The 133,585-nt window shown below is 35.9% G+C and overlaps 12 protein-coding genes and 2 non-coding genes across 19 annotated transcripts; 7 read left to right on the top strand and 7 right to left on the bottom strand.

The window, feature by feature from the left end:
- The first annotated feature begins 1,466 nt into the window (after window positions 1-1,466).
- On the top strand, window positions 1,467-5,035 carry LOC121268330 (actin-1). The gene is made up of 5 exons (XM_041172551.1): window positions 1,467-1,816; window positions 2,633-2,702; window positions 2,793-3,186; window positions 3,776-4,389; window positions 4,661-5,035. The coding sequence occupies exons 2-5, from the start codon at window positions 2,643-2,645 to the stop codon at window positions 4,724-4,726; spliced, it is 1,134 nt and encodes a 377-aa protein (XP_041028485.1). The 5' UTR covers window positions 1,467-1,816; window positions 2,633-2,642; the 3' UTR covers window positions 4,727-5,035.
- A 1,416-nt stretch (window positions 5,036-6,451) lies between these two features.
- Window positions 6,452-6,523, bottom strand: TRNAC-GCA. Its single transcript has one exon. It is a non-coding gene; the product is annotated as a tRNA-Cys (tRNA).
- Window positions 6,524-9,174: 2,651 nt separating this feature from the next.
- Window positions 9,175-16,472, bottom strand: LOC121268329 (DNA polymerase delta small subunit-like). 2 transcript variants are annotated; one of them, XM_041172549.1, is made up of 15 exons: window positions 16,323-16,472; window positions 15,935-16,064; window positions 14,627-14,733; window positions 14,400-14,526; window positions 13,624-13,731; window positions 12,423-12,538; window positions 12,213-12,296; window positions 11,388-11,456; window positions 11,242-11,313; window positions 11,069-11,160; window positions 10,844-10,971; window positions 10,546-10,647; window positions 10,319-10,386; window positions 9,492-9,558; window positions 9,175-9,404 (listed from the first exon to the last, which is right to left on the bottom strand). In XM_041172549.1, exons 1-14 carry the CDS (start codon window positions 16,431-16,433, stop codon window positions 9,499-9,501), a joined length of 1,374 nt encoding a protein of 457 aa, XP_041028483.1. In that variant the 5' UTR covers window positions 16,434-16,472; the 3' UTR covers window positions 9,175-9,404; window positions 9,492-9,498. The 2 variants fall into 2 exon arrangements, with proteins under 2 accessions (XP_041028483.1, XP_041028484.1); XM_041172550.1 differs by having other exon boundaries at window positions 9,175-9,369; window positions 9,491-9,558.
- A 27-nt stretch (window positions 16,473-16,499) lies between these two features.
- Window positions 16,500-16,572, top strand: TRNAA-UGC. The gene has a single exon. It is a non-coding gene; the product is annotated as a tRNA-Ala (tRNA).
- A 6-nt stretch (window positions 16,573-16,578) lies between these two features.
- LOC121268331 (probable plastid-lipid-associated protein 13, chloroplastic) lies at window positions 16,579-20,324 on the top strand. Its single transcript, XM_041172552.1, has 7 exons — window positions 16,579-17,008; window positions 17,545-17,666; window positions 17,744-17,827; window positions 17,954-18,050; window positions 18,655-18,871; window positions 19,597-19,649; window positions 20,151-20,324. The coding sequence occupies exons 1-7, from the start codon at window positions 16,739-16,741 to the stop codon at window positions 20,244-20,246; spliced, it is 939 nt and encodes a 312-aa protein (XP_041028486.1). The 5' UTR covers window positions 16,579-16,738; the 3' UTR covers window positions 20,247-20,324.
- Window positions 20,325-21,809: 1,485 nt separating this feature from the next.
- On the bottom strand, window positions 21,810-22,865 carry LOC121268332 (VQ motif-containing protein 25-like). Its single transcript, XM_041172553.1, has one exon. The coding sequence runs from the start codon at window positions 22,768-22,770 to the stop codon at window positions 22,279-22,281; it is 492 nt and encodes a 163-aa protein (XP_041028487.1). The 5' UTR covers window positions 22,771-22,865; the 3' UTR covers window positions 21,810-22,278.
- Window positions 22,866-29,958: 7,093 nt separating this feature from the next.
- LOC121268334 (delta(12)-fatty-acid desaturase FAD2-like) lies at window positions 29,959-33,628 on the bottom strand. Its single transcript, XM_041172554.1, has 2 exons — window positions 33,586-33,628; window positions 29,959-31,353 (listed from the first exon to the last, which is right to left on the bottom strand). The coding sequence occupies exon 2, from the start codon at window positions 31,340-31,342 to the stop codon at window positions 30,182-30,184; it is 1,161 nt and encodes a 386-aa protein (XP_041028488.1). The 5' UTR covers window positions 31,343-31,353; window positions 33,586-33,628; the 3' UTR covers window positions 29,959-30,181.
- Window positions 33,629-39,087: 5,459 nt separating this feature from the next.
- Window positions 39,088-43,875, bottom strand: LOC121268335 (zinc finger CCCH domain-containing protein 14-like). The gene is made up of 3 exons (XM_041172555.1): window positions 43,585-43,875; window positions 42,839-42,893; window positions 39,088-40,045 (listed from the first exon to the last, which is right to left on the bottom strand). The coding sequence occupies exons 1-3, from the start codon at window positions 43,655-43,657 to the stop codon at window positions 39,298-39,300; spliced, it is 876 nt and encodes a 291-aa protein (XP_041028489.1). The 5' UTR covers window positions 43,658-43,875; the 3' UTR covers window positions 39,088-39,297.
- An 860-nt stretch (window positions 43,876-44,735) lies between these two features.
- Window positions 44,736-65,769, bottom strand: LOC121268336 (protein PHOTOPERIOD-INDEPENDENT EARLY FLOWERING 1-like). Of its 3 annotated transcripts, XM_041172559.1 has the most exons (22): window positions 65,403-65,769; window positions 63,776-63,888; window positions 57,332-57,412; window positions 57,080-57,187; window positions 56,867-56,947; window positions 56,646-56,734; window positions 56,470-56,515; window positions 56,379-56,421; window positions 56,225-56,265; window positions 55,256-55,391; window positions 54,604-54,726; window positions 54,452-54,513; window positions 54,233-54,367; window positions 54,086-54,124; window positions 53,340-53,408; window positions 53,107-53,169; window positions 49,936-53,020; window positions 49,504-49,568; window positions 49,355-49,425; window positions 46,669-47,452; window positions 45,934-46,457; window positions 44,736-45,534 (listed from the first exon to the last, which is right to left on the bottom strand). In XM_041172559.1, the coding sequence occupies exons 2-22, from the start codon at window positions 63,833-63,835 to the stop codon at window positions 45,084-45,086; spliced, it is 6,156 nt and encodes a 2,051-aa protein (XP_041028493.1). In that variant the 5' UTR covers window positions 63,836-63,888; window positions 65,403-65,769; the 3' UTR covers window positions 44,736-45,083. The 3 variants fall into 3 exon arrangements, with proteins under 3 accessions (XP_041028493.1, XP_041028490.1, XP_041028492.1); XM_041172556.1 differs by having other exon boundaries at window positions 56,379-56,515; XM_041172558.1 differs by having other exon boundaries at window positions 56,225-56,286; window positions 56,406-56,515; window positions 65,403-65,768.
- A 9,101-nt stretch (window positions 65,770-74,870) lies between these two features.
- Window positions 74,871-75,844, bottom strand: LOC121268337. The gene has a single exon (XM_041172560.1). It carries the CDS (start codon window positions 75,779-75,781, stop codon window positions 75,212-75,214), a length of 570 nt encoding a protein of 189 aa, XP_041028494.1. The 5' UTR covers window positions 75,782-75,844; the 3' UTR covers window positions 74,871-75,211.
- Window positions 75,845-85,455: 9,611 nt separating this feature from the next.
- On the top strand, window positions 85,456-91,649 carry LOC121268339 (myb family transcription factor PHL5-like). 2 transcript variants are annotated; one of them, XM_041172563.1, is made up of 7 exons: window positions 85,456-88,378; window positions 88,495-88,711; window positions 88,791-88,867; window positions 88,964-89,000; window positions 90,121-90,175; window positions 90,365-90,434; window positions 90,980-91,649. In XM_041172563.1, the coding sequence occupies exons 1-7, from the start codon at window positions 87,770-87,772 to the stop codon at window positions 91,181-91,183; spliced, it is 1,269 nt and encodes a 422-aa protein (XP_041028497.1). In that variant the 5' UTR covers window positions 85,456-87,769; the 3' UTR covers window positions 91,184-91,649. The 2 variants fall into 2 exon arrangements, with proteins under 2 accessions (XP_041028497.1, XP_041028496.1); XM_041172562.1 differs by having other exon boundaries at window positions 85,469-88,378; window positions 88,961-89,000.
- A 1,429-nt stretch (window positions 91,650-93,078) lies between these two features.
- Window positions 93,079-101,514, top strand: LOC121268341 (UBP1-associated protein 2A-like). The gene is made up of 7 exons (XM_041172565.1): window positions 93,079-93,482; window positions 98,610-98,730; window positions 98,914-99,057; window positions 99,450-99,646; window positions 99,746-99,821; window positions 100,720-101,100; window positions 101,221-101,514. Exons 1-6 carry the CDS (start codon window positions 93,355-93,357, stop codon window positions 101,056-101,058), a joined length of 1,005 nt encoding a protein of 334 aa, XP_041028499.1. The 5' UTR covers window positions 93,079-93,354; the 3' UTR covers window positions 101,059-101,100; window positions 101,221-101,514.
- A 1,118-nt stretch (window positions 101,515-102,632) lies between these two features.
- On the top strand, window positions 102,633-105,821 carry LOC121268338 (transcription termination factor MTEF18, mitochondrial-like). The gene is made up of 2 exons (XM_041172561.1): window positions 102,633-105,027; window positions 105,465-105,821. Exon 1 carries the CDS (start codon window positions 103,160-103,162, stop codon window positions 104,927-104,929), a length of 1,770 nt encoding a protein of 589 aa, XP_041028495.1. The 5' UTR covers window positions 102,633-103,159; the 3' UTR covers window positions 104,930-105,027; window positions 105,465-105,821.
- A 15,492-nt stretch (window positions 105,822-121,313) lies between these two features.
- LOC121268343 lies at window positions 121,314-123,468 on the top strand. Of its 2 annotated transcripts, none has more exons than XM_041172566.1 (2): window positions 121,314-121,657; window positions 122,774-123,468. In XM_041172566.1, the coding sequence occupies exons 1-2, from the start codon at window positions 121,643-121,645 to the stop codon at window positions 123,221-123,223; spliced, it is 465 nt and encodes a 154-aa protein (XP_041028500.1). In that variant the 5' UTR covers window positions 121,314-121,642; the 3' UTR covers window positions 123,224-123,468. The 2 variants fall into 2 exon arrangements, with proteins under 2 accessions (XP_041028500.1, XP_041028501.1); XM_041172567.1 differs by having other exon boundaries at window positions 121,317-121,657; window positions 122,742-123,468.
- The last annotated feature ends 10,117 nt before the right edge of the window (window positions 123,469-133,585 follow it).

Raw genomic sequence — 133,585 nt, forward strand, 5'->3', positions numbered from 1 at the left:
AATGAGATATTTTAATATAATATTTTATAAAATTTTTAAAAATAAGAGAAAAAATATTAAATAAAAAATATTATAAAGTTAAAATATTGTTATGATAAAATTTTTATTTAAAAATTTGAAAAAATTGAATTATTTTTTATTTTTGTTTAAAAGTTTAAGAAATTTGTAATTATTAGTTTGAAAAAATTACAATAATTAATTTAAAAGTATTTATATTTTAGTGATATTTGAGAAAGAAATATAATGAAATAAGATGAGATTAGAATTTTAAGATTAAGTTTTTTTCCAAAGGAACTGAGGGTGGGTTTGGATACACAAAACATCTTATTTCATTTCATTATTACAACTTTTTTAGATTCTTATATCAAAATATAAAAAATAATTTAACTTTTTTAAATTTTAAAATAAAAATAATACTAAAAAATTATATTCTGATAATATTTTATTTAATTTTTAATAAAATATTTCATATAATCTAATCTAAACTATCTATCCAAACTTACCCTTGTTAAAATATATACATGAAAAACGTACATTTAGCATTTCTATCAAAATTCGAAACCCATCACTCCTGTCCAAGACGTCACGGGGAGATGTAAATTTTTTATTAATTTTTCATATTAAAATTTCTCATAATCGAAATATATTTTAAACTAAATGATTGAAGAGAATGTTATCGACTTTTCAAAGTGAGATTTATTAATTAAGTAAGGTCAACCTGTGATTTTAAAAGGAAAAAAAAAAAAAAAAAAAAACTCCAAGGTAAGGACATCATGATTCATGATCACGTCGTGTGCTTGTTCTTGGTGATTATGTATGGCACGTTACGACTCCCACGCGCTACGCGCATGCAACGTTTGATCTTTGACCGGTTCTCTCGGTCAAGAGCGAAACTATTGAAGCGTCGAAAAGATAGCTTGAACGGACAGCTGCAAGTGACTCCTGAATAAACAAGCCCGACATGATCTCTCGACGGTTAGAAAACGGAATGGCTGAGTTGGCATTTGCTCTCTTCGTTGCACCCCAACTCAGCCCTCCCTCCTTTACTATCTTTTTAGCATGGGTCTCCTTCCGAGACGGATTTACCCCCAGCCTTTTTCATATTTGACAACCATATCCCAAATGTATAATTGTACGACTGCGAGGGGGTATTTATGGAATTCAAGATGAGAACTAAGCGCAATTTGTAAATCACAATTATTAAATGCAAAACATCAAATATCTTGGAAAATAGTTGATTTTGCTCGCGAATAACGTTAACAAAAATGAATATTTTATTTTTATATTTTGAAATTATTTATTGTGAAATTTTCAGTCAGGTATTATTCATACAAATTAATAAAAGATTTCTGGAAATTTTATATTAATTTCATTGTGATAATAATGGGATAAATCACTCAAAATAAATCGGGATGTTAAACATTGCTCACTAAGTTTAAAAACAAAAAAGAGGGTTTTAAATGAGATTCTCCCAATATGCCCTTTGGTCAGAAGCAGCCACCGCGGGGCCATTTCCAGAAATGCGTGGTGGGTATATCCGTCCTCGCGAAGGAACCAAAAGGGAGCCAGCTGTTTCCAATACGAACGTGAGGAGTAATGGGGTCCGTCGATCAGATATTCCGAAACGACGGCCAGGATTTCGGGAGAGAGCATTTGAGGTCCATTAAAGCTGAATTTCACTTGCAGGAGGTTACCCTATTTTTAAAACATATACCTGAACCCACTCGACAACAGTCCCATAAACAGAGCGACGACGGAGAGAGCCACACAGAACAACCGAAAAATAAAAAAGCACAGAGAGAGTTTCTTCTCGAAGGTGTCCTCTTCCTTCTATCTGATCAACATTTTTTTTTTTCTGTTCGCAGAGAACACTGATGAATTGTTATCGTTCAATGTTTCAGAAACTTTGCTTTAGTGATCTTTTTTGTGCATGGTTCTTAAATAACGTTGCTGCGCGTCGATTGATCATCCTAGATTTGCAGATGTTTTGTTGTTCTTTTAACTAATGCGTGATGGGTAGATTCGGATCACGTATGAATTTGAAATGCCATTGATAGATTAATGTGGGTTGGATGTTCCTATCAATATTTAGATTTTTATCGAAGAAAGTTTGTTGCTTTGATCGTATCGGAAATTTTGTCCAAGTATACAGCAGTAGAATTTAGAGTATAGGTTTGGTCTATTGCAAATCGGTATGAGGTAAATATTGTAAATTTCCTTGTCGTTAAGTTCTAATGGATTGGCTTCTAGTTCGAGTCCCTTAGGGCACTGTAGGTTTACCTAGTCCAGGACCTCATGGGATTAGTCAAGCTGCGCGCAAGCTGGCCGGACACCCATGGTTATAAAAAAAAAAAAAAAAAAAAAGTTCCAATGGATTGGCTTATGTGGTTTGAATGACATATTTTGATTTTGACTGCCAGAAGATCTGGGAGTCGAGGATTATAGAAACTTTCTATTACCATGAATTGGCATTAAACATCTGCATGCATTGTGCTTGGGTTGACTGAATTATGTCATACGATGGTGAATCAAATTGCTCATGATATCCCATGTAATACGTAGCTATGATTTGTGGGATGAGAAACTACTGTTCTTTGCTTATGTTTGTAATGGTGGTATCTTTGTGGAACAGGCAATAGGAAATGGCAGAAGCCGAGGATATTCAGCCACTTGTTTGTGACAATGGAACTGGGATGGTTAAGGTACAAATCCAAAATCATAAATAATGTTGACCATTTATGTTTTGGGTTCTGATTAGTATCTAATTGCACCGACGGATCTGCAATTTTCAGGCTGGATTTGCTGGGGATGATGCTCCAAGGGCTGTGTTCCCTAGTATTGTAGGTCGCCCTCGACACACTGGTGTGATGGTGGGTATGGGCCAAAAAGATGCCTATGTTGGGGATGAGGCTCAGTCAAAGAGAGGTATCTTGACCTTGAAATACCCAATTGAGCATGGAATTGTTAGCAATTGGGATGACATGGAGAAGATCTGGCATCACACCTTCTACAATGAGCTTCGTGTGGCTCCAGAAGAGCATCCAGTTCTTCTCACAGAAGCGCCTCTCAATCCCAAGGCCAATCGTGAGAAAATGACGCAGATTATGTTTGAGACCTTCAACACTCCTGCTATGTATGTTGCTATTCAGGCCGTCCTTTCCCTTTATGCTAGCGGTCGTACAACCGGTGAGTCAATTATCTTTTTTTTTTTTTTTGTTTAATGTTATACCATTACACTAACTACTAAGTTTAGAAAACAGTTTTAAAAAACATATGTAAGAGGCAACGTGTGGGATTCATTCATTTCTAATATTGGGTAAATTAGAGAGATAAATATTTGCCCTCATGACAAGAAAAATTTTGCTGAAATTGATTTGAGAATCAAGGCAAATTCATGGAATGCGTTTTAGTACACTGTGATGGTGCATATGCTTCGATCATCAGTATTTCTATGTCATAAGTTGCGCTTCTGGCTTCTTTTTTCTCTTTTGCAGTTACTGTCTGTGCAGTTGTAGCACTTCTACTAGAATTAATTAAGCGTGTGTTTTCAAATCGAGTAAACGTTCTTTTTGGTTATTTTCTTGGGAACTGCATGTATGCGTATTTTGCTCATTATTGAACTGTGGGGGAACAAAGTAATTACCGTAAGAGTGGCTTCTCAGGAATGCTTCATGTAATCTTCAGTTTGTAGAGAGAATCAAAACGCAATCTATTGTAATGAAAGTGGTGGGTGCCCTCTGTTCATCTGTTTTATGCTGTGCTTCTTGTCTTTCAGGTATTGTTCTTGACTCTGGGGATGGTGTGAGTCACACAGTTCCCATCTATGAAGGCTATGCCCTTCCACATGCTATCCTGCGTTTGGACCTAGCAGGTCGTGATCTCACAGATGCCCTCATGAAAATCTTGACGGAGCGTGGTTACTCTTTCACCACTACTGCCGAGCGTGAAATTGTGAGGGACATGAAGGAGAAACTAGCCTATATTGCTCTTGACTACGAGCAAGAGCTAGAGACAGCGAAGACAAGCTCAGCAGTGGAGAAGAGCTATGAGCTACCCGATGGGCAGGTGATCACCATCGGTGCTGAACGATTCCGCTGTCCTGAAGTGCTCTTCCAGCCATCCATGATCGGGATGGAAGCAGCTGGCATACATGAAACAACATACAATTCTATCATGAAGTGTGATGTCGACATCAGGAAGGATCTCTATGGTAATATTGTCCTCAGTGGTGGTTCCACTATGTTCCCAGGCATTGCTGATAGGATGAGCAAGGAGATTACAGCATTAGCTCCAAGCAGCATGAAAATTAAAGTGGTGGCACCACCAGAGAGGAAGTACAGTGTCTGGATTGGAGGCTCCATTTTGGCATCTCTCAGCACCTTCCAACAGGTATTGTGAATTTGTTCTCACCTGTGTTTGTATGAGTGCATTCCATTGTGTACAATCTTGAACATCTATGGATGAAAAGAAGATGCAAAAAGAAAATATGAACCAATGGTATTACGACAAATAGCATTGCAAACTTTGTTTATTGAACAAAGGCAGAGTTGTCTCACCTAACAAGACAGAGTAGTGTTATTTTGGCACATTTCTAGCATGATAGTTGTTAATATGGTAATTCAAACATTCCTAACTGAAAACAAAATCCTTCTTTGTGCAGATGTGGATTGCAAAGGCAGAGTATGATGAATCTGGGCCCTCAATTGTTCACAGGAAATGTTTTTAATCATGCAAAGAAAGTGGTGGGCAAAGAATTTACAAGATACATTGTGTTTCTGAGAGGCTTCGAATCTGGTGGTTGCGGACTTCCCTTTTTCTAATTTATTTCCCATTCTTCATTCATGTTGTTTCTCTATGTTTTTTCTTTTGTTATTCTGGGACGGTGAACATGGAGGCAATCAAATTAAGTATCAGACTCAATTTTTTCATAACTATTTGTTGTAGAAGGGTTGTGTATGGTTACTGCTCTGGTTTGGGTTGAAACAGAAATTCTTTTTGCTATAATTTATTTAAGAGATCTTATGATTGATTATAATCTACTGTATACCTTTTGTGTGCACTGTTTTGTGCAACTGTATAATTGGAGTCTGTATTCTACGTGGATGGATATCTAATGTAACAAGCAGAAGAACTACGTAAACAACATGGTGATGATCTTTTCTAGGCACATGAAGAGTATTCATGGTTAAAAATATTGGATTTTTAGCATTCAAGGTAAAACATGTTTGAAACAGACTAAGAAATAAGACTCCAGAATCCCAGATACAAAACCCCCTGGTGGAAAAGGTACCAATTTACAGGTTTGAAACTTTATTATCCTCCATCAAAGCCGGTTCTAATTAGGTCAAGAGCTATTCCCTGCGTATTTATCATTAGTTCTCAAAAGAATTCACAATCAACACAAGAAGCGGCAGCTGAGAGGTTTTCCCTCAACCCCTCGCAGAACTAATTTCCATATCAACTACGTGAATATTAATCCTCGCCGCACCTTCTAGCCGTGTACGTGTGAATACGAAACTCTTCGTCAGCAAGCCAATCTGCTAAACACCAATGACTTCGATGGCCACAGATATTCACACACCAAGCAGGAAGAAAAACCAACACAAGAAATTCACCACAAACTCCCTATATAGGCTTCACTATATATTCTTACCAAAACTGTAACCCAACGCAAAACTCATTGATCTACCAACAAAAATTGAATATAAAAATTAGCATAGGACAAAGTAAAGAGATATTACTGTCACTGACAAGCTGAAGAGAAGGATGGTCACAGATAATGGAGACGCCTCGGGCCGCCATGGCCTTCGTAAGCACCGAAAAGGTGGCGTTATGTCCGGTCTCGACCAGGCTATGATAGTCGAGGACCTCATTGGCCTGAACCACGGGGAAGGACCATAAATCTCCTAAGAAGTGCTTCTCGAAGTCTCCGAGCATAGAATTGGCGTCATTACTATCATCTGTGTTCATACGGGCATACCGTCTTACTGGCTTCGAACACGCCGACGCGATCCTTCCTTGCCAGTTGCCAGCGACGAGAGCATCCCTCATTTCTCTCGCCAGAAAAGCCCAGAGAATTCAGAAGTACAAAATAAATATATATTGGTTAAATTATGGAAGAGAGTGCTGAAGAGTGAGTGATGGATCGAAGTGTAGGGAGAGAGGCAGTAAAATCAAAGATAGCAAATTTGAAGAGAGGGACCGAAGAAAATGCGATTGTAGGTAGTGCGGGAGAGAAAAGAGATGGGGAGATGAGAGTGAACACAGAGTGTCGTGAGAAAAGGGCAAGCCGGGGGGGGGGGGGGGGGGGGGGGGGGGGGACTTCTGGTTCCCGGGAAAGTTGAAACCGGGCGAGCAGCTACCGTTTTTAACAGAGAATTTCTTCGGAGAGTGGATGTGAGACCGCGCTTCCTTCAAAAAATAGAACAAAAAGAAAAGCAGCTTATTAAAAAGGGCCCAACCGGGTTCGAACCGGTGACCTCTTGATCTGCAGTCAAATGCTCTACCACTGAGCTATGGACCCCTTCATGTTTCTGTTGTGATGGTAATATACTTTTATAAATCTATTGAAAAAGAGAGAGAGGACAAGTCAGATAGAAACGAACATGCAGCTACTTTGCAGGTGGCAGTGCATATATATGCCTTTAAAATCATCCATCCCGATATGTAACAACACAAAAGGGTTCAAATAGAATTATTATTTTGTATATGGCAAGTTCATTAGTGTACTTACAATCCAGCCATGCCAATATCATCTAATCTAAGCTGGAAGAGGGTACAAGATCATGTCATTCCTCCTGTTTTTCAATGGAGCTGAGTATACATAATACATCTATGTTTGAAGTCTTATTTATGGGGGTACCATTTTTCTTAAACAGTCCTATAATTCAATTTTCAACCATGCTTTAACGCCTTTATTTATATTTCAGTTTCCTCTCAGGATTCTTGTTGCTAAATTATTTGCCCATTCTGCAAATCTTTCAACTATGCTGTAGATCAGTTTTGTGGACAACGTGCTGTAGAGTTGCTCGTATAACATCTCAATATTCCAATGCGTAGCTTCGAATCTCAATGAGAGAAAGAGAGCCGATCATTTAGATGCATGAAATAATGAAATTCACCTTGATTTTTTTTTTTTTTGTGAAATTCACCTTGATTTATTCCACCTTTCCCATTATCATCTAAAGCCAGTAATGGTACATCGCAAAGCTTGGAAACTAGTATATAGAGAGTTCAAGCCTCAACCTTTGACAATGTCATTTATCAAACGCTTATGCCGGTGGTAATGCTTCACAATAAAAACTTTTGATGCCCTTTCTACAGTTTTATTCCATGTCTGCACAAAGTTCCCCACCGGTAAACACATCATAGATACACGTACATAAGATAGAAGTAAGAGAAGAAAATGTTAAAAACAGTGGCATCAGCAGAAATACACCAAATGACAAATGTACTTTAGTTTAGGACTGCTACCCGTATGGTGCAGGGCGGGGGGACCCCATCTGCCCCACCCCCGGCCTAGACCAACACATTGGGTCTAAAAGATTATTTTTGGATCCAAAAAAATATTTTTGGACTCAAATTATAATATAATTTAAATTTATAAATACAAAAAGAATTTAAACTCATTAGAGTTATATTTTGGATTGTTTTGATTTCTTAGGTCAATCTTTATATAGGAGGCCAATGCAATACAATACAGTATGAGTTGCATTATTACTATTGTATTGCATTGGCCTCCTATATAAATGTTGACCTAAGAAGTTATGGCAATCCAATAACTTGAATAAAATTTCAAGTTTTTAATAAATTGTATATATTTATATACAATATATTTATTTTTATATATAAATATAAAAAATATTTTTTTTTATATATGTGAAGCGGAGCGGGGGGTCATCCCGCCCCCGCCCCGCATGGGCGTAGTAGATAAGGTCGGGATAGCGGGATACGGGGCCCCGCTGCCCACCCCAACTTTAGTTGTATATGCAAGATTTGAAACATAGCATGTTGAGAAGAAAAAAAGAGCAATTAAATGAAAATATATGTCATAAATCCACCCATTCTCAATGGTTCCCAATATTGACATGTTATTCACATCCCTTGTCCTGAAATGCGACCTTCCAATCCCAAGTTGCCGAAGCAATGCCAACTGCCTTGTCGACACTACAGGAAGAAGCGACCTCCTCTCCAATAAGCTGGTCCTACCATTTGGTGGACTCTCAAAGTGAAAGCGATCCACTTCTTTGATTATCCTAAATCTTTTGTGGAGCTTCGACACTCTTAACTCTTTCCTCGTTGGTGTCTTGTCTACGGAATATGAACCCAGTTCAACAAACTTTCTGAGCAATTCATCAGAGGACTTCTTGTTTACATGTTCAACTTTGGCAGAGCTAGCAGAGTCCATTATGAAAAAAGAGAGAAATGGGGTAATGTGTAGGAGGGGAGGTGAACAAGGCGATAGTGCAAATGCAAATATATGGTGGGGGGAAGATTAATAGGTGGGTTTGTCTCTTATTATGTGGAAAATGGAACGTTGGGAAGAAGGCAAATAATAATTTGAATAATGAGAAGGGTGGAAAATATAACTGTTCGGAAGAGTAAAAAGTTCAAGGTTTCAATAAAGAGGAATGTTATATATCAGCCGCTATTCACTCCTACAGCCTACACTTATAGCGTTTTCATAAGATGTCGGGATATTTTCTATAAGGTGTGGGGTGGTGAATAGTAAATAATAAAAAATTTCTTCAATAAATGATGTTGGGGTACGAACAGATATTCCAATTTTCCAAGATGGCCAAATTAATTGTATTGCCCTTTGACAATCTTACAAGAGCGGTAAATTGTGAAAATGTTTTAGAGAGATCACAAAAATAAATTTATAAATTAACGTAATTTGATATGATGTTTTAGATTATAAAATTATTTTTATTATAAAATATATATAACATAGTATATAAAAGTACATCTCTTTGACAAAAAATAAAAATAAAAATTAGCCAAATGTGACCAGATCTAATCGGTTATATTTTAACCGAGAGTGCAAATTATCATCAGCATTAATAATTCAGGATGATAATTGCCAACTTTAATAGTTTATGGTGCAAATTAAAAAATTATAATTCAGGGGTGCACAAGACAATTTATGAAAGAAAAGAAATTAGACAATTCATGAAAATAATTTATAGCATCTTTGTCGAAAAATCCTGTGTTATAACAACGGTACATTAAAAGAAACAGAAACAAATCACATAGTAAAGAAATTCTACGATAATAGTTTACAGAGGATAACTGATAAAATTGGGTGGTGGAAGAAATCGCTTCAAACTTAAGACGTCCACTCGTTGGCTCTGTGTGAGGGTTCTACAAAGACGGTTGCATTCAAAAGTACAATTTGTAGAAACCTGTGAGGCATAAAACAGAAAATCTTAATAAGTTATAAAATATATTATCATGAGATCTAAAGCTCTAACACAAAAAGAACTTCATACCATGTCATCAAGAGATGAATTCAGTCCCAAAACTAAGAGTATGACATTCAAGATTTCTCAAATTTAGCTGCAAAAAGGGAAAAATGAATTTATGTAAGCATGCATGCAAAATATACATTACCCCATAAACCTTTCAATTAAGATACTGAGACACCACATAAAGCCTTCTAATCACATATTAGGATCATCTTGTTACAGAGATGCTTTCTATATCTAGATAGTATAGCAGATAAATAGATAATGTGTACAGTAAATAGACTCTTCGTGTACAGTAAATAGACTTAACGTGTAAGTAGCAGCTAACGTGTATAGTAAAATAAGCAGCAATTAAGTGCTGGAATCAATGCTCGGTTGAAACCCTTTTTCTATATAAATGAAGGAAAACAATAGAAAGAGGTATTCAGACCAATCTTGACACATCTAACTCAAGAAAAAATGTAAGAGAAGAAAATCCTGTTTCCTGCATGCTATATCTTCTGGAGAAGATGAAAACTATACTGTAATGCACAATACAAGATCACATCAACTGTATTACAAGCATAAGAGGGTCGGTCAAAAGACAATACATGTATGATGCACAGCAGTAACACCTCCTAGGTTCACTTAAAAGGCTTATCTTGCAAAATGGATTTATTTCAAGCGCAATTTTTTATTTGTCTTCAAGCCGTTTTTATCTTTTTTACTATACAAGGGACTAAAAGCCATTGGATGAATAGAATAGACAACATAAATGCACAGTATGTGTGGGGTCTAACAAGTTTAAACCTTCTAGTTTGGTGCTAATTCCTAGAAAATTTTCAGCACCCTGATATTATATAAAAGCTTACCACAACAGCAACTCCTGTAGTGCAGAATTGAGGAATGCATATGAGTCTTACAAACTGCCCTTCTGATCCTGCATTGAGAAGTTACCATCAAAGTTATCATTTATGGTTTTTTTTTTTAACTTTCCTTTTTCTTTTTTTGGCCATTGGAGGGGGCAGGGCGCTTGAAAACTAAAACGGTATAAAACAGTAATGGTTTAGCTCATAACTACGAGTTGAAGAGAAAATACCCTTTATTAAGTCAGTTTTGTATTCATTCTGATTCCCCACGAAATAAACATGAGGGCAGCTCTCAATGAAGAAAGGATCCTTGTCCGTGAAAGGATAACACCCTGGAAAATATTATCAATGGGAATTCTTGTTTAGCTACTCAATTACAACCACATAAAAAGTTCAATCTCATCAATCAGTCCTCTAATTTCTTTAGTGAAATACTTTTTTCTTATCTCAAGTTAGTCAACTGCTCAGCACTAAGAAGCAACCAAGGTGATAATAGAAAACATGTAGCATATAGTGTTATAGATATACCAAGAGTATTAGGTGCTGTCGGGGCTAAATGCCTCCACCTTAATGTTCTTTCCATGAATTCAATTTTATCCTTCGCCTCTGAGTACTTCTCAAGATCATTTACATTCTGACCTGATGTTCCAAGAAATCTTAAAAACACAATACACCATGTCAAAACTTGTTTTTTTTGGGAGAAACGGGGGGAGGGGTGGCAGGGTGGTAAATTACAAATTACGACCATTGTACCTGATATTGTCAAGCTCAAAGCAATGAGGGTTAGTACAAGACCTAAAAGTGTTATAAGCCGAAGACCCAGGGAAAAGACATCTATGCAACGGCTGAAAGGAAGAAAAATTAGCATTGAACCAATAGATGCAGATTATAGCAATGAAAGTATGCTTTCAAGACATAGAACTAACCTGCTGAGGCAACGAAAAATTAGCAGGATCATTGGGGCCGGGCATGATATCTAGAGGCAAACTAGCAGCAATCTAGAAATATGTAGATAGTCATAATTAGGAGACAGAAACAAAGCTAACTTCTCAACCAAACTAATGATAATAACCTGTGTCAACAAGATATCTAGCTCTTTAATAGGCTCAGACAGCCTTGATTGATCCTTTGAAGCCAAATTCTGCATGTATTAAATAAAGTGACAATTAAAGAAATGAATTAATGGGTTACTGCCATGTGTTTTGGTGAATCTTAGCATGATCACAAATAAAATCTTGTAGAAACAAAACTGTGACATCTTGAACTTTCTGTATTCCAGTCTTATCAAAATAAGTTAAAAGAATTTCTCATTATTTGTTGGTTAATAGGAGGGAAGCAAAACTAATTCCTGAATCCATATGCAAGACATCCCTTTTGCAAGTAAAACAACTAAATCTTTAGAAAACAGACTACTGGTTGCAACAAGCGACATGCACAGAGACCAAACTCAGAGATGAACATGTCAAAGCAGGGTTTTGGGAGGATAAATCCCATTCTAACATTCAACATTTTTACTGATAAAAAAAAACTTTAACATTTTCTAATGAAGCAACAAACAGACTACTAGAGAGAGGGGAAAAGTAACAAGGAAGAAAGAACAACAAAAGAAAATGAAAAATCACAATAATATCCCCTAAGGTTACTAAACTATAACATTTAGGTCCTCAGAATAACTTCCATCCTTGGAATTATGAGGTGATATAGCCATCTTGTTGTCTTTTTTCCTCTAACAGATAAAAATCTGTTTAGTAGGTGTACCAATCAATTTTCACTAAAAGAGAAAATTACTTGAAAATTATACAAGGGAAGATATGATTTTGAAGCTGTTTTTTCTTTTAAAAAAAAAATAAAATGAAGCTGCTCATTCACCTAAGAACACACATCGTAAATGCATTACCTGTCCATTAAGAAGACCACGTGGGATTTCGATAGAATCCCCGGCAACTACAAAGTGAACTATTTTTGCCGCAATGCCTTGTTCCTGTTCAATTATAGTCCTATAAAATTAGCCATCTGGGATTGCTTAAAAAGCAGGTATCCCCCTCCCACCCAGTCAGAAGAAGAAGAACAAGAAGAAGAATAGCTTTAAGGCAAACACAAAGTGAACCTTCTCATCTCCTAAATGTCCTGTTATATGATCAACAAGAAGCTGAAATTGGAGAGGATTAGAAGCGCTGCTCCCAACACTTAACCCCGATACAAAGACAACATACTTGTCTTCACCTGCACATAAATTAATGAAATCATGGCAAAGCATGGATAAAAATATGTTCTAACTCAATTACTATGTTTACTTATCAAAAAACAAATATGTGCTAACTCTGCAAACACAATTCAAATAATTTCCTGAGCAATGCTACTTTTTAACTTTAATTTTGTCATCCCTAGTCATTCGTACTGATGTAACACATTTTTAAGTGGCTTCATAAATTAACCACTTGAATAAAAAACGCACTTAAAATGTGAAATATCAACTTATGTGATTGGGATGATGAAATTCTAGATGAAAAACAGAATTTCTCTAATTTCTTTCAATCCTATTCACAATTCCACCCAGCAGCATATTTAGACTCATGATAAGAGAGACTAGTTTTGCGTAATATAACATAAGGAGAAAAAGGACTGAAACACACATGCAAGTATATATATTCAACACTTTTTTTTTTTGTATATATTCAACACTTAATTTGTGAATAAGAGTGAACTTCTTTCCCGTTAAGATATTTTTCCTATCTTCCTAGCTTACAAATATGTATCCATATACTCAATACTTCATTCATGAATGTGAGTGTGAACTTCTTTCATACTTTGCTTGTATCCATCTCTGGTTCTTAGTGGTTATAAGTTGTATTCTGTGTATACTTCCTATGTACATGAGCTATATCTTTTACTTTTACTGATCAAAAAAAAAAAAAAATCCTGAGCTGCTGTTGAGATGATTTATGTCATTGCCAATGGTATAAATAAATGAGTTTGATTTTAGATTCAACACTAAAACTCCTTGTCCATTTTTTCCTCCCAAATTTGATTTTATATGTGGTATCTTTTGTATTTTTTAGTAAGTAAAATTTCAGAATTTAGGTGAGTATCTTTTGTGAAGTGAATTAAACAAATGGTAATGCCTGTTTAATTTTTCTTTCTTATCGGTAAAAAAAAAGTCCCTGAATGCATATAATAGCTTTATGATATTATTAGCGATTATTATTCCAGAAGCTATATAGAGAAGAATATTATTGCTGATGCACATAATATACTGAGAGGTAGAAACATCAAGAGAGAAAAAGGCAAGAAGATAAACTAGATCATACTTGATTTAAGAGGAAGCTCTATCTGGGGTGGTAAGCCAGCTTCTAGGACATCTTGAACCAAGAAGTCACCAGCATCAGTTTCCTTCCCATGCAAAGCAACAACAATGCCTATCGCGTGTACATGTCAGTGCAAATAAACATGCTTTGTACAGATAACAGTTTAAGATTTTTGGTATACCAAGTTGTAAGCCACATCTCAGATTTTAGCCAAAGCTAAGAAAATAAGATACTTGAGCGTTCACAGCTATTTCCACACATAAATAAGTAGAAAGGTGAAAAGTGCATTAAGAACTTTTTTTTTTTATAAGTAATAATCTTTATTGATGTGAATGAAACTACGCGATGCCCAAGTACACATGAAGTATACAAAGTGAGACACCTAATTACATTCTAGTAGGCTAGAAAGAAGTGCATTAAGAACTTGATTATATATTACACAAAGTTTTATCACAACCATCCAATCAATTTTACTTCTAGACCTATTAGAACTACATGATGATTTAAAGAACAGCTCAACAAAAACTGCATTCATAAGGCTAGCAATAAGGAATATTAAAAGGAGTAATGCAATAAAGATGACTTAAGCTGCACTGGGACCGGGAAAAGGGAAAACATGAGCAACTCATTTCCAAACAAAAAAAATGTGGTTTCCTTTTTTTATAATAGTGTAAAAAATAAAAAATAATAATTAAAAGAAAAAAAAAACTAGTGAAGTACGATCATATCCTGATAAGAGTTTTCTTACTTCGGTATCATACGCTTTTCATTAAACAAACCTGTTACATATGCAGATGGTAAGAGCACACTCCCAGCAAGCTTAACTCTTCCACTATCGTCTTCTAAAACCAAATTATCATCTGTGTGCATAAAATTATGAGGCCTGACAAGGGGAGTCGCAGATCTCTGTAGGTTGCAATGAAAATAATTTACTTCTACAACTCTGATTTCAATCATGAAAACCCAGTATGTTTTTTTTTTTTTTTAAACGAAGAGATAACAATACCTCCTTGGAGTACTCATCAAGAACACAAGGTTTGAGTTTCATGTGCTTGTAAAGGGTTCCAACAATGATGCATTCCTTGCCTTCTTCCAATTGCAAAATTGTGCAAACTGAAACCCAATAAAAACCCAGCAAATTTTCTAAATTACTGCATGGAATCCTACTTATCTAATTATCAGTACCTTGCTGAGACCTTAAAAAAATCAATTCTCAGATTAGATTACAATATTATCATCGTATCAAAACCTAAAGAAATCATTTGAGATGTCCCAGAAAATGAAGATAGAATTCTTGGCCTCAGTTCTCAACCGATAAAAATAGCTACTGTGAAAAAAATGGAACTGAAAAAGGAAAAAGTAGGTGCCAAGATCCTATTCTCTTGATACCCAAAAACCTTAGTGCTTAAACAACTTTCAGCTACGAATTTGTTATGATCCTAAGGGTTAAAGTTTTAATTAAATTAGTATCAAACAGTCCTAGGGCTTTTGGATCAATGATTAGGTCTTTAACAATTGGTATCAGAGCAGGGACCATGTTATGGGTTCAAATCACGGAGAGAGAGACCTATAAGATGGATTAAAATGCTTTGGTACTATGTATGAACATAGTGTTAAGTCATTAAATACTGATAGATGAGTGAAGCCGCTAAAAGAGAAAGGGCTACCACCGGGTCAATGTCGATAGAGTGGGCCCCCGTAGACGTTGGATTTGGAAGCGTGGTGGAATGTTGTGATCCTGAGGGTTAAAGGTAACCAAATTAGTATCCAATAGTCCTAGAACTTTTGGATCAATGATTGGGTCTTTAACAAAATTCCCCCTCATGAGCATGTAATTATTTATAACTACAAAATCCCAAATTATGCTCCCACAAACAAGAATTCCTAATTCCATATACTAAACTAACAACACAACACATTTGTAACTAACAAAATACAAAGGCTATGTGTTAAGATATAAAACATATCTTATAAAATATATATAAAAAAAAGAAGATATTTCACATGGTATAAAATAAAAGATATAAAATAAAAATGCCTCTTCCCATTAGTTTAAGTTTTTGAGATAAGTGATGATTTCACGTGGTTACTCAGTAGAGGTCAACACAAAACCCTGAACAAACTGTCACAACGTGCCCAAACCTAAACCCTAAAACTGAGTTTTATCGAAAACCGAAGACCCAAGGTAGCTTAATAATGCACATGCTTGAAAACAAGCGAAAGCCCAGGATACCAATGTGAACAAAACGGCAAGAAACCAATTTTGAGTGCACAAAAATGATAAATTTCCAGAAGATTTAGAAGCAGAAGTTACCAGGTAAATGGGGTTTCCGATTTGGAACGAGCGAATAGAGAAGGGTTCGCATCAAGTGGAGACGAGCAAAGTAAATCTGGCTGTACTGCTGGCCCCTGTACGTCTCTTTCTGAATCTCAAAGTTATCGTCCTGCGACCAACAATGCCAAACTCAAATTTACAGGAAAAAAAAGCAAGCAAACAAAATTTTCAAAACGTTGGCTTCCGGGACATCAATAAAAGCTAAGTGCAGCTTCAGATTGAAGAATCTATTGAGAGTTGGCCACGGAAGAGTCCATTTTTTTCATTTTCCTATGGTTTCTCAGCAACCAAACGGAATGAGAAGGGGAAAGTATTGAGCTAGAAGATTAAACTTGGAGCAATATAGAAGAGAACGAAGGTAGTTTACCAGGGAGGTATAGGTAGCCAGTTTTCTCTGGAGAGTCTTCTCGGAGTCGATTTCCATGGGTTCCATGGCGGGAAGATGAGAAGTCCCACCAAATTTCACTATGCTGGTCATTAGCCCCTTCGTAAGAGTTACATTTAATCAGCAAAATATATAATTTTTCAAATACCTTAAGAATGTGGGGATGTAGCTCAAACGGTAGAGCGCTCGCTTTGCATGCGAGAGGTACGGGGTTCGATACCCCGCATCTCCATTTTTCATGTTTTTCCCAAGAAACAAACGTTTCTTTTATCCGACGAAAATACCCTCATAGCGACGTCGTCCGTCTCTGTCTCTCTTCCCTCCCTCCCCCCACCAGGCCTGCTACCTTCCACTTCATTGTTCCACAAACCTAGGGTTCCCCTATAACTCGTCTTTCAATGGCTTCCATACAAGGCTCATTCCCTGCAATCTCCGCAATCCGGTCGCGTCGAAATTCGTCGTCTCCGTTTTTGTCTTCCCCAGCCACTGCTACTCCGCTGGTCTCCCCCGCTAGGTCGACGGAGACCCACCGCAAACGGTACGTCTGCCAGAGTATTGGCCGGAGATCCTTTTTCCGAGCAATGGTTCAGCAGGCAGTACAGGGAGCTCCGGCAGCTTACGCTAAGGAAATGGAGAGGCTTTCCGCGAAAGAATCCCTTCTTCTCGCTGTGGGTATCATTTTTTTTATATATAAAAAAACTTTATTTTTTGTTTTAAACATTTTTTTGCATGATTTTACTGTTCAATTGATTTCCTTATTGGTCATGATTTCCTTTTGTTCGTAAATCCGATATTTATGTAGTTTATTGTTTCATGACTTATATTTTTAATTCACTCAGTATGGAGTCAAATTTTTAGCTTTACGATCTGCGGTTGCTGAGAAATATTGGAAATGCAAATTGCTTGAAAATTGTTGACAAGTTACGCTTTTACTTTCCGTTTCTTCGGTTGCCTTGGTGCTTAGTTTCTCATTCATTTAACCTAATATCGATAGAATTTAATACATCCATTAGTTGTTTTTTCCTTGCTTTAAGTCAAAGACATGTGGGAGAGCAAGAACTAGCAGCTTCAGCGTGTATTCTCTCTCAATTTGTATAATTATTTATTTTTGGGTTTGAGTCATATGGCACAAGAATGTACTTTTGTAAATTCTCAAGCTCAAGCTCAAGCTCATTAGTGTTTGTTTGTGGAGCCATAATTTCAGTTTAAAGATTCTGGGGGTTTTGAGGCTTTAGTGACAGGTAAGACTACAGATATACAGCGCATCGATGTGAATGAGAGGATAACTGGTTTGGAGAGGCTCAATCCAACACCTAGACCAACTACGTAGGTGCCCATTCAAGATTTTTCATATTTATATAATTGGTATGAGATGCTGCTAACTCATTTCCTCAGCTGTCCAGGTCGCCCTTTCTGGAAGGTAGATGGAATTTTGAGTGGTTCGGGTCTGGAAGCCCAGGATTATTTGCTGCTAAATTTATATTTGAGTAAGTACTGCATTTATTTTTAATCTATTTTCCCTTGTTGGAAGTGATTGTTAAATCTTGGCATTTTCGTATACAATTTGGTCGAGTGGTGGCTAATAGCCTTGGTTCCTATCTGTATTATTGCAGGAGATTTCCTTCAACTTTGGCTAATTTGTCAAAAATGGATGTGGTAATCAAGGATGGAAATGCAAAGATTACAGTGAACTTGAAATTACTTAACTCGGTAATAACTTAAGAGTTCATTTAAATGTCCTCGCTGATACTTATAAAAAAAATGTCTTCTCTGAATATGCTTGCACAGATGTGTTGCTCATGCAAGGAAGTTTCTTTGTCATTCAGTGTCCTAAAATTGTCAAAAGATAATTTGTGTTCTTTGGATTGAAAGACCGGTCTGGAAAGCATAGGTGTTTTCTCATTTGGAATGTTCCCCCATTTGCTTAATGTGGACAATTTGGAGGGGAAAGAAATAATAGTATTTTTAGTGGTGCAGAGCCATCTGCTTTTGAGTTGAAATCAGTGTTCTTCAGATTGTTGTTCAAGTGATCTTGTGCACTTGTAGATTTTATTGACTCCCTTACCGACCAAAAAGAAAAAGGATTTTATTGACTCCCTTTATTAGGAATTGTAATTCTTAGGAGTTTTGTGCACACATCCTGGGCACACAGGGTTTCCCCTTTTCTAATAAAATAAATTAGTGTTGCAAGAATAATGTCAGAATGAAATAATAGTTAATGCGTGTATGATGTATCTCATTGCTGGCAACTGTACATTTTTACACTACGTTTGTGTTTACGCATTTTTTGAGCTTGATTTACGTTGAAATGCAGATAGAAAGCAAATTGAATCTTTCCACCAAGTTATATGTGGAGGGACCGCTTCGAATGAAAGAGGAATACATTGAAGGGATTCTGGAGTCTCCAACAGTTATTGAAGAAACATTACCAGAACAGCTAAGAGGTGCTTTTGGTCAGGCAGTTAATACAATGCAACAACTGCCTGCTCCTATTCGGGATGCCGTTGCCAATGGGCTGACAATTCCTCTCAGTAAGCTATTTTAAGCAGTTTCTTTTCTTCTGGAATCAAACAAGTGAACCTTTAAATCCTAAACTTCTACAAATCTGTTGGGTATCTGTCCAGGGCGACTTAGTTTGCTTTTATTAATTATTACTTATATCATTTTAGTTGGTAACTGAAGCAGCTGAAGAGCTGGGGTGGAAAAATGAGTTCTTGATAGTTTAAATCTTCCAAATCTCCTTGTTTTCATTCTATGAGCCTACTTGTAACCTTGGGTGCGGTTGTAAACAAAGAGTTCAACTGACTACTCAAACCTTCCTGTGGTGTCAGAACCGGGCAGAGTTCCACCATGTTTTTCATTTGGAATGTAATACATCCTTGGTGTGTGTGTATGTGTTTGTATATTTGCACACACACGCTCTCTCTCTTTCATACCTCCATATGCACACCACTAGTAAAGCAAACATGTTGACAATGTTACTTCAGGATTTTTACTGTAAGAAGCTTTTCAAATTTTAGCGAGGCTGTTTTGGCATTTTGAGAGATGCCGTTTCAGTTTCTTCACCGTTCATTTATAGAAGTGGGCAATATTCCATTCAAATGCCTTCCTAAGAATGATAAATTTCTGAATATTTTTACGGAAAAGAGTAGGTTTATATTTTATAAACGACTTGTAGGAATCCAGGTTGAGTTATCATAATTTTTTACATGTATGTTTTTCAGTTGGATACTGAGGTTTCTTTTTCGGTGTACAGGTGGAACTTTCCAGAGATTATTCATGATTTCTTATCTTGATGATGAAATACTTGTAAGTACGTTATTGAGCATAATCTCCTTGGATGAGTTTAAATGATTTCTAGACCACTACCTTTGGGCAAGGTGATGTTATAATAGCTCAAGGTCTTGACATAACAACACTAAGTTTTCTTTTGCTGCTCCAAAAACAGTTGAAAGTATCAAGAGAAAAACTTGTTGAAAGGCACCATTTGATTTGTAGGTTATGAAGATGATACAACAGAAATAAAATAAAAGGTGAAGAAAGAAGGGGGGGAGGGGTGTTTACAATAAATGATGGGCATGTACTATATCTAAGCTAAAAGATAGAGAGTTTTAGCCTCAAGGTTAACATTTTTATATGTGGTTGGAGAGGTGACTGATGAATGTGCAATGCCAATAAACATTCTCTTATTGTCACATCAAAGGATCCTCATGAAGACTCACAAATTTGGTCAAGAGCCGAGGAATAGGAATAGCTACCAAAAGTTTGGTATTTCTCACAATCTAACTTCTTTTGATGATTTTGACACAGATAATAAGGGATGCAGCTGGAGTGCCTGAAGTTCTAACAAGGTTGGTAGCGCCCCCGTCTTCCTTGGCAGAACCCATTACAGAATATGAGAGTTAGGAATTAATTGTACATATATGAGAAACTGAAAATTTTCTCTACTTCAATTACCTTTTTGAGTTAAGAATTACATTTCATCTCCTCCAGTCCTCCTCTCTCTGGTCGAGCTGCTTCTATTATTTTATTTCCTTGTTCCATTCAAAATACAATCACTCCGTATGCTAATGGTCATCTGACTGAATGGCACCAACCATAGGCTCTTAATGCTCAAGCAGAGAGCCCATTCGGAACGGGATCGCATGCAGAAGCTTGATTGACAGCGACACAATAACTGTTTCAAAAATTTTGTGTGGGGCATTTTTACGAATTTTTTACGCACTCTACTAATATGATTGATTGTATTATTTTTTTAATATAAAATAATTATTTTAGTCAATCATATTAATAAAATATGTAAAAAATATATATAAATGATTGTATGTAACAAAACTCGTCTCTTTTTCGGGAGAAATCAACACATAATACCCATCGTACTTGTAAAATATTATGTCATGTTGATCTAGTTTCAATCACGTCATAGCTAGCCAACTCAATCCCATTCAAGCGCCGCCCAAGGAATCAATATTGCAATTTGTGTATTAAATTTATAGAGAAAATGTTGACTTCATACCCCTGTTTCCTCGTCGACAAATAGCATCAACCTATTTTGACCAAATTACTTGTTACCTGAGAAATTAACCCTGAGAACTTAATAAACCCAAAAATAATCTCTAGGCTCCAAACCATTTACCTTTATTAGTACATAAAATCATCATCAAATTACAGGTTCTAAGACTCTTCTAGCTTTAGATATACTAAGTGTTTCATCTCATCTTATCATTATAATTTTTTTAAATTTTCATACAAAATATAATAAATAACATAATTTTTTCAAATTTTAAAATAATAATAATATTAAAAAAATAATATTTTATTCAACTTTTATCTCAATTTATCTAATTTTAATTCACTATCCAAACGATATCTAAGTGAATATATGTGCGTGTGAACTCATGAACTGGTTCTCGAGAATGGAAATACTAAAATTGTTCTCGTGATTAATTCGTGATTATGGTTATTTATGGCGACTTACAGCATTTATCTCACAGAACAAAAGGGAATTAAGTTAGAATAATGATAGAGTTATTACTTACTAATTTTTATCTATTATTTTTTTTGTATTTAATTTTTTTTAATTTTTTATTTACTTAATAATTAAAAAAGTGAGTATTAGTAAAATTGTATATTTTTTTAATTTTTTTAATAATTAAGGATGTTACAAAAATACTTAAAAAATAAAAAAGAAATTTAAAATACATTTTAATATAAATATATGAATAATAATAAAATAGTAACCATATGAATACCCGTTAAGTTCTGGGCTTTTTAAACTTGGAAGATGTGCCTCAAGTTCATCATATGAAATATGCTTTCAGTCTGATCTCTGTATCGACGTGATAAAGTGAGAGACGACTTTTCGTAATAGATTGGTTTAAACGAGATAATATATATATATATATATATATATATAGCAAGTCTTGCAAGAAAAGTAAAACATTTATTTAGAATTAAATTCTGCACGTTCTTGTTTGGTTCGCCAGAAAATATTCTGAAGATCGAGAGAGTGAAAGAGAGGCCCACAAAGACGAGCCAGTGCCACATCCAAACGAAAGAGACAAAACCCTTATACAGTACTGAACTGAAATTTCATATGAAAACTTATAAAAAAATAGTTTAAGAAAATATCTCTAGTTGCTTCTATTACATCCAAATGTTGTCGTGTAGAATTAAGGCAATTTCTCTGCTGGAGATCAAGAAGCCTGAGAGTATAGCCCGGCTATTTACAGAATAGATAGATCTTAAGAGAATCAGAAAATTAAGTAAATAAAGATGATCATCAGATACCATATGATACTTAAACCATTTAACATATCCAAAACAAAATTCCTAATTAATATCAACCTAAAAAAACTTCTAAAGCTCAAACGTTGATCATAAAATGACAGAAGAAATGGCCATGAAAGAAAACCATTCCATCGGTTTCTTTCAATAGCTAGGCAAGTTGAGCTTCTCCAAAACCATGCATGTGGGAATTAGCATCCAACGGAAGAAGTGGGAACTCACCAAGCTCTTGGATAAAACCCTCCAAGTCTGCAAAACCGCCCAAGAACCCACCTGATTTCTCGCCATTCCACATCCCTTCCTCGTCCTTAACTCTCTCCCTTGACTCCAGACCATGAATCATAGGTCGGAGCTCTATTTTCTTCGCCACTGGCTCGTCGAATGTAGCAGTTCTCGGCTTTTCTCTTCCAGTAATTCTTGGTTTCTCATTGCAGCCCTTTTCTGTACTGGGTTTACCGGTGAGCCGTTGCACTAACTCGCGGAAGTTTGCTGCGTCGGTTTTGATGATTTCGGGTGCAAATATGTGAATTATGCGTATCTTTGGTTTGGGTTTCGATATTTTCTTTGAATCTTGGTGCACGGCTAGATCAGGAGTTGAAGTCGAACAGGGTTTACAACTTTGATTCTTTGTTATCACCTCCATTGGAAAATGCACAGAGAGAGAGAGAGAGAGAGAGAGAGAGAGGTGCGGAGAAGTTGGTGTGTTTGTTTAGAAGAAAGGAAGGGATGCTTATATATATAGATAGAGAGAGACAGAGAGAGAGTATATATAGGTGGAGAAGAAGTGTTAATGGAGATTGTTTGATGGGGTGGGCAATAGAAAAAGAATTAAAAAAAAAAAAAAAAAAACAAGACTCTGTGTTGGGAGCAAGTAGTAGTGGATGAAGCCATGTCTGGTAGATTGCAAGGAAGTCAATAAAGTAAAGATAACTCTTGAGGGTTCCCCAATTCCCAATTTGTTGATTAGATCATATTTATACATATTGTGTACGGTTTTTGGTCTTCTGGAGAGATCCATGCAGCCGAGAGAACCGGGAAGATCAAAAGGATAATGGTATATATGCATATATATATATATATATATATATATATATATATATATATATATATATATATCTCATCATCGTTGAATAAAAAATAAAAAAAAAAAGAAAAGAAAAATAAAACCAAGACACCCCGGATCTGTTAATAAGTTAGGATCATTCTTTTCTTTTTTTTATTAGCATAATTTTCTTTGTGATCTCTATGAAATGATTGCAGATTTTGATGTTAATTGTTATGATATATATAGGATGAGGCTTCGGGATTCTTACCAAACTGGCCAAAAAGATATTATGGCCATGCTTGCTTCGTTTTATAAGTTTGCACAATCTGCCAGGTAAAACCCCATTTTTTCTTGAGAGAAAACATGAATATTCCTTAATATATATGCTTACCATATATACCAAACCTATTAATTTGATGTTTAACAAAAGAATATATATATATATTATTTCTTTCAAAAAATGACATAATTTGGAGCAATCAGGCCAAATCCCAAAGATGGATAAGCTAGCTTGATAATTATCTATTGGATATAAAATAACTGTAAATGATTTCATTGCCACCTAGCTATTATGTTAGAAAACAAACTAATGTAAAAACACACGAAAATACATGCTAGAAATCAAAATCTAAGATAGCAATGCTGAAAACGAAAATGGTGAAAATATACCTGCGGAAGCCATGTTTGCAGAATGCATATAGGTAGATCTTCTCCTCCTTGCTCCTCACAAATTATCAGCTATCAATGGGGCAAGCTAATGGACATATGGAGAGGAGGAGGGACCTAGCCTCTTATAAAAGAAAACTAATGGAGTCCACCCATTAAAGACTCAAATTAATATGGGTCTATAAAAATTCCATAATCAAAACCCTTGATTTTCCAGGCCTACATACGTAATTATACCACAATATAAATAGGATATAATCCTATATTACTAAAGTGCAACAAACCCCAAACGATCACTCAACTTAGTGGGTTAAAACAAAATATCATTGTGAGCTATATATATGTCTAACCCGTTTTATAAAATGTGCAATCAAATGAAGCCCATATTTAAAATATTCTAACAACCAAAGCCATTACATTAACTAGCATGCATCCAGAGAGTACATGAGATCAATGGAAACAACATGCATGCATGCATGCACTAGTTTGGAGTTGGGATCGCTCATAAACGAGCACGGCCATGGGTACTATTTTTGGCTCCCATCATGTCATATCTCAACCTATGAGAATCCGCTTGGTCGTTTGAATAAAACCCGAAATCATGGCTTGCACAATCTTTACAAACGACAGCTAGCTAGCCGTTCGTAATCAGCGTTGCAGATTATCGACACGAGATCGGGAGTTCATAATTATTTATGCTCGCTCCCTCGGCCGGCCTGATCAGTCCCTCTCATATTTTTAATTCCCTTTTCATATATATTTTAGTAATTAATTAAGTTACTAAATATTCTCTGATTTTGCACCTTCATGCATGGACTCCAACATTTAAACATCATTCGGATTGTTTTATAGTTCAGCAACTACTCATTGAAATACTTGAACTGTTTTCCGGTTGATCAGCATTAACAAACCAATGATCATTTGAAGTTTTGAACTGATCAATATTGTAGTGTTTTTTTAAATAAAAAGTATTTAGCCGTAAATGTTAAATAAAAGTAAACCCACAAAATAGTGTGGTTTAAAGTATAGTACCTTAACTTGTAATGTAGATCTAACTGATCATATGAAGTCACTTTACTTTATAAATTTATTTTTACGTAATCTCTTTGTATCTGTAATACCTCTCGAAACAATAAATACACTGCTTTGAGGTTGAACGTACAGTTTTTCATTCATGTTTGGTACAATCTTTTGTGCCATGTTTTTAAACTATTCTGAAAATTTGTGACTGTTTATTTTTATATAATTGTTGAGAACGTGTTTCACAACTTCTCACACACGATAACTTGCAACCAAATAGTAAAGGGACTTTGAGGTTTGATGGAATGCCTCCGATGCCTAAGTCAATGAAGAGTAATATGATTTCTCTAGCCAAAAATCCATATGAGATCAAAATCATACACGAACCCCTACAAATAAAGCTTTGTGACTTTTTCGGATAATATTAATTGATAACCGTCTCACCTGTTATTTGAAATTCAAACCTTATGGATATTAGGGCTTATCTTATCTCCAAATGAGCCGATAACCTTTTCATCCCTAAATGTTCAGGCAGTTAGTGATCTGACTCCATCCAGATCAAGCTCGTATGAGATTAGGCCTTGGATTCAGTAGCTTAATATTGGACCACACCATGATCCAAGCCCATGATAATACCCAGCGGGCGTTTAGAAGATGATTAAGCCCTTTCCAATAACTTTCTAACGAAACCTTGTTAATGATCATCTGCATTTTGTACACATGCATATTTTGATATAATTTTATGCCTAGAATTATTTCATTCTTAGTCTCTTTTCTATTCTACCTCTACTATGTAAACACCATAAAACAAAATATATATATATATATATAATCTTGTAGTATTCTTTTTACAATTTTCTTAATTATGTGATTGAATCTTGACAGTTAAGCCTGTCGCTTCTTCTATGGGGTTGAGTTTTGGGACGTATATATTTTGGATCTAATGGCTAGAGGTGAAAAAAAAAATTGGTAAACCGGTAAACCGGACAGGACCGGACCATTGGGTTGGGGTGGGTTCGGTCCGATATCAGTTTTATTTTTCTCAAAACCGGTCAATATCGATCCGGTTCCCCTTTTTTTTTCCTAACACCAGCCCGAACTAGTTTATATATATATATATATATATATTTTTTAATTTTTTACATTATATAAAATATTTTTAATACTATATCTAATTTTTATATATAAAATAATTTTGTATTATATGATAAATTACTAATTAATATAAGATTAAATTTTAAAATCCTATATGAATAACTATATATTATCATTATAGCCTATTGTATTAATAGTTATATTAATACTATATCACTATATATTATAATATGCTATAATATATTACTATATGTAGTCTATAATACAATTATAATATATATTATAATATATTACAATATATTATCACTATATTATTATGTACTATAATATACTATATTATAAAGAAAAAATTGGATCGGATCGGACTGGACCAGAACCGAAATTGATAAAATTGGAAGTACCGATTTAAGAGTGTAGCCAGTGCAGTATCAGTTTTTCAAATCTCAAAACTGATGTATACAGATTAGATTTTAAAATATGTCCAAAATAAGACCGAATCGAACCGGTTATATGGCATGAAAGTAACCTGAAGGGTGATACTTAATTAGACATTGCAGCCTTATTTGTTATTCTTATACTAATTAACACGCCATACATGATTATAACTCGACAAATTAAATATGTTTCATAAGTTTTTATGAAAAATATTTATATTTGCAAATGGGATCGAAAAAGATCATCATGGGGCTGTGCAGGACAATGACTCTTTGAAATAAGTAAAAGGTGGAGGAAGATTGGTTGGGACGTACAGATCAAAAAATAGCCAAGATATGTTAATAAAGAAGAATGTTATAGAAATATTTTATAATATAAATAATTTTATAATTTAATATATCTTATATCAATTTATAAATTTATTTTATATAATTTCTTAAATTTTTTTAGAATAAAACACCTAAAATAAAAAATAAAATGAAATAAACAAAGAGAAAAGTATGAAAGGTATGATTGGTGGCAGGGAGAGAATATGATGTGTAACTTTGGAGTTGGGTGGGGTAGAGAGATGTGCATATATCGTACGTGACTGATGGTATCATAACCGTCGGATCCCCACGTGAAGGGCGATTGCAAACAGATCTGACGTCTTTGACACACACGCAGATATTGTTTCCGTGTTTGCGTCAGCAAAGCGAAACAACACCCGAGATGCTCATGCCGACTGGGCCTGCCCAAACGGGAAGAGTACGTACGTGGAAGGATTTTAACCGCCACGTGGCGATGTATGCTTGCCTACGCCAACGCCGTCTTCAGACTTCAATTCAGAATGAGTTTTGTTATTCATCAATTTTATGCACTATATATTATATTTTTTTTTTTTTTTTTTTTTTTTAAATTATTAATTTCTTCTACTCATCATTCATATATTATATATTTAATAAAAAAAATATATAATATATAATATATGAAAATAATGAATAAAATTTTTCATTTCGAATTTCAGCCAACCAATTATAACTAGAAAAATAAACATTATACTAAAGTTATTGTTTGTCAACAAAAACCCACATTGTATATACTAGGACCTGCTCGGATGTAGTCTTGTAGACATTTTAAACCCAACTCAATTCCTAAAGAATTGAAATTTATGTCGTTTGGAGTGTATTTGTGCTGCGTTTTAAACTGGCGTACTATATTCACTTTATTTTGGGTCAACTAAAAACTGCCAATAATTGTATACCAAGTGGGAATTTTTATGGATTTCATTGACATGTGTTATAGTTCTTTGTTTTTCACTACACACTATACAAAATAAAAAATGGATGAGAAAAACCATCTATATATAATAATTGTTCTAAAGAAATCCCTGCATAAGGAAGCAGCAACTATACATGAGAACTCTAAAATATAGTAGAGGATAGTTAAGAGGTTCATTCTCCACATAATAGTCTATATATATGTCAATGATATCTTTAATTAGTCAAATTGAGTTTCTTAAATACTTATTTAAACCTTGTGGTATTAGGTGAAAGCAAAAAAGTAGGCACTAATTATTTAAAATCACACAAGTTGGATCAAGAATTGTATAACATGTTTTAAAATGATCTGATTTTGACAAGTTTGGATGCTTGCAACCACCAATTGTCATTTGGTCTATCAACTAATCCTTGACACTTCATCATTTTTTGTCACTAATAGACCTGTTCATCCAGGTAGAATTTTTTCCAGGCCCGATTCTGAACCCGGACAACTGGGTTCCAGCCCGTACTCTCGGAACCCGGTTGGGTACACTCGGTCCGAGTATGGTTCGAGTACTGGGTTTTAAACTCGGAACTTTTTTTTTTTTGAATGTTTTGAATTTTTTTTTTTCATTTCTAGCAACTAAATGAATTGAAATTCAAAAGGAAAATGCATATTATGTCCAATATCAATTTTATGTTTTTTTTTTACTCTCTTCTCTATGTGGCTTTTTATTGGTGGTCAAAGAATATGTACGCTTTGATTTAAAAAATTAAATAAATAGAGTTTGAATGTTGTATCAATATTTTTTTTCATGAAAAAATATATATAAAATGTAGGCTTTGATTAAAAAAAAAAAAAAACCGGGTGCAACCCGAAACTTGGGTTCCGAATAGTTTCGATTGACCTGGGCTAACCCGATCTGGGTTTCGGCCCAGTTTTGAAACTTGGGTTTCCGGGTTGGAACCCAAATGAACAGTACTAGTCACTAATTGATGTTTGATGTTAAATCAGGAGAACACCTAGCTATTATTAGTCTTTTTAAAAAAAAAAAAAAATGAGTATGAAAATCTCCCACCTTCAAAATCCCTAATGTCTTCAATAGGACTAGTGATGTGCTTTTCACATAATCCCCCTCATGTCCTCATTAGGAACGGTATTGTTGTGCTGATACCTTTTTGTTATTGCGCCTAAAATGAATAACAAGGCAGTCTTGATAAATGATAATAGAAGCTTCGAACGATTGGATTTTAAGGTATAATAAGGGCCACGCTAGTCCTGAAATAACAATGACTGGACTAGGCCAGGTTTCTATACAAAGAAAGCCTACAACACACAAAGAACATGCAGGCCAGCTTGTCATGACCCTCTGACCTCGGTTCAGTAGGCCTAAAAGGTCCGTTACCTGGAGTGGTCAGCTAGCTGGGCCGGCCATATAGCTGGGCAGGCTATTTAATTAGTCGGCTATCACCAGAAGAACATTTCGATCGCCCTTTTTTTTTTTTTTTTTTTTTCCTATCTATCTTCAGTGGGCTGGAGAAGCGCTACTAAGGGAATGAGAAATGAAGGTCCAGTCCAAAATAAATAGACTTTTCGGCTCAGTCCATGGGTAGGCTCCCTAGACGCAACCTTCATAAGAGAGCGTATTCGTCGTCCTGAAGACCCCTCGAACAACGTCCAGCCCTTGAGTACTTGTCCGCATAATAAATGGGAAGTAAATGGGACACTCGATCTTCTGACAAGGAGACATTAACGGACCACTAAGGATGCCAGCAGGGTAAGACAAATCGGAGAACCACGTCGCATTAATAGTACTACTATCCGAGCTACATGTCATATCAATGACACCGTCATAAAGGCATGCCACATTAAATGATTTTGACAGGAAGAACAATGTCGCTTACTCTTTTTAAAAAGAGTAGAGCTCATTATTAAAAAAACTAATTTTTTCAAATGAGTTTCATATTTACTCACATTTTAAAAAAGAATACACAGTATTTACGCATTCCGTAACTGTAAATATCATTTTTGTAGATCAAAAGTCTATGCATACCGGAGGAAAAGGAAATAGAAGGGGAAGAAGGGAGGGGCGGGGGAAAAAGAGAATATCAGAACCTTTCTCAAAGTGGAGGCCGTCTAATTGTTGGTTCAAGTGATGAAGATAGGAGATCTGGGTAGAGCGCCCACGAGCATATACGCTTCAAAAGGTGATGTTCTGAATTAATTCTCAAGCCATGCATGACGATTCATATATCATATCAAGTCTCAAGATGTTCCAAATAGCTAGGTTACAAATAGATATGCTTAAATATTGCTTTCTTCTCATTATCAAGAAACAATATTATTTATGAGATCAGGATCAGAACGTAAACAGGCATATCTTGTCTCTGTTTCGACCATGATGAGGTACGTACGTACGTAGGGTTACAGGTACGTACGTAGGACTACAGGTCTAATTCGCAGTAACCATATATATATTACAACTTGGATTATATCTATAAAGGAAATTAAGCTAATATATAATAGGCATGAGTTCCAATGAGCAGTACTACTACAGCTTATTGGCGTACCAGAAGACACCTTTGCTCTGGGCGCCACCTTCATCCGGTTCAACATAAATGCACTCCTTTGCCTCCCTCCACGTTGCCTTATAAATTGGTGTCCCGTCAAACTGATAATAATCTCCCAAAATAGGTTTTATTGCCTTCGTGGCCTCCATTGCATGATAATGCGGCATCGTCGAGAACAAGTGGTGCGCCACATGCGTATCTGTGATGTTGTGGAAAATCTTGTTCAAGATTCCATAATCCCTGTCAACTGTTGACAAAGCTCCTCTCAACCAGTCCCATTCGGAGGAATCGTAATGGGGCAACGAAGGGTGAGTGTGCTGTAAAAACGTGATCAGCACCAAGAACCCATTCACGACCAGCAAAGGTCCTCCGTAAATACATAGAACCCAGGCAAGTCCTTTCGCCATGGCAAGGCGGTAAAGCCCGTAAAAGACGGCAAGAACACCGGCATCAGAAATGTATATCTGGAGTCGCTGGCGATCCGAGTAGATGGGGCCATAAGGATCGTAGTGGCTTGCAAACTGATCATAGGGCCTGCCGGAAACGTTAAATGTGAGGTACAGAGGCCAGCCCAGAATGAGTGTGATGGCAAGCGTGAGGACTCGGCCTGGTGGATTGTTAAGGTATTTGGAGTACCATCCGATGCTGGATTTTTTCTTCGGAACAAAGACTTCATCTCGCTCAAGGGAACCTGTATTAGAATGGTGGCGGCCATGGCTGTACTTCCAGGAGAAGTAAGGGACAAGAAGACCGGAGTGGAGGATGAAGCCAACCAAGTCATCGAGCCATTGGTAGTCACTGAAGGCATGGTGGCCACATTCGTGAGCTATGACCCAGAGGCCAGTGAGGACACAACCTTGGGAAATCCAGTAGATTGGCCAAGCCAGATATGAGAGAAGTTGATGAGGAAGGTGGTGGAAGTAATTGGTGGCAATGTAGAGGAAGAGAGAGGCTAGTGCGAGGTCGTATACAACGTAGGAGAAAGAGCGGTGTACAGAACGCTGGAAACAATGAGGTGGGATGGCTTTCTTTATCTGGCTCAGTGTAAATGGGGGCTTTGTGTGGGGAACTCGCTTGAGCCTGTCGGATTGATCAGACTTGTTGGCAGTCGGGGGAGCTGCCATTCGACCACGGGCACCCATCGTTCTTCAACCTGCAAACAAAGAAAAGTGGCATGTGATATATCTAACACAATAAATGCTAATTGATCTAAGATTTTACAAAATCAAATTGATAAATAGACAACTCAAGGAGAGACAAAAAATAAAAGTTATTGCCCCCAAACTTGGACACAGTATTTTCTTTGATTAGTGCTAATGAAATTAAAATATAAATTAAAAAAAGTACATGTCTAAGTGCAGAATGATAGTAAATACAATCTTTAAGAACGTCGCAATTTCGTGCATTAGCTTTTTTTTTTTTTTTTTTTTTTAAAAAGAAAAAAAGAAAAAAAAGTGGACCGACAAAAAAAAAAAAAAACAGTTTTCCCTATGTACGTAGTACCAAAAGCGAGTCAAGCGACTCTTCGTTTCACGCGTAAAATTTGCTATTTGCGGGTGCTGGGAACACCAGAAGGTGGATCACACTGCCACGCTTTTTTTACGGGATTCATACGAAGGCGGCCATCTTTTTAACACTTCATCGGACTATGCCTTATTAGTTATTTTTACAGGCCAACTTTAAACATGACTACCGTAGATTTCTTAAACATCAAAACATTAAATCCTACGCATAAATAATATAGACCATAATATTATATTTCTTTAAATTATATAAAAAAAATTTGATTCGATAAATTATAAAAAAATCTTAATCCGGTCGTCCGCCCTTTCCATTTACTATCATTCAATTCATTGCATTAATGCTGCCGAAATTTTTTATCTTATATTTTAAAAACGCACGCAAGCAATTGTATTCACAAAAACGTGTGTACTTGATACGGAATATTGTCCTAAAACCTTTTTTTAGTTCCAAGCAAACAAATATATAATTAGATAAGAAAAATTAAATACACGAAGAGGGAGCGAGAACAAACGTCTCGTTACAAAACAATCACAATTAAAAGGAAAATGCTAAGCGTCCCGCTCTCAGCTCCCGCTTGCATCAATGTGTTTTATTTATTTATTTTTTATATAGATTTTGTTAATAATTTTAAATATTTAAAAAAATAAAAAAATTCAAAATATTATTAAAAAATATTTTCTTAATCACAAAGTAAAATAAAAAAATAATTAAGAAAGTATTTTTTAATATTTTTTTTTACTTTCCGATTAAACAGTGTTTTTAAATAATGTTCTAAATTTATTTTATTTTTTTAAAATATATAAAAGTGTTACAAAATTTATATAATAAATAAATTTTAAAAAAAATACTTGTGAGACCAATGCTAAACCCAGAGGGAGCTCCCAGCGGGGCTGTAGCATTGTCCCAATTAAAAATAAATAAAAGCCAGTTTTAGAACCAAATCCTTGTCCCCGCCCATTAAAGTTGACCAAAGATCCGACGTTTTTTTTGCCTTCGCCTAATTTTGTTCCTTTGGTAAAAGTGAAAGGACATCTGCAACTCCGGTAACTTCGGGACGACGGAAGAATCGGTGTTTGATAAAAATGAACGACATCCATCCTTAATACCCGAATAAATAAAAGGACGAGCTGAAATAAAGATGTTTAGAAAATAATAGGTCAAGAGAAATTTCGCAGGGAAGAAAGAGACGAAGAAGAAGTAAGAACGACGATGACGCGTTTCATGCAAATAATTAAAAAAACAAAAAAAGCCCCCACAGATGATTTTATAAAGCAGCAAGCTCGATTGAAACAATTTAGGGAAAAAAAAAAAAACCGATATACAAAGCAATTAATCGACAGATTGTTTTCTCGGATCCAAAGCATTAAAGAAAGAAAAAAATTAACCACTAACTGAGGTTTGAAAACGACTCCAATTTTAATACGATAATGCACGCATTAGTTTCTTTGCTTGAGCTCAAGCCAAGAGCCTAAGAGCATTTCTTGAACCAGGATGTACGTACAAATTTAAGGAAGCTAAAAAATGAAAAAGCTAGTTCAGGTGTTGACAAAGGAAACAAATTAATATAAAGATATGAAACTTGGAGAGGCTTTAGGAACAATAATCTGACCTTTTACAACGTCTAGATCTTTAAGAATAAAATATTCAAAAGCATATATACCGCGAGAGGAAAACTTCCAAAAGCTCCGATTGGCACACTATTTTCGACATTCAATCACAGAGCACGTACGGATCGAATCATGTGTATAACAACAAAAATAAAAAACAAAAAAGGAAACAGAGAGAGAGAGAACATTCACGAAACAAACCAGAGAGAAACTAATATATAAACATTAGGAAAGGCACAAATTAAAATACTTACCGGAAAATAGAGAAGCTAGCTCCCGAAACTAGTGAATCTGTGTCTCCCTCTCTCTCTCTCTCTCCCTCTCTCTCTCTCTCTGCGTCTGTCGCTTGCTCTGAACGGAAACGCTGGCCTATGGATAGGAATAGCGGGCATGTCTTTAGGCCTTCAACGATGCCTCTGTATTTAAAGCTTTCTAATTTCCCTCTGCCGAGCCCCTCTCTCTCTGTAATTTGATATTTCGCACACGTCGCAATCATTAATTTTGTTTTTCTTTTCTTTGTTATCTGCCATTTCGATAATCAGGTTATTTTATAATTAATTTACAACTCTATATAAATGGAACGTAATTTTATAATATTAGAATTTATTTTTAATAAGATGACATAATTTCATTAATTATTTAAAAATATATTGTAAAAAAATTATAAAAAAAATATATAAATGTATCCTCAGATTCCTTACTCTTATGATTAAGATGAATGTAAGTCAAAATAATTATTGATGGCGACAAAAACCATCCAAAACATCAACTATTTCACTGTCTGAAATAAGAAAATCGCATATATAATTTTAGCATTTTGTTATATATCAACTACTATTTACTTTCACATTTTATACTGGACAGTTTTTTTCGTAGAGTGTGAGATATTTTTTATAAAGTGTAGAGTGTGAGATAGTGAATAGTAATTAATGACAAAAATTATTCATAATTTTAACTACAACGAGAGGCTATTAAATATTATTAGGTTTCGTTGCGTACTCTTTGGCCTAACTACGCCCACCCCACCAAGAAAATTTAATCATATTTGTAAAATTCTAAAATTGAATGTTACATGTATCATGTGATTAATGTGATTAATACTAGTCAATCGTTTTTTTTTTTTGTTTTTTTTAATGAATGATCGGGACAAGTATATCAATATTATTGAGATTTTATGCAGTTATTTGAGTTTTCTCAATATTATTTTGTTTTGAAAATTCAAACCCAAGGAGCCCTCTTCTCTGCGTATGTACTAACAGGTTGGCACATGTGCTCGTTAAAATAACGTACGTTATATCTATAATAGATTTTGGTTCATTATTTTGTGTTCTAGATGTTTAATTAACTATTATATATGTTGAATTACTTTAGGCAGCGTTTAGACGTTGAACTCAGTTCTTTATAAATAGTAGTAAGTTGAGTCGTAGAGAGAGTTATGTGAAACCTATCTAAACTGAGTTTAACGTGTATTTGAATGTTAAGATGAGTTTAATATTTTTTATGAGAAGTTGAAAAAGATTATGGGTTTCACGTATAAAGATATATTAAGTTGAAAAAATTTGTAAGTCTCATTTTTCTTTTATAGTGACGTTATTATAATTTCGTTCAATTCGTTAGGTTAATGGACAACATGAGCCACAACTTCACCCTCTCTTATTTTTCTATGAACATCCTTTCGGTTCTTTTTAAATTTATTAAAATAAAATAAATTTATGAAATCGGAATCTATAATCTATTTACATAAATTTGATCTAAGGTATTGTAGTGGAAGGTTGGCGATAATAATATTAATCATTTGGTTACAGCAGCTCAAGCTTGAACACAGATGATATTTCGGGACGAAGTGTCGAGAGATTTATTTCCAAGACCGAGAAAGAATCCCATCAATATTCTCTATTTGAAAATTATGGAAAAAATAACGAGTCATTATTTTATGGAAAATAAAAATAATGGGTCATTGTTTTATTAGCTTGTGTAAAACATGACTTTACACCACGTCCGGTTCAAAAGGTGGCTCAAGTGTTAAACATATGATTCAAAATGTGTCAGAGATCAACAAATGTAAATAGAGGGACATATGATTCAAAATGTGTCAGAGATCAACAAATGTAAATAGAGAGAGGTAAGAGGAACATTGCTTCGAAAACAAACAAAACAAGGTGAGTGGGGGATACGGGAGTTGTACTAGGGCAACACCAACAGAACATGCGAGTGTTAAAGTGTCCAGCACATGCAAGCAGTGAAAACCATGACCCCATTTAAAGCTAGATTTCAATAAATCTTCCCCATTGGAGGGGTTCAGCTAATTTTGTACCCCCGCCTAATCCTGCAATAAATATGGATAGTGGTTGATAGGACAGATCAGTCTGACATCGCTCGATCACGTTCTGAATCTGAAAACTCGTATGAAATGTAGCGATAAATGCAGAAAACTCTGGATCTGTCGATATAGGAACATTTACAGCTCACAAACGATAAAGCAAGGCTTAGAAACCACGTCACATTAATGGCGCTAAGGTTGTACAAAAAATCGAAAAACTGACTTAGACCGACTCAGACCGGCAACCGAAGCTCAGAACCGGCCGAAACCGATGGAGAACCGGTTGGCGTGCGGCAGCAAATAGAGAAAACCGATATCGGCCAGTTCGGCATCGGTTTGAACCGCTGAACCGGCCAACTAAATAAACTATTTTTTTATATATATATTCTGTACTTAAAACAACGACATTCTACTTAAGTGGAACAACGTCATTTTAAACCTTAGTTTTGTTTTAAACACAACTTAAACGACGGCGTTTGGTATTAAATCACTTCGTCGTTTAATTCATAACGAATAAAAAAAAAAAATTAAGTTGCGTCGTTTCAAAATAACTTCGTCTTCCTCCTCGCGTCTTCTTCCTTGCGTTCTTCCCAGTTCTCATCTTCTCTCTCTCTCTCTCTCTCTCTCTCTTCTGCAACACTCTCTCTCTTTACTCTCTCAGAGGAAGCTCAGTCTGGGAATCGACTGTGAACCGCCAGATAAATGAAGCAACGATTTCGACCGGTGTTTCTCCCCACCTAGATTGGTTTGGGCCGGTTTTCTCCCCCACAAATTAACTTTCGATCGGCGTCGATTTTGCCTAAAAACTAAATCGAAGGTGTCGATTTTCACCCCTAAATGGCGCCACTACTGAGCTACACGCCACATTGATGGTGTTGTCGCAAAATCATGCTACATTAAAAGACTATGACAACAAGAATAGTAGGAGGGGCACGAATTTATGAAGACAAACACGATCTGCACCTTCCCAGACCCATGGTATAAATCGCAAGTTTCAGATACGATAAAATTCTCTAATCCCTAAACTCTTTTATTTATTTACAAACTTCTAAGAGAATTTACTAACTTTGACATCGGAGACTCTCCGGCCCCTAGTTGCATTCTTCCGTATCTTTTGCATATCCAATTTTAAAGAACTGAGTTGTCAGAACCTAACTTAAAGGCATGTGAAACACGATGTTAACATATTGCATACAGTGATTTGTTGGAAATATTCAGCCTATAAAAAAAGCGATACCTCTAAGAAAAAATTTAATCTATAAAGAAATCTTATCAAAGTAATAAAAAAGTAATCTGATACATTACATCATATTCTAAAATTATTTTTTATTTACTCTTAATTTTATCGCTATCATATCCTAACGTTGTGGTTCATGTAACTTACGTGACGTAAGGATAAATCAAATAGTCTAAGGATAATAATAGATACGAATATGTAAATTCTGCACTGTCATTTTAAAATAAATAAAGTCCACCGTATTTTTAATTTATTTGGTCGAAATAAATGAGAGGGATATTACATCGTAGCCCCGGGCAGACAAGGCAAGGAGATAGCTCTCTTTCACGAACGTTGATCGATAACCGACTGACTGGCTGACTAATTTTCATGATTATTTATTGATAATTAAATAAAAAAAACTACTTTGTCTCTTAATTTGACGACTCAAATTGACCGTTTTAAATTTTTTATTATTATTATTTTTTTACTTAATAATTAAAAAAATGATTTTAAATATAGTAATATATTTTTTATTTTTTAAAAATATTAAAAAATGCGAATAAAAAAATTACAAAAATTACAAAAATTACAAAAATAACTAATGGTCAAAATGAACAAATTACTCTGCATGACAGAATAGCCTGATTCAATTAAATAATTATCATGTGTCTAATTATCATATAGCATCTTGGTAGTTGTGTCCAATAAGTGATACACACGAATCTTAGATAAGAAAATTTATACGATGGAAGTGACTTACGACTTATATGAGTATCATCATATTTCATTATTATTTATTATTTTATTATTATTATTTATTTATTATTTATTAATATTTACTATTATTTAATATTCAATAATTATTTTTTTATTAGTATTCAAAAAATATCTCATTATCCAAACGCAATCTTAATATATAATATATTATATTTACTTTGTAATAAAAAATAAAATTATAATATGAAAGATTAGGATTAAAAACTATGTTAGCATGTAAACTTTATTACGTAACGTAAGAACAAACATTTCTCATTACAAAATAGGTGCCGAAAATAAGCTTCCGTGTCGCACAGTGGTGTGCCCACGTGCAAAACTAATAGTGTTCCTCGTAAATTTCTACGAAACCGTCGCCCATTCATGATGGTTGTCTCGGCTAAATCCTTTGACAATGTTTTGCCAATTATTTTGCTGTCTCAATACCTAATAATATAGGCGAAGAATATTAGAAAAAGAAAGGGAAAAAAATACAAAAATCCCTCTCCCTATTGTCTAATTTATAATCATCTATAAATTCATTAATCAATTCCAATATCTGTGCTCTCACTTTGAGCTTTACATATGCATTTTCAAAATCATATCTTTTAAAAATGAATTTTACATATCAATAAAAACTCTTAATATTATATTATACATCTTTAAATCAAATAATAAAAAAAAATTATTATTTTTTCTGAAAATTATTATTTTTTATATATTTTACAATTAACACCATGTGCTCAAAAATACAAATTTCATATATCTAAATATTACCAATTTCATGTATCAAAATGATCAATTTTATCAATAAATATTAATATGTATTAAAAAATACTTTGTATCATCAACTTAATACAAATTTCATATATTAAAATCATCTGAATACAAATTTCTCAAAGTTGATTTTAATGGGTAGGAGAGAGAAAAAACTGTAAAATAATGTTTTGAGAGAATGATATTTCTACTATTCATAGCTATGCAAAATTTTGAAGATGCATAATTCAATGTAGACCAATTTAGAGAGAGATTATACAAATATGAGATAAATATGAAGATGCATAAGCTACATTGCCAATGCTTAGGATTGGCAAAAGATGAAGTAAATTTACCAAAAAGTATCCAACTTCAAGAACATGATAATTTCATTTGCTTATTCTGAATTAAGAAAATGGCTAACCAAAAGATTCAACTGCTTACGTGGTTCATTCAGTAGCTGGTTTTGTACGATGATTAACCAGGATATAAAAGCATATACTCGAGGATAACGGCCATTTGTTTGGCATTTATATTTACTTACCTCTCAGTATTTTAAAGAGAAACAAGCCAAGGGAAATTCTTTAATGACTCAGCGTTCATTCTCCTCGGATTACCCCAACGTTTTACCAAATTCAAGGTACGTCTTGGCAAGGCAGATAAAAAACGAAAACGCCAAGTCAAAGCACATTAGCAAAATGCAATAAGAAAAAAAAAAATCTACTTTTATAAGCTAAATTATGGTTAAGAAAGCTAAGAATAGCTCCTGAAACAAACAAGAATCCCAAAAACTCGGATGTCATAATCTCATCAATCCACTGCGTTGTATTGCATTGGCGACAATCCAAAACATACCTCCCCACTAAAACAAGACCGCATGACAACTTGTGCAATGAACTAATCAGGGGAAACCAGTCTTCACACCCCTGATTTCCGCAGTTCAGCAGCACCATGGGCAAAGTGACATCTTTCTCCAAAGGTGCACGATCCTTTACTAAAATTCTCACACAGCTTAGTCTTAAAGTTGCTTCCCGCTGGAGCTGCAGCTCCAGTCATTCCATGGGTTTTTGGAGGGCCAGACACAGAAACAGTCACGATTAGCTGTCTCACCATGGCACTAGCCTCCTTTATCTGTTCAAACGTCCCCTCAAGTTCAATGTTCCTGAGATTGGGATCAGACTCGTGTTCTCTAATCGAAAGCTTGGCTCCTGTCTGGCGACATATCTGCTTGGAATTCACACCACCCTTCCCAATTATTGCTCCAGCAAGGGAAGCATCAACACTGATTTTCGCTGTAGCTGAAGCACCAAAGCTAGCAGCAGGGCCTGGTGGGGGTGGCTCCATACGACCACCCATACGACCGGGAATAGTTCCCATGGAGCGTGGATCTTCATGGGATGGAGCAATAGGCTTACCAAGTTCCCACTCATTATGAGCAAAATGGCATTTGTCACCAAACTTACAGCCTTCGGCAGTATTATACTTGTTGCACATTCGGGTTTTAACTGAAGGGGCAGAGCCATTTTGGATAGTTGGTGGCCCCGCCATGTTTCTAGATGCCGCAGGAACAGCAGGGGCCAAATTCATCATGTGGGCCACAGCATTATAACCGCCAGCAACATAGTGAAGGAAGTGGCAACTCTCACCAAAGGGACAGCCAGCGGTACTGCAATCCAAAACATAACGTCAGATCACACTAAATACTTGATAACAAGATGCTGCACCTCAAGCAATATAAAGAACAAAAACCATCACTACAATGCACAAGTTATCGCATATGAATGAATTTATGGATAATGAAACAAATACAAACAAAATTACCACTCGCCTATAAGCTCACAGAACAAAAAGTTTAGCTGCAATTACGTGCCTCTTTTTTTTTTTTTTTTTTTTTTTTTTTTTTTTTTTTTTTTTTTTTTTTTTTTTTTTTATGCCGGGGAACCTCTCCAAGGTAGGGCCCTTCAGACCCACCCCTGCAAAGTAAACTCCAATCCCGTGCACCGCACCTTCAAAAGTTTTCCTACACGAAACTGGTTAAATCGCTGGCTTTTCACCAGGGGGTGTGACCCCAAATGATTGTTTATACCCATGAGGTGTTGAATCTTGGACCTTGAAGGGAGTGATACCCCAAGACCAGCACCTTCACCACTTAGGCCAACCACTTGGGGTTTGCAATTACATGCTACATGAGACGTCAAACTAAATTGTTGGATTCCTTGCCTTGGAAGGACCTATGAAAAGTAAGGCTACAGAACTTAATTCCCTAAAATATTATATTGCCACCAAGGTTGTATGCTTCAAATGTAAATAAACCCCACTCTATAACCATCCTCTCCTCAGCAGATTCTCAGACACGAATCCGCATCTAGCTTGGTTTCATTAGGCAGGGAGCCAAACGGACTGGATCTAAGACCAATTGATCTATCCAGAAAGTAGAAACTAAAGGATTACTTCCACATCCCCCACCCCCAAAAAAATGAAGAATGTATCTACGTCTTCAAAATAGGACACAGTGACAGGGGTGAGCAAAATAATGGCCACCCCTGCCTGACACCAAAGGAAACCAACTGACGTTGGTTAGTTATCAAATTGTGAAACTGATGTGAGTCGATGGTGGAAATTAGAAATCCAAACCATACCATCCTTGAGAGGCCCCCTCACCCAAATTCCAGTCAGTCCAGACTCTAATAGCTCTAACCCTCTACCTCTACAACCGTGCAACGGCCTCCCCCACTCTGCAACCGTGCCCTAACTAACACAGCACAGCCACTCCCTCACTAAGCACCTCATACTCATGCCCTCACATCAGTTCCAAGTCATGCAATTTCCTGGATCTGATGCTCGTGGCCCTTGACATGGTAAGTAGGATGTCATGATCTATGAGCAAAACTGCCTAAAGGACATAGATCTGGCAAGTTGATGAGAATGAGGTTAGGTTAAAGATCCTGATCTATTATGAGATCCATTGTGTGAGGGAATCTAGTGAGTCAACTAACCAGTCGAACTAAAAATGACCGATTGTCCCTGGCTCAATTACTTATGTTACTCAGCTCAAACTTGATGGCTGGATGCATCTAACAACCTCATCAATTAGACCATCAATATCCACTAAATACCAACTCAAGTGATTCATGCTCACCCTTAGTTATGTAAAGCCATATTTTCTGTCTTATCAGGCCTTTTAGGACAGGTAAAAATAGAGGAGGTTGAGAGTAAAAGATGCTATATCACATAAAGAAAAGCTCGACCACTCTTAGAGAGCCATAAAAAAACTTTCTTGGAAGCCAAAAGGGTTGGAAATCTCATAAGCCACAAGCTAAAATCTATCCCCCTTCCTTAACTCCAAGTTGTATTTAGTTCTCCTACATATTAAAAAAAAGTTAGTTCCCCCATCAATGATTTTATCTCTGCTCTTCCTAAATTGTATTTCTCTTTGTCTTCTTCCAAAGAACTCACCTCTCTCTTCTTCTTCTTCTTCTTCTTCTTCTTTTCTTCTTTCTTGATAAAATTAAAAGAATCCACTTCTTATCATTGTCTAGTACCCTTGTGGATCTTTTTGATAATCAACGCACAAAAAGAAAATAAAAAAATGAAAGACATTGGTTCTACTGATAGTTCAAATCTAACCACAATAAACCTTTGTGAAAATGCATTAAAAAGGCATACAAAATGCAAGAGATAATCTACAGAACGTACCTAGCAACTAATACAAGAGAAAACCTTCAAATTTAAAGCATATCCATCATTAGACAAGGGGTTGTCTACAAGTAAACCACTCCCCCCCGCCCCCCCCCCCCCCCCCCCCCCCCCCCCCCCCCTCTTTCCCTTCTTTCCCTCCCTGGATTTCTATCTTCTCATAGAAACAACGAAAAATAAATAAATTCTCAAAAGTGGTATGATGCGCGCGCGCGCGCGCACACACACATCTTTTTATAGCCTGTCTAATTACAACAATGTGTCTTGATGTTTAAGCATGGAATGATATAATATTTTGACATACCTGAATGCGATTTACCAGACTAAACATATTAACATGTATCATACTGAGAGAATGTTGGGTTCAATTTCTGTACCAATTCACTAAAATATGGAGCAATACCATTAGATTAAGTCTTACTCGATTGATAGGGACGCTTGGACTTCAATTTAGGTATAAGGTACAGTATAAATCAATTACACAAAAGAAGAACGAATCTCAATGTGAAATCCTTAATACCAACTTTATTCTGGCAAAAGGTTATCTTTTGTACTTCATTAATAGCCACCAATATTCCGTTACATGGAGTTTTCTTTAGACTGCACAGTATGTACCTGTATAAGTTCTGAATGCCCAGTTCATTAGTGCAGGTTAATAATTATTATCTTGTACAATCATAATCAATTCTTACAAGAATTTATAAACATTAGAAAATGATAGGACCAAGCTAAAAATTTTATTTAGATGAGAAAAGATTTGAACCTGAAAAACTTGGTGCATGGCTTCGATTTGCTTCCTACACCAGTTGAGTCCATTTCTGTTGCAAAAAATTAGTTACTTTTTCTCAGTTAATAATCCACTGGATTGATTCTTAGTCCAATTACTTCGACTATTTCAAACCGATTAAAATCTTGATACTGTAGATTTCATTCACAAAAAATAAAATAAAAAGTCTTCCAACAAGAAATGCCCAAGAAATCTAGAGAGAAATGTCCAATCTTTCCAATTATTGATCAAGTGGTTCCTTATGAACGCTCATTATTTTGCTATTTTGGTTTTCCGGCCATTATCTTTAAAAGTAAAAAACCCTAATCTTTTTTACCGCTTTTCTTTCTTTACCACAAAATTAAAAAAAAAAAAAAACACTTACCACGTGTTAGAAAACCCGTTAGGCTAAATAAACAATTAAAATCCTGCAAATTCTAGTTGACAACTTCCTAAATACCACTACATTCCATGTTTCTGTGTAACTTGAATTCTGAAAAAAATGAAATGTAAGAGCTAACAGGACCAGAAGAAATCTCAGTGCCTAACGCATGAAGGTAAGGAAAACCTTAAACCTAAAAAAATTACCCAAAACTCCCGAATTTTCCAATACGCCAACATACCAAGTTTCCGCTACTTACTAAGCAACCAAAAAGAGCATGTCATGCATAACAAGTTAAAAGCAGACCCAACGGATAAATATGTCAAAATCCAGAGAGGAAGAGAGAGAGAACTCTACAAACCTTGCTTGAACTTCTTGAAGCCACCATTAGCGTTCAACCCAGCTTCAGGCCTCCCTCTCTTGCGAGTATCCATTGGCACAGCTCACAGATCTAGATCCAAATACAAATTTCTCGTATTGCACGGAAAATACTTAAAAAGAATACCTCGGGAATAGGAGTGGAAGTAAAACCCTCTGGAAAAATGACAAACTATCGGAGGAAAAACCCAAACCCTAGACGAGGGTTTTTGTGGCGGAGGTGCAGCTCAGGTGCTGTTTGCCGGGTGGGCTTACCTAAAGGGCGTGAGAGATGTCGATAATGGAAATTAATTGTGGGTGAAAATAAGGTAAGCCGCCCAAGTCACGTGCGATGACGTCAGCTCAAATCCACGTTCAAACCAGATAGTACAAGTTCGTATTTAGGGCTTTTTTCCTCGGCCCTATTGTGTAAAAGCCCATTTAGTAAGCCTATCGGTAATTGGGCCGAAAGACTTCTTAAATTTTAAAAAAATAAATAAAAAAAACACACAACTCGCAAACAAGAATGTATTTAGATGTTGAATTGAATTGAGTTGAGTTGAGATGATAAAATATTGTTAAAATATTATTTTTTTAATATTATTATTATTTTAGAATTTGAAAAAATTAAATTGTTTATTATATTTTATATTAAGATTTGAAAAAATTGTAATAATGAGTTGAGATGAGTTTAGGTGAGTTGAAGTTCCAAACGAAACCTAAAGAGTGTAGGATGAGTTAAAGAAATGAGCAATGTCATATGAGTTTGTTACTCATAGTTCCCACATATAGAATACATCACACTTATTTTTATTTTATTCTTTTTAAAATAAATGAAATCTTCCAACCATCATCCATATACCACACGTTTGGTAAGAAGAAAAAATTAAAAATTAAAAAATTATATATAATGTGATGTGAAGATGATAAATATAATTTTTCATTTTATATATAGTCTTAAAGTATGTAAATTTCACATATTCACTTTTAAAAAAGTGGGATCTTCTATTAAAAAAATAATTTTTTTATGTAAATTTCAGATTTATGACTTTTTTTCATAAAGAGTACATGAATTTTATACATTTTAGTACTGCAAATATCATTTCTTAAAGGATTAAGACATAAACATGAGAGAGAGAGATAGAGAGAGAGAGGTGTATTGACTTTCCATTCTCATTAACGACAATCTCTTGGGGAAAATGTGCACGCAATAAAACATTTCAATTGCAGCCACAACACAATTTGCACAGCTTCCCCCATACAAGAATGAACTAAAGACTAGATTACAAAACTTTTTTCTGTCACATTTCGTTTTCCCTATCCAATATTTTTCTCTTACGGGGGAATGCCGCTTAGAAATCACCTTTCAAAAACATACCTTCCCAGCCAGTAGACAAGCAGAGTTCCCAGTGTACCCCATGTCCCCAAGAGCACTGCCCGGATTTGATTAGACGGTGATCACTGGTCTCCATAAATAATGAGATTCAAACCGTGATTTCAGTATCAGCCAATGTCAGTATACTCAGGCAAAAATGGACAATCCTCGAGACCAGAGATTAATCCTGGAACATAGAGATGCGGTACCACCTCAAAATTCTCCATTTCCATTGAAAGCTCCGTATCCATGTCAGTCGGTAAATTACTTTCCACATTGTCCTTCCCAACGTCCAGGTTGATAGGTTGAAACGGGTCAAACCTTACACTAGAATCACTTGGTACAGCTCCTGGCAACGGTTCCAGCAGTGGCTCGGCAATAAGGTGGGGTATCTCACCATGCTGCACCGTTGAGGTTCTTTTAAACTTTGATTTCGAAGGTTTCATCGAGTCAGATATGGAATGCTTGTGCTTGCCCAATGATGGTAACTTGGATACGGATCTAGCCCTGACGTCATTTATTGGGAATACAGAAGATGCCCATCCCAGGTTATCTTCAACACAAGCTTTTGCAGAAGCCCTGAATGGATGGCGTTACACTATTAGCAATCTGCAATACAATGCCTAATGATCTTGACATAATCTATCTTTTCTCATACATATATACGAGAGTGAATCAATAATCTTTCGTATAGATGACTTAAAAACCACCTCTCGAAGGTCATGCAACCAATACCACTATCAACGACCAAATCAGAAAATGCTGAATTTCAATAATTAACTCTCCACAAGAAGCAAACAACTTTTCCACCTACCCAACAACAAAATTAAATAAATGAAATGCAAATCTTTCAGTTTAAAGACCTTATAAGAAAAAATTCAGGTTAATCATGTGAAATAAAGAGGACTTGACCATAACCAGTGGTTGACAAATCCCATTCGCGAAACAAGTAAATTACATGTTTGCATCAGGCCATACCTGCAACGCTTCTCAGCCATATTTCTGAAAGCTTTTAGATGATCATCTCCAGTACCCTTGCTTACAGATGGAGGATCTTCCCCACATATTGATAAACTGATAACAGATGGCAAAGGAACCATGGAGTCCACCTTTTCTTTCTGGAATTCCAGTGTAATCTCCAATTGTTCCGTAATGGTTGACATGTCACTCCCCTGGTTGGGAAGGGAGACTCTCTCATCCGGTTGTCTATGATAGGCATCATGGAGTGCAGCTGCTAACATCTTTCTACTCTGACCTAAATTTGTGAATTTCATCCTTTCTACAGGTTCCCGCGTGGAATTCTGAGAAATCTGGCTAACAGAATAAGTAAAAAACCTTCCGCCAAAATAGAGACCATTACTGGATGACGAGAGACTCGGTCTGCAGTCAATACGTGATGTCACCTTCCAGACAGAAGAAAGCAGGGCAGTTAAGTGCTTCTGAAGGAGTAACTCTGTATCTGGCTGCTCAGCAGCAACGTCTAAAAGCAATCGAATGTTATCCTGCCACAAAAGAAAATTGATGAACAAGGTTTTCATTTTCAATCTTTATCATGGTAAATTTCCAATTATAATATTAACAAATTTATTTTAGTTGTTTCATTTGCACATAGGACCCACTTGAAAATAATACAAGTGAGGTTAACACTGCAGCAATGCATGCAGATGTGCAAAGCATTTTAGTTACCAATATGTTTGAATTTACAATGCTTACCTCCGTTACTTTGAGAAGAGCCTTTCCAGAGCCTGTACTGCTGACCTTTTCGGTATTAGGATTGTCGGGTGCAGACAAAACATATCTCTGGATGAGTTCTCTAAACCTCTCACAACAATGGACAGGATGGCGATATCTTCCCCTGTAAGACCCACCAGCAGTCATCCCATACAAAGTTTCACTAACCAAGCTCCAATGAGGGCCATATTCATGTACCACAGCACATAATATTGCATCCTCCTGTGGCAACCAAAAATCAGGAGATGGAACACACTCTCTCGACCAAATATTTGCCTTCTTTAGTTTCTCTGGTTTTATCGTTATGACCCGCTTTACTGGCATGGTAGTAATGGATACTTTTCCTCCCATCCTACTCCTGCTTGCTGGTTTTTGCTCAATATCAGGCAAACTATCACATGGTCTTGAATATAAACGTTCATCATGCCGCATACCTGACAATTTGGAATCTAAATCTGAAGGACATTGTTCAGTGGGAGGCTTCTTGAGTTTCTTAGACTTCTTTTTCAACATCTTTCCTTCTTCAACATTCAAAGCAGATTCGGCGTTCTTACGTTTTTTCCACACAAGTGATGGTGAAACAATTTCTGAAGAGGTGACCACCTCATGACAAATAATCTCATCATCCATTGATATAGGTTCTGATGATGTCTCTTCTTCCGCAGGCTTCAGTTCAGACGCTAAAGATCCCTTCTTCAGAGACTTGAACTTGGCTTTCTTTGGCTTCTTTTTTGACTTGATTTTGGGATCACCTGGCATTTCATTCCTGTTAATCGAACTAGATTAGTCACTGAACATTGAATCCCCAGACATAATATGGGTCGACATACATATTCATTAAATATATCATGATACATACATGTCTGAAGATATACTCTTTACTTTATAGCATAGATAAGATACTGCAACTGCAACTGCAAGATTAAAAATGATCAAACATTCCTGCATTATTTATCAAGGAGAATGCTGTGACACGCACCAGTCCCCCGTGCTGGAACTCTCTCTCTCTCTCTCTCTCTCTCTCTCTCTCTCTGTGTTTAAGTTACTAACCCTGTGGGTGTTGAGTCCATGACCTCACCCTCAGTTCCATTTTATGGTGATGGAGGTGCCATTTGATATCACCTATTGACACAAATTCTTTTTGGTATGGATTATGTAACATGCTGGATTCTGTGGCTCTTGCATATGTCATGTGTACTTGGGCTATTCCTATCTATATCATCAATAAAAAATCTTGTATTAGTAATAAAAAATAACACACCAGATTCTGTGTAGGAAGGTGGCGAATGGGATCCTATAAGCTTAGGAAAGAGAAGTTATTGCCCTTTATAATGAATTTTAAGGGCTCCAATTGTAACCTTTATTAGCCCCCTTTGGAGTACAGGCCTGAATGTGGCTTGGGCTTTCCTTGAATCTTTACAAATTAATAATCAGTTAACAGGGCGAAGGATTTGGCAGAATAAGGCACCTCCCAAGGCGGCATTCTTTACTTGGACAGTGTCCCTGGGTAAGATTTTGACAACAGATAACCTGAGGAAGCGAATGGTGATTATACTAGATTCGTGCTGCATGTGTAAGAAATCTGGTGAGACTATGGAACACCTCTTACTACATTGTGAGATTGCTAGAGTGCTGTGGAATGAAGTGTTTGGCCGAGTAGAGTTAGATTGGGTAATGCCTGCCACAATGGTTGAGTTTTTGACCAGCTGGACACATCCAGGAGGTATTCCACAAATCAAAGCCATGTGGAATATGATACCTATCTGTATTATGTGGTGCCTGTGACATGAGCGAAACCACCGGATGTTTGAAGACAATGAGCGTTCATTAGCGGAACTTAGATCTATATTTTTTAGAACTCTATTCCTATGGGCCATAGCTGTAGACTTTAATGGCCTTAATTTTCATGACTTTCTTGTTTTCATTGCTACGACCTAGATAGGTCTTATCTCTATACCATCTTGTGTATTTGGGTTATGCCTATCATCGTTAATACAATCATTTACTTATAAAAAAATAAATAAAGAAAATCACTACATTATACTCAACAATTAAAAAAAAAAATTGTCAAATGACTTGCCTAGTGGGGATTATTTTGTGCTCAAAGAATAGTTTTTAATTTAAGTCAACAAGTCATATGACTTGTCATTGTGTCCAACATCAAGACCTTTGCCGTCCCTATTATGAAGACAACTGTTAATTTCTAACAGACAATCTTTCTTTTTTAATTAGTTCTATGAGACAAACATCGAGCACAAACCATCATATACTGAAATGACATTTTTTTTTTATCTGACATCAACATTCTAATGTTAAGATGGCTTGTGAGAACCATAATCGGTCCCAAACCTCTGGTTAAGTACAAGCAACACTACAGTCAACTCCAACATATTTCCATCACAATAACAAGCAAGGTCTTCAGGAAGATGATGTAATGCCAGTCCAACAAACTATCTTATTGTTATTATTTTTTGAAATATTCTATTTTATTGGGCTTGTGAGTTCCCGTCATTCAATTATCTATAGAGCTGGAAAGAAATTTTTAACGACAAAAGGCCAATTCATCCACCATTTAAGCTAATATGATTCTAGAAGTTTTATGGAAGAAATAAGTAACTATGAATTTGTCTGCATATCATTCTATGGGGAGATCATAGTGTTTTCTTACTTCGTAGAATCACATTTGTCATCCTCCGCATCTTCCTTCTCTTTAGCTTCACATTCCAGCTCTGCCATTAACTATCAAAATAAGTGTATATTAGTAAAGAGATGATGCACCCACAGAAAAGAACGCAGCAAAAAGTTGATAATATGAACCTGGTGTTGAGCCAAGGCCTCAACTTGCTGCCGATAAGCCTCAGTAGCAAAATCAGAATCCCACCCTAACACAAGTAGAGAACCCTCAAGTTTAGTCTCACCATACAAACCATGCAAATTTGGATGGAACTACTGAGTTAATAAATATGGCATGACATCATAGAAAAATAGGTTCAATATGGTTATGAAATTCTTTAGACACCGTTCATATTATTTTACAACTAAACAACAGTACCGAGTTCTATATCACCTAGAATCTGTTGAGAGAGGAAAGAGTGAGAAGGGGGGGGGGGGGGGGGGGCAAGACATGCACTCAATTTCTTACGGTTGGATAGCATATCTCATGGTGGCATTATTTGAAAATCAACTCAAAAATAATAACCCTCTAACAAGTAAGGGCAGATCAAAGGTACTTTTTTGTAAGGTACTTACTCTCATATACGAGGGGTTCCTCATCTTCATCAATCTCAGCTTCCATTTCTTCCTTGTACCTCTCAAGGCGGTCCAATTCCCATTCTGTCTCCTCAAACCTAGCTTGAGATTCTACTGCAGCCTTGTCTATAATGGGATCCCAAAATTCTAGAAAACGAATTGCATATCGATCTATTGGACGTAGCTGATTCTCAAAGGACGAGATTGCTTGTCCAGCAGCTGCTGCTGCTGCTGCCATTTGTTTGACATCAGCCAGCATGTCAACATCATCTTCTTTACTAGTAAGAGCAGGAGTTCTCTCTTCGCTAGGATTACTCCCATTTAATGTCACCCCAGTTTCTTTATTTGATGTTGTGATCCAGCCACCCAGATCTACAGGCTCATCAACCTTCAGATCATCTTCATTTACAAAATCATCATCTTCCAACCTTCCAATGGCTTCTTCTGTAAACTCCTGGTTGTCCACGGCTTCTTCTTCTTCAACTTTCTTCAATGCCATGTAATCTGCTTCATCCTCAGCACATTTCAAAGCAGCTTCCACATCCGCATTAGATACAGAAACCTCATTTCCATTGTTGTTATTCTTTTCCTTTTGCAAATTCTTGATGGTAGGTGATCGATGACCGGAGAAAAGTTCCATAGGATCAAGCTTTTTGAAGAACTCAGTGTTGTACCCTCCACTTTGTATTACAAGATCATCGAGTGCACGTTTTTTATTTGCTTTCTTTAAAATATTTTCTTCAATTGTGAGCTCACTGATTAATCGATAAATATGAACTTCACGTGTCTGTCCAATCCGGTGGCATCGATCCTGGGCCTGTTGATCCATTGCAGGATTCCAGTCACTGTCATAAAAGATAACAGTATCTGCCCCAATTAGGTTGATACCAACACCCCCACTACGAGTTGACAAGATGAAAAGAAAGATTTTTGGATTTGTATTAAAGCGTTGCAATAAGGTCTGTCTCTCCTCTGGCTGAGTGGATCCATCTAAACGCATGTAAGTGTAACCATACAAATTAATGAAAGCTTCCAAGATATCGAGCATCTTCGTCATTTGGGTGAATATTAATGCTCGATGACCTTCTGATTTTAATTTCCTGAGCAAAATTGCAAGCTCCTGCAATTTACCACAGTCAAACTGTATAAGTCGCCTGTCTGGGAAATATACTTGACTCCGGACAACTGCAGGTCTTATAGGTAATAGAAGGGGTGATAAAATTTCTGAAAGTTTCTGCTTATTAGTTGGGTGCAGAAGCACAGATGTCCCCGATTTACTGCACCAAGAAACGGGTGGCGGGGCTCGTGCAGCTGGTATTGCAAACATGAAACTTTCAACAAGGTCCAACATTCTCTGGAAGCGTTCCACTGGTGAGAGGACAATGTCAGCGACCTTTGAGGAGTAAATGTAGGATAAAGGGTTGGCCTTCAGACGATTAATATCATAAACAGGATGCTCTATTGTTACAATTTCCCTTAGTGTCCTTGAGTACATGGGTTTCTTCTCGCACCTCAAGGAATTCCACCACGCAATAGCAGCAGCCCGTTCCTTTGCTTCTCTCAGTCTCTCCTCCATGATTGCCTTATGGATCTCTTCAAAAAAATTGGTTCCATGCAACCTTTTTTTATGTTTAAATCCAGACCCACTTTCTTCTACATTGTACAAGTCGACGCGCTCCTTGATTAAACTTGAGGGGGTAGCAATGGCCTTCAATTCATCACCCTCCCAAGAAGTCATCCTAAAATCAAGATGAGTAAATAAAAATCCCAAACCCCTAAGGTCTACATTAGAAAACGGGTCGGGTGAAAGCATCAAACAAATAGAAGAACTCAATTGGATGTCAATACCACCCATATCAAAAGAACTGACAATTGGACGACCCTCAAATAAATCAGGATGATTGCAAACTTTGCGAAGTTGCATGATAACACTGATCATCCCAAAAAAGTTTGCACTGGCAAGAGTAGCTTGTGTTTCTGTGCTAGCAATAAAGTCTTCATACAAGTTACGCTGCCTCTTTGAAAGTCTACAGTAAATGACATGTTCATGTTTCATAGGCAGCTGCTTCTCCACATCTCGTTTCAACCGACGAAGTATGAAAGGACGGAGGACATTATGAAGACGATCGACAACTTCTTTATTTACTTTCTCCTGTCCCTCAACCATTCCTGATATTGGATTACTGAACCAATCCTTGAATTCCTGATGAGATTGAAAGACGTGGGGCATCAGAAAATGCATTAGAGACCAGAGTTCCATGAGATCATTCTGCAGTGGTGTCCCAGTTAATAAAATACGTCGTTTTGAATTGAAGTTCAAAAGAGTTTGCCATCTTTGTGACTTCCAGTTTTTAATCAGATGGGCTTCATCTAAAATCAAATATTTCCACTTCTTTCGCTTGAAAACTTTTGAATCTTGAATAACCAGTCTGTACGTGGTTATGCATACATGAAACGAATTTGGTTTCAACCAGCCTTGCCTCTTATATTTTCTCTCTTTTGCACTTCCAAAATAAGTTAAAATCTTAAAAGCAGGACACCATTTCAGAAACTCAGTCTCCCAATTGAGCATAACACTTGTGGGGACAACAATGAGATGAGGGCCCCATATTCCCTTTTCAATTGCTAGGTGTGCAAGAAGGGAGATTGTCATAATCGTCTTTCCAAGCCCCATTTCATCAGCTAGAATCCCATTCAGTCTTTTCTCATACATTGTAACAAGCCAATCCAAGCCAATATGTTGATACTCACGAAGAGGATGCCTCAGAAGAAATGGGAACTTAGTGCGCACTTTGGTTGTGGAAAAGGTATTCCCTGTGGGTTGTGCTGATCTTGCAGCTGCAGCTGCATCGGCAATTTTATTCTCACTATCCCTTCCTTCTGTTTTTTCAAGGGATCCTGCTTCCTGCTCTTCTACAGGAGAATGCACAACTGGCTGATAATCACCAGTTTTCACATCTTCATCCATATTAATGGCCTGCTGCTTAAGTTCAATGCCTTCATGAGCTGGAGAATCCCCGAGATTGTCTGATAAAGCAGATGCATCATTGGATTCATCATCTGTAACTTCTTCGTCATCAAATCCCTATTAAACAGATGTTGAAAATAGAATTTTAAAAAAATCATAGCACAATACGAACCACCTGAGAAATAAGCAGAAGCAAAACCTACCTTTTTATACCTTGCAAGCAATTCTTCCACAGGTATTTCACTCTCCTTTTGCAGTAATGCAATCTACAAAATAGCCACTTTGTTCAGAATGATAAATTATGAGGAGAAACCAAAACCAGTAAAATTCAACACGCTAAACAAACATCTTAAGGATAAACAAGTAAAGAACCATGAAATTTGAACCTAGGATATAGAAAGTTTTCAGGCAAGGAATAGCTTGTCTTGCTCTTTACCTCATCCATGGGATTGCTTGAATCTGCTTTTGCCAGTTCCTCCTCCTGCGACAAGGTTGCCTCATCATCCTGGACATATAAGTCAAACTAGAAGTTGGCATGACCATTGGAAATAACAAGTATAAACTTATGTCACACCTGATCATTCATTCAACTTAATTCTGACTAATTAAGCACAACCACATATTACAAGACCAGTACATTTACTCAAAAATATCAGGAAAAATATTCTACATGATTCAGTAATAATAAAATTCCTCCAACTTACATCCCCTTAAATTGCAATCCTTAAAGGCATTATCAAATGCTAAACAACTGGAGCTTTAAAGCATAAAAGCCTCGTCTGTTCTTTAAAGCATAAAAAACTCCCATCTCGAAGGAAAAAAAAAATCCCAAACCTCCTTATTCAACAACTTGCAAATGACGAAAACACATCCATTTACTTGATGTCATGTTGTTTAAGCTTGACTCTGCACCTTTGATCAAGTAACATGCTATAGCACATGCACATATAACTTTATTGAATACTGAGTAAAGGAGAATATTCAATTGAGATAACTTAAAAATAACTATCGAGTGCAGAGAATTCTTTAAAGCTTTTCTAGCATCTTGCACACTTCACTTTATGTAATACCTTTAATAAAATCATAATGATGAAAATAGCATGCCTCCTTTACACTATAAGACACCAGAGGAAAAAGGGGAAAGAATTAAAAAAATAAAAAACAGCTTTGTTTATTTGATACCTTTTCTTCCCCAGCAGCAAGAACAAAGTCAACATCTTCCTACATAATTTGAGATACAGATCAGTAAAATAGCTTATATAAAAACTCATTACTAATTTCTGAAATATTAATATCGAAAAAACTAAATAAAAGAACACGTAATAGTACCTGTTCATCATGAAAATCATATAGAAAATGATCTTTGGCCAATTCCCCAGAAACTTCTAATGGATCAGTAGCTTGACATGTTTCAGTTTCTAACAAATATTTTTCTGAAACGGATAACCCATCATTACTTTCAACCTGTAATTAGAAAACACGTGCGACATTGAGATCTTATCTTGCTCAGCAATTCACCAATCAACACCACAAACACATACAACTTACACAATGACGACCAGTGGCTATGGCATCAATCTCATTGACAGCAGAAAGATTATTTCCTTTGCCTGCAGCATATTCAGACCCCCCAGCCCCACAACCACATTAGAGAAATCACATATTTCAGAAGATAGACGGAATAATTAACTGCTTCTTACCCTTTCCATGATCTTCCCACATGGGTGTTGGTTCAGACTCATCTCCATCCATTTCTGGAGTACTTTCTCTGCTAAGTGGTTCAGCTGCATCTTCACCATTTTCTGGACTACTTTCTCTGCTCACTGAACATGCTCATGTTGATTATATATATTTTTTTTTAACAAATACAAAATGTAATGCATCCCCTTAGCCAATGCGAGAGAGATAGAGCAAGAGAGATCCTACCACAACTGATTTTTTGCCACATCATTCATTTACATGGTATATCTAAATTATTTATATTGTATGAAAGGTACATAACAGGGAGGATAGAGCAAAAACAGTAGCGCAATGCAAACGCCAAGTCCATGAGTTTGTGTGACAAACCCAAAACTAGGCACCCAACACAAAGGCTCAACCATCTGAAACTCTTGCAATCCTGGGTGTCTAAAGCATGCACAGCAGTCCATCTTTACACACAAGATCATTTGTTATTTAGCTTGGGAGGATTAGGATATGGGAGGCTGTGGGAACTGGAAGGCAAGTCAGATACTGCTCGGTTTGCTTTTGCATGGAAGAAAGTAGGTCTGCTTAAAACTGGCGGTCCCTCTCTTAGAAAACCCAATCAGACTGTTAAGAAAAACAAAAAATTCAGTCATGATGATAGTTCACCTTTCTTCATGGTATAACGTTTGAGTAGCTCCTCAAGTGGAAGATCCACTTCATTGCGCAAAGCTGCCAATTCTTCTTTTCTTTCTTCTTCAGTTATGAGGGCTTCATCTTCCTCAATTGTCTGCTCATCATCTTCCTAAAACAGAAACAATGTGTAGGAAACAATTCTAAGCATGTAAAAACTAGAGCACAAAATAAACACAGATCATAAGATATCAAGGATACAAATCCAAGGAAAACCACGTAAGGTTAAAAAATGCTACTGTATCTAATCTTCAAGATTACAAGTGAATAGGAGGTTATAATCCAGACTTGTGATCAAGCAAAGCTCTATATTTAAGACCTTACCATTGCAGGTAGCGTCTCAAACAACATCAAAATTTGAAATATTAACCACACAAAATGAAATCTGACGTGAAAGCCTGCAACCATAAATTCTAGTTTGAAAAGGGGGCTAAATGTTTTGGGTCCTTATTTTGGTCAATGTCTATTAGCTTTTTTTACACCTTTTTCAGCAAGGTGTCATTTAATATTATGCAAGTATCTGCAACAGGAAATTATTGTTCCTTTGGCAGCTTCATTAAACAGCCAGATACCAGGAAGATAAAAACCACAGCTGAACTTTGTTAGTCTGCAGTACATTCCGTTCCTATATTTTCACACCTTCTTTCCAATAAAGGCTTGAGATTATATACAAAACAGATGGAAAATTATCTTACCATTTAACTCCTCTAAGAAGACAAAAAATGTACTTCTAAGTATATTCCTTGTAAAGAAAAAATATGATATATATCTGTCCTATTATTCTTTCAGTTTTTGGATAGCAACAAGTATGCATAAGTGGCAAAGGCACAAGACTTCCCAACAATAATTTGCATATTAGGATCATATACCCCTTAATGAAAAAAAAAACTCTAAAATATTAAAATCAGATCTACAAGTGATAGTGAAGAGACAATAAAAGCCTACCGACTCGTCTTCAGATTGTGTACCGTAATCTTCATCCATATCCGCAGTACTTGACTTAGATTCTGTCAGATTGTGTAAATATATTGTCAATAAAAAAAATGTCATCATTTTGAGGTTATCAGGTAAATAACAACTAAACCAGATTCCTACTCACCAAAATTAAATTCTGGAGATTCATTACCATCATTTTCATCCACTTCTTTGTATTTAATACTCAGTTGATCTTGTGTAGTACATTGTTGCACTGGTTTATTAGTATCAACGAGATTTTCTGCTAACATTGTTGAGTACCTAAATATCCAACACAATAATGTCATTTCACTTAACCTGTGGACGCATAACAAGAACTTCTCACAATCCAATACATAACAAAGAATTAAGGCAGTTCATCGAACAAAAACAATGAGAGAAATAATTCTACCTCTCGGTTTGGCCCAAAAGAAACTCAAGTTGCTTATCAAGTGCCTTTTTCTTCTTCTCATCAAGCTCCATCTGATGCTTGTAAAGCACCTGGAATTACAAGATCTTTTTTAAATATGAACAAAGAGGACTCAGAAGAAATTACAGAGGGGTTAAATAAGCTTTTGAGAATAGATAACTATTTTGATAAGTTATTTGAATAAATATCATCGATAAACTAACCAGTTTTTCTATTTTCATCCAGAATTTCTTCACGTCCTTTGAGATATTAAGTGCAACTTTTCTTAACCGCTGCTCCTCTTCCTGTTAAAATTTTTAGTTATTCTGATATACTCATAATCATCATATCACCGTGTTGAACAAAACGAAATAATTCTGTCTACTACTGGTGATGCAATAAAAGATTCATTAACACAAGGAAGCAAAAAACCTAACCTTCATTTTCTTTTCTCCCCTAGTAGCCTGATCTACGGTGCCCCTGCTCGCTCTTAAAGCAACCTTCTTTGCTTGAGCCAATTTCCATTTTCTCTCTGACTCGAAGTCCTGCTAACAACCAATTGAATGAGCATGGAAGCAGTGAAACAAATATCTCATGAACTCCACTAAACGGGCACAGCAAAAAATGAGTATAGCCAAAAGATTTCGTACATCATAGAAGATAAAAGCTTTGAGGAACTTGTTAATTACCTTTGATAACCAAACCATCTCTTCTAAAACATGATCCCAATGAGTTTTTCGGCGTAGAGGTTCTCTGGGAGCTTCAAGTGCCTGATATAAACAACTTGAGTCATGGTGACAAAATTTGGAAGAGAAAATCACAGCAGAACTTTTTTTTTTTATAGGTAAAAGAATAAAGCAGAACATTCAAATTACTGACAATTCTCAGCACCCACAATGTTATCATTACAAAGGAGTAGCAGACCACTAATTCCTTAATCCAATTTTGCTTTTTAGCGTGATAATTAAGCCTTTTTCAGTACTTGCTCTTCTTTTTTCTAACTTTTCAGTTGCACAATCAACATGTTATTTTGGTCGTCTTCAACAGCTTAACTAAGTTTACCTAGGTTCTGAACTGTGCACGTAAGTTGAAGTTAAAGTCAACATCACGAAGTTTGACTTACAAAAGAAAAAGAGTAAACTAGTTCGATTAAATACAATGTGCTTACACTAGATTTTTAGCTAATATACACTATAGCTTCAGATCACAACTGTAAATTCGTCATGTATGCTGATTTAAACAACATGTAGCTTCCTATCCATAACAGATAGCAGTATGCAGTTCAATTTATCTCGAAATGTCGTTTACACATTGTGGAAAATTCATTTAAAGATAATAAAATATAAGTATGAAAGTAAGATCAAACAACGTATTCTGTAGATTTCAGGAACTCCACGAAGGCAACAGAAAAAAGTAAGACACAGCAAAAAGAAGATAGAAAAAAAAAAGGCTTAATTAATAAGGGCTTCAGTGGAACACGGAACTTTTGTTTTCTCTCTCTCTCTTTTCTCTCCGTACACCTTGTGTTTTTAGTTTCATTCTTTTCTGGTTTGCTATCCTATGCATTGATTCCGATGGTGCCTTCCGGCGTTTGATGGTGCATTTGAAGACTATTTTTTACTGGTAAAATATGTCTTTCATAAAAGGGATTAGTATTGAATCAAAACTGTTCGAGGTGTCACGGGATGGGAGGTTCGTGATCCTTACAAAGAAGGGGTGGAAAGTGGTAAAAAAGATGATGTTGGGGTTGGGGACAGTACGTTGGTTTTACAAGGCACTGGAGGAATGCTTGAAGGGGGAGGGAAAGGGTTTCTACACTGCCCATAGGGATGGGGACAGGGGTTATATTGCTCAACGTTGCACAAACTCTAGGGGAGAATATATGGCGTTGGTGGAGTATGGTGGAGGGGGACGTTGGAACTTCATCTTCATACCAGGGGACAGGGATAGAGTGGGTTGGAAAAAACTCGTGGTGGTGCTGAAGGAAGTTGGAAATGGTGGTGGTTCGTGACTGTTTCCACCAGCCACAACTTCGCAGAACTCAAATTTCGGATCGTACAGTGATGTTCTTCAAGGTAGCAGAGAGGTGGAGAGGCCTCGAGACGTGAACTGGGCAGAGAAAGTAGGTCTGTTGAAGCAAGGTCCTGTCACTTCTTTGGGTAATGATCAATTGCGGTATGGAGGTGCAATTGGGAGAGCTAACAAATAAAGTGGGATGGCTAAAACGATGTGTTGAATCAAATGGGATGAAGGAGCTGGGCCTGGGCCAGGGATGGGAAGCTAAAGGCCAACGGGCCAGGGAGCCCATAGGTAAGGGGAAGGGAAAGAAAGTGGGCCAGGGATGGGAAGCTGAAGACCATCGGGCCAGGGATTGGGCCACGGGTCTTGAGTTTGGGCCTCAGCCCAACAAGGACCAAAAGAGAGTTGGCCCTTTTTGGAGGAAGACGAGTCATCGCTTCCAAGAGAAGGAAGCTGGCCCATCGGGGGGTGAGGTCAAGCCGCCACTCCCGGCATTGTCTCAGACAACCTCGCCGAAGGTGGGAGCCCATACAACGGAGGCGATGGCGATGGCGCTGATAGAGACCGTAACAATGTCCGATGCCCTAAAAAAGAGCGAAAACACGGCTGACGTTGAGGCAAATGTCTCGGACCTTGCACAGAAAGGTGCGACGGAGGACGGCGTTATCGTAACAGGGCCAGTTGCCCATACGGCGGAGGTGATGGCGCGTGCGGAAACTGTAACAGAGTCTTATGTCCTAAGAAAGAGCAATAACGCGGCCGTCGTTGAGGCAAATGTCTCGGATCTAGCACAGATAGGTGCGATGGAGGCTGGCGACACTTGTAACACACCAATGGGGCTGGAAGTTTGTGCGATTGAGGAGATTACTATCATTGGTGCCGTTCCCACGAGTGGGTTGCTATAGGAGTCAACCATGGGGGATGCTCAGAACCTTCCCAGGTTTGAAAGCGACCCCTTAGGCTCGTTATAAGTGGTGGCAGGTGATGTAGTGGGCCCAAACAGTGATAACCCACCCTTTCAGATAAGACATCAGAGGACTCTTTTACGAAGGAGTCAGAAGATGACAATATGCAGTTGGTCATATGTGAAGGGGAATGCATAGATAGAAGAGATGCTGAACCATTACGAGTACTCCCTCCTAGCCACAACTCTGAAATTCCAGATTGGGTTTTCAAGAAAGTGGAGGAGTTACAAGTTTGGGCTGGGGTGTCCTGTACAGGTTTTGAAGAGCAGTTTAGGGCTCTTATTATTGCCATTGAATAGAGTAAATTGAAGTCGGCTGTAAAGAGAGATAGGGAACTTAAATCTAGATTTGGCCCATAAATGCCTGCATATGCCCATTCCCACCCATCTACTACATTTTTGAATAAACAAGTCACCGAAAAAGTCCCAACGCACTCCTCCACAACTCTTTTATCCCACATCAAAAGCACCCCACCCGATGCTCCTTCCGACGCCAAGTATGACCAGCCCACATAAGAACAACCCCATAAACTACGAATAAGTTTTCGATCAACGATCCTTAACTTTGTTTCTTGAAGACACACCATATCCACCTTCCACATTCGCAACAAGGATTTTATGCGAAGGCGCTTGTTGCGATCATTAAGCCCCCGCACATTCCATGAGAGGATCTTAGGTTTCATGGACAATGGTCATCCCCCTCCCTTTCAATATCACTCATTTTCCAAGCGAGCGATCAGGGAATACTCGCCACACAATAGCCATGGAGGAGTTTTCCGAGTTCATGTTTGATTTGGATCTAATGGATCTTCCACTTGCTGGGGGTGAGTTCACATGGTCCAACAATAGGAGGTGGTCGAGATTGGATAGGTTTCTTATCTCTCCTTCTTGGGAAGCCCACTATTCGGAGTTGTATCAAAAGAGGCTGGCCCGGTGTTGCTCAGATCATTTTCCTATTATGTTAGATTGTGCAGGTATTAATAGGGGTCATCAGTATTTCAAGTTCAAAAATATGTGGTTAGCAGTGGATGGTTTTGCTGAGAAAGTTCGTCCCTGGTGGTCTTCTTATCAATTCTCGGGTACCCTTAGTTTCATCCTTGCAGGTAAGCTAAAGGCCTTAAAGAAAGACTTAAGGAGGTGGAACATGGAAGTTTTTGGCAATATTGACAACCAAAAGACTATCCTTTTGGAGGAGCTTCAGGAATTGGAGGAACAGTTGTTGTTGGGAAATGAGGTATTATTGAGGAAAAGTGTGGTGGTGACTGAATTGGAGAGGGTCTTGTTGATGGAGGAAACATCGTGGCGTAAAAAATCCAGGGCCCTTTGATTAAAAGAAGGGGATAAATGTACGAAGTTTTTTCATAGGGTGGCCAATTCTCATAGTCGCAACAACACCATTGAGACTCTTAAGGCAGGTAATCAAGTTCTCTCTTCTCCCTCTGATTTAGAAAATCACATTGTGAACTACTATGAGAATTTGCTCACGGAGCCGACTTGTTGGAGGCCAAAGCTCGATGGTTTGCCTTTTGAGTCCATTGAGATGTAGAGACCGAGTTGGTTGGAAAGACCTTTTGAAGAAGATGAGGTGCATAAGGTCATTAGAAATATGACCAAAGACAAAGCTCCAGGGCCGGATGGGTTTTCGATGGGGTTTTTCCAGCATTGTTGGGAAATTGTGAAAGGCGATGTTATGCGGGTCTTTATTGAATTCCATGCTTTCCAAAAATTTGAAAAGTGCTTCAATGCGACGTTCATAGCCCTTGTTCCGAAAAAACAGGGAGTGGTGGAAGTTGATGATTTCCGTCCCATTAGCCTAGTGAGTGGGGTGTACAAAATCATCTCGAAGGTTCTGGCTAATCGATTAAGTGTGGTAATGGAGCAAATCATTTCAAAATCTCAAAATGCCTTCGTTCGGGGGAGGCAGATACTTGACTCAGTTCTTATTGCCAATGAGTGTTTGGATCAAAGGTTAAAGGAGGGTAAATCAGGCATACTTTGTAAGCTTGATATGGAGAAAGTCTATGATCATGTAAATTGGGATTTTCTCCTTTACTTACTTGGGAGATGTGGTTTCGGGAATATGTGGATTTCATGGATTCGATACTGCACAACTACTGTGCGTTTCTTAGTGCTAGTTAATGGTACTCCGGTGGATTTCTTCAATAGTTCCCGCGGGTTGAGACAAGGGGATCCGTTGTCTCCATTTCTATTCGTAATTGTTATGGAGGCACTAGGCCGGATGCTGAAGGCAGTTGTAGATGGAGGTTTTATAGCAGGTTTTTCGGCAGGCAATGCTACTTATGGCTCTGTTATGATCTCACATCTTTTATTTGCAAATGATACACTGCTCTTTTGTGAAGCGGAGTTGGGTCAAATCCAAGCCATAAGAGCACTCTTGTTGTGCTTTGAGGCTGTGACGGGTCTCAAGGTTAACTTGGGCAAATCTGAGATGGTGGAGGTGGGTGTGGTGCCCCATATCAATATACTAGTAGAAACGTTGGGGTGTGAAGTGGGTTCTTTGCCTATGAAATATTTGGGCCTTCCTTTGGGGGCCACTTTCAAAGCTAGAGGTATTTGGGAAGGTATTATTGAGAGAGTGGAGAAACGATTGGCTGGGTGGAAACGGCTGTATCTATCGAAGGGAGGGCGACTCACATTGATCACTAGTACTTTATCTAACCTCCCAACTTATTTCCTATCTCTATTCCCGTTGCCAGCAGGGGTGGCGCATCGTATCGAGAAGTTATTCCGGGCTTTCTTGTGGGGTGGTCGAGGGAAAGAAACCAAATTCCATCTTGTTCATTGGAATAAAGTTTGTTCCCCAGTTTCGAGTGGAGGTTTGGGTTTGCGCAATTTGAGGACTTTCAATAAAGCTCTTTTGGGGAAGTGGCTATGGAGGTATTAAGAAGAAGGAGAGTCTTTGTGGAAGGAAGTTGTAGACTCTAGACATGGAAGTGCTTGGGGGGGTTGGTGCACTAATAAAGTGAGGGGGGTATGGTGTGGGTTTGTGGAGATATATAAGGGGGGGGGGGGGGGGGGGGGGATGGCAATGCTTTAAAAATAACATTAGATGTGTGGTCGGACAGGGCAACCACACCAAGTTTTGGCAGGATGTCTGGTGTGGAGAGCGGACTTTGGAGAGAGCCTTCCTAGCTCTCTATAACATTGCGGCTAATAGGGAGGCTTCGATAGCGGATCTATTTGTGTTTGCCCAAGACTCGTATCAGTGAAATATCCTATTCACTCGGGCTAACCATGATTGGGAGTTGACTACTGTTTCTGAATTTTTTAGCTTGATATACTCATTAGAAAGTTTAACGGCACAGGATGACAGGTTACAATGGAGGTGCAAGAACAGTAAGAAGTTCTCAGTCAAAACATATTATAAAATTCTGGCGTCGCAAGGTAATGTACATTTCCCGTGGAAAAGTGTTTGGAGGTCGCGAGTACCTTCCAAAGTGGCTTTCTTTGTGTGGACTGCTGCACTTGGAAAAATTCTAACCACGGATAATTTAAGGAAGAGGGGCCTCATTGTGATGGATTGGTGTTATTTGTGCAAAAAACATGGCAAATCAATGGACCTTCTATTATTGCATTGTGAGGTGACAAGAGAGTTGTGGAATAGGATATTTAGTAGAGTCGATGTTGCGTGGGTTATGCCAGCAAAGGTTGTTGACCTACTTGCTTGTTGGAAGGGTCTAAAAGGTTGTTCTCAGGTAGCAGCAGCTTGGAAAATGATCCCGTTATGCATAATGTGGTGTATTTGGATGGAAAGGAATGCACAATGTTTTGAAGATAAGGAGCGAACAATGGAGGAGCTACAGATTTTTTTTCTGCACACTTTACTCTTATGGTTTTCAGCAATTGTTCTTAATGGAATTAGTCTACAGGAGTTCTTAGCTCTAATTTAGTTTATTAAGAATGTATTTAGGTGTTTTCTATTGTATACTCCCTGTGTACATAGGCTATGCCTATCTTCATTCATATTAATGAAAATTACTTTTTACTGATAAAAAAAAAAAAAGGCTTTAGAAGGACACTGAAAAAATTACTAAGACCCATCCAAAACAAGACAGATATAGCAATTTATTTATGCTCTGAAAAGAGGTAGAAGTGAATTAATCTACAGATAAAATATTCACAAGCTAACCTTTTGACGCTTAGCTCTTGTCTCATGATCAAGCTTACACCTGGGACCTTTGGATGCCATAAGTTTATTGCAATATATATATCATTATAGAATGGCTGAAGATTGTGAATGACCTAGAACCAAACAACCCTTGCAAGTATCAGTTCAAGCACTTTTTGAAATGATGAATCCCATCAAATATAAATGTGAGAGAAAAGGAAATTAAGCATCAATATATATATATATATATATATATATTTTACAAGTGTTAAGCATCAATATATAGTCAAAGCATATTACATATGATTCTCAAAATTCATATTAATATAACACCTAGATATGAAAATACCCATTTTGAGAAGACTGCAATTTATTCAATAGCTTCAGTGGAGTTTCATGGATTAAGTCACATCTAGAGTTGTCGATACTTGGTGGAACTATCTCAAGCTAGAGCTGCATTTTCAAGAGCATCTGGTAAATTAACACGAATTACGAATGCTCAAAAGGTGTTATGCGTCCATATATAGCCCAAGGATTCACATCCTCCTAGAAAACCGGCTTGCTAGGTGGAGGTGCCCCCAAGTTTATATGCACACATCATTTGACTCCTAACCAATGTAGGACCATAACATACCTGCACCCTTCAAGACCAACGCCCACATTGGTTGAGCACTATGGGAGGCTTTCATGAGGCTGGGGCAACATGGCCCGTCCCACTGGATCCATAGCTAGCCACTCCGCAAGCCCAGCCCGTTAGGCAAGGAAGCATGGGAGCCCACAACCTGGCTCTAATACCATTTGTTATGTGTCTATATATGGCCAAGGATTCACATCCTAGAAAACCGGCTTGCTAGGTGGAGGTGCCCCCAAGCTTATATGCACACATACCATTTGACTCCTAACCAATGTGGGAACATAACAAAAGGGGCATATGACACAATATGCAGCTTGTGCCTGGCTCTCTCATCATCATGCAAACCACAGGTTGAAAAGAGCAAGATGAAACCCGATTATTAAAGCTTCGTTTGGTTACCAAACTCACCTCAACTCATCTCAACTCATCATTACAACTTTTTCAAATCCCAATATAAAATATAATAAACAATTCAATTTTTTCAAATTTCAAAACAATAATAATATTAAAAAATAATATTCTAATAATATTTTATCATCACAACTCAACTCAACTCAACTCACTTCAACATCCACACACACCCTAAATGAGAAATCGATAGCTATTTTCAAATTTTGCTTAAGCTGCTCCAACAATATTTCAAAAAAGAAATCTCGAGATGGTTGCATAAATGCACCTTAAAATGCTCCAAACCAAGAGTAGTTGACATGGTTGCAAAAAGCTATTTAAGGAAAAAAACAATTCTCATGCTATGTTTGGTTATAATAAAACTTTATTATATAAACGAGAAAGTGAGAGGTGTTTTGCTTCTTCATCCCAGAAACAGAGAGAGAGAGAGAGAGAGAGAGAGCTAACTGAACCAAACAGAAACAGCTGTACTAAGCTCAGCGAGTGGAGACGATTTTCGTACGTTCCAAAAAATAAGAAAAGAAAAAAAAAACAAATTTCGAAAATGTCATCTTTATGTCTCGCGACTTTCTCAGAAACCAAACACAGAAAAATCCATAACCTGACCTGGTAGAAGCTGCGATGGTGTGCTTTTTCACTTTCAACTCCACCCAGTTCTCACCGATCTTTCACGAGAAAATTCATAGGCCATCGGTGGTGCCCGTCATCGTTGGGTCCCAGTTGTCGGGGTTTTCAGGCGGGTTTAAGCGGAGGCAAGTTCCTACGAGCAAACCCACAAGCAGCACCCCCCCAACCCGGATCCAAAAATAAAAAAATGAAAAATAAAAGAGTAAAAACTGTGAAAATCTTTTGCTTTCCCAGAAATATAATTTCTTTTCTTTTCTTTTCTTTTTCACTGGGAATTGTGGATAAAATCCGATCTATCTAATGACAAGGCCGGTGTTTACGGATATACGAATTATGATCAGTACCTTCGCTGCGAATGAATCGCAGTGAAAAAGAAATTTCAGCATGAGATTGCGTTTCGGAATTGTAGCACTACAATTGAAACGTCGCCGTCTAGTTATGTGCTGTATGATCTTAAAAAAATGTTACTTTGTCCGCTCATTTTAACACATCTTGCATTTTAATTTTTTTACTTAATAGTTAAGAAAGTAATTATTAATTTATTGATATTTTTTTTATATTTTTTAAAAAATTTTTAAATAATAAAAAATCTGAATAAAAAATTAAAGATAAAAAATAAAAAATATGTTTCAATGGTGCAATCTGAGCGGTAAAGTAGCATCACTCATCATCTTATATTGATGATTATAAAGCCTAAAAAATAGAGTAAAAACTGGATTAGGATAGGAAGAATCATTATTTTCTTTCTCATTAGATTGCCTTGCAAATGCCGCTTGCCATTTCAACGAATCTTAATTCCCTTTTAATTCATTCTATATATATTTATTTGTTCAAAGGTACGAGACGAGGGGATAAAAGGGTTTTCCATTTACATATTACATGATTTTTGTAAAAGAAATACGTCATATTAAGTTGATGAGTAATGCTAAGAATAAAGCTTCAAATGGATAAGTTATGGGCAAACCATTTATAAAAAAAAAAAAAAGTAGACTAATAAAAATTTATACTTTTTCATTTGAATTCATTATTTTATAAAAAGTTTACGTCAATTTGTACGTTTGAAATTTATACATATCATTATTTTTATGGTCGATATTAATTATAAATCAATTCATAAATTATTTTTTGTTTTTTAAAAATATCAACTCAAAAATTAATGAATAATGTCATATGTATAGAAGTGAATGAGAGAGGGTAATAAATCTGATTTTTCAAAATAAGCAAAAGAACAAAAAAAAAAAAAAAAGGAAGGAAGAGAGAGATGGGCTGTACTGTAATGGGCATAGCTATTATTAGGCAGTAATCCAATGAGCTAGACTACATATATTGCTATGAAATGCTGGGCGGGGGGGAGTGGGGAGACGGGCCTCCAGATGAAAAGAAGGGCAAAAGGCAGAGATGACAAAACTGGTAAAAATAAAAGGCCGGACTGGATTCCAGCATACTTGGACCCAGAGACACCGTGTAAAAGCCCATTCTGGTCCAGCAGCATACGGCAACCGGCCCAGTTTACAGAAAAGTACAAGAAAATGTACGGTAAAAGTACCCATATTTTTTGTATTTAAAAAAAAAAAAAAGAAAAAAAGATATACATAACGACATTTTTCCAGTCATTAACATGCACGCCGTACCAACACATAACGACAATTGTTCATAGAATAAAACTACCCTTCCTTTTACTTTTGACCGTTCCACTTGACCGCGGGTCAAAAAAATTTTTTTTTATTTAATAATTTTAAATATATTGATATATTTTTTTATTTTTTAAAAATATTTAAATATATTAAAAAAAATAGTCGCTAAATGTACTGCCCAATAGTAAGAATGGACCGACAGAGTAGCGCCACTCTTATTCATATTATTATCAAATCAAAGAAAGTATGTACAACGACCTAAATAGTGATGCGGCGTGGTTTAGATTTGAATCTCAATTCAATTTATTATTATAATTTTTTTAAAATTTTTATATTAAATATAATAAAAATTTAAATTTTTTAAAATTTTAAAATAATAATATTAAAATTAATATTTTAATAATATTTTATTCAACTCATTTAAAACTATCTCAATTTATTTCTGAATGCTTATTTCTAGTCCAAGTATACTCTACTTAATTTACTCCTCATAGAAGATGTCTGAAGTGGTCATGCCATGTAGGATTACAAAAAAGAGAAATTTTATTTATAATCTTCACTTAAGAATTGTATGTTTAAATATTTTATAAATAAAAAAATTTTAAAAAAATTTAAAGATAAAATTATATAGACTTATATTATAATCTTTAAATAGAAACAGTACGTAACATTGCTGTCCAACAAAATCATAAATCATTTTTTCGAAGTTGCTGGATTCTATGTTAATACTCGTTCCATTGTTAAATCCAAAACGTCTTCGAGGAAAGCGGCATTAAAGTATCGTTTAAAGGGAAGCCTCGAGGGAATTCAAAAATTATGCTGACAAGCCAGCTAAGTCTAGTTGGACCCAAAAATTCCACATGCTCTATCTATCTTGTGGGATCTTCTTCTAAACCGAATCTAAAGTTTCCACTAGTATTGACTCACACTGCAGTAAGAATTATATATATTAATCTATGAAACAAATTAAAAATAATAAACAGAGAAAACACGAAGAATATGTTATTATTGAGCTTGATTCAATTTCACGTGCTCAGTCATGGAAATATATAGATTAATCCCTGCAGATTGCAAGTTTCAATGAAGTTAGAAACAGTAATAGTCAATTCAGCGTCACATGTTCAGCGACTTCTGGATTGCTGTTGAAGATAATATCAAATAATAAATTAAAAAAAGATATTTATCGTTAAATCATAATATCAATAATAATAATATGATAAGTGCTACAGTTATATATAAAAATAAATTTATAAATTGATATAATTTTATATGATACGTATATTAAAGTTATTATATAAATAATTTTATAATATAACATATTACATATATTTATGTTAATTTATAAATTTAGTTTTATAAAATAATTAAAATATTTCTCTAATAATAATTAACTGCAGCTGCAGCTGCTAAGGAATCTAACGATCTCCAAGAAATTTGATCGACTCATACCTCAAAAGTCGATACATCTTGTCAAGAGAATATGAACCATGAATAAATCTTTTGGGGTGAGGTGAAAAGTTTTTAGAACTTTGCTTTGATCTACATAGCTAGTTATTCTAAAGCACTTCGTAACTCAATCAATATATTATAAATATAAATATATATATATATATATTTATATAAAACCCACTACTCCTCTCTTGTTCTCTTCCAGACTTCCAGTACCTCTTAACCATTCATGTTACATGAGCCCATTTTCATCTTATAAGCCAACCCCATGAAGAAGATCAGTTGCAGAACTTTGGTTGCTCTTTTAGCTTTGATTTTAATCGAGATCCTCGTGTGCTGTTCGTTGTGCCAATGCCATGAAAGCCATCCAAGAGATCATCAGAGATTAATCCAGTCAAGGAAACTGCTACTTTCTACAGCTTCTGTGACTGTATCAACGAGTGATCATCAAAACAAACTCAATGGAACCATGAAAGATCCCAAGAAAGCTGTGGAGCTAAGTTTAAGGAAGGCTCCGCCTAGCGTCCCAAATCCTACTCAGAATAAGGAGCGCAACTGATCATGAAGGCATACGCATCAGTACGCACGGATAGGTATATACCTGATCATCATCATGATCAACAGTCAATGCCGGATCAGCAATTTTCCTGGATCGATCGGTTCATATATATGATCTTTAGTTTTGATTTTATCCTTTTTAGCTAGCACTTGCGCCCAGTTCTTACTTATTTTTGTGTTTCTTATGAATTATTGTACTGTAAATTTGTAAAAGCCTCATTCTATTACAGTTCTGTAGGAAGCCTTGTCAATTGAATGTAGGCAAATTGTAAATAATCAAGAGCAAAACTAGACATTATGGGATTCAATTTTGTTGCAATATTTCAATTGATTTTTTTTCCCAATCTCCATTTATTTCATTTATTCTCTGTTTTGTTGCTGACACTAGTTGCAAATACCAAGCTTGGAACCTTGCAATTACTATTCCGTTTGGGATATATATCTATATATATATATATGATGATCACTGGTATATATTATGGTAGTGCTTTATTATTTACCAATTTCCGCCGTCTCCTTGGCAATGCCTAGACTGAAATTTAGGCCCGTTCACTTCAAAATTGCAGCTTGTGTCCTCGTAATTAAAAATCTAGAGGGCAATATTTCCCCTTTTTTTTTTTCATTTACGAAGGGTTTCAAAAAGAAAAATGTGAAATCACCACTTGTCATAAAAGTTTAAATTGACTGTCGAAAGAGGTGATTAAATTATTTGTATTATACTTTTAACACTCCCCTCACGTGTTGATCAGGATGGTTTTGAATTCAAGACCCTACTTAAGGTTAAGATAATGGAAATATGTAAATTTAAATATTTATATATTATATTCTTAACAAACAAACAAAAAAAGGGTAAAAAGTTGTTAATGTTACTTGCTATTTAAAGTTCAATAATCATTCAGAGTTAGTACTAGTGTGGGCAGTTAACAACCACATATCTGACCCATTTGCCTATGGTTTATAATTTTAGTGCTATTCCTGGTTTATACTACTCGATAATATAGAAGTGAAATGGATTTGGTGCTCATGCATGATGCCATTACCACAAGCCATAATACAGGTTGGAAAGTGAGAGATCGATGCACGATGCAGGTTCCAAGTAAGGATGTTGTTAATTGGATTATTGTTGGTCAATGGTCATGGACCAGCTTTTAGGTACAACTTACAAGGTTATCGTTCCAGCCCAAAAGTTCACTTCTCGCACATTCCATGTGCTGTAAACACGGAAAATGTGAAATTGGGAAAAGGGCAAAATACGTTTATTGCAATGGACTCGATTCCATATCTGCTTTTAGGGCCTAAATCAATGATGATGTCAATCGGCATGCATGTCTCGCATTACCTACACAGTGTAATAAATCACGGAAGTGTAAGAAACTCCGACCCCGAACAGAAACGGGTGAGATTGGGAGAGACAAAAAGAAAAGAAGATGGTCAATTTTGGCTGAAGAAGATTGGGCTGAAGATTAATTATTGCAGCAACAAATTAGCCCAGATTAAGATGATGATGAGTTATGCCTGTTTCCTACAAAGCCCTTTTATTGCAGCGACAAAGCCCAGATTATTACAGCGACAAGGGGGTGGGCCTTGTAATCTGTGCAGTTTGAAAATCTGCATGGCGAAAGTATGGCGGGTCTTCTAATGTACCCCCATCCTTGAAAAGCTTATCCTTGCTGAATGTCTTGACGTCTTAAAAAGTTAAAGGCCGACTATATATGTGGCTGAAAATGCACAAATTGGGTCGAACCGACAATTTTCTCAGTGATTTCGAGGTTAATTTTCTTCTTTCTTTCTTTCTTTCTTTTATCTTTTGATCCTGAAGATTCAGCTCCTTGGCCCGATGCAGCCTCGATGAATAAAATGGTAAAATGGGTTTGAAACGACAAACAGCTAGCTGCTAGCAGGAGAAATACTAGAGGTATAAGCCTAGCTAGCTTATCTTGATACGTGAATAAAATCCCAAGAGAAGGCAGTCCATAAGCAAGGAAACATGAAGGAGACCAAAGGAACATATCTCTCTAGATTTCTGAAATAAAAAGCAGATAAGCTATAAAGAAGTTGTGGAATAAAGAAGCTAGCGCGCGCACATGATAGAAAAAAGAAGAATCAATGATGACTTAACGCTCCAGCTTTTTAATTACAGTACTCCTTACTGACTCTATCTGTACATGATGATGCAAATGGCCGTCCTTGATCACTAGTACGTCTTAGCTACGTACGTACCTCAGCCACTAATTCATATAAAGTGAACCAATTATCACCAGGTCCATCTTGTAATTACAAAGCCTTCTTGATCATATATAGTACTGTATTAATCTACTTCTTTTCTTTTTCTTTTTTCTTTTCTCTCAAAGCGAGAACATATATATGGGAGTACTAGTCCTCCGGATTTAGTTTATTTTATTATATTATAATGGAAAATGGAAAAGGAAAGGTCTTGCATGAGCAGCATCATTGGGATTGAACCCTTAGCGCAAGCTACTGATCAAGCTAGGAATCTGAGGAGGCCCAGAATATATATGTAATTTAATGGTGGGGTTCATGAAAATCAGTAGCACGTTACAACCAATGAAAGAAGGCCGTAGCTAGCTAAGCACATCAAGAATTGTTAGATCCTAAGTCACCCTTGGCTGACATAGAAGGAAGCAGAGTCAGTACTAAATAATCGATGAATGTCCAATTAATACGGCGGAAGCTGTCTGCCTAATTTCTGAGATTATGTGCGTTGGGAACTCCCATGCATCATTATATATATATGCACCCATCAAAAGTGCGTGCGTGCATGCATCATGTGCTTGTCGTTGCATCAAGATTTTCCTTAATAAATTGGCCTAGACCCTCTAACGTCTTGGTTTAAAAAAAAAAAAAATCAATTGCAGGTGTTTTGCTCGGAAGGATCGATGGGGAAGATGTCGCTTTGGTAAGTACGACTTTAGTGCAGAGAATACAGATCAAGTTGTTCTGCATTGGCCGATGTAATTGATCGATCATTATAAACAAGTCGATCGTGTATGTGCCACAGTCGACAAAATAAGCTTTTAAAGTCACTTTTCTTACCTCGAAAATGAAACCCCCCACAAAAAAGATCAATTGAATAGCTAGGCAATTGGTGCTGGATCAATTCTTATAATTATCTACCACAGCTTCTACGCTATGCATGACACTACGCAAAGTGGTCCAGGACATTATTCGTCTGAGTGGTCTCGGTTGATGGCCGGCTTAATTATAAGAGCCTGTGAATCAACATTCAAAAAGAAAATATCAAGATTCTCTGATCCTGATCAGCTGCAGGTATAAACATAGATAGACGAAGATCCAATCCCACTTCAGACTTGGGTACTTCTTTCTTTTGCAAGAAAAAAAAGAAGGCAGATATGGCGTAAAAGATTGGACTTTTAGCTGTAATAACCTAAAGGATCGAAAATTAACTGCTTAATTTACGTCCTCAATCGCCTTCTAAACTTCCCTTTCAAATAAGATCGATCGTTTTGAGAGGTTTTCCTGAATTACACGAAAGCATGACAGTCGACCGATCAGGAGGGGAGGGAGCATATACATGCAGCTAGCATATATGGCCCTGATCACCCGAACCTTGATAAAATCTGAGATTCTTTTTATAAAAAATATATATATATATTATTTTTATTATTTACAATATATATATGGCTCGAAAATAAAATCTCAATAGTTGGTCCTCCCTATATTAAATTCCGAGTTTGTCCGCTTATGAAACGGCTTAAATAATTCAAAGATGAAAAATCAAACTGGGCTCCACCCTGCTATACAGCAGGTAACACAAGCGAGAGAGACCTCAGACCTACTCCAAACTTGGATCTCACTGATTGCCAACTATCAATTGAGAGATATATAGAAGAGATCATAACTGAGATTCCTCTCTCTCTCTCTCTCTCTCTCTATATATATATATATATATATATTGACGAAGTCCACGCTTGGTTGCATAATCGCCCAAAATTATAATGAGCTTTGGTAATATCAGAAATATACAAATTGACATGTGCTGAACACACACACACACACACACATATATATATATATATATATTCACACACACACACATACCATATATATATGAACCAGCATGCATGCACGAGATATGGATCTTGAAACCAAGATTCCAATTTTTCCATCCATGATCATGATCACTACGAAATTTGAATATATATATATATATATATATATATATATATATATATATATATATATATATATACTCTCAGAAGAAACGTACAGCATATAATTAATAACAAGACCGAGGTCCGAATTACCAACCATGCAGGGCGATCCTCCATATATCCAATTAACTAATTAGAACATTATTATTTTGACCGAAAACATCGGGACTAATTTGTTTTCTCTAATCATGATGTTCACACTTAAAATGACATCTTGATCCATGCATTAATTAAGCAACTTGATACATAATTTTATGGAATTTGCTTAATTTGCATCATGCGTACAACCATTTTAGTCAAAATCCGAAATCCTTATAAATCGTTGATATATATCCCCTTAAGCCTAGCTATAACGACCTTCCTTGACATTCATGAAAGTGCTTAGGTATATACACTACTGCTCATCATCTAAGTTTGGAGATCCCCGGATTTAAGTGAGACAGATATTTTTAGATATCTAGATTAATCACCTTACAAATAGATTTATTTAATTATATATCAAATAAGGAAGTTCACATTTAGTTGTTTCCAAGATGTCACATCACGATTTGTTTAAAAAATTTTAATTAATAAATATAAAAAATAAATCTAATTATTTATATTATATTCTTAATTAGTTATGTATGCATATTCACCAAAATATATAACGTGCTTTCGCAAGTCACAGATTGTAAGTACACACTCACATGTACTGAAGATATATAATATAATAATGTACAATCTGCATGAGATACAGATCTAAAAACCAAATTCCATGAGTACTACTAGCAAGGAAACTCGAAATATGTACTCAACGATCGATCAGAGAAAATGTTACAAAAATAATAACGTGCAAGAGTCCAAGACTAGACTAAACTATATTGAGCGATCCAATTAACTCAGCTAGCCCATTATTTTGACCAATCGAAGACACGATCCGCACTTTACTTTCTCTAATCAGTGATCATCCTCATAAATACTTTAAATGACATTTTGATCCAAATTAAGTACGACTTGACATATTTATGAAAAGCGCCTTTTTTTTTTTAATTTGCATGTCATGTACAATTATTTAAGACATGCAAAATCCGAAATCCTTCTTGATATAAAATACTGCATGTGTACTCACGACAAAAAAAATAGATATTTATAATATTTTTTTATGATAAAAATAGATTTATTTTAGTTAAAAATAATTATCTCGTTAGAAATAATTAATCACAAATAAATATTTTTCTTGTAGTGACTATACTCATACATCCGTCCATGTACGTCGTAGGTATAGATAATATACGCGCCCATCAGTACTGTAGTAAGTAGATCACGCTGTTTGTGTTCATACAGTACTTTTGGATATTACCCTCCAACGTTTTTTTTTTTGTATTAACATTATATACAGCTTTAAAATATATAAATTTTACGCACTTATTTAAAAAGAAAAATCCCTTATTTAAAAAAATTTACGTAAATTTAAAATTTATCTATCTTTCAAAAAATACGCAAAATTTACTCAATATAAACTACAAATATCATTTGTTTTTTCCCTTCTCTTTTTTATAAGATGCTGTCTAGCATTCAAGGGATCGGAAATTGAAGGACTTCGATCGCCACCAATATATCATTGCATGTAGTCGTGCCCACCACAATCATCGTTTATATATATATATATATATATGAAGACAAGAATTGCACAAATCCCCAGTACACCCATCATGTACATGAATTCTCCAGAGACCCCTCAGCAGTTGAAGAGAAACACATAAAACCAAGTAAGAAAGTTGTACGAAAAAAGCATACAATTTAAAACTAAAAACTGAATCCAACCAATCACTGTACTTTCCCATCCAGCTTACAAATTTAACATCAAAGAATGGGAAAGTAGAAAAGGTACAACAAACACCATATCTGACATGATTCTGGCAAGCGGCCGGCCTGAGTACTCTTGCTTCTATCCAGCATTTGTGTCGACTTGGATTCATATGCTTCTAGCCATCATATCTTGGAATCTCCTGTATGATTCCTCCTTCTCCAGCCTGAACTTCTCGTGGCAGTTTGCTATGAACATCTCGGCAAGCTTATCAACATCATTGACATCCTCCTGATCACTGGTAGAATTGTCATCACGAACATTTTCTTCAAGCCACCGGAGGTAGCCGGAAAGCTGTGACTCCCCGGCGTCCTCGCCTTTCTGATCACCCGTGTAAAGAACAGAATTCCACGTCGAATCATAGTAGAAATGGGTATTGGAAAGCCCGTTTAGAACAGGCGCAGGTACAGGAACCACATGGGAAGAACACCAGTTATAGTGTAGCCTAAATGACCCAAAGAATAGCTTTTTGTTCTTGTCCTTGTCTTGGGGGAATATGATTTGAATGTGCTGAATTTCCTTAACAATCTCAACGAGGGTGGTTTTGGCTTTGGAGAGAGCTCGAATGATGCGGCACATGTGCGAATATATGAGGGTGTGGATTAGGCTTTTGATCTTCGTGAAGCTTAAGTTGGAAGATGGCGATTTCATTGAGAAAATCTGAAGAGAGCCAACCATCTTTGTTTGGGAGAGTGTGTAAGTTGTAACTGTGGGTATAGGGGATTGATATCATGGGTCTTGCGCTGAAATAGATTTATAATGTTCCTCGATTACCAATTTACCCTTGGACTCTTGGGTTTTTATAGGAACAGCCAACCACCTTAGTGAATTATTGGGTGTGTTTTTACTTTTTTTTTTTTTTTTTAATCAGTTTTGGGATTTGAAATTGACGAGGACTCAAAATGTAAAAAAGCGCTGTCCAAAACTTCAATGGTCCTAAAAGAGACCCGCTTGCACTATTTGAATTCTGTGGCAAACATGTTATTTAGATATAAATCAAGGTAGTTTTAGGAGTACTAAGACATAAAAGTAGGATAGACATCCCAACAAGACGGATTTGTGGCTCGAAATATCAACTACAAGTTTTAAATTGAAAACATTGTAAAAAGAAAAATAATTATATCCATAGTCATTGTACCACACATTTATTTTATTTTTTTTCTTAACAGATATGTGGTGTAGAATAATGTATAGAAGAATTTTTTATAAAAACGTGAATCCTATTAAAAAGAAAAATGTTTTTTACATTTTTTTATGATGAAATCTACTTTTTTTTTTTTTTTTTTTTAAAGAGACTGTATAAAATTTGTCTATTTTAAATTGTATTAATCATTTCTCTTTGTGGCTATGTGTGGCGCCAAGACCAGTACTGGCTCTTTAAAATAATAATACAGTAATTGACCCTAGAACGGCGATTAAGGCTTAATCTTCGACAAAATTACAAGCCCAAGGATTATTAAATTGGGTATATATAGCCATTTGTAATTAGAGAATATCGATTTAGAAGTCCTTAATACCTGGCAGGCAGCTCATATCCTCCGAGCACTAGGCACCAAATTTCATTAATTAAACAGAAATTTTTAATACATATGTATGATCTTGATGTTTTCAGACTCCATGATTTCTTTCTTTTTTTGTAAACAATCGGCCAAGGCCCGAGAAGTTTTGTCAGAATTTGTTTTAAGTAGTACTCAAAATGGTTTTGTTTGCTGCAATTTGAGCAAATTACCATATGGAATCTGAATTCAGCGAATGCCATATAGCAGCATCGATCCGACCAATTTAATTACTAGACTATCGTTTTCTTGCAGACTTGAGTAAAGGAGAATTGACAGTACGTAATTGTCTGAACATGCAATATGAAAAGACCAAAGATAAGGAAGAAATTAGAAGAAGACAGAGAAAATAAATGGATAAAACAGATAGAGTCGTCCAGTAGTATGCATGCAACTCTATCCTGAATAAATATTTAAATGGAAAGAAAGAAAACAGGTGAAGCTGAAATAATATTGGAGGGTCTGGTGTAGACTTGTGTTAAAAAAGCATTGACCACTCGAATTACAGAACAAAAATGACGATCGTGTCAAGAAACATAAATAACTAAAATGACTTAAGCTTTATTTGGTATGTCATTTTGTGAGAAAATTCCAAACGTTTCCCTCACATTAGGATATATATGATCTTCGGTCATGTCCATATTCTAAATGGATATCACCTTCTAAACATTGCAATAAATTATCATGAGACAGTATATATATATATATATATATATATATATATATATATATAGAAATAACTTGTGCAGCTTAACTTGTGGAAATTAATGGGACACGTTCAATTGGATAGTGAGATAGTTTCAAATATTCTGTGAATAGTAATAAAAAAATAATGAAAAAATGATGATAGAATATTGAATAATAGTGAAAAGTAAGTGAAAAATAATAATAAATTAATAAATAATAATAAAACATTAGAAAAACATCTTATTACCCATGCTGCTTTTACTCGTTATAAAAGAGAAAATTATTCTTCTAGCTTTACGTAGTTTCTTTTGAAGTGCTGATGATGGTTGGGAATTTTTTTTTTTTTTTTTTAATAAGAGATAAACTTTATTAATATGAAAGAATGATGGTTGGGTAATCTTATTGTTATCTATTCCATGCCGGAATTATTCAGACCGTATATATGTCGTAATCCTAACGAGCATCATGATCAGAATTAATTAATTCAACTAAAATGGCAGCTCTGAAGAATTAATGCATATATACACAGTAAAAACTAAAAATCTGCAAAATAAAAAGAAAAAAAAAAGGCAAAAAACTCCTGGTGAATGGTGATGTTTTCTTAAAGCATTACTGATACAAGGTAAGGTAGTCTTCAGTACTGTGTTTCTCCTGACACTAGCAATTAGTGTGGAGAGAATCTGAAAGACATCGAAAAAGGAAATAAAGCGAAGGCAGCAGTACTGGTAACAGTTAGTAAAACCCTTAGCTAGCCAACTTTATTTCTGTACCAAAAGATAGATATACATTCATGAGTCACATTAATATTGGCCTGAAGATTGGAATACGGACCTTTAATATATTCCCTAGAATCAATGGTCACTGTCAGGGAAAGTTCCATGAAATTCAATATATTATCGTTCTAACTTTCCATGCATGTTCTGAGAAATTCTAAATTAATTCCTCCTTGATTTGAACAGATATATCGAACTCTCTCGGCCGGACTCCTGATGATCTTGTACATACCGCCCGCAATCCAATGTCCATTAATTAATATAAAAACAGCTCAAAATCACCAAAACGCTCCCCTTCCCTGATCAGAAGAATCACCATTTATGTTATAATCTCACAAAAAAATGCCTTGTACGTAAAATATTTCCACATAATTTCAATGGTCATATTTTCTTCGGCCCATGTAAATTTATCTCTATCATTTAAAATAACATTAATGTCATGTACTGTACTGTTGGTGTCTTCTTCCATTTTTTATTTTTGTATTTTTGCATTTGACATGATATTATATATATATATATATATATATATATATATATATATATGCTCCAGACAGGGTGGCCCATGTCGTTGGTTTCTTTATCTTTTTCTATGTTCCTTTTCTTTTTGCAAAGGTATTAAAAATTTATATTAATTAGGAGGAAGCACACATGCACTTTCCTAGCTGCTAGCTTCCTTAATTTATTGAATTATAAATAGAATGGAGAAAATTACCCGTTCGAGATTGGAACTATATATATACCTAAATACATGTGTCGCAATATATATCATCATCATGTAGATCATCACGATCGAATAAAGCTCAACGCCTCAACCACTTTATATATAAATGCTTTTTTTTAATACCCAAATAGCTAGATAGTTGCACTAATCCATCGTATATATCTTCAATTCGATCTCTTCTTTCACGCGTGCGAATAGTTAGTTTACCCAAATTAGTTAATAACATATCGGATTAAATGGTTATTTTTTATTTTCCTATTTTATTCTTTTAGTAAAAACACATCCAAAAGAATACATGTGTGCACTCAAAGAAAACGGCTACATGCAGTAGTGTGTGTATATATATATATATGTGTGTGTGTGTATATATATATGTATATGTATGTATGTACCTGGTCAACATTAATCTTCTCTATTAATCTTTGCAAAAAGCAAGATGGAGTACAAGTAGCACTGGACTTGGGCTCTCGAACATAGACAAGTTGTTCACCCTTTTTCTTAAGGTGGAAAAAGAATGATCATCATCGTAATCGTCATTATCAATATTATATAGATAGCTTCTGTAATTTGACCTCCAATTATCATGAATTAATTGCTCATGGAAAAAGTTTAAGCTGATATCATGCATGCATGCTTGCACCACGTGATTCTAATCGGACATCGTTTTCCTATGTATCTATGGGATTTGGTGGTCTTGTGCATCAGCATATACGAGCTGAGAAATAATTTGTACAAATTTTAAATAGATAAATTTCATTTATACAAGTTTTTATAAAAAAAATGTAAAAAAAAAAAAAAAACTATTCTTTATTAGTAAAATCACTTACTTTTTTTACAAATGACTTGTATGATACTTGTCTATTTGAAACTTGTACCTAGTATTACTTCATAAGAACACTTCTACAGTACTAGTCTTTAATTAGATTCAGAAATTGTGGCAATATATATAATATTATTGTGTTTTCTATTAAAGATATAATATAAATAATTAAATTTATCTTTCTCATCGGTTTAAATTTTGAAAATAAATAATGATTTATAGTTTTAGAAAAAAATAATTAAGTCAATTATCTGAAATTAAAAAAAAAAAATTAATTTCGGCGATGACATAATTTACATCAGATTCTTATCTGAGCACTGTAATCAATTTGAAATCGTGTTTTTTTTTTTAATAATTATTTAAACAGAAATTAATCCATGGTTAAGGTCCAACGTCTCAAAATTTCTAAGTACGTTATACAGATGATAGTAGACAAGGGGATATAATATATATATATATATATATTTATATATATATATATATATATATAATGTGCAGTATTAATGGTTCGTCAGTACTCCATGAACCTTTGTCCATACGCTACACTTCCTGCCACAAAATCTACGTACGAGAAACGGAAACGGCATTCTCATCAGTTCGACCACATGCTCATGTTCTGTTTTCCTTTGCAACGTAAAAATTAAATCATGACGCCATGCCCAATGTGGACGACATGGTACTACGTACTACTAATATTTATATATAACCGTAGAGATTTTAAGCGAAATTAGGACATATATATATTTATATTGTAATCCATTGACCCCCTGGAAGGATCCTCCTAATTAATGGTGCTATCTGTCATATCTATGCTATGATCTCTACGTTTAAAGCTGGACGAGCAGATGACATTGGTCGCACTTATATACGTACCAAAGAAAAAGGCAGTACTAATTATAACTGCAGGCATGTTCGGTTGGAGATCAAAGCAATGGGTACATAAGATATACATGAATAATGGAGACTTAAATTAATATATGCGTGTACGTACGTGTGTGTAAGATTACGAAAAATTATACCAATTAGTTTAGGATAAATGATTTATACAAATTTTAAATAGACAAGTTCCGCACAAACTTTTATAAAAAAGTATATCCGACCATCTTAAAAAAGTATATATATATTTTTTTTATTATTAGAATTTAATTTTTTTTATAAAAATATACTTACACGAAATTTATCTATTTAAAACTTATACATAACGTATATTACTTTTGGTTGAGAGAATTTTACGGCCAGATACAGTCACCAAACATATCCAAATCACCTTTTTTTTTTTTGTTTTTTGTTTTTTAATCATCTTTCCGAGTCAATTCAATCTGATCAGTAGGCCAAATAGCATCCAATATTCACTATAAAAACAATGAAAATTTGTGACGAATTATTTAAGATAATCTTTAGTAGTTTGAATCAATTGGAGGAAGTACTGTATATATTAAGATTTAATTCAGTTGATTATTTTAACACAATCTTTACTTTGAAGTGCTGAAAATAATTAACTGAACTTGTGCTAAAGATTGAAGGAGGAGTTCTTGATTTGAATTTACTTCCAGCTGATCTCGAAGCTCTCTCCGATTTAGATACCGTAATTAATTATGAGAAATTATTTGTATAAGTCTTAAATAGATAGGTTACGTGCAAGCTTTTGTAAAAAAATAGATTTCATCCTTAAAAAAAAAAAAAAAAAATTCCATTTAGTGAGAACCACATTTTATAAAGATTTTATGCAAAATTTATCAATTTAAAACTTATACTTAGGATTACTCAATAATTAAAAAGACAATACACAGCCTATCTAATTTAATTTAGAGAAGTGGATGCCGTAACAGTACGTACCCCATGGGCCAAGGGTTAATTGGTCCTTAGCAACCCAATTCCACAAGTACTGCAGTTAACTCTGAGTTGTCAGCCCACGGGCCTATGACCCATGACCCTTCTGGCCTGTTCACCTTATGGGCTAGGCTTGGCTCTTCTTCCGACCATTCAAGGAAAATTACTCAATGGGTGGGGTTTTTTATGAATACCAAATCCACCTAAGCCTCTGTAATTCTAATAACTTTAGAGCCCATATTTTTTAATTTCAGAATCTTAATTTTAACCGAATGAGACTTACAAGACGAAGAGAAAGACGAAGAGATGAGAAATGTTGTTCTTTATTATGAACTTTATTACTATTCAATTGTAGTCGTATTTTGACTGGCTTCATAAAGAGAAAATTTTTAAACTGATCCGCCTGTCTTCTACTAAAAAATAGCTCACCAATAAATGAGGGCCACGTAGGCAGTCCATTGGAACACCAACATGACTGCATTATAAGAATTAGCCTTGCAACCCCTTCTAGCTTGTGTCACAGACCCTCATCTGAGTTATCTCCTTCCTTCACAAACCCCTCTGTGAGACAACGAATGGAGGCATCCGCATCCCATCTTTGTGAGCCATGAGCTCATTATCTATAGAAAACTCATTCAATTTTCAATCTTTAGTCTTAGCGCCAAATCTATCTCCTCTAAATCCCAAATCACGAGTTCTTGATGAAAGATTAACTCGCCTTACCGCCATGTGATTCACAACTATAACTCTTCTCAATCAAAAATAAAACTCAAAAATACAAGAAATACAAACTCTGACCAACAAATCCAGAATACAAACCACAACACCCAAAATCGAGAGTCAATTTTCTTTTTTATTTCTTGTATTTACTTTTAAACTACAACCCCAACCCCAAAACCGAAAATTTAAATTTTTAAAGCAGACTAAGAGTCAATACAATACAAATTGTATATGAAAATTGATACAAATATGATCAATAATGGGTGAAAATCAGTAGAAGATATCTGAATAGGTAGACAAAACTCAGAGAGAAAATAATCAAAAGGTTGCTCTTCTCTTAATTGTAGACGCATTTTTGTGATGTGGTGGGATATGTATAATCGGAGATGGCGGCCGATGAAACTATTGGCACCGAAACTGGTGGTTAACGTAATTGGGCAATGGATCTGAAATTTGGGCGGGGCATTCGACTGGGGTGATCCTCATGTGAAATATGTGGAATCGTTGATGTGACGGATTATAATTGGAGGCTGGTAATCCGGTGCAAAGCGGCTTTGCTTCATAAATGGTTCGTATTACATCATTTGTTGTAATTGGGATGATGAAACTCATAACAAACAATATTACCGACCTTATGAAATTAAATGTTCTTATATAATTTCTTTTTTTTTTTAAGCGAGAGAGAGAGAACAAACCCTTACAATGTCAAGCCTTTTGACATACAAAGATGCGTTTCCAATTGAAAGAGAGAGAGAATAAGTATCATCAAGCTAAGGTATAAACATGACAACTTTTGGAATAATGCAGAACAGAACCGCATATGATGATCAGTATTCTCCATCTCTATCTATTCAGACTCGATCGGTACTAAATTAGCACAATCCGATAGTGCTGTGGCGATGCAACTGCCTGCAAATTGGCAACCAATTCAAACAGTTCCATCCTATATATGTGTGTGTGTACTTGGGATCGAATTATTCTTTCCTTAGTCATATAAATGGCACGTCCTTTCGAATGTTTAATTCTCTGATTCTATTGACTCCCCCCATCGATTTTTCAAGCAATAAAGAGTAGATTAGTTTTACACTCTCATGAGCCTGATCGGAAAATATGCCACTGATTAAATGTCATTCTAGGCACGGTTGGAGGTCAATACTCATGGTGATATGTGTGGCGATGGAAGTTGCCTTTTCAAATCTTTATGATTTGTACAACTCTCAAATAAACAAGTTTTGCGTAGTCATTTTATAAAAAAGTAGACACTATCTTGAAAAAATGTATTATCTTTTAGTGGAATTCATTTTTTTACAAAATATTTATGCAGAACTTATCTATTTGAGATTTGTACCTAACATTACTTTTTAATTAATTTCGATACCCGATAGGCCATTGGCCACTGATACAAAATGACTTGATCTTGTCTAGCCAAAGAGAAAAAACTACCAATATCGATCAATAGGGTTTAGGATCAGCGAAATTTTCAAAGGATTGTTAATTATTAACTAACCTTGTGTCTATATCTTTGGTTCCAAATTGGCAGTCAAGCCTGTCGAGGCTGAAATGTCCCTTCTTTGTTTTGGAGGGTCAGTTTCTACGGTAATGTCCAACTAAGAACAATGTAACAAGAAACATGTTGAAATGCCCTTTCGTCTTAGCCGAGAGTCGAGAGATACGTACAATGTTGCTTTTTTTAATATGTATGTTCTTGATCATGCCTATCTTGTTGATTTTTTTTTTTTTTTTTCTCATTTGTTTAATGCCCAAGATCTTGTATCTTACATGCTAAAACAAACACTTCGGCATCCTAATTTTGGCTCCAAGCAATGCCATAAATACCTTTTCAGCATCAAATCTTGTTCAAATGCGACCGTCATGATCGTCTCTCTTTGCTGCATTCGAAAACTACAATATTGAAATTACATATATATCTCCGAAATATATATATATATATATTATTGTACGTGCATATGAGGAATAACCTTTATGAAAAGGTTGCATCGATGTACATGACCTACGTACCGTAATATGCATGTAGCTAGATTCTCTTTATATATAATTGGTTTGAAAATAATCAAATGATTTTGAACCAAATGATTCTATGCATTATATATTGGGTTTTTTATTCAACAATGTAGGCAGCCTTCCTTGCTCCTAAGACTCCAAAAGACAAATAGTTGTCGTGCAAAACGAAACCATCCAACAGATTACATATTTTGCAATGGAAATAATTGGTTCGCCAATCTCCAATAATATGAAGCCGTCTCTCTCTCTCTCTCTCTCTCTCTCTCTGTGATCTTATCGCTTTTGTCGAAACGTTTTCATTTGATAATTGGAATGGTGGTTTTTGATTAGGCCATTCCAGCTTCACCAGCTACAACAAATTCGATTGCCAACATACAATTCCTGATATATGTGTTAGGCATTGTAGACAAAATCCAGCAACCCAATTTGGGTTTACACAAGTACTTAAAAAAGAGATGTTTCGAAACATTTTTTTACTCATCTTATTTCATTTTCAAATATCACTCAAATACAAATACTTTCAAACTAATTATTACGGTCCTGTTTGGATACAATAAGTGTTTTATCTTATTTCATCTCATTATTATAACTTTTCCAAATTCTTATATAAAATATATTAAACAATTTAATTTTTTCAAATTCTAAAATATTAATAATATTAAAAAATAATATTCTAATAATATTTTATTCATATTTCAACTCGTTATTCATATAACTTTCTCAAACTATCCGACAAAAACTAAAAAAAGTAATTAAACTTTTTTAAATTCTAAATAAAAAAGTATATTATAACAATATAATATTATTATATTATATTATATAATAAAATTATATTATTATCAAATAGACAAGTATTGCACAGATGTTTCGTAAGAAAGTAGATTTCATTAAAAAAGAATGATTTTTTTACATCTTTTTAATATAGAGTCTACTTTTTCATGAAGTTTTGTATTGAATTTGTCTTTGAACTTGTATAAATAATTTATCTAAAAAGAGAGGCAAATAATTGTGAAAAAAGTAACGACTATCAGTGCATATGATGCTTGTATTGACAGAGAAATCCAGAAAAGTACTTCATCTTTCTATATCCCTTTGAAGTTTCAGCTGACTAGGACATGGAACAGGGTTCTTCTTAAATCACAAATGAAATGCATGGGGTTCGGCCGAACAAGGAAACAAAAGCATGACTCTCGAATAGTGCTAGTTTCCTCTCTACCGGCATTGTCCATATCAATCTCCACAAGCACCAAACTAAACATCAACCAAAGGAATGAAAATATTGCAAACTGTCATTTGTCTTCTCTTCCCAAGGCTAAACTGCCATTAGACCCCTTTCAACTTGTTTACAAATTCTTTATTCTCTTCCTGACAACATCTTCGAATTACATTTCAATTAACTGGCAGACATCCAGCCAAACTCCCACACCTTCGCTCAGAGATTTGGAGTTTTGATCCTGAATACTAGAGCTGGAGAAATTTATCGAATAGAATTAAGACAGACAAAGAAGGAAGAGACTTCACCTTCTCAAAAGAATGAGTGGGATGCAATTTTAAGAGATAACGCACTCAGCCGAGTATCAAATCCCCGTTAAGGGTCAGTATCAAATCTAGATCTTTCTTGATCACTCACTAGGAATCCCTAAACAATGGGAATCTTAAATTTGCAACCTTTGAACATCACATAAGAATGGTCAGGTCCGATAGACAATTATAATACATTTTGTATGGTATGTCGTCGCCATCGCTTCAGACGAACAATTTGAATTCAAAAGATCATTACAAACAGCTTTATCTGATTTGGGACTCGGATAACACACGTAAGATATTCTTTTAGTGATCTTCAAGGGGCTGAAACTTCACCTAGGCATCAAGCTTTCGGCCTAAAACACTACACAGCATTTGATTCGAACACTGCTCAGACAATGACATGGAGGCACCGAGGCAAGTACAAGAATAATGTGTTTTTTTTTTTTCCCTATTGTTACCGCTGATAGTAGCCCTATTTAGTTAGAATAGTAATACAGGCCGTTTAAATATCTTAACTTGTTATCTTCTCAAATGATTTTATAGGCTGCCTGAGATTACAGCGATATGCCAGGCAATCTTTATTAATTTTATTGTATTCTTGGTTTTTTTGTTGTCTCTAGTGATTGATGGCTGCTTTTTGTTTTAGGTTTACTTTTTGATGATTCGATTTGACTGAAAATCGATTCGATGAACTGAATACGAATTGTCTTTTCAGGTTAATTTTTTTAGTGGTGTTTTTAATAATTTTGAGGAAGTATTAGTTTTTCAACAAAATGTAGTGTCCAGAATTCTTAAAATTAGGGTTTTTGAATTCCAGAGCACCTGTACAAGGATCACTTTCACGCCTTTAATGTTTCGCAAGGGGAACTCAGATTTGAAGATTATCAGAGTCTGACTGTTATTACGATAATGAAAAACTGGCTATGTGTCGGTATATAAATAAAGGCTTAGCAGCATTAGTTTGTGATTTTAGAAACCGTCAGATTCTCAAACAATGGTATTATAGTCGATCTACGATCAATCTATTTATGTATTCGTTGAAAGGCCACTAGATCGTGTGGATGGAATTGGAGATCGTTAAATCCACTCATGTTTTCTCTACTTGTGCAGAATCTTAAAATACAATACAAAGTCCTCTGTGTTTTTACTGTAATATTGTAGAGCAATGAGTATGAACTTTTCTGGCAATTTCCAGATATGAGATACCCAGTTTGCCAGATGAAATCTCAAGGAAAGGGGAGGGGGATTCGTATCTTTTATTGTGAGGGAAAGTCGAGTTTCTTTTATTTTATACCATCTTTTTTGGCTACTAAATTGACTTCATTCGTATCCAGTGTAGGAATAATCGTAGATTTATAATGAATTTATGCCAGTATCTCAGGTTAAATTGTTCAGCTGTAGATGCTTATTACAATATTCTCCAATATTTTTAATGATAAATTACCAATACTGCAGGACATATTTTAACTTCTACTTAAGACCCATAAAGCCCTTTCAATATTTTGGACTTTTTTCATTTCTATTTTGTTTTCCTTTTCTCTTTGGTGATTGAGACATTTTCCCATTGGAGTTTATGAATGGACAAGTTTCTGTTAGCCCATTTGTTTGTCTTCGAAAGATTTGTATTTTTATAAGCGTTTTCTGGCTTTGGTTCTGTCAATAAATAGATTGCAGTTCATTCCTATCCTTCATTATGGGAATAAATAAAGGCCTTTCATATTGCTTTTATACAAATCCTATTCATATCTTAAACCTGAAGTTTCCCAGAATATAAGTGAGAATTTTATGCTGCACATCAGAATTTAACCCTGTTGTTGTTTGTCCATCTGATTTGAATCTTCTCTTTTCTATTTTCCGTATATTTTTCCTGTGGCTTTTCCTTTCTGAAAAACATATAAAGAGAACAAAAGTTGATGTAGTTTTGGATGGTAGACAGGATATTTGAGCAGAAATCAGCTCTGCTTGCTGTTGTTGTTGGGATAGCTGTGTTGCAGTTTTGGTCATTTGTAGATGAACACTCAGAAGATAGATTGCCGCGAACCAGTTAGCCAGAACTATGAACTGATCAATGATCGTAGCTCTGAATTTGCTAATTGTTCTTCCCAATTATTTGGATCCAAACAGTCTTGGCAATTCAGAACTGGTGCTCAGCCACCAACCATGGGTGGAGGATCACAACAGCAATATATTAGGCCTGCTAGATCATCCAGCACAATTATGAGCCGCTTTGATTCACCAGCTTCTGCTTTTTATGCAACCGAACGCTGCATGGGAATTCAACAGTACGATAGTCCAGTTGATGACCCCTCTTTGTTTTCCCAAGTTTCCAGGACTTATGATTTGCAGTTCCCTTTGTATCAATCTTCTGGGGAAGACTTTTCCATCGATTCAGCTCATCAAGATGATTCCAACTTTGATTTGAGAAACACCTTGCAGGCAATGGTGAAATCTCAGTTCTCTTGTAATCAATACTATGGATCCTCTGTAAACAAAATTTCAGGCAGCAATTCACCAGGATGTAAGCTTCTTCCACATGAACAAAATAAGTTGCTTGGTGATGATACTAACTATGGTGGGAGGCACCTTTTGATTCCTTTTAAAGGAAATCAGGACGATATGGTATATTTCCTCATTCAGAGCTTGTGTACTTTCAATTCTTTACATGCAATAATTCAAGGTTGGCATCATTCCTAATGTGTAAAGATCGTTCTGATTATGGCTAGGTAATTTTTCAGGGCAATTGCAATTCACTTGCTTCCTCGCCCCCACAGCTGGGCTGCTCCTCTCAGCAAGAGAAGCAGTTTTCAAGACTTTCCTCTGAAAATATACCCCTTACTCCTGGCCATTCTGCTTCAGCCGGGGCAGTAATCTCTAATAAGGCAAGAATAAGGTGGACTCAAGATCTTCACGAGAAATTTGTTGAATGTGTTAATCGCCTTGGTGGTGCTGAGAGTAAGTCATTTGATATAAGCTTCATCAAAGTAAGAAATAAACCATTGATCTCTGATGATTTTTCCATGATGTACTATAGAGGCAACGCCAAAGGCAATACTAAAGCTGATGAACTCGGATGGATTGACCATTTTTCATGTGAAAAGTCATCTTCAGGTATCAAAGCTTTCTAAAGTACTGTAGATGTTACCCGTAATATTGTTTCAACTTCCCCCCACAAATTAGATTCATTTTCTTTGTTCCCTGTAGAAGTACCGAATTGCAAAATACATACCAGACTCAACAGAAGGTAATGCCTGTAACAATTCTGGTATTTTTCGGAAGAGATTTATTGTGCTTGATTCCTTTGCTCTTAGCTGGCTGAACTTTTTCAAGTATAATTTAAGAAGGGTGGAGTAATTTATGTTTTTGCTTTGCATTTTGTACATGAGTGTCACTATCCTCTCATCATGAGGAGATTCCTTTATTTTTCTTTTTATTTGCATTAAATTTCTATGGAATAATTGGGTTCATGATGATGATGATGATATCTGTAATTAGATCACAACAGCCCTAGCATTTATAGATGATCATTCTCATTATTCAAACCACTTCAGAGAGCCATGCACAGAGTGCTTTTAATAATAGGCTGGCCTTTTTTTCTCAGATCTGACAATCAAGCATTTGAGGTGACCCTTAATCCTCAATGCAAGGAGCGTTCTTTTGATTTGCAAACTAATTAGAAAAATGACCACTTCTCTCTCGTTGTTGAAGGCGGAACTCAAAAAACCTTGAAGTTATGTTTCAGATTAAGAAAACAAAGTTTAGTTTTTGCGACTCTAATAGGCTAGAGTTATTTGAGATGATATTAATGCTAGCGGTTTCCCCCTTTACTTCCTTCTATACAAATATTAACATGGCACAAGCCATCACAAAAGTATCCTTAACCTTTCATGTTGGTATGATCAATTCCCTGAAATGATCAGGCCAACGTCATTAAAGCGAACTGAAAAGCAATTCAGAATCTATTGTTTTAAGTTTGTGTGTACATTTGTCTGTTCCACGGTGGGGGAGGGGATTTTTGGAATCGGTTGACAAGAGTTGAGCTTGCCTATTTTATACGCAAAAAGCCTCTGTTGAATTATAGATTTGATATTGGACCCCAAATCACTTGCTCTACTAATCAGAAACATGCTGATTTCCCTTACCAATGGTATGATGGCTCAGCTGTCAGACTGATATTGACCCTGTCTGCAGTATGTGAGCCATTCTAAGAAGGAAACTTTTTTACCATTCTTGTGGTCACCAGCAAGTGTTTGCTTAGCTTTGCTGACTTTCATCAATCTACATTGCTCTTTTCTTTGAATAAGATTACAATGAACTTGATTTAGAAATAATAATTTTGATTAGAGTAGCCTTTTCTATTGCAGGAAAATTGGAGAAAAGAAACAGTATGAGCAATGTACCCCTGCTCGATGTTAAAACGTAATGTTCATGAATTTTATTCTATTGTATTGGCATCCTACTCAAAACACAATTCTCCTTTTAAAATTGTAATTCTTTGAAAATTTTTGTTTGGTTTTATTTTTCTTTTCTTCTTCTTTATTGCTCTGTACATAACCCTTTAGCAGTATAACTATATTCTGACACCAACATGTGAACTTTGAATGACAGTGGCTTACAGATCAAAGAGGCACTGCAAGTGCAGTTAGATGTCCAGAGGCGTCTTCATGAACAATTAGAGGTGAGTTCATGGGCTTTTCTTCTCCATTTCAGATAGTGATTTTATATATGTCAATATATCTTCCCGTTTTACCAGTTCTCCAGTATCTTCTAGTCATTGCTTCTATATGGTCCACCCTCTCTGCATCTGTTTCCTTCATTCCATGTATAGTGTAGTTTCAGGTATCCTTAAAATATTGATCTCTCTTCCAAGGCGATAATGACCTTTTTTAAAACTTTTTTCTTTCACGATAAAAGGAATTTCATAACAATTGGAAACAACTTTTATGAGCTTGAACTTTAGGTTCACCCAGCACAACAGCTAGGGACTTTTGATTGCCTGGCATGACAATAGAACAGAACAGGTTGCAGCCTTCTTGAACCCCAGGCAGGAAACGTATATATAGCGTATACGTTCCCCTTCATTCTTACCGGTTACTACAAACTGGACCTCACACCTTATATAAGCACTTGCATCTGCTACTCGTTTCAAACCATTTATCAAGGGGTTTGCTGGTATATAATCTCTTGGCTACTAAACTTTGCTTGATGACTTATCCGGGCCAGGTTCAGCGAAAATTACAGCTACAAATTGAAGAACAAGGGAAGCAGCTCAAGATGATGTTTGACCAGCAACAGAAAACAAATAGTAGCCTCTTCCCGAATCACAACTTGGATACTTCCTCTGCTGAACCATCAAATAGTCAAGAGGTTCAGGTTCCCATTTCTGAAGGTTCTAGAAATCCTTTATTCCCATCCAAGATAAGCTAGATCCTCAAAGCATGACATATGATCTTTTGGTTATACACCGTCAAGCACTTAAGCAGTCATGGGTTCCCTGGAAAGCTTTTATCTTTTGCATATTGAAAGCAGTTAAACAGTCATGAGGTTCCTGCAAAGCTTCATTCCCTACAATAGAATCAAGACATACGCAGCAGCCTAATTAAGTATAGCATGCTGCATGCAGTGTGTTTGCATAATCCAAACTGTGTATTTACAGTGTAAATACAATTGAGTGCACTCGTTCATAATTCCCTTCAGAAAATAACTGTTGTGTATACTTCATGCATCCCTCGTCCATCCTTAAACCTAGTGAAAAGCATTCTTGTTGTAAAAAGCTCATTTTGAGCTTGTGTTAGCGTAAGAATAATGTTGTCTTGTAATTTGTGTGCTCATGTTTTGAGTTTGGTTGAAAACTGTATTGAGGGAACCCATATGAAATTCGAACTAAACTCTCTATGGATTTCTTTTCTTTGAGCTCATAATGTAGGAAAATGTTCTGCAAAATGTTTTTTGGGAACCATTTAAATTACGTCCAGCTGCAGAACTTTGGAAAAAATTGCCATTCATTAAACATATGGGCCTTTTTTCCTCGTAATTTCTGAAATAAAAAACGTGAAAGAATTCGAAAAAGAGAGACGATATTATTCAGAAACAGCATTTCTATGTTAAGAGAACAAATATTAAGCAAATACACAAGCCCTGGCTGCCAAGTTTTAGTTTCATCTTCTCTTAATGAACATGGTAGTTTTGAAGCACGAATTCGAGGGAGGATCAGATCTTTATTACGAAAATATTGAACTGCACTGTGCATCCCAGCATCTTTACAGGGTACATCTTGTTTATCTATTCGTCTTGCCGTTTTCCTAACAAACTTACAGTGTGGGGTGGTCCTCGTATGGAAGTTTTCGAAGGGTTGATGTGCCAATTACATGAGAGATTTTATATTTAAGCCAAAACTTTGATCATCTTCCATCAACATTTAACTTTGAATAATAGTTGATATAGTTTTAGGACTTGTTTTGAAAAGAGAGATACTTTAGGCACAAGGAAATGCCACAAAATTAAACTTATAAATTGATATATCTTGATGTAATACGTTAGATTGTAAAGTTATTTCTATTATAAAATATATCTAACATATTATATAAAATATGTCATTTTGTGAGTTTACTTTTGTAAAATCTTTTTGTAACTATAACACTATATTTTTAAAAAATAAAAAATAATAGAACCTATTATTAAAAATTGAAAACTTTTTTTATATAAATTTCAAATTTATCGACTTTTTCAAACAGAATTCGCCAATCCTGTAATAAAAATTACATTCCTTTAATTTTTTCATGACCCATTTTATAAAATAACTATTACAATCAAAGTAAATTTTATACATATGTTACATCTATTTTTATAATAAAAAAATTTTAACTAAAATATTTTTCTTTCATAAATTCACCTTAAGTAGAAAATTGAACAGAAACTCATCAATTCCTCCCAATTTTTCAATAACAAGGACAGAAACCGTTTGCCTAGAGCTCTTGGACGATGTCATCGTTGACATCTTCTTCAAGCAGCTTGTCAGAGTTATAAATGTTTTGAATATCATTTTCAATGACAGTTTCAGTTGAGATATTGAAATGAGATATTTCGATATCGATATTATTTTAAAATAATTTATACATGAATCTTATATATATATATATTATATTTTAAAATAATAATTTAAATTATATATAAATATATAAATTATATATCGGCCAGTACAAATCCGTACATATCGATATATCAAACGAAATTGACAGGTACAGCCGAAATTTTAATCCGTACAAAATAATATACCTGCCTATACCGCCTACCCGGCCGGTACGAAACAGATTTCAAAACACTCGACTTCCATTCGAGCCCGTTATTCTTCCCTGATCCCAAACAGCCTCTCAAGCGAATAGATAAAAAATAAGAATGAAATGGTTGGGTCTGACAATCCTGTCAGGAAATGGTGACATGGAGCTATGGATAGGCCAGTCCATGGTATTATAACGGCTTTTATAAAGCCAAACAAGCCCTAAGGAGAAGTACACGGAACCCCATCGTTACCTAGACCAATTCGCACACTAGGCAGTAGGCACTTCCTTTGCCCGCACAGAGAAAGTAGAAGAAGAGGAATGGAGGACATGAAGAAGAGAAAGCTGGGAGAAGCAGCGGGTGACGAAGAAATACCATCGGAAGAAGAGCTCCGCTTGCTGCTTGATCCTCTCCCTAAACCCCAGCTCGTCCATCTTCTCTCTAAACTGTACGTTTCTTTATCCTCGTCCCAATTAAATCACCCCCTGCCCATCTCTCCGTGGGTTTTTTTTTCCATTTCACTTCGCCCCCTCCCCCAATTTCTAGCCCTGAAAAGTGGAATAAGAAGAGTGATTTTGGTTTGTGTTCTTCACTTTTCAATTATTAAGGTTATACCCTAAAAGCAAGGTTCTATTCCACCCGCCCCCCCCCCCCCCCCCCCTTCTCTCCTGTTTTTGTATTTTCGTTCCGCCGACGATTTGAAAAAACCCCGTAATTCTCATTTTTTATGGCACAAAATGACATCTTGGAAAGCAAATATTATATATAATATATATTTATCACGCTAGTCATCAGGGAAAGATATAAAAGACTTTGGAAACCATTGTATCGTTTTTTATCCTTCCGTTTTTATTTTTATTTTCATTTCTTGGATACCAACGAAACTATTTCTATACAAAACGTATTTGTATGTTCCATATGGTAGATAATATGTATAAATTTAAGGCAGTTGTCCCATTCTGGAAATTTGGTGTGTATTTCATATTGATAAATATAAGGCTTAATGTTGGTACTTTGTTTTCTCACTGCCCTCTAGAATATGCAGTGATAGCATCTCTTGCTAATGCTTATCATAAATGTTCTGTTGGGTACTGTAAATCATTTGGAATGTAGCACAAATACGGCAAGTCTTGGAGTTAAGGTTGTGTATTTGGCTTTGGAAGTCACTTAAAGGTCGGTCTCTCACAAAGGCCGCACACTGCAGGAAAAGAATTGGTTAGTCTTATTAAGGGAAAAAGTAAAATGAGATAGTCCAGGGCCGGCTCAATGGTAAGGCCATTTAGGCCATTGCCTAAGCCCCCACCCTATTGATGGAGATCCAATAAGGGCCATTTGTAATGCCACTAGGAGGGCTAGGCGTGCCAAGGCTAGGAGGGTGGCATTAGGGTGCATGCATGGCTCGGGTGATGGATCATTGGACGCCCAAGACAAGGTCAACTAGAGGAGGATCAAGTTGTTAGTCAATTCCTTAATTTTAGGGGTTAGTTGGCAAATCCCTTGATTTTAGGGGATTGAGCGGTTGTTAGGGGATTGGCCAAATATCTCCTTCAAATTAGGGAGATTATCTATTTGTTAATTTGTTTGAGTTTGTTTCCTTTATTTTAGGAGTTGTTGGGATTGTTTTCGTAATCTTAGAAATTTGACTTGTTTTGGGATTGTGATTTCAAATTTCAAAAGAAGTTGTTAGAGGGAATAAGTGGGGGAAGGCTAGCCGAACCCTAGTACTATTTATTTCGGATTTGCATTGTAATTGAGGCATTATGCTATTTTCAATAAAAGTGAAGCTTATGCTTTGTCACCCTAATTTTCGAGAATTGAGTGCTAGCTCGAGTTATTCTTAATTTTCACCATCATACCAATCGGATCTTGGTGTTGCTTTGAGGTAACCCTAGATTTGATCACCCAATACGCCACAAACACTTGAGTGAGAGTGAGGCTTCCATCATTGGTGCTTTTGTTGAGAGTATCCAACCCCAGGAGAGGAAGCCATAGCCAATCGACAACCAACACATAGGGAGAGGATTGAGAACATTGAAGCCACTTTAGAAGCACAACACACCGCTACCAATGAACGGCTTGGAAGGTTAGAGGAGGTGCTCCACCAATTGGTAGATCAAAAGAGGAAGGGAGAGAGGAGGTGCCATAGGAGAGGAGCCCATAGTCCGGAGGGTTCCGTTGGATCTAGAAGAAGCCAACGCCGAGAAAGGGTGGATGACTCGGATTCATCTTTTCAAGATTCCTCAAGCACTCGTGAGGAATCAATTGAGGAAAGTGAATGAGAAGGAGGGAACAATGATGAGAGGAGAGGAGCACGTAGGGGGGAAGTTCTCAAGCCAAAGATGGACTTTTCAAAGTTCAATGGTGATGACCCGAGCACGTGGGTTAGTAGAGCCAAGCAATACTTTGAGCACAATCACATGGAGGGCCATGCAAAAGCGTCCTATGCCGCCTACTTCCTTGAGGGGGAGGCCAACCAATGGTGGCAATGGATGAGGAAGACGTATGGAGCTCAAAGGAGGGAGTTGAAATGGAGGAAGTTTGTCAATGAGCTTTTGAGGAGGTTCGGGTCAACCGAGTATATAGACTACCATGAGACTCTTTCAAAGATCAAGCAAACCGGATCTTTAAGAGATTATCAAAAGGAGTTCGAATACTTGTCCACTAGAGCACATGGGTGGTCGGAGAAGGCCCTCATTGAGACCTTTGTGGGCGGCTTGAAGAGTGAGTTGGCGGCGGAAGTGAAGCTTCAGAAACCAAAGACTTTAATGCAAGCTTTGGAGGTTGCACGGATTAAGGAAGATCAACTTCAAGATTTGAAGAGAGTAGCCGGTTGGAGGTGAGAAAACCACTCCCAATGGTTTCCAAGTTTGATGCAAACCAAACTTTTAGCAAGGACTTCTCACCGGGAGGTCCTAGTGGAGGTCCATCAAGTGGAACCAAAGCATTACCGCGAGAGTGAAGAAGCTACGTTGGGAAGAGATGCAACGACGAAGAGAGAAGGGGCTTTATTTCAATTGCAATGAGAGGTTCACAATGGGCCACAGATGCAAAGCCAAACAAATTTTTCTCATAGAGATGGAGTCGGAGGAAGAGGAAGACATAGGGGAGGAAGAGCAAGGGCGAGAAGAGCAAGAACAAGATAAAGCCGTGATAGGAGATCCTCAAATTTCTATCCATGCATTGACGGGTGTTGTGAGGCTTAGAACGATGAAAACACAAGCACACATTGGCAAGATGGAGGTAACGGTTCTTGTTGATAATGGTTCATCTCTAAACTTCATCAACTCTAAAGTGGCCGAGAGCTTGGGGTTGCCTATGATTTCTATCACTCCATTCGGGGTCAAGGTAGCTAGCGGGGAGAAGATAAGGTGTAGAGAAGTATTTAAAAAAGTATGTTTGAAAACACAATGCCTTGAAATTGTAGTGGATTTATATTCTTTGCCTATTGTGGGGTTGAACGTTGTGTTGGGTATGCAATGGCTAGAGGAGTTAGGGAAGATAGTCTCAGACTATAGAAAAATGACTATGGAGTTTATGATGGGGGGCAAATGGGTGACCATTAGGATGAATGGAAGAGGGGGATATAAGGCCGTGGGGCCTAATGAGATGGAGAAGCTATTGAGACAAGGGGGCAATGTTTTGCTATCACATTGGCCTCCCAACCAAGGGGCTTGAGTGAGGGACATGAAGTGGAAGATAGGGGCATGGAATGGGAGTTAGGGGCCGAGGTTCCTAATGACTTGAGTGAGAATGTGAGGAAGTTTTTAAAGTGGTGTGCAGAGTGTGAGACTTTTGTGTAACACTTCTCTAAGGTTTATAAACCATTATCAACAAGACAAATGTCACTTATCAAAAAAAGAATGTGAGGAAGGGTGGCCAAGTGACAATCGAAGCCTTGGTTCAATGGAGGGGGCTCCTAACCGAAGATGCTACATGGGAAAGTGTTCGGGTTCTCAAGGATCAATTCTCAGATTTGGACCTTGAGGACAAGGTCGGTCTTGAAGGTTGGAGGATTGATGGAGATCCAAGAAGGGTCATTCGTAATGCCACTAGGAGGGCTAGGCGTGCCAAGGCTAGGAGGGTGGCATTGGGGTGCCTACATGGCTTGGGTGATGGGTCCTTGGGCGCCCAAGACAAGGTCAACTAGAGGAGGATCAAGTTGTTAGCCAATTCTTGATTTTAGAGGTTGGTTGGCAAATCCCTTGATTTTAGGGGATTGGACGGTTGCTAGAGGATTGGCCGAATATCTCCTTCAAATTAGGGAGATTATCTATTTGTTAATTTGCTTGAATTTGTTTCCTTTATTTTAGGAGTTGTTGGATTATTTCCTTAATTTTAGAAGTTTGACTTGTTTTGGGATTGTGATTTCAAATTTCAAAAGAAGTTGTTAGAGGGAATAAGTGGGTGAAGGCTAGCCGAACCCTAGTACTATTTATTTCGGATTTGCATTGTAATTGAGGCATTATGCTATATTCAATAAAAGTGAAGTATGCTTTGTCACCCGAATTTTCAAAAATTGAGTGCTAACTCAAGTTAGTCTTAATTTTCACCATCATACCAATCGGATCTTGGTGTTGCCTTGAGGTAACCCTAGATTTAATCATCCAACACACCACAAACGCTTGATTGAGAGTGAGGCTTCCATCAATGTAAGGCCCCCAAAAATAAAAAAATGAGGTATTTTTTTTTGTAATTTTTTAAAAAATAAAAATAAAAGCCATTTTATTAAATAAAATTTTAAATAATTTTTATAGTTTTCAATGTATACAAGGCCCCATAATACTAAATTTAATATTTGATATACAATGAATTTTTTTTATAAGTAATCCAATGAATTATTTATATTTTAAATAATATTTTTAAGATCTTGCTAAATTGAGGCACAAAATCTACATCGAGATTTATATTTTATTGTATTATAATTACGAATGACTCACTTAGATCTCACCTTAGGCCTCAATTTGTATTGAGCCGCCCCTGCGAGATACAGACTCTGAAACCTGCAGATTGCTGTAATGCCTGTAGGTATCACAGGGCAGTGATGCTCCATTATTTAGACATCACCTGATATAATCATTAAAAGCTACTCTTGGGGCTGTGAATCTAGCCATTAATTGATTTTCGTCAGGTCCCGGAACTTCTACTGTTTTACGCACTTAGAAATAGTATATGAAGTGTTAATATAAAACATAAAAGATAAGGAAATGAACTAAAGCATGATAATAGTCAGCTTTAAAGCATGAAGTCCGGAACTTGGAAATGAACTCAAGCCATGAAACCGTGACTTTGAGGCAGGCCTAAATGCCTAGAGCCTTGAAATATAGAGAGGCCTTGTCTGAAACGTATACGTGTGTCTTTTTGTTCATGCGTGTGCATAATAACGACAATCACAATCTTGAGTTTTTCAAACAAAACATCAATCCGCCTTTGAGTTCGTATTGGAATTTTGGCTCATTTTGCATGTGAGAATGTTGTGCATGTGTCATGAGAAGGGGCCACGTTAGTGTTGCTCCTGACTGTATGCTGTCCGATTGATCCTGTGCATGTGTGTTTGCTTGCATGTTGAGGCATAAAGAGGCTCCCAATATCCTTCAATTGCAGAAGAAATTAGAAGTATTGCCAGTGCAGATCCTGTACATCGAAAGCTTTTTGTTCGTGGCTTGGCCTGGAATACCACTTCAGAAACCTTGTATGCTGTGAGTGCATTGCTGATTGCTAATGGTGTTTTGTGCGTCATGCTTGTGACTGTCCCATGATTGTTCAATGAACTTATATCTTCAACTTAACATCTTGCCTTTAGCTATTTTTCTTCTTGACTTCTCAGAAAATTGGAGCACTAAGCCTGTATGTATGCTGAACATTTGGGATATTTTGTTCAGGCATTTCTAGTGCATGGAGAAATAGAAGAAGGAGCTGTGATCTTTGACAAAGCAACAGGAAAATCACGTGGTTATGGCTTCATTACTTACAAACAAATGGATTCGGCTCAGAGTGCATTGAGAGCACAGAGTAAAATGATCGATGTAAGCATTGTCCCTTTTTGGGTGAAATTGGACTTCTCAATCTCATTTAGACTTGTATGCAAATCTTCCCTTCTCATATTGAATCCTCTTCCTGTAGTCTCGCAATAGTCTACAATTGCAAATACGTTTCCAGTGGTTTTATAGAATATCCTGGAATGTAAACATCTCTGTCATTATATTGTACTGTTTGCGGTGGGGACAATCGAGTGTTCTTCTCATCTCTCTCCCTCTCTCCATACAGACATCTACACTATAAAATCATAATTTTCCCCATGCTGATTCAGAGTTATTATATAAGAGCATCAACTCCATCCTGTTGCATAAATGGACTCTTCAGTACAATGATGAATTTCTTGTCTTCTTTTCATGGTTGATTGAACATTTTCATTCAGGGCCGATTGGCTGTTTGTAATCTTGCTTGCGAGGGCTTGAGTGGAGCAAGTACAACACAGGATTTAACCCAGAGGAAGCTCTACATTGGGGGATTGTCACCAGATATCACTAGTGAGAAGCTGCTAAGGTTTTTTGGGAAGCATGGTGAAATAGAAGAAGGTTCAGTTGCATATGACAAAGATACAAATGAATCACGGTATACTACCATGGCCATCTCTTATGTTGTCGAGATTATTTATTTATTTATTTATGATACTTAATAATGTAACCATCGTTCTCAATTTCGTTTGTGTAGTGGATTTGGCTTTGTGACATACAAGACAGTGGACGCTGCAAAGAAGGCTATAGATGATCCAAATAAGATGCTTGGGGTGAATAACTATAAGCCTGATGTCTAGTCGAAATATTCAATATTGTTTTCTTCATGCATGACCCTTCAAAATTAATAGGCCTGATTGGTCTTATGCCTGGAGATAATTTCTGTTAATGAAGCCTAAAGAAGTATTTAGAAAGAAAGAAAATAGAAAATTACACATACAACCATTTTGAGATAACAACTTCGAGAAATCAGATCTATTACCTTTTCTGTTCAATGTAAATGAAGCCTGTAAAAAACAGCATGTTGAAAACTTTCTCGTATTTCTGAAAACTCAATCTCATTTTCTTGATTTTAGGCACAAAATTTAGATTGACTTTTTAGGAGACTCTTGTATACACACCCTTTATACTTCAGTTTCTCATCAATTCATTGGAATATTTTATTGGCTATTGAAAGAAAAATCTGAAAGAGAGAAAATTTGTTGGTTTATTAACGTGAAATGGCAATATTTAATTTTTTATTCTCCATCTTATTTCAGTCTACCAAGTTAGTAAAATTAGTCGATACAAGAATGGTTGGAGAAAGCTCTATGCTTGGAAGAATATAGGACTTATAGGGGTAGAAGATTTTGCTTTAAATCATCTTGTTTTGTCACTGAAATAGTTGGTTTATTGATGATGTCAATGGTTACGTGGATTTTATTTTTTGGTGTTAATTTTTTGCAGGTGTAAACTAATTTGTTTCTCAACGTAACTAATTAACCTGATGTTTAGTTGTACAGGATTTGTATGTGGGGGCCGTTCCATATGTGCCGATTTGAAATAGCACTTGATATAAATAAGATCCTTGGATTTGGAGGATTTTTAGTTTAATTTGTACATCTTTTTACTTGACAAAAAAAATGTACACTTTTGTGCAATCCCTGGTAATTATATAGAGTTTGGTTGCAGGGAAGGAATATAATCGTGAAGCTTGCCGATTCTCACAAGGGCAAATCACTACAGACACTGTTACCCACGGCAGAGGTCCCTATGTCCTTTCCTATGGCAGCTGGATATCCACAGCCTGGAAATGCACATGCCAGTACTACTCCTGTTGGCTATACTTACCCGCAAACGGTAGCATCATACACTGCATCTGCTTACCCTAGTGTTCCTGCACCACATGCTCTGTACCCGATCCAACCTCAAATTTCCTATCCACCCGTGGCTTTAAAAGAAGAATCCCTAGGATTCCCATCAACACAAGTAGGAATTGGCGGCTACCCATATTACATTTCGAAACAATGACCAAACAATGAGTACAAGGGCTGTGAGTGAACTATAAAGATGGTGAGTGAACTAGACTTCATCTCTTTCTTTTTCTGTGTTTGTTGATCTGATCTCAGCAACTACTACTTCAATAGTAGTTTTATTTCTCACTTACTCTGTTGTATGTCATGGTTTCTGCAGGTTAGTACTTGGTCTTGCGCATCTGGGAAGTATTCTGATTTCATAGATGGCATGAAATCTAGTGTTTCAACATTTGTTTCTACTTTCTGGTTATATATGGCTAGAATAACGGAATCCAGTTTTACAGTGGTAGGATAGTTTCTCACTAATTCTGTAATTCATATGATTGTTTTATCTTTCTTGGGTCAGACGTATAAGTGTTGGGATGAAGTTCCTAATCTTATTATTTCCTTCTTGGATCAGAAGTTAAAAAGTGTAAGGATGAAGTTCCTAATCTTATTTCTCCTTTCTATTCATCGGTTGTTACTGTTTGATCTACTATAAAAGCTCCTTTTCCAATCTAAATACAGAGCAAAAGTTGAGGCTTCCATCGAAAATAAAGAGGCAAATTTACAATTAACGATGTCCTAGTTATCTTAGCATATCACTACTGTCTTGCTTGCCGGTCAGTGTTTTGAAAGCCGCCTTCGTGTAAGTGAAAGCATGGGAAATAGTTGACTGCCTACAACACTACCATGAGTCCCAAAAGACTTTATTATTAATTCCTTGCATTGTGTTTGGGAGAAGGGATTTGAGCGGAAAGGAAGCGAGATGAACAGAAAATAATGCAGCAATATTTGTAATATAAAAAATGTGTTGTTGTTTTTATTATCTCTTGGGAGTTTTTGAGTCGGTAAACGAAGGACTGACGAGGAAACTTGTACTCTTCGGGTAGGGGGATCTGCTTTCTGCGGAAATGTGGACGAATTTGGAGATAAGGGGAAATTGTGCCCCGTTTTAAGGATATTATCTTCTTTTAAAGTTACAAAATTACACCTTACAAAATATTTGCCTTAATAAAAAAAACATGAGCCTTTACATTGTTTGAGATTCGTCATGGCAAAGATGTTAATCCAAAAGAAAATTGCACAAGCACCCAAAATCAAGTAAGATAAAGCACATGGGATTTGCCCAAATTTTCCTTTTTTTTTTTTTTTTGTTAAAAGAATGTACTTTTTGATCGTGAAAATGCGTTACCAACTTACAACCCGTCTCTTGCCCATGAGAAATGATATTTTATAATTCTAAAATGTTTAAATATTGTGTAATTTTATAAAAAAAAAAATTGAGTATAAATACGAAATTTATATGATAAAAGATTAATTTTTTAATAATAAATTTTATTATATTTTTAAAATAGTTATACAGCATTTGTTATTTTACAACTGTAAATAATATTAGTCTCACCAATAACAGTTGTAGAGAAAAAGATACTGCATCTATCTTTAAGTTTTAAAAAAATTGAAAGAAAAAATTTTAGGGTGTTTGGATAAAAAAAATTTTTGTAAGAAACTTGATCCTGTCAAGCGTCTGAAGACACCCAAACATGCGCGTCTGCCATTAGGCTATAATAAGGTGGCCTTTGATTGTTTTATATTTTTTCTTAAATACGAGCTCTCGATTTCGTGTTCTCCTTTTTCCTGTTATTCCCATTGTTCCAAGCTTTTCAAGCCTCGAACTTGAAGCGGCTCCATGAATCGACCATGACCTAAGCTGGACTCCACCATCAATGCTTGGTGTAAATGTTTTTCTATATGAACTCGCATCATTCCTCAGAATCATCTATGAATATCCCATAACTCAAAATTACTGAAGATACTCCCCGGTCGTTTCGCGATAACTTCGTTGAAAACCCTTCTCTGGGAGTTTGGGGCTTAACTGCTCTGGCACCAAAGTTCCATAAATATGGCTGCCACTGAATCTCCAGAACAGAACTTCGCAACTCAAACTTTAACGCATTCTGAGTAGACCGCACATGTCATTTCCGCGCACCCATCAAAATCCAAGGTAAGAAGTTCAGCCCAGAGACTTCATAGTTCATACTCCTTGCTATTTAACCTAAAATTGACCTACTGGGTTCTCTATTAATCACGCACTGTTAAGTCTCTTCAAACTGGTCATGACCCGTTTGGCGAAACTGAGAATACTATCTATTCTCAAAGGGGTTTCTTCAAATATCGGTGAAAGGCTCCTTGGATCATCAAAAGCACCATTTTGGCCAACGAGGGCTTTCCTCATTGCCCAAAACCCTAGGTATTATAGAACAAAAAGAACTCTTCAAATTGAAAACTGTGAAGAGTTGGGTGAAGCTTCTTCTACTAATAGCAAAAATGTTGGTAAATTTCATCGTGCCATAAGAAAAGAAGCCCAAGCTGCATTGCTGGATTATTTGCATTATACTAGGAGCATACAATTCGTGGATGCTGAGAACATGAGTAAAAACTCGCCTCATTTTCTCGGAAAGCTTTTGGAAAGGGTCGAGAATGAGGAGGACATTGGGCGGTCTATAACCCGGTGGTTGCGTTACCATCCGATTAATGAATTTGAGCCTTTTTTTGAGAGCTTGGGTTTGAAGCCTTCTGAGTATGTTCCTCTTCTTCCGCGTAAATTGATATTTCTGAGTGATGATGATTTGTTGATGGAGAATTATCGTGTATTATGTAACTATGGGGTTGCACGTAATAAGATTGGGAAGATTTATACAGAGGCAAGACAAGTTTTCCGATATGATTATGGGGTATTGTCATCAAAGCTTCAAGCTTATGAAGAGCTGGGGCTTAGCCGGTCAACTATAACTAAGTTTATTGTTTCTAGTCCATATATTTTGATTGGAAATGTAAATTTGGAGTTTGTTCATGTATTAGAGAACCTGAAGAGTTTTGGAATGGAGATCAGTTGGATTGAGGGGCATTTGCTGGAGGGGATTACTTATAAGTGGAGTCAGATGCTTCACGTTCTATGCTTGTTTAGGAAGATGGGATTAAGTGAGGAGCAGTTGGCTGGATTGATCATCAAGCATCCGGGGCTTCTATTTGAGGGCTCAGGGGAGAGGACACTTTCTATAATTGTATTCTTATTGAAACTTGGATCTACTATGGACCAGATATGTATGATATTTTTACAGTTTCCACAAATCCAAGTTATAAAATTTGTTTTGAATTTGAGGCAGTGCCTTCTTTTTTTGAACGAGATTGAGATGGAGGTCACTGAGATTAGGAAGATCATCTGCTCTCACGCCCTATTGCTTGGTTCATGTACTTTGAAGAAAACCAACAGCTTGCTTACTAATTTGAACGTCGGGAAGAAGCGACTCTGTAGATTTATCCAGGATAACCCACAACAACTGAGTAATTGGGTTCTAGGAAATAAAGTTGAGGCATTACCAAACTCAGGAGAGGACCTACAATCACAAATCCTGAAGTCTGAGTTTTTGTTGAAGTTGGGGTTTGTAGAGGACTCGGACAAAATGAAAGCAGCATTAAAGGCATTCCGGGGTAAGGGAGGGGAGCTTCAGGAGAGATTTGATTGTATTGTGAAAGCTGGTTTGAATCCAAAGGATGTTTCCAAAATGATTAAAGCATCACCTCAAATTCTTAACCAGACGAAAGATGTGATTCAAATGAAGATTGATTTTCTTGCAAACAATTCAGGTTATCCCATTTCAACTTTGGTGACATTTCCAGCGTATCTTGCATACACAATTCAGAGGGTCAAGCTCAGGTTAACAATGTATAATTGGCTCAAAGGTCAAGGAAGAATAGAGCCCAAATTGGCTTTGAGCACCATAGTTTCATGCACAGATGAAGAATTTGTAAGGCAGTGTGTAAAACTTCATCCTAGTGGCACTCAGGTTTGGGAGGATTTGAAGAAAAAAAATTGTTCTGAGTAAGTATTCATGAGAAGGTGGGGGAGGCATCGGTTGAGGACAAAATGAAGGAGAGTCATAAAGATGGATTGGACTGGTGAAAAACTTATGTCCTCATATGTGTACGTGTTATATTTAATCTCGCATATGGACTTGTTACTGCTCCATATATCTTCTCATTGCTGTACTTGTTTGGATTTGGCTCTACCTTCTCGTTAGCTTTGCTTATTTTATTATCATGAAAGCACAAATTTGTCACAGTAGCAATGAGAAACACGAATGCATATAAAAGTAACCACGACTCGCTTCTGTTCTCATCTAATCTGACTAATAAAGTAGCAAGCAACTAAAACTTTCCCGTAAGGTTTCAATCCAGGTTTTCATAGATTTGTTTAAAAAGGGGTAATCATGTTGATTGACGTCCATTACTCAGAGCTTAGATAGTTTGTTTTATTAATCTATATCTGTATCTCATTGCGAGATGACCGGGAAACATTGTAATTTTGACTATTTCAATGAGCAAATTTTGTCACTTCGTTTCTTTCTTTTGGCCATGCAGCTGATACTTGGGAGTTACTGGTAGTGGCAAGCTCAATGGGGTAAAATCCTAGCCCACGGTCACCTTATGACAAGGAACAGACTTCTATCACTAGATGTTTAATTGCCTTCTCCAAGTGTAGATTCGTAGTCAAGGTTGCAGTGGTATGATTCCCTCCTAAGGCAGGAAACTTTGAAAGAAGGCAAGTTTTTATGTTTTTGTGGGATTCTTTTTCCAAATACTTATGCGAGCATAGAACTTTTATATACCATGCTGACACCAACTTTCGTATTGCCCGTGTTAGCCAAAGCATATTTAGCAAGCAATGGTTGCACTGTACTATAGTGAAGAGCATATATAGTGAACTTTGCAGCTGCCTCAATTATTTGATAGGTACAAAGATCCTAATACTCTGCTCACGGTGCAGAGGGACCTTCTCTCAATTCACGGTATTGAGAAGACCAATATTTTCTGAATACTTCTTTTCATAACTCTTCCAGAAATTCTACGGTTTGTTATAACCGATTACATCAAAGGAAATAACGTCCCAACAAAGAAAGAAAACTAACAAGGAAATAAAATAATCCATCATAAGGCAAGAGCAACTAACACGGAAATAAAATAGCAACCAAACATGGAAATAATATCGGAGATTCATCTTGCCAAATCAAGCTACATGGTCAGCCAGCTGCACGTTCGGTTTAGCAGTCCTCATGCTCCTACGTGGCGTTGCTTCATGCGCCATCGTATCATTCGCCCTTTCTACGAGAATAACCTTGTCCTCAAGGTTGAAAGTGGGAAACTGCTCCTTAATGGTCGAAAGTGATTCCCAGGCGGCACCTTCAGCTGGTAAAATATTCCAACGAGTCAAGACTTCCTTCACCCGTCCATTAGCACTTTGTACCCATCGTGAATCTAAAATTGCTTCAGGTTGTAGCCAGGGTAATCCATCATCGGCATAAGGTGGCAAAGTGGGCTGTATAACTTCGGCATCCCCAAGACGACGCTTCAAAAGGGACACATGAAAGACAAAGTGGATTTTAGCATCCGGAGGCAATTTGAGGCGATAAGCGACGGCGCCGATGCGCTCTAGAACTTGATAAGGCTCAAAAAACTTGCTTGCTAACTTCTGGTAGGGATGCTTAAGAACACAGTGTTGACGGTAGGGCTGTAATTTCAAGTAAACCCAATCACCAACTGCAGAAACTTCATCATGACGGCCCTTATCAGCTTGTTGTTTCATTCGGTTGCAAGCTATAGCCAAATTGGTCTTGAGTTGATGGAGAATGCCATCTCGAGCAATAAGCGCACAGTCAACTTCAGCCACAGCAATAGAACCCGGCACGTAAGTATTCAAAATGGGAGGAGGGCGGCCATAAAGTGCTTCAAATGGGGTCATATGTATGGAGCTATGAAAGGAGGTGTTATAGGAAAATTCGGCCCATGCTAGAAAAGCTTCCCATCGTTTCGGTGTCACATGTATAAAACAACAAAGATACTGCTCCAAACAACAATTCACAACTTCGGTTTGACCATCCATTTCTGGGTGATAGGCGGAACTAGTGCGCATCTTCGTGCCTTGTAAATGGAAGAGCTCGTGCCAAAAATGGCTCATGAATATGCGGTCACGGTCACTAACAATGGAAGATGGAAGTCCATGGAGTTTGACCACATTTCGAACGAAAGCATCGGCAACGTCTCGAGCTGTATAAGGATGGGCTAGTGCAACAAAATGGGCAAATTTAGTGAGTTGATCAACGACCACAAAAATCGAATCCTTACCAGCTAACTTAGGGAGTCCACTGATAAAATCCATGGACACATCAGTCCACACCCCTGAAGGAATCGGCAATGGTTCGAGCAGGCTGGCTGGTTGTCGAGTGTCATACTTGTTCCTTTGGCAAGAATCGCACTACTGTATGTACTGCTGTACATCCTTTTTCATGCCTTGCCAATGAAAAAGCAAAGAAAGTCGCTTATAAGTGTGGAGGATGCCGGAATGCCCACCCACTGCACTATCATGAAATTCACGTAAAAGAGCCTCCTTAATTGCTAGAATATCAGGAACTAGAATGCAACCAGCCTTCATGATGCAACCATTTTTCAAGCTATAATCAGCAACCGAGAAAGGATCTTCACGCAACTTGCATTCCAAAGGACCCAAAACAGCGTCCGTTTGTGTAGATGTCGTAAGTCTTCCCAAACCTCCCATATCGGTCCAGAGATGTCAACCAATTCATGGTTCAAGCCGCTATGTGAAAGTGCATCTGTGACACCATTTTCCCTCCCAAGTTTGTAGATGATCTCATAATCAAACCCCAAAAGTTTAGCGACTCACTTTTGTTGCTCTGAGGTGGTTATACGCTGTTCCAAAAGATAACGAAGGTTTTTTTGGTCAGTACAGATTTTGAATCTTCTTCCCAACAAATAGGTTCGCCAAGATTTGATGGCCTCCAAAACAGCTAGAATTTCTTTCTCATAGGTTGACCATGATTTCTTTGTTGGACCAATGGTTTTACTGAGGAAGGCAATCGGTCTACCATTTTAAGAGAGCACCGCACCCACACCTAAACCGGAAGCATCTATTTCTATCATGAAATCTTCAGAGAAATTAGGAAGGGCCAAAACCAGGGTCGTTGTCATAGCGGTCTTAAAGAAAGTAAATGCACGATCAGCCTCGTCACTCCATATGAATTGCCCTTTTCTTAATAATTGGGTCAATCACCGTGCAATAAGGCCATAATTTTGCACAAATTTGCGATAGTATCTAGTGAGGCCGAGAAATCCCCGTAGTGCAGTAATATTTTTGGGTTGAGGCCAACGAAGCATGGCATCAATTTTACGAGAATCCACCCTCACGCCTGCCAGAGTAATGATGTGGCCGAGGTATTCCACCTCTTATTGGCCAAAAATACACTTAGAAGGTTTGATGTAAGAAGAATGCTCGACTAATATCCTAAGAGAAGTCCGGAGGTGACATAAATGATCCATCCAAGATTTACTGTAAATTAAAATATCATCAAAAAATACAAGAATAAAGTGACGTAAATACACCTTAAAAATTGAATTCATGGCAGCTTGAAATGTTGATGGCGCGTTGCACAACCCAAATGGCATCACCAAATATTCAAAGTGACCATGGTGTGTGCAGAAAGCCGTCTTATGGACATCATTCGGGTGAACCCGAATTTGATGGTAGCTCGCCCCGCCAAATGACTCATCCAGCATATCCTCGATAGTTGGAATTGGAAAACGGTTTTTGATAGTCGCTTCATTCAAAGCTCGGTAGTCGGTACAAAATCGCCACGTACCATCTTTCTTTTTTACCAACAAGACCGGGGATGAAAAAGGGCTAGTGCTTGGGCGGATCAACCCTGAAGACAACATCTCCTCCACTTGGCGTTCAATTTCATTTTTTTGGAAATGGGCATACTGATAAGGCGCTACATTTACGGGAGCGGTTTCATTCTTCAATAGGATGCGATGGTCAAACATGCGTGAGGGCGGCAGTTCATGTGGCATTGTTAACACCTGTTGGTGCTCCAATAAAATGGCCTAATGTCATGAGCTACATGTGGAGTGGGGTCCAATTGGGTTGTCAAATCACTCTCAACCGCAGCCAAGCAGAACAGTTTGGCGCCCTGCTTCCATTCCTACAACAAGGAATTAACATCCACAACCAAGGAGGACCAAAGAGTTCAGCTTGGATAATAAATTTCCGATCGTCAATAGCAAATTCCATAGAACGGCGGGCATAGTCATGAACCACACACCCCAATCCTTCAAGCCATTGATAGCCCAAGACTAGATCCAAGCCCCTAATAGGTAATGCAAATAGTGTTGTCTCAAAAGAAAACCCTTGAATGCAAATAAGGACCTTCTCATACTTGGCTTGACAAGCGATTTTTTCCCCACTAGCAACCCGGACATAAAATGGAGTGATAGGGGTAACTGCAAGATTCAAACGATTAACCACCGCTTGGTTAATAAAATTATGACTAGATCCACCATCGATCAATGCATTAATTTCCTATCGATTAACCATAGCGCAGACTCTCATGGTACGATTGCCGAAGCTCCCTGACAATGCATGGAGGGAAATAAGTGGGTTTGTTGGCACCTCAATAGAAGGTGGCTCCTCCTCATAATTGTCTTCCAACGCCAATGGAAAATCAGCCTCGATGAAACATGTCTGAGCCTGGCAGCGATGGCCCGGAGTAAATTTCTCATCACAGTTAAAACAGAGATTTTTCTCGCGTCGAAGTCGCATCTCTTCGAATGATAATCACTTTACTGCAGTAGCGAGTAAAGGCTTAGCAGTAGGCACTGGAGTAGTGGGGTTGGTGGAGACACTAGCGCCCACACGACGATTGTTGGGGTTCACACTGCTAGACAATTTGCGGGCCCTCTATAGCTTCTCATCCTGGCTTTTAGCCAAGTCAATAGCATTTTTCAATCCCTTGGGCTGAAACATACGAACCTCAACTGCAATGTCTTCCTTTAAACCTCCCATAAAAGCGCCTAACAATGCTTTCTTTGGCCAACCAGTCACCCGGTTAGCAAGTCTTTCAAATTCTTGTTGGTATTCCCGAAAGGTGCCCTTTTGTTTAATCTTGCTAAGCGCCTCATCGTAGTCTTCGAAATCCGTAGGTCCAAAGCGGCGTAAAATACCCTTCTCAAATTTGTGCCATGAGATGGTTTTCCCAACATGAGAACGGTTATATCATTGCCACCATTGGTTGGCTTCGCCCTCGAGATGGTAGGCAGCGAGCGTCACCTTCTTCTTACCCTGAATTTCTTGAGTAGCAAAATATTGCTTGGCACGGTCGAGCCAAACCGTGGGATCTTCACCTGCAAAATGAGAAAAGTCAAGCTTCACGTGAGAGTGCATGCGCAAAGTCTTGTCTGTAGTTGTGGCATGACCAACTTCTGTTCTCGTATCTGACGCTTGAGAGAAATGGGAGCCATCGCTCTCGCCTTCATCAGACTTGCCAGTGGCAGAACTCCTGGAACTGGTGGAGTGTGGCGATGATGGTGGACTATCTTTGGGTGGTTGGGGATGCGAAGCCTTGTGGCGACGTCCTGAATCACGATCAGAGGGACTTGAGGCCAACTCTTGAAGAAGTGTTTGAGTGTTCATGCTTGTTTCCTTCATAGTTTGCATACCGCGGCGCAATTTCAACATTGCTCCTTCGAGTTGCTCAAAGCGAACCTTATTTGACTTTGTGGGATCAGCCATGGACAGCGGACAGTGAAATAGTCGGGCTCTTGATACCAATTGATAGATACAAAGAACCTAATACTCTGCTCACGGTGCAGAGGGACCTTCTCTCAATTCACAGTATTGAGAAGACCAATATTTTCTAAATACTTCTTCTCATAACTCTTCCAGAAATTCTACAGTTTGTTATAACCGATTACATCAAAAGAAATAACGTCCCAACAAAGAAAGAAAACCAACAAGGAAATAAAATAATCCATCATAAGGCAAGAGCAACTAACACGGAAATAAAGTAGCAACCAAACATGGAAATAATATCGGAGATTCATCTTGCCAAATCAGGCTATATAGTCAGCCAGCTGCACGTTCGGTTTAGCAATCCTCATGCTCCTACGTGGGGTTGCTTCATGCGCCATCGTATCATTATTTCATGTTATTTTCATCATGCATGGAGAGAAACCAATATTAGTATTAGGATGTGTGTGTGATTTTGACTCGATGAGTTTCTTGCAGCTGTTGAAACAAAGATAGCAGTAGTTGTTCTGATCTGTAACAGGAGTTGCTCTCTCATTCATTTTGTTATGAGGTGGCTTGAATTCTGATTGAACAGTACATGTGTCGTAGGTTCGCTCGAGCGGAGGTTCACTCAGCTCGAGCGAAGTCAGACAGAGAGCTTCGCTCAACATTCGCTCGACACTCAGCTCGAGCGAATTCAGACAAAGAGCTTCGCTCGACATTCGCTCGACATTCAGCTCGAGCGAATTCAGACAGAGAGCTTCGCTCAAGTATCGCTCGACATTCAGCTCGAGCAATATCCAAGTCAGAGAGCTTCGCTCGACCCTCGCTCGACACCCAGCTCGAGCGAGTTCAGGCAGAGAGCTTCGCTCGACTCTCACACAGCTGTTGGCTTGAGCGAAGTGCAGAATATCTACGTTCGCTCGACACTCGCTCGACGTTCGCTCGAGCCAATGTTCACAAAAATGAATTCTCATTTTTCCTATAAATATCAAACGACGCCCACTTCTCCTTAACTTCTTCAGAATACATTTTGCTCTTGTTTTTAGTGTTTTCTTGAAAGAGAAGTCTAGAGTGATTTTGAGAGATAACTTCCTTGTGAAGTTTTGTTGTATTCTTTTGTACTCCATCTCTGTTGATAGTGAAATCTTCGATACTGACCCCACCAGTGGACGTAGGCTCATTTTGAGTCGAACCACTTAATTCTTGGTGTTCTTTCTGTGTGATTGTCATCAATTTCTTTCGTTTAGTTCCGCTACTATACTTCGAGTTAGTCTTAGCTACACTTATTCCCAACAAACTGGTATCAGAGCTTGGCTCAGGATCTGGAGGGATGGCTATGGCTAAGTTCGAAGTGGAGAAATTTGACGGTCATAACAGTTTCAGTCTATGGCGCATCAAAATGAAGGCTTTACTGCGACAACAGGGCTTGTCAAAAGTATTAGAAGTGTCGGTATCTGAAGATTATCCGGCTCTTTCGAAAGAAGAAGAAGAAAAGGTACACAGTACTATTCTTTTGTCACTATCTGATGGAGTTTTAAGAGAGGTTGCTGACGAGGAGACTGCAACTGGTCTCTGGTCGGCACTTGAGAATCTGTACATGAAGAGATTTCTCACTAACCGGTTGTATTTGAAACAACGGTTATACACTCTCAAAATGAAGGAAGGTACTCTTATTTCTGAACACCTAGATGAATTTAATAAAAGCATTATGGATCTGAGGAACATAGATATTAAGCTTGAAGAAGAAGATCAAGCGTTAATTATTTTATGTTCATTACCCACATCTTTTGAGAACTTTGTGAATTCCATGTTGTATGGTAGAAATACAATTTCCTTGGTAGATGTAAAGTCTGCTTTGAATTCTAAGGAGTTGAGGAATAAATTGAGTGTGAAGAACACTAATGAACAAGCTAGTGGCTTGTTTGTTAAAGGGTCCTCAAGCAGGGGTAGATCAAATGACAGGGGTTCAGAGAAGAATAAGGGGAAATCCAGGGGCAGTTCACAAACAACGGTTAGTAAGAAAAACGTCAAATGTCATTACTGCCATAAGTTTGGTCACTACAAGAACGAGTGTCCAAAATTGAAAAACAAAGAGGACGGCACTAGTTCATCTAATGCCGTTAGTGTTGCTGATGATAGGTCTAACGACCTAGATCTTGTTCTAGCAATTAGCTACTCCAATAGTCGCTTCAGTGACAAGTGGGTCATGGACTCGGCTTGCACTTTCCATATGTGTCCCAAGAGGGACTGGTTCACTAACTATGAATCGGTCAACGGAGGCTCCGTTTTGTTAGGGAATGATATGGGTTGCAAAATTTCTGGAATTGGTTCAGTCAGAATTAAGATGTTTGATAGAATTGTCCGGACATTGTCTAATGTTCGACACATTCCAGATTTGAAAAAGAATCTTATTTCTTTGGGTACTCTTGATTCTCTGGACTACAAGTATACTAGTGAAGGTGGAGCTATCAGAGTCAGTAAGGGCTCTATGGTTGTGATGAAAGGAGATAAGACAAATGGTCTTTATTTCCTTCAGGGCTCTACAGTGACAGGTGCAGCTGCAGTGTCAGTTTCAAATGATCCAGATACAGATGTCACTCGTTTGTGGCATATGCGTTTGGGTCATATGAGTGAAAAGGGAATGTCAATTCTGAGTAAGCAGGGTTTGTTATTTAATCAGAAGATAGGAAAACTGGATTTCTGTGAACACTGTGTGTTTGGCAAATAGTGCAGGGTTCAGTTCTCTACAGGGGTTCACAGAACCAAAAGTTCTGTGGACTATATTCATTCTGATCTTTGGGGCCCATCTTCCGTCCCGTCAAAAGGTGGAGCTCAATATTTGCTTACGTTCATTGATGATTTCTCACGGAAGGTTTGGGTTTACTTTTTGAAATAGAAAAGTGATGTATTTGTTAACTTCAAACAGTGGAAAGCTTTGATTGAAAATCAGACGGGCAAGAAAATCAAGCGACTTCGCACTGACAATGGTATGGAGTTCTGCGGAGGTGAGTTTGATGAATTCTGCAGAAATGAGGCTATTGCCAGACATCGTACAGTTAGACATACTCCACAGCAAAATGGGGTAGCTGAACGGATGAACAGGACCCTCTTGGAGAGAGCTCGCAGCATGCTTTCTAATGCAGGCTTGGCTAAGGATTTCTGGGCTGAAGCAATCAACACGGCCTGTTACTTGGTCAATCGTTCTCCAGCCACAGCGATTGGTTTGAAGACTCCGAATGGGGTATGGTCTGATACTCCTGCTGATTATTCAAATTTGAAAGTTTTTGGTTGTCCTGCATATTTCCATGTTAATGATGGAAAACTTGAGCCAAGGGCAAAGAATGACATATTCATTGGGTATGCCAGTGGGGTGAAGGGATTCAGGTTGTGGTGTACTGATCCTAAATCACCCAGGTTTGTGATCAGTAGGGATGTCACTTTTGATGAAAAATCCATGCTTAGTCCGAGAAAGGAGAATTCTGAGTCTACAGGACAAGAACAGGATGTTAGAAAGCAGGTGGAGTTCCAGGTGGAAGCATCACAAGGGCTGCCCAGTGGCGCCCAAGATCATGCTATTGTAGATGAGCATGATTCTGATTCGAGTAGCGGCGCACAAGGTGAGCAAGACTACAGTATAGCAACTGGTAGACAGAGGAGGCAGATTAGACCACCTCAGAGATATGCTCATGCAGATATGGTGATGTATGCTCTTACTACGGCAGAGAATATTGTTGGTCAGGAACCTTCCAGTTATTCAGAAGCTGTCAAGAGCGCAGAATCTGCACAGTGGTGCGCAGCTATGACTGAAGAGATTGAGTCTCTTCACAAAAACCAAACATGGGATTTGGTTCTGTTGCCAAAGAAGGTGAAGACTGTTGGCTACAAATGGGTTTTCAAAAGAAAGGAGGGAATCCAGGGTGATACAGATGCAAGATACAAGGTACGCTTAGTTGCTAAGGGCTTCAGTCAGAGAGAAGGCATCGACTTCACTGAAGTCTTCTCTCCAGTAGTGAAACACAGTTCGATCAGATTACTACTAGCTTTAGTAGCATTGTATGACTTAGAGCTACAACAACTTGATGTTAAAACAGCGTTCCTACATGGTGAACTTGAAGAGACCATTTACATGCATCAGCCAGAGGGATTCATTATTGAAAACAAGGAAGATCATGTGTGCAGATTGAAGAAGTCTTTATATGGTTTGAAGCAATCGCCAAGGCAATGGTATAAGCGGTTTGATTCCTTTATGATTGATCATGGTTATTTGAGAAGTAACTATGATAGTTGTGTTTATCATAAGGAATTATTTGATAAGTCTTTCATTTATTTGCTATTATATGTTGATGATATGCTTATTGCTGCTAAAAGCATATCTGACATAGGTTTATTAAAGACCCAACTCAAAAATGAGTTTGAAATGAAAGACTTAGGTGCTGCGAAGAAGATTTTGGGAATGGAAATCTTCAGAGATAGGAAAGCTGGAAAGTTGTACTTGTCCCAGGGAAAGTATATTGAGAAAGTGCTTCAGAGATTTGGGATGTTTGATTCCAAACCAGTAAGTACACCACTTGCTACGCACTTTAAGCTTTCAGCTTGCCTATCTCCTCAGACGGATGAAGAGGAACAGTTCATGGCTAGTGTTCCTTATTCAAGTGCAGTTGGTAGCATCATGTATGCAATGGTTTGCACCCGCCCAGACATTTCACAGGCAGTGAGCTTAGTTAGCAGGTATATGGCTAATCCAGGTAAGACTCATTGGCAGGCTGTGAAATGGATACTCAGGTATCTGAGGGGAACCCTGAACTTTGGGTTAATATTTGATAGAGATGTCGATCTCAGTTCCAAAGTTACTGGTTTTGTTGATTCAGATTATGCTGGAGACTTAGATAAAAGAAGATCATTGACAGGTTATGTTTTCACTCTGTGTGGGTCAGCTATCAGTTGGAAAACAACACTGCAATCCACTGTTGCTTTATCAACTACCGAGGCAGAGTACATGGCAGCAGCAGAGGCTGTTAAGGAAGCCATTTGGTTGAAAGGCTTGGTCAATGATTTGGGTTTACAACAAGATGGGATCTCAGTATTCTGTGACAGTCAGAGTGCAATACACAAGATGGGATCTCAGTATTCTGTGACAGTCAGAGTGCAATACATTTGACCAAAAATCAAATGTATCATGAAAGAACGAAGCACATTGATGTCAGGTACCATTTTCTCAGAGAGATTGTTATAGAGTGTGCTATACAGATTCTGAAGATTGCTACTACAGAGAATCCAGCAGATATGATGACTAAGCCAGTTGCAGTATACAAGTTCAAACTTTGTTTAGACTTAATTGGTGTTCGCATTTTGTTATTCCCGTAAGGGATTTGGTGGTGGGGATTGGTTTTGTGGTCGGAGGTTTTTTTGTGTTTTGGCAGAGTTCAAGGCAAGGTGGAGATTTGTTATGAGGTGGCTTGAATTCTGATTGAACAGTGCATGTGTCGTAGGTTCGCTCGAGCGGAGGTTCACTCAGCTCGAGCGAAGTCAGATAGAGAGCTTTGCTCAACATTTGCTCGACACTCAGCTCGAGCGAATTCAGACAGAGAGTTTCGCTCGACATTCGCTCGACATTCAGCTCGAGCGAATTCAAACAGAGAGCTTCGCTCAAGTATAGCTCGACATTCAGCTCGAACAATATCCAAGTCAGAGAGCTTCGCTCGACCCTCGCTCGACACCCAGCTCGAGCGAGTTCAGGCAGAGAGCTTCGCTCAACTCTCGCACAACTGTTGGCTTGAGCGAAGTGCAGAATATCTACGTTCGCTCGACACTCGCTCGACGTTCGCTCGAGCCAATGTTCACAAAAGTGAATTCTCATTTTTCCTATAAATATCAAATGGCGCCCACTTCTCCTTAACTTCTTCAGAATACATTTTGCTCTTGTTTTTAGTGTTTTCTTGAGAGAGAAGTCTAGAGTGATTTTGAGAGATAACTTCCTTGTGAAGTTTTGTTGTATTCTTTTGTACTCCATCTCTGTTGATAGTGAAATCTTCGATACCGACCCCACCAGTGGACGTAGGCTCATTTTGAGTCGAACCACTTAATTCTTGGTGTTCTTTCTGTGTGATTGTCATCAATTTCTTTCGTTTAGTTCCGCTACTATACTTCGAGTTAGTCTTAGCTACACTTATTCTCAACACATTTTAACCCCGAATATAAGCTCTCTCTCTCTCTCTCTAAAAAAAATTATTTACACGGGCAATTGCGGTTTGGATAGAGTTGCTCCCAATGTTGAAGCTTTTTTTTCTCTAGAAATTCACAAAAATAAGAAACCATGACACTGAATACGGTGTGAGCACTCTGAATCCCTGATTCTAAAATCATTTCTCTTTCTTGAATCAAACGAATTGAGAAATAAAGTCAAGCTTTGTAAGCGAATTTGTGTCTTCCAACCTTGCATATGGTAGTAATCAGGAAAGTGATAAAAACAGAATTATGAATATGGTAGTGATGAAAAAAGTGACCAAACAGAACCTGCAAGAAACTCGTGGGATTGATTTCATGAATTGAAATTGTGATTTGCGCATGACTGTCCTTCAATAACATCAACAAATTAGCACTTCTCACTGTTCTCAGGCTGGGCCATACGCCACAAAACTCGAGATGCATCCAAAGTCTTCTTCAAACATCAAAGAGCCTCATTTGATTATATAGTTTAGATAAGATGTTTTATTGAAAGTTAAATAAAATATTATTATAATATAATTTTTATTTTTGTGATTTGAAAAAATTAAATTATTTATTATATTTTATATGTGAATTTAAAAAAATTATAATGATTATATAAGATAAGATAATTTAATTTGGATTAAAATTATGTTTTAATCAAAATTACCTTTTTTTTCTTCCAATTCATGGGCTCATTGTTAGCTTGAGGTATGGTTGGATTACGTTAAATGAAGTAGGTACTCCTTTTTCTCTTTTCTTTTGCAAGTAATATTGTCTGTTTCCTCCGATTAATTATAAAGAGGAACAACCTTTGCAGTTAGGAATTTTCCGATGCTTGTTGAGGGCAACCGACCATTAACTTTATCTTTGACCAGAATGATCAGCATTATATCTGTAATATGTAAAACTTACGTACGGAAACAACCAATCGAGAGAGACCACCGAGACACAGCAAAATGTAGTGGTATCCACGCTTTCTTTATCTGCCCCTGAGCATTTAGAGCCTATTTAGATTCAGAATATTTCACTTCATTTTATCTCATCTTATCTTATCTAATTTTAATTAAAAATTTTATTATTATTCATAAATTATTTTAACTCATCTCGTCTCATCTTTAATCCAGACGGGCTCCAGTTGTACACCGATAAGGCAAAATAGCTTTTTCTTTTGTTTTTCTTATTTTTTAATACATTTTTTTATATTTTTAAATATATTTTTTTAAAATTCATAGCATGATTAAAAAATATTTTGTTAATCATTAAATAAAATAATAATAATAATAATTCAATCGAGAAAAAAAAAATGCTGTCGGTGGCTGTAGCTTTATTCTAATGTTTGAGCACTTATTATATATTGGTACGATATGCAGTGATGTTGTCTTTGAATAGTTTCAATTTTTAATTTTTTTTCCAGTTATAATCTAGATTTTTTAAATTATCTAGAAAATATTTCTCTACAAATCTAAATTCTAATATCATCAATCCAATGAAAACACGTGATTAACAATATGTTGAGAATTAATAAGAAGATCTAAGAAGGAATCTGTTACTAGCAATATAAAGATAAATTATTTTATTTGAAAGTCTTTACGGTATATATTATTCAAATTTGATTTAAAAGATAAATTTTAAAATTTGAATCTTACAAATCAAATTATACCACGTGAACAAATCGATGATATTGAATATAAATATCTTCAAATAGACGTGAATGGTATATAGTGTAAAGACATTCAATAAAATAAATTGTAATTTTTTTAAGTCTTTTATTTAGTAAATTATTTTTTATAGACATGTCATGTCGTGTATATTATCCACGAACTATATAAAAGGATTTTTAAATAAAGTGTAACCTACACTCATGATTTTGATCCCAACCAATTGGCTTAATCAAGCAAAGTCATATATTTGGTATAGGCTACCTACCGTTAGGGCTTTGTGATTGGTGTTTTTATTTATTTATTTATTTTCTTCTAATATTTTTTATTTATTTATTCCTTAACAACAGTTTGTGTATTCTAAAACATTGAACACTAGCTAAGGTTAAACAAGATTCCACTTGTCACTTGAATATTCTTTGCTAACGAAAGTTCCATGTAAGTTCCACTAATAACTCATTAGCTCTCAAAAAAGAGTGGCACTACCGTGCCGCTTGCAGCTTACCGCTGCAAGTGACCGCTAGTGCAAAACTAATGTTTATTTTATCTAATTTTTTTATTTATATTTATTTATCATTTTTTAATATTTTAAAAAAATAAAAAAAATACATCAATACATTTAAAATCACTTATTTAATTATTAAATAAAAAAAAATTGGCATGCAATCACACTGAGCAGTATAAATGGGGCGGCAGACTAGTTTTATCCCTCAAAAAAATAGTTTGTAAATTTGACAACTTTCACCTCTAAATGAATAGAATCTGATTTTTTTTTCTTACTAAAATGAAAGGCCGGTGATGATGGATTACTGTATAACGTATCCAGCGCTGATAACACGTGATATGTCAATAAATATAATAAAAATTCTACTAACTACACTATTATCTTATTATTATCATATGATAATGATATGACATTTCCCAATTCTTAATTTTTTTTTTTTTATAAAAAAATAGACAATCTAAGGATAATGAAAAATGTCAGATTTTATATAGTTGAATGAAACTAAGGCTTCATTTGTTTTCACAATTATTCTCATTTCATCTCATCTAATTATTATAACTTTATCAAGTTTTCACACAAAACAAAATAAATAATTTAATTTTTTCAAATCTCAAAATAAAAATAATATGAAAAATATATATTCTAACAATATTTTTTTAATTTTTAACTTTTATCTCAACTCATCTCATATGTAAAAATAAACGAGACCGATAAGGGTGTGACATATAACACTACTCTAAAAATAAATAAACATCAAAGAGTTGTTAGAAATCATATAATCTAGGACGCATGGCTTTTAGGATAAAAACATTTTATCCCTTTTAATCTTATAATTTAAGTATTTTTTAATGAGAACTGTTAAAGATATAAAGAGATTATATAAAAGTAAATGTACAAACTGACATGATTTTACGAGATCCTACTTTACAATAAAAATAATTTTATATTGTCAAACCGCGTCAATTTATATATTTATTTTTGTGTAATTATTGTGTAGCTAAAATATTTTCCTTTATTAATAGCTATAAGAATTTTGAAAATTTTAAAAAATCCAAGACGCTTATACTTTTTTCTATATATGATTTATCACAATTTATAATCAAAGAAAACTATATTCAAATGACTTCATAATCATATCAATGACAAAATTAGCAATTAATACATTCTCTCTCTCCCTCTCATTCCCTCATTTCTCTATTGCCCATTTTGTTTATCAAGTAGTTCTCTTTTCTTAGTTTTTTTTTTCTTCTTCTTCTTTCTTTAAGGTTGAAAATGATAGCTCTATAGTTTTTCATCAATTATAGAAAGACATGCATAGCACAAGAAGACTCTTAGGCTACAAACCGTTTGGAGGCTAGTGGCAGTTTTGTCAAAATTACCGCGTGTGGTCCTCACGCATTGCTCACAACTTCATGTGATTATCACATGCCCTTGCAGCAGCTTCTCTTGCCACACACACCGAATTACCGAAATCACCACCATTAGATATTTCATATTTGACTTTTGTGGCTGAAAAGAGATAAGTATGGTGTCTTCTCGTGCCATCATAAATTTTGAAGTTTACTGGAGTTGGTCTAAACTGTAATCCATCTTTTTTCACATCTATTTTACTGTTTTCCTTATTGTTTAGTAAAAAAAAAAAAAGAGAGAGAGTTCATCTCTTTGACTTTTTTCTATAAATGTTGAGTCATATCTTCCTATGAAGAGGAAGGTTGAATCTATATTTAGGCAAAGTGTTGTCTCTTATACGTTTGTTTGTAGAAAGTATCAACAGTAATGAAAAATAAACTGGTCACAAAAGAAAATAATGTATTAGTAGAGCTCCAAATGCATTAATTGGTTTACGAGGTAATAGTTGATATGAGGATATATCTGCATGTATCCAGTCATGAATGTAAATTTTTTTTATGAATGAAGATAACAATTTTCCTTCCAAAAAAATACATTCTTTCTACACGTATAAATATGTTATCAAAGCACAAGGAGATTACTAATCTATTAGAAAAATTATACCCATCATCTGTATCACACATCTGAATTTTATTTTTTATTTTTTATTTTTTTTTCTTAACAAGTGTATGTTACAAGGGTAATGAGTAAAAAATTCAATCTGCTAATTAATTATTTATAATTGAGTATTCACCAAAAATTTGAAAAAGCGAAAGGTTGGTTCGAGCACGAGCCTTCGGAATGACGCCTACTACATTTTTTACCACACAGACCACCATTTTAACCCGAGGATTAAAAAAGGGGGAAAATCCTTTCAACTTCTCGACCATTTTCCATTTCCTGGCTCTCTCGCTGCCTCTTCCTCCTCTTTGGCTAAGCTCTCAAACCCAGTATGTATATGAGAAACCTCTTCAAGCCTCAATCGTTTATGCTAACATTTTTCCTTATTCACATCATTTACTGATCTGGGTCTTCAGTAGTTCTCTTTCAGATCATAGCTTCCGCCACTTTTTGGCCTCAGTTACTTCACGTTGAAACCGTCAATAGAAACAAACCCACTTGTTTCTTGCAGTTTTAGCCTCTCGATTAGTATAAATCAGATTTTGAGAATTGGGTTTTGCTTTTTACATGCAGAAAATGGATGTGTGCTTATAAGGTTAGCTTCATTTTTGTCGTTTCTCTCTTTCTGTAAAACATACTGTATAATAGCGGTGATATATGTTCGCTCTAAAGTTTTTGCTTTCAGAAAAGAATTAAACTTGATCTGTTCTTCTGGGAATACATTGGAAAATAAAATAAATTACTATTTTTAATCATAGATTCTCGTTTTTTGAGGACTGAGAATTTAAAGACCTCTACTTCACTGAGAAAAATTAAGCGCAGATAGGCCAGTACTTCATTTTCTGGCCCGAAACGATATAATACATAGGATTTATGGTTTTGGTTCTCCTTTTTCTCGTTTATTTATTATCGATTTTTTTCTATGTATTGTTCAAAGTGAAGTTAGCATCGATTTACCTTTGTTTTGATCCTGAAAAGAATTCGTTTTGCTTATTTGGCTCGTTATATGACGAGCGTGACTTTGTTTGTGATATTCTATCTTCTTTTGGTTGTTAATCCCTTGATCTTTCCGTTCTCGATGTATTTGTTTCCCACGGTTTCCCTTGCTTTGTGCGGACACTACTGATGCTTGAGTTGGTTGACTAGAAAAAGGATGTAGAAAGAGGAGGCGAACTAAAATCATGAATTTAATTTTGTTAAATAGGACGTCAGAAACATAACCAATTGGACTTATCGAACTTATCAGCGCGGTTAAGGCGAGTTTCCATATTCAAAACTATATGATCGCAAAACTATTAATTCAAGATTGTATTTTTATTCTATTTTATCTTTTTTTGGCTTCCTCAGCAACCAAATAGAGGGTAGTATACAGATTGTTATATTTTATCATGATGGACTGTAAGCTTTTTAGTCTGTTTATATTCCGTTTTGTTTTTAGTAAGGCTGTGCATATGCCCTCTTCCTTAAAGATTGCTGATTTTGGCTCAGGTTATATATCCCGATTCATTCCCACCTGTTGTCATTATGAGCTACGATGTTGCCATGATATAAAAGGCATCTTGAATCCTCTGCCTGTGAAATAGCTAGCCTCTTAGTTTTTGTGTCATCATTTAAAATTTGCAGTCTCAGTTAATATGTTTTTAACTTGCGTCTCTAAGTTAATCCACTTGACTTTGCAGAAATCTCCTTGACTTAATCAAAATTTTATCAGGGGAGTTTCTTCATTATGGGAAGAGGTAAAGGAAAAGGAAAGAAGCGAACTGCTATTGCTGCCCGTGAGGATCCTGGAAGTGGTGAAGAAGGAAAAAGTCCAGGGTACAGGAGAAGAGGAAGGCCTCAAAAACCATTGAAGGATGAAATCGAAGAAGAAGCAGAAGAGGAAGAAGAAGAAGTTGCTGAAAAGATAGAAGAAGATGGTGAGAATTCTAAATGCAATATTTCTAGAAAAGATGTGAAAAATCCAGCTACCATAGAGAATGGACGAAAGAGGAAGAGGTCTGCCCAGGTCAAAGAAAGCATAGATTCGGTGGGAGTGGAGAATGGTATTGGAACAAAATCAAGCCCCAATGATTCAATTAAGTCTGTCGGATTTCGACAAAATGGAAGTAGGAGAAAAAATAAGCCTCGCCGAGCTGCTGAAGCTGGTGTTGAGTGCAAGTGAGCTTGGATTGGCTATTATAATGGTTGCATACCTTCTCTTCCCTTGGATAAGTCTTTCGTATGGAGAGGGGCTTTGTTAACTTTCCTATGGTTTCCTGTAATTCCTGTCATATATTTGCTTTTTGTAATATCTGAGCTCCCATTCCTCTATTAATGATTTTGATTGGGAGGTTTTGGAGCAGATTATCCCACCAGAATTTTGCATGGAGCTAGCACCTTTAAAATTTATTTACTACTTTTCTGCTATTTTCCTTCCTTCCGTTGAATGAACAGAACTTCTAGTCCCCCTGCAAACATTGTTTCTCTTACTTCATTGATCTCGAATTGTACCAATTACTTTTGTTTCCCTTTCAGTTTTCTTTCTTCCTTTCCTTCCTCCCCCAGCATGGATTTGCAAGAAAAGGAGCACAAGAATTGGGGCAGATGTGTATGATGAATTAGCACATTGGAAGGGATCCAGATCCCAGCAAGTTGGTCATAGTACAAGAGTGCACGATGCAGGTTGGTGCTTAGAGAATGAAACTGTAGGGCTGGAACTGGAAATTAAAGGATAAATGTTATGGGTTAACACAGGCTAACTGAAACATTGATCAGATATGACTCTGGTAATGGGCTGCAACATGATCTGTATTGCTGAACCAACAATGCTTCATTAGTCACTGATTACTTCTTTTGACATGTAGAAAGATACACATTCAGGGTTGCGTTCTTTGCTCATTGTTAACTCTAATTCTTGAACACTTCACCATATAAAACGAGGTAAGTAATAAAAATTATGCATTTCTTTTTAATATTTGCCATTTGGCGTTTAATATTTTTCCCTGCATTGCTTTGCTGCCAATTTTGTAATGATAGATGCATTTGTATGGTGCGAGATTCATGTCGATTATACTACGAATATAGTATATTCTTGCTCTTGCCAATATATGGAGGAAACATGTTGGAGATCAAACATGTTGTAGGTAGGTTTGATGATTGGTGCATCTTGGTTTTAATTTATCTGGAACCTGCTTTCTAGTCCTTCAAATGTAAAATTTCCTTGGTGTACTCTGTGCTGGAATGCTGAAAAATAAGGGAAATTGATGCTGGAAGCTTTGCTCTGGCAGATGGGAATAATAGTTGGATGCTGAGGAGAGCATGAGCATGCAGCTTCCTTTCTAGGATGCCAGGAGTTCAAACAAGTTTCTGGATGCAGACAGAACCCCAAAATTCTAATGGAGACTCTGCAAATGTGCACGCATCATACAAAATACTGGAGCTCAGATTCTACTCATCAAAAAGAAAAACCCAAAAAGAAAGGAGGACTTGTAGAAGTGATTGATAGATACAGTAATAATCCAATTTTAGGACTTGGTTGCCCAGTAATATTCCACGTTTTTAGGGCAGGTTTGGGGGATGGGATGAGATACAAAATTCTCATCTCATCTCATCTCATCATTACACATTTTTCAAATTTCCATACAAAATATAATAAATAATTTAACTTTTTCAAATCTTAATTCACCTTTTTCAAATTTCAATACAATAATAATATTAAAACACAATATTTTAAACTCTCAAACAAAATACAAAATTCTCATCTCACCCCCCAAATCTGCCCAGAATCCACATCTTCACTGAAGCCAAATCAAACCATCTCATTTCATTTCATCTCATCTTATCATTACAACTTTTCTAATCTCTCACACAAAATATAATAATAATTCAATTTTTTCAAATAAAAAATATATATTATTAAAAAATTATATTATAATAATATTTTATTCAACTTTCAACCAAACATCTCATCTTATCTCATCTCATCTGAACTGTGTAATCAAACGAGGCCTATTCAGTTAATATTTTGCTAAACCAAAACTCTCATTGTCATTATCAAGTCTATAACTTATCATAGACTTTCTCACGTGGAATAACATTTTCTCCTCGTACTCGTAACGGTCTACCTGTCCAGAGTAAAATTTACGATTTTGGGTTGCTTCTGGTCCATATGCTACCAAATTTTGCATAGTCATATAACTGCGGGCTGGCCCATTCGGCTTCTTTAAAGAGATTTTCTTATATTCGTAGGCCACTACTTCCTAGAGCTACAATACAAACGTCCAAATCTGCCATCCTTGGATCGGAGCTCACTTCGCAATATCCTTTGCTTTGCCTATTTCCTTCCCTTACAAACTACCCCCCATAACGTTTAATTAATTTAGTTTTGATTAATGTTATAAATATTAAAGATTAATGTCTTTATATATGATTATATGTATGCACTTTAATTCTACCAAAATAATAATAATAACAATAATAAATCCTTGTATTTCTTATTTCGGACGGTGTTTTATTTCCTTGGACTTGCCACCGGATTTGCATAAAAAGAGACATAGGCTATATAGCTAGATCGTTCCCGTAAACATGGTTGACTTCCTAGGAACTCACGTTTTTTAATTCTTTGGCTGTGGTGTTCAAACTTCATTCCCATAAACAATGAGTGCCACTTCAGACCGGTCAGGTGCTTAGTGTCAATTTACATCAAATAAATCATAATTTACCACGTAATAAGTGTAGTAAATTATAACATAGACTCATGCATACGTAATTATTTTTTTTTTATAATTTTGATTTACCCCCACACCCTCCGTCGCTCTCTCCATTTTTCTCCATCTTTTTCTCTCTCCCTCTCTTCCTGGCCTACTCTCCCCTTCATCAAATCGATTGTTGCTCCCCTCAAGCAAGACCGAGAGAGCTGTGGGCATTGACGAGAGGTGAGAGTATTTTTATTTGAAGTCGAATCTTCCACTGAAATCCATGGGGGCTATAGTTGGGGTTTTTATGTACTCAACAATATACAAACTCTCATGCTGTGTACGATGTCAGATTGAATAGATGATTGAGTTATGCAATTACTTCTTTTGATCAACAAAATTTATGTCATATTTTGAAGCCAAATCGTTTTTGTTTATTAAGATTGGTAGATGGAATATGGTTTGAATTTTCTAGTTTCGTATAGAAGTAATTGCCACCTGTTCACTTCTTGATTTAAGCTTTCAAAGTTCAGACTATCAGTATTTCATATAAATGGACATTGAGCAATATTGGTTTTGGTATTTTTTTAAAAAAAAGGACTAAAATAGCAGTTGCTTTGAGTGCTTTGAGGAGAGAGAGGGACAAAAATCACAGAAGAGAGAAACGAAAGGAGAAAGGGAGAAAATCACTGATGATTAATCTATTGTTGCATCTGCTGCTCCTCTGCCAAATGCTTTGTTGCTTATGCACTGTAGATTTGTTGCAGCAAAAGGTTGGTTGGTAGAGAAAGAAAATGAGGAAGATGAAAAAAGTACTAGAAAGAGAGAAGGAAGAGGGGAAAAGGGAAATGGGGTTTAACTGGATGTGCATCCACCATAAATATGATAAGTTTACTATGTGTTGGATTTTTACTGGTTGGTGTAAATGAGAAATACACACCCGACCGTTTTGAAGGTTTTCCCATAAAGAATACGTGAGAGAATTTCCTTAGCATAGGATACGTGATAGGGACTTTCTACTGCTTCACATGTACTCAAATTTCTCATCCCTGCGTTATAGAATATTTCTTCTTCTTCTAAATAAAGGAGCGTTGTTTTTTAAATATAGATTTTAGATTTTTTTTTTTTTAGGTGAGTATGCGAGATTTATATATTTTAAAATTGAAAATATTATTTGATTTTTTTTCTTTTCTATCAAATAAATAAAACCTATTTTTTATTTTCAAAAACACTTTAATTTTTTGCAATAAATAATCTGATAATCCTCTAAGAACACTAGTATTGGATTATGCATATGCATCTATATATTTGCATAATATGACCTTAAATTAGACTGTATTGAATTATGCATATCTAAAAATTTGCATATCTATGAATAGTGTTTTTACAAATTTGAAGATGCACTGTTCACTTCATAAATCTTATTTTACTATTTTTTTCTCTCTCCCCCCCTCTCTCTCTTGACACCAACGGAAACAAGCCATCTCTCAAAACATTTATTTCTCCTTGCTCTCCCTCTAGACACCAACGAAAAGAAATTTAAAAGAAAAAAAAATAATTTTAAGACAAAATTAAAAATAAAAATAAAAATATTTTATTATTATTTAATTCAAATATGCATAACCTAATGTAAAAATTTTTATTTTTATATATAAAATTAATCTTCAAAATATATGATTTTGTATATGCATATAAAAAAGAAAATAACTGCCGAATTGTTATCGATCAATTTGATCGCTCAACGAATTTCGTTTTTTTATTTAATGATTAAAGAATTAATTTTTAATGTATTGATGTATTTTTTATATTTTTTAAAATATTTTCATAATCTTCAATAACCTCTAACAATTATATTCATTTTTATTTTCACAATTCAACAATCTATAATATAATAATCTCAAAAAATATTTGTAGACTTGTTATAGTTTTTTTTATATTTGAAAAGAATAATGAATTTACTGTAGGTTATATTTTGGATAAAAATAATTTAGCTAATTCAATGTGGAGTAAATATAGATAATATTTACTAAATTTGAAAATGAAAAGACATTTGGCTAATCCAATGCGATTACTCTAATGCTCTTATAAAAATATCCTCATTAGCTTGACCAAAATTGAAGGATGGTTAAAATTTAAATAATTTGTGTCAAAAAGACTCTATATTAGATTGAGCATCTCTAAAACTATTTAGATTTTTACTACAGTGGTTGGTTAAAGATGGAGAACTACAATTGATTCACTAAACATTAAAATAATAATTTATCACTCTAACCACTTGTAGGTGTTTATGTAGGTACATTTTTTATTAACATTAAAATGATGATGTTGTTAGATTTGGTTAGTGAATAAGAAATCTAGATAAAATTTTAGATAAATTTAATCTTAATTTATTGTTATTAGCATTAAATGACTTTTAAAAATATAATTTTTTAATATTAATTTAATTAGAATATAATTATTATTAATATTAAATTGGCATAATTATAAAATATGATATAAATAAATTAAATAAAAATTTATTAATTTAATAATATTTTATTATTATATAAATAGTAAATAGCTAATCTAATGTAAAAATTAAATTTAAATAGAATGAATTAATGTAAAAAAATATGTAACTAAATTTTGAAAATACATTTCCCCTCCCTCTCTCTTAGGGTGGATAAGAAAAGTAGTGTGTACTGTAACCTACCTACACGCATAATTATAATTAAATGCTAGGTACGAATATACTGTTTATTTTGTTTTATTGATGGTACCAGTACTTAGTACTAGATGATTTATTAAAAATAACAAATATATATTTAAAATAAAATAAAGTCTGAAAAACATATAAAAGTAAAATTTAACTGTCGCTTTGTATCAAGAGAGGAGTCGAGATATTCTTGCATTTAGCTGCATTTATTAAGTTGAGTTTAGTTGAGTTGATAATTATTTTTTAATATTATTATTATTTTAAAATTTTAAAAAAATTAAATTATTTTTTATTTTAAAATTTAAAAAAATTATAATAATAAATTGAGATGAGTTTAATAACTAAATATTTACTATTATTCACAAATTTTATTATTATTTACAAACTATCTCATCTCTTCTTATCTCTAAATCTAATATCTTTTATGTTTATATTTTTAATTTTTATTTAATAAATTGCTTGACATTACATTGTGGTGCTTCGTCCATAAGATAAAATGAGCGATATAACTTAAAAGACATAATAGCATCGCTCATAATTAAATAGGGTAAAGTTACTATGCCGATAGGCTTTTTTTTTTTTCACATTTTTCAATATTTTTAAATATTTTTAAAAAATAAAAAATATATTAACATATTTAAAATCATTTATTTAATTATTAAATTAAAAAAAAATAATTGGCCAACCGTCAACTAAAACGGTCGGCGGCATAATATCTTTTCCCAATTAAATATACCTAAGAAAATAGTGAGAAGTGTACTTAGGCCATATTTGAAAAAGTGAAATTAGAGTTGAAAATCTCCTCTTATCTACAAATTTATCATAATTTATTCTCTAAATATCACTTAATACAAAATATTTTTTAATTTTTAATTTTTAATTTTTTCATATAATTATTAATTTTCAAATAATCGTTACTAAAATTTTAAAAATTTTTATTAAAAAATTATATTCACTTTATAATAATTTATTTATATTTATATTTTAAAAATTAAAATAAAATATTTTAATTTAAACTATTACACTATTATTTACAAAATATCATACAATATTATACTCAAGGACTTTGGATTACCTCCACGTAATATACCAGACGAAATATCATAAATTATATACAGAAAAATGATAGGATTATTATTTTTTTACTATTTATTATTATTTATTTTATATATATTTTTATTTTATTTAATAGTTAAAGAAGTGATTATTAATAAAATTATATATATTTTTAATTTTTTTTAATAATTAAAGATGTTAAAAAAAATAAAAAATAAAAAATTTAAAATAAACTATAAATAATAAATGTATAACTACCTACAAGAAAAATCCCAGACGAAATGACTCATAAGTCAAAACCAGGGCTGCACTGCAAACAAGACGTGGTGAAAATATCGAAGGGCACTTGCAGTTGAAGGGACATGGACAGAGCTAAAGGCAAGCAGCCTGGGTTCATTTATTTTGTTTGTTTTGATGGTTGAGTGGGGGAGAGGTGATCGGGGTGAGCGCAGCAGCACGTCCACCGGCTCATCATGTAAGATAAAAGGTCAAATCAATGAACAGTTGCTACTGCTCGTTTGTGCGGGCCGCGGGTCCATTCATCCCCGATTCCAATAGAGCCTGACATGATTTCTCAAACCAACCATATTTGTTGGATGGGGACACCTTTTTCCTGTTTCGACCCATTATTGTTTCAACTTTTCCTATGGTCTTCCTCAGGGCGACATGATTTACCTCTGCTTCTGTACATGGACCAATCTTCTCTTTTCCAAAGAGATGACGGCAGGCGTTTATATATATATATATATATATATATGCATGATATGGCGTTTAAAATATCGAATAGTGGTATATTTTCCAGGACGGAAACTGATGATGCAAGTAGTTTGGATTAACTGGTTTTGATCTTAGTTTCAGTCAAATTTAAGGGAATAAACCCAGGATAGGTGGTGTTTTCGTACTGTCTTTTTTTTTTTTTTAATGCTTTCACATCACCTTGGGACACGTGGTGGGGCTCGTTTGTGAAAACCCACCACTTTCGCATCATCTCGCGTGATAAGTGCCCAAACTAATTTTTAGTTGCCGGACATGTTTTAAAATAGATATGAAATCTTAAATATATAAATTTTATGTAAATTTTTTATAAAAAATAAAGTGGATTTTATTGTGAAAAATCCTTTTTTTTTTTAAATCTACATCTTTACAAAAAAAATATATAATACTTTCATATTTAAAATTTGTACCTAGCATTATTGTTTAAAATAAATATTATTGTATGCATAATCACTGTAAATATTGAAAAAGAGGTAGTACCAAGTATATTACAATTAAATTACAATTAAGTGTTAAAAGTTTCTTATTTTGATTTTGATTTTGATTTGAATCTCTGTATTGTCAGTACTTTTTAATTAATGTGAAAAAAATAAAAATTATGGTAATGGGTTTGCCACGCAGGTGTAGAGATATTCATCGATCGGATGAAGTGATCAGTTGAACTTGCTCCAAAAGTATAGCTGATATAGAAAGACGTGTAAGATAAAAATAGAAAGTTAGAAACTTGCTCCTTTGTAAACAATTATGATTGTCAATAGTTGTCGAAGAAGTCGATAGGTGTGTTGATTTCTCAAAAATATATATAATTAAAAAATAAAAATAAAACCTACTTTACAAATATTGTTCAAACCCAGCTGATTTCTTAAGGACTTTGCTGTCGGGTTTCCTAAATAAAGTTGTCGATGGTACCAGCTGCCTCCCATTTCATCCGAAATAGGAAAAGTGGGCACATATTTCTCAAGGATACAATGATCAGTGTTGAGTTTTTTAATTCCCAAAACATCCTCCTTGTCTATATCATTGAGTAATTTTAGATATAATTATAAATTATATAACTGTCGTATATTTTTTTAAAAAAAATAATGAAGTCAATTATTAAAAATTTATTTATTTATTTATATAAATACCATATTTATTTAATTTTTTAAAAGAAATACGTGATACTTGCACTACTCATAATGTATCTAGCATTAATCTTATATTATTTTGCATGATCAAAACAAGGGAGTAGAGTGTTCTTTTTATTTTGGATAAATTAATTTAACTAAATTTCATTCTTATAAATGATAAAGATATGTTATTTATGAAATCTCGCATTATTTTATAGCGATAAGTTATTAATCTTTATAATATTTAAGTGAGTCTTCTATTATATAATTGACTAATCATTTTGAATTAGAGGTTACATGCACTACAAGAAAGAATGTGAAAGTTATTGTTCTTAGAATTCTAATGATAATATTAATTAATTTTTTAAAAATAAATAGCATATGATTTTACTCATCCATTATAGCAATTTGAAATGGGAAGTTACATTAACTGAAACAATGTTTTAAAGATAGAAAAATTATACTCCTATATACTATATATTTTTTTTCTCTTATCAAATGTGATACCCCATATGATATGAATAAGGGTAGGTGGTGTATGAGATTTCAGATATGATTATGAGTAGAATAATTTAATTAATTTAAGAAGAATAAAACTAATTTAAAAATATATATATATGGTGTGTGGGGATGATGAGTAACAATGCCCTTTAAGAACATTCACATTAGGCTCCCTATGAATTTTTCTAAAGTTTGGCTAAAAAACCACACTTCCTAAATTTTTTTCGTAAATTTTATTTATATTTCAAAAACCTTATATATCTCATTCTCTATAATTTCTCTATTCTATTAAAATAATATTTATCTATTATTTATTCATTATTTTTTTATTTCACTTCTATTTACAAACTTAACTATTCAATATTTTATATTTTTTTCTTATATTTTGAATTATTACTCTTTAGAGAATATTTTAAACAAAAACTTAAAAATTTTTTTAGGGGTACGATAATATTTTTAAATATTTTTATTTTTTTTTACATTTTCTTAATTATTTAAATTATTACTCAAAACTATAAAAAAATATGAGCATGAGTAAAAGTGTAAATGATTGATAGAAGAATTTATTTTATTTGTTATAATAAAATATTTATAAGAAATAATTTAGGGATAAATAGTGACTCCCATATTTAAAGAGACACCTGTTTATATCTCAAAACTTTTATCTTACAAAAGGAACGGGATGGTGAGGGATTTTTGTCGAAAAGTTAAATTTTTTTACTAAAATTAAAGGAATTAGGAGCTTTAGGCATTGCTCTTAAGATAATACATGTGAATATCAATCTCTCGATTTCTTGATCCAAAAGACAGAGAGAGCCTATGTTGGGGGAGGGGAATGATACTCTGACCAGCATCTCTATTTATTGCGTACGGACGTTTTGATCCCCGAAACTGGAAGTTCAATTAGTAGTACAAGTTGGTTGGTTGCTAAATGAGAAGAAGCAGATTGACAACGTTTTACGTGCCCTGTATTTCATTGAGAAGGGTCCTAAATAGATGGGACCTTTTGGTTTTGATTAGGTGGTGGTTGGAGTCTCCTCGTTCTACCAAAAGTAGTCATAAATAATAATAATAAAAAGCTTTAAAAAAATAAAAAAATCTTAGGTCTAGCTTAGCCGGGCTAGCTATTCGGGCTCTAATAAAAATTGTATGCTCTCTAATAAATACTTTCTTCAACATTCACTCGTCAAGAAATAAATTCGAATTGTCGACTCTAAATAATATAGACCAACCATTCCATTTAAAATCACATTCTTGTTTGTATTTATTTGAATCCAATTATATATAACCGTTGAGTATTCGTTATACAGTCGTTTAAAAAAAAAATTTATTATTATTTTATATAAATTTTATATTTATTTATTTTTTTATAATAATTGTATAACACTTATACACTCACGATTGTAACTATTATTTTTTTAAAAAAAAAATCTATTAGGACTATTCTATAACAGTAATAGATCATAAAATATCAGTGCTATAAATGAAAGCTCATAACATTTAAAGGTAGAGTTTGATAACTCAAATTAATTATGTATGTATAAATATAAATAACATATACACGGAATCATGGTATGAAGATGACTAATAAGTATATTCAAAGTTATTAATTTCGATGAATCTTTTGGAGATGTATAATAATCAGCAAAATGTTTTAGTATAAAAAGATTTTATAAAAATAAATTTATAAATTAACATTTTTTAATGCGATATAT

Source organism: Juglans microcarpa x Juglans regia, chromosome 5S (assembly GCF_004785595.1).
Source record: "Juglans microcarpa x Juglans regia isolate MS1-56 chromosome 5S, Jm3101_v1.0, whole genome shotgun sequence".
Taxonomy (NCBI): domain Eukaryota; kingdom Viridiplantae; phylum Streptophyta; class Magnoliopsida; order Fagales; family Juglandaceae; genus Juglans; species Juglans microcarpa x Juglans regia.

Excerpts from the sequence above, each read along its gene's own strand:
- LOC121268330 (XM_041172551.1), top strand. The coding sequence starts at position 2,643 with ATGGCAGAAGCCGAGGATATTCAGCCACTTGTTTGTGACAATGGAACT. Across the intron at positions 2,703-2,792 it reads ATGGAACTGGGATGGTTAAG|GCTGGATTTGCTGGGGATGA; the intron begins GTACAAATCCAA and ends TGCAATTTTCAG. Across the intron at positions 3,187-3,775 it reads TGCTAGCGGTCGTACAACCG|GTATTGTTCTTGACTCTGGG; the intron begins GTGAGTCAATTA and ends CTTGTCTTTCAG.
- LOC121268329 (XM_041172549.1), bottom strand. The coding sequence starts at position 16,433 with ATGACCAGCATAGTGAAATTTGGTGGGACTTCTCATCTTCCCGCCATG. Across the intron at positions 16,065-16,322 it reads TGGCTACCTATACCTCCCTG|GACGATAACTTTGAGATTCA; the intron begins GTAAACTACCTT and ends TGTTGGTCGCAG. Across the intron at positions 13,732-14,399 it reads ACCATCTGCATATGTAACAG|GCATTGTTGTTGCTTTGCAT; the intron begins GTTTGTTTAATG and ends TACACGCGATAG.
- LOC121268331 (XM_041172552.1), top strand. The coding sequence starts at position 16,739 with ATGGCTTCCATACAAGGCTCATTCCCTGCAATCTCCGCAATCCGGTCG. Across the intron at positions 17,009-17,544 it reads AAGAATCCCTTCTTCTCGCT|TTTAAAGATTCTGGGGGTTT; the intron begins GTGGGTATCATT and ends CCATAATTTCAG. Across the intron at positions 18,872-19,596 it reads TGGGCTGACAATTCCTCTCA|GTGGAACTTTCCAGAGATTA; the intron begins GTAAGCTATTTT and ends TTCGGTGTACAG.
- LOC121268332 (XM_041172553.1), bottom strand. The coding sequence starts at position 22,770 with ATGGAGGTGATAACAAAGAATCAAAGTTGTAAACCCTGTTCGACTTCA.
- LOC121268334 (XM_041172554.1), bottom strand. The coding sequence starts at position 31,342 with ATGGGTGCCCGTGGTCGAATGGCAGCTCCCCCGACTGCCAACAAGTCT.
- LOC121268335 (XM_041172555.1), bottom strand. The coding sequence starts at position 43,657 with ATGGATACTCGCAAGAGAGGGAGGCCTGAAGCTGGGTTGAACGCTAAT. Across the intron at positions 42,894-43,584 it reads CTTCAAGAAGTTCAAGCAAG|AAATGGACTCAACTGGTGTA; the intron begins GTTTGTAGAGTT and ends TTTTTGCAACAG. Across the intron at positions 40,046-42,838 it reads CCATGCACCAAGTTTTTCAG|TACCGCTGGCTGTCCCTTTG; the intron begins GTTCAAATCTTT and ends TTTGGATTGCAG.
- LOC121268336 (XM_041172556.1), bottom strand. The coding sequence starts at position 63,835 with ATGGCATCCAAAGGTCCCAGGTGTAAGCTTGATCATGAGACAAGAGCT. Across the intron at positions 56,735-56,866 it reads GGATGAAAATAGAAAAACTG|GTGCTTTACAAGCATCAGAT; the intron begins GTTAGTTTATCG and ends TTGTAATTCCAG. Across the intron at positions 49,426-49,503 it reads AGGCCTTGGCTCAACACCAG|TTAATGGCAGAGCTGGAATG; the intron begins GTTCATATTATC and ends TTATTTTGATAG.
- LOC121268337 (XM_041172560.1), bottom strand. The coding sequence starts at position 75,781 with ATGGTTGGCTCTCTTCAGATTTTCTCAATGAAATCGCCATCTTCCAAC.
- LOC121268339 (XM_041172562.1), top strand. The coding sequence starts at position 87,770 with ATGAACACTCAGAAGATAGATTGCCGCGAACCAGTTAGCCAGAACTAT. Across the intron at positions 88,712-88,790 it reads TCGCCTTGGTGGTGCTGAGA|AGGCAACGCCAAAGGCAATA; the intron begins GTAAGTCATTTG and ends GATGTACTATAG. Across the intron at positions 89,001-90,120 it reads CATACCAGACTCAACAGAAG|GAAAATTGGAGAAAAGAAAC; the intron begins GTAATGCCTGTA and ends TTTCTATTGCAG.
- LOC121268341 (XM_041172565.1), top strand. The coding sequence starts at position 93,355 with ATGGAGGACATGAAGAAGAGAAAGCTGGGAGAAGCAGCGGGTGACGAA. Across the intron at positions 98,731-98,913 it reads CTTCAGAAACCTTGTATGCT|GCATTTCTAGTGCATGGAGA; the intron begins GTGAGTGCATTG and ends TATTTTGTTCAG. Across the intron at positions 99,822-100,719 it reads ATCCAAATAAGATGCTTGGG|GGAAGGAATATAATCGTGAA; the intron begins GTGAATAACTAT and ends GTTTGGTTGCAG.
- LOC121268338 (XM_041172561.1), top strand. The coding sequence starts at position 103,160 with ATGACCCGTTTGGCGAAACTGAGAATACTATCTATTCTCAAAGGGGTT.